The following is a 144179-nucleotide window of genomic DNA, read 5'->3' as shown; positions in this document are numbered from 1 at the left end:
CACATAGAAGAAAAGCAGTTCGCATGCGATGATTGTGGGAAAAGATTCATCCAGAGAAGTGATCTTGAACGGCATATGCGAACACACACAGGAGAGAAACCATTTATATGTGTGTTATGCGAGAAGAAATTTAGTCAAGAAGGTGGTCTTCGAATACACTTGAGAGTTCACACTGGCGAGCGGCCTTATACCTGTGATATACGCGGAGAAAGATCTAGTTCCAGTTCAAGTCTCAAAAAACACATAAGAGATCTTCACTCGGATAATCGCAGTGAAGAGAAGCCAGATGATAATTTCGAATGTGTTGATTGTGGGCAAAGATTCGCTCTGAGAAGTTGTGTTGAGAGACAGCTCATTCACAATGAAGAGAGGTGTTACTCATGTGAATACAAGAGGTTGGCACAGACAGGAACTCTTAATGGACTCATGAATACGCACACTGGTTTAAAGCCATACCAATGCCACATTTGTCAGCGAGCATTTGCTCAATCGAGTACTCTACGAAACCACATGCTAGGATTTCACAAAGAGAACACACAACTGCCAAATAGTATTAAATCCGAGAACAACTCATTCACGATGAGTCCACGCGCTGGAGCAGGCTTAACGCAGGAGAAACCAAGCAGTATAACGCAGCTTCCATGCTCCTCCCTGGAGGCGGAGTTTGCCGCTGAATCTGTTTGCGTAGAAGAGTCGTCATTGAACATTCCAAAGTTAGAACCGGGTTTTCAAATCGATTAGATCAATCGAGCAAACGGAACTCCAAAACAGCCAATCTTGTCCAATAATTACTACTGAAACTGAAAATTATCACAATATAGTCGTTGAATCGGTCAGTTCGATTGCCGTAAAAGAATTACAAGTGAAATCGGAAACATAGAAATAATAGCCGAAAGTATTCATAAATTCATTGCAAGCTGTTTGATCATAAACACACTATTTCCAAAAAAAGTTTCAGCAACTGCTTTTGTGTTGTATTTTTGTTGTCAAGTTTGTGTTGGAAAGCTGAATCTCTGACGTTGATAATTTTGTACCGCCGAAATTTTGTGATCAGAGAATTTTTGTTATCAGTCTTTCTATCAGGTCTGACAACGAAATTAAAATCTAAACAGGCGATCGAAAGCGTTTTCACAATAACCATTTGTAGACTTAAAATTAAAAATGATCTGATGTTTCAGTCTAGTTTTTGGCTTTAAAATCATTGCACGTCATTGTTCCCACCATTTGAAAAATGGGGAGGGAGGAACTTGGTATTCGGGTGTTTTAGTTTTTTTTTGTTTATGCAAAATCAGGTACCACAAATAATCATAAGCATGGGTCGAGTGATATGTCATATTAAAGCCCTCTCAGTCGTGAATCGAACGACAAAAATTGTTGAAATTTTTTTTTGTGTTTCGAGAAAAACCGGCTCGAAATTTTTGATTTTTGGTCTAATTTCGAGCTAATAAGGTGAGCAATCAGGCTTAGAAGAGCTTACTTATGCTTGATTTTATCCGTGATAACGTAGTTGTACTCGTGTAAAGTTAGTTTCTGGAGTTATTTAGCGCCATTCGAAATCGAAAACTAAATAAATTGAAACGTTTCTGCAAAAAATTTAAAAATGTTTTACGATTTTTTTCCGTTTCGTAAGTCATTTTTTTAATAAATTTTTTCCAATGGGCCTTTTTAACGATAACTGTCGAATATGCCTATTTCGTTCAGATGTTTTTATTATAGACTGGTCGGAGGATTCTGTGCTACTTGCACACGAACTGGCTATCCTTGTTCTACTTTGTGTTTATTAGTTTTAAGTTTTTCCATTGACACTTAAAACATGTGCTTAAATTGGCTAAACAGACCACCCAAAATTAGGTGTTTTTAAAGCGGAAGAAAGATTTTATTCAGGCTAGCAACTTAAACAATATCAATTGATTAAAAGAGTTATGAACGTAGTGAAGATTCTTTGATAGGTCTTGGTGATTTTTTTTGCTTTTTTCAGTAAAGTCTTATAATGTTCTAATAATTACAGATGTTCATTGGTACATTTTTTTTGCATTTATGGTTGCACTTAGGTATATATAAGCAAATTTTGAATTCAATTTAATTCCATCTGCAGAAAAGTATGTAAATTGCACTCTTCAAATACGAACGTGGATATGGCGCGGAAAAACGTGATCGACTTTAAAAAATGGCTTTGTTCAAATTTCTCAGCGGAATTAAAAATTGAGGGTTTGATCCAGTTGTCTCAAATTTGGTTAAGTTTATCAAAAAAGAACCAACCATAAATTTTTCTTGAATTTAAAAGAGCGTTATGGCCATTTGACACTCATTAAATTTCGAAAATTGAAGTTTTCGAACAAAATAAGTTTTTTTTTGTTATTTTGAGTTCACTACCTTTTTCCAAATGTCAGTTGGCTATGTTAGTTTACGCGCACAGACAATCCGACCAAATACAATTCAGCCAATATGCAATTCAGCCAAAAGTATACAGACAATTCAGCCTGAGCCAATTCAGCTAGTTTTACAAAACGCTAGATTCGAAAGAAATCGGAATTGGAGATATTTCTCGGTTTAAGGTCGCCGGTGGGCGGAGCGTGTCGCGGCGATAATTGGCTCTAATTTTTGTACACAGTCCTACCGTCTGTTGGCAAGCTCGCAACACGTTGGCGCGACTGCGGCGGTCACTTTTATTGGCTGAATTGTCTGCACATTTTTGGCTAAATTTTCTGAACTTCAAATCGGCTGAATTGTTTATGTTATTAGCTTGTTGTTCGAGGAACGTCCGACCTGCTCTCGCCGACTCCAAAAAACTTTGCGACTTCTGTCGGTCGAAGACACAAGTATCTTGGGGTCAGGTTGGTTCATTTTGAGGGAAGTTAAATAAGAGTTGTGCTGTTTGGGGAGCATTGCATTAGCGACAGTTTGTGGAGGTACATTTGGTCTCTTCTCTTAACATCTCCTAGGTTCCTTATCAATGTAAAAACAGGTTAAAATACTAAAGATATATATTCAAAGATCACCTGAACTGACATACAAAGTGACATACAGACTAGCCTTCTCCCATTGTTTTAGAATGATGAAATCATGCGTAAATCAAAATGGGTCTGGTAAACTAGTTTCAATCAGTCAACTATTACATACAGCTAAATGAATTTGTTGTGTAAGACTAAATGCTCACTGTTCATTTCATTGAAATTAACACGTTAGCAGCACAAAATGAATATGTTTTAATAAGGTATAACATGTTAACACGTTACCAGGTTGAAATGAATAACCTTTTAACACTTTAGCAGTTCGAAATGAATATGTTATAATTTTGTTGTTATAAATGTACGTTTCAGGGTTTATTTCCGCAGAGTTTAAGTTGACGTGCATAGCGATTCTTTAACTGCTTTGCTAGCAAAGAAAATCTCCAAACTGTTCGTGAATAATGTTTTGCTCACTGAATCTATTGCAGGAGCTGTAATTTTTGTCATGCAATCAGCAAATTGTTCCTTCGTGGGCACCCAAACAAGGCGTTTGGAAGAATTATGATAAATCAGGTCTCGTAAATAGGCAATATCGACTCTCAGACGTTTAGCTACCACAATTTTTGAAGAGTGTACAGCAGATACAAGCGATTCCTTGCCAGTAGCACAAAGTAGGCAATTTGACACAAATTACCTCATTGAAAATGCGTTGTAACAGAATACCAGAGTCCAATGCTTTTACACACGCAACCGTTTCCGCACTGAGAGTGCTTTTGACAACCGGTTTGAACTTCTGGGACCTCCACGATATCAGAACGCTTGTATATGTCCTTCCAGCCAGAAAAAGCAAATCTGCACACTGTGACGTCGAGTCTTAACAGTTTCCTAACGAGTCATCGGTGCAGAGAATAATGACCCAGTTTTCGACATCAAGTGTTTGGAAACAAAGTTTAGCAGGCATAGCTTTGCATTTACCTATGAGCTTGATAAGAACAGCAAGGTCAGACTTCTTGGAGGTTCTTATCTTCGATGCCATTGTACAAGTACCAAAAGATAAACCTGGCTGAGTTTGTGTCGATGACCAGAGAAGTTTGCCCAGTGAAGTACGCATGGCATTTTTGTCTTCATTTGTACATAACTCTTCTCCCGCTCCAGAAAAACAGATTTACTGAATTTTTTCTAGGTAATTTGTCTGATCTATAGTTATTCCCTGTTTTTCACGGACAAACTCTAAACCAAGATATCGGAAGGGCAGAGTTTTCTCTGAGCCAATTTAAAAGTTGCTCCTGATTCCTGCAACCACAGAGCTGATAAAGTTTTGATTTCTTGTCCATAAGAAATCATCGACATGTATGGAAACAAGGCCAATTTTTTTTGAACGTGAATCACGAAACAAACAATCCTGCGTCAAATTTGCAAGCGGTTCCTCGTAGCACAATGAATACTTCTTTCTATCGTTCAGACCAGCTGAGCGACGCATCAGCTAGCCCATAAACGGTGTTTTTAAGTTTCCATAGCTTGTTTTTCTCTGCAAACTCTGGCGGAGGCGACAATTACACGTCACGGTTGATCTTTTTTCCTTGAAGAAAAACCGTATGAACGTTCATGCAACCCATTTCCCAGTTCTCAGACGATACTATGAAAAGCAATGATAGTCTTAGAGAGTCTTTAGCGCAAGTTGGTGAATAGCGAATAATTTCATCAGCATCGAGTTCTTCAAATCCTCTTGCTTCTTTTTCCTTCAAATCCTTTTTCTGTCATCTTTCCCAGTAATTACCCACTTGGTTGAAATAGTGTTGATAGTTGTCTGTTACTACTTCGAAAACCTCATTTTCGAGCCAGCTCTCGTACCCCCCTTGTTTTGCGAAATTAATTGATGCTTTGTGTTCATCTGTCAGTAGGCAAATTTCTTCAGATGGTTACCAGTGCAACACGGTCGTTTTTATAGTCAAGGCAGTCAGTAACACCATGACAAGCATCTGCTTTTTCGAATTAAATATTCTATTAATTCCTATACTGATCTGTTTTCTTACCTTCTCTGTTCAAAACAGTTTCAGCGTAATTGACCCCAGGTACAGAAGGATCTCGCAACACCAGTCTGATCTTTTGAAAAATTTTGGGATAACTAGTTACTTTAGCGACAACTCGATCAGATACCTGCTCCAATTCATCCGAATTGTCATCGATATCGTGAACTACATTATCTTGGTTCTTCTGAATCATGTCAGATGAGCCCTCCAACAAATCAGAGCCCTCTGACTCTTTCTCATTGAACTAGTGAGGTGTGTCCGAATTTTCGTCTGGGTCCGTGTAAACGCTATCGCTCCCAGAACTGACTTTTGTTCCCGTCACGTCTTGTACGTCTGGTTTGTCGACAATCGTCAGGAATTGTGGATTTTACATGGCATATCATATTGGAATGAACTTTAACAACTTGTCACCCGTGACGTAGGTGCACTCGGCCATCTAGGCCACTTATTCTCGCTGGACTTTTCCATTAATTCTCTTCGCGCTGGTAGAAAATATCATCCACCAAAAGGAAGGGACCCGCATCTTTTATTACTCAAAGAGCTCTAGGGATCTCTTGAGTTTTCCGACTTCAAGAAAGCACTTCTTGCGTCATGGAGCTTTTTCAGTTGATCTGAGAACGTTTTGCTGATGCAAGCTTCCTCAAGTGCTGGAAGAGAATTCGTAGCGACATTTAGTATGTTTGGACTGTTTCCGTAAACAAGTTGATAAGGAGAAAACTCATTGCTATTTAACAAGCAATTCTTGGCGAAAACTGCATGAACTAAAACATCTTCTGGCTCTGATCCTGGGTTTTTTTTCTGAAACTTTCCGTCAGGAATGTTTCAGTGATTAGCGCATTGTGACGCTCACAAACACCATTTGATCACGGACTGCCAACAGCTGTGAATTTTAATGTGATATTAGCGTTTTCTGCCACAGATATCAACTCCATGTTGGAAAACTCTCCAACATTATCGGCCCGTACTTTCCGTTCGAAGACACCACTTTTTCAGTAAAACGTCAATAACACTCCGTTTTCTTGTTGAAAACAAATCCAATGATAAGCAAATAATAAACAGAAGATCCCAATTCTGTCATCTTGTGTAGATCAATAGCAATCATGTCATTGAATCAGACAGACAGAGGAAGCGACGCAACAGGTCTCGCTTTTGCTCTGCCAAATTTAGCACATACGGTACACGGTTCACAGACATTCTCAACGCTTTTCTTCAGAGAAGCTCTTTTTTGCCAGCTTGTTTATAAAGGGATTAACTTCTGACCACTACAGTGACCAAACTGACACTGAAGCTTGAATATTTGCTTAGAATCCATGTGATCAAACTTTTTTGATAAAAAAACGTTATCATCTTCCGAGATTTTCAGTTTGCACGCCTAAGATCCAATTTTTTTTTTTGGACAAACGCCGTTTTGACACAACCTTGTCTCCTGCCGTCTCCAAAAGTTATTCAAGCACTCGGTTTTTGAAAAGTGACGCCATTTTTAGTGATATGGCATTCTCTGAACAAACTGGTGAAGCCAATTGTCACCTGCTACCGTACGAGGACATGCTGTGTCTACAATAGCGCTGTTAGATGATTCTATTATCAACTGAAGGGCTCCAGAAATGAACGTCATGAATGTTTTCTGCTGTTCTACTTCGTCCTGGCTGCCATTTCGCAAGGCTTCGATTATCACTCCGATTTTCCTGCTTGTCTTCTGGACAAAAACGAGCTCAATGGAATCTGGATCCACAAATACGACAAGTTGTCACTTTTCCGTCTCTTCCAACTGGGTTATTTCCACTCGACACAGGCTTGTTGAAAAACGGTTTTCCGCGTTTTCTATTCTTCGATCCGGCCAGAAAAACGTTATCGTCAGAGGTAGCAAATGTTGGCTCTCCTTTCAAGGATACTGCAAGCGTACTTTTACTAGCCGTAGCTGATGCAAAAATGAGTTTCAGCGCTGTTTTCATGGCCTTATAAGATAAATCACGAGTAGCAGCTAGAGCCATTTGACGTTCTTTCTCATCTAATTCGGCATTTCTCAACAATCTACAAGCAAGTATATTATCGGGAATAACAATTTGATGCTTCTTCAACTTTGTGTGCGCCATTTCAAAGTCTTGAATATACTCTGCCATCGTTTTTCCTAGCCTTTTAACAGACTCAAAACTGTCAGAAATTGAAAGCAGCATCGACTGTATCTCTTCCGAACACAGCTTCCAACTTGTTCAAAAGTGATTGAAGATTTTTTTTCTTGGTTCAGCTCCGTAAAGGGAACTTCCATGGCCACTTCGCGCCTTCGCCAAGATAGAGATACCACGTTTCTTCTCATCGAGATCCGTAACCAGTGTCCACAGCATAACTTCAGCTTTCCATGACACGAATACTTGATCCTCCAGCCAGACTGGAGGGGGCTTGAAGCTTCCTGCAGTGGTTATTATTCTCCTGCTATCATTATATAAACATGGTAAAATACTAAAGATATATTCAAAGCTCACCTGAAATGTTATACAAAGTTACATACAAACTAACACTCAATTGATCCAGGGGTAACTCAGTCACGGTAGCACCCTGAAGTCGGGTACGAGTTTTCGGCGAGAGATTGTTTTTTTTCAATTTGTATTTATTATTGTTTATTTTATTATTAGTATTGAGAAACTATGCCAAAGCAATGGGATATCTCCCTTAATTCAATATGAGAGTTTTCATAGTCAAAATTTTAGTCTGCAATTTTCACTCAAACAGAAAATTGTGAGCGAGCACGTGTTCAACGGGTTGTAACATCTGTTGAACGAAGTCCAGCACTCTGACGCATAAAATATTGTCGGAATAATCATGCCTTTGTAAATATTTGGTTTTGCATCTATAGAAAGACAAAATCCGGCGTTCCTGGAAATATATACTACGTGCTTTCGCAATTTTATTAGAGATATGGTGTTGTCACTTGAGGTTTCCAGATATAAATAGACCAATTTTCTTCACCTGGTTTTGATGCTTGAGAGGTTTCACAAGAAAATGCAAAGAATTATCCCAGTCGTGTTGTAAGGTAACTATTTTCATTTTTTTGGCGTTAAACTAATTGATTCGCAAAACTGCACAACTCCAAGCTCTTTAGATCGGATTGAAGACGCTGGATTGGTTTTTTCTCTTTCCAAAGGCACATTTTTAAATCTTCGGCAAATAATTAAGCCTTCGAAGAAACACAACATTCGGTTAATCGTTGATGAAAACTGAGAACTCCACTGGTATGCAATTGAAAACTTTTGTTGAATTGTCGGACTTTCGTTTGTCTGATTAAGTTTTGTCAGCTAAGTTGCCACATCACGGATTTTGCTTGTGCTGTAAACAACTTTCATGGCAGTTGCCAGTGTGGTTCATTCTGGTGTTTCAGGGAGGACTTGAAAATTTTTTTTTTCATATAATCTGTTTTTTTTTCGGTTCAACTTAGATTGTCGACTTAGTTGCCACATCACTGTATTATATTGTGCTGTAAGCAACGTTGCTTGTAGCTGCAAATGCAAGTGTTGTTTATTCTAGCTTCAGGGGGACTTAAAATATTTTAATTCGTTTTTCATAAAAAATTTTTTGTCGGCTTAGTTGACACTGCCATATCACTGATTTTTCTTGTGCTGTAAGCAAATTTATAGTAGTTGCAAGCATGAGTGTTTTTTTTTCATTTTAGTTTCAGGTGGAATTTTTCGGCTCACTTTGTATCTGCTCAATGATAGTCGGTTTTTTTTCCTTTCTTGTAAATTTGTTCCGTTGCTGATTTAGTATTCAAATATCTGGCATGTTTGCCTAGAATGAACTTTTACCGAGGCATACGAAAATTCAAATTTTGGTAGACCTAGTTTTTTCCAACTTTTTCTGTTATTTTCGACATAATTTTTATTTTTGTGTTTATTGCAAGTGGTGCGAAGCTCCGCTTCGCCTCTGGATTATAAAAATTCTGACGGTGTACGTAGTTGCGAATACGTTTGAAATTTACTTTTATCCAGTTTTCCTAAACGTGTTTTAATTATTCACTGATGATGTTGTTTATCAACAAAAAGGTTCAACTATTTTATTTAACTTATTACTTTTGATCATTTTGCCTTTGATTTAGATTGAATAAAATAGCTGATTTCGCATCTTTAAGATAAATTATGCAGGTTGCAGCCGCTGGTGTTCTCGCCCAAGCTCCCAGATCATTGGTTCATGGACCACGACTTGAGCGCGATGTAAAGGCACCAATTGACGCTGTTTATCAAACTTTGACAAGGCCTGACTGGTTTATGAGCTTACGTAAATCAGTCGCCGAAGTTCGACCTCTGAATGAAGCTGAAACGAGCTTTAGCGTAAGGGAAATTTTTATGGGTGCTCAGGCTGAATTTGTCATAACTGTGTACCCTTATTATGGAAAGTGCCTGGTTCATCACAGCGGGAAAGCTGACTACTTCTGTGTCGATGCCTCTATTAACTATACAATAACCCCAATTGATGAGGGGAACACTCGACTAGTTATGGAGTACAGCTTTGTTATGCCGTCACTACTGGCGAGTTTTGCTAAAAACATAATCGCGAAGGACAGGAAATCACAACTAGAAGCCATAGCACAGTATGCTGAAAGCAACACGGGCTTGACCGTTACAACTCAAGATGCCTGCTGCGAAATACCTGTCATGAATACAGATAGAACCTCAAATAGGTATGTTTATGTTAGTCAGTAGATTTTTGGCAATCAGTTTGGTGCGACAAACAGTACAAAATTGTTATTAAAAAAATTAACCATGCGATGAGCAAGGGTGTTGCAACCGGTACTGGACTTAGTTCTCAAATGATTATGATTATGTTCGAGCACTGCGACTGCTATCCAAACTGAAAAATGTAGTTCAAACGCTGAAAGGACATTTGTAGTTGAGATTATGGAGTGAATATAGCGGTGTATATATTTATCAACTATGCAGTAGCAAAAAACAGATGAAAATATAACAAGTTTTCTGGTAAAATTTTGTTTGATTCATTACTTTTGATTAGGTTTCGGATTGTTTTTGTCCAACCAAGTTGCTATACGCTTGTTAATTTTCTCAAGGTTCACATCAAGAAAGTGAAAGGTAGTTATGATCCTCTCATCGAAGAGATAAAGTAAATTTGATAAGGACAGTTTTTGACCTCAAGCTTAAGCGATTTTTCGATAAATCATTCTTCTAATTTTTTGATTTGTGATTTTTGGCCAAATATTTTGATTTGTGATTTTTGGCCAAATATTTTGATTACCCTTGCGATAGCGCAAGGGTATTGCAATCGGGTACTAGACTTTTTCCCCGTAAACAATTTTGTCCTCAGATTTCAGCATGTATGCATTATGTGCTTATGTTTGCGCTCATTGGTCTATTACTCTCTCTGTGCATCCTTATTAGTGTTTTTTCAATAAAATTTTTTAAATCATGTTTCTTTTTTTTTTTGAATGTTGACTTCGTCGCTTTCGGTTTCTGTTTGTCGACTTAGTTTCCGCTTTGTTTGGTTACCCTTGCGGTTTTGAATATTTTGGCTACCCTTGCGATGCTTTGGTTTTGGTATATTTTGGCTACCCTTGCGATAGCAAGGGTATTGCAATCGGGTACTAGACTTTTTTCCCCGTAAACACCTTTGTCCACAGATTTCAGCATGCATGCACCACACGACATGCATGCAATATGTGGGTATATTTGCGCTCATTGGTCTATTACTCTCTCTGTGCATCCTTATTAGTGTTTTTTCAATTTTTCTAATGATATGTCTTTGGTTTTTTTACCCTTGCAATATCAAGGGTATTGCAATCGGTTACTAGACTTTTTTCCGTAAACAACTTTGTCCACAGACTCATTGGACTCCTGGTGGTACCTTTCTTGGTTCATAATGAATTCAAATTTTGTAGAGTCTCTTGCACACTTAGCCTGGTGGTAACGCATACGCCTAGGACGGCAAAGGCCCTGGGTTGAATCTGGCCAGGACTAGTTTTTTTTTCAAACGGTAAATGTTCCGGTTCAAAAAGTTTCGGCCTATTATTTGCCTGCTTATGTTTTGTCGGCTTAGTTACCGCTTTGTAATTATGAATTCAAATCTAATCAAACATCCGGCGCATATAGCATTGAGATAAACAGCTTGAGGCGGCAAAAATTTGCGGTTCGAATCCGGCGGATTTTGCAAACTATAGTTTTTTTGGGCTATTGTCCGTCTGTTTATATTTGTCGACTTAGTTGCCGTTGCCCAATGGCTTAGGTTTATTCCAAGTTGCTGTAATTCTCATGTATGACACGACAAAGCCCGGGAGTTCGATTCCCTTTTGCGACCTGTTTTTCTTGCAAATACAGAATTTTGGCTAATTTAGGTTATTATCTGTCTGCTTATTTTTGTCTGTTTAGTTCCGCAGAAAGGATTTTTTTTTGAAAACTCGGATTCTTTATAGCATTCCCAAAGTTCGTTGTAGAGTTTCTAATGGTGCAGGCAGTGTTTTTCCGGATATTTTGGTTTTTTTTGCAGTTTTTGTTGACAAAAACGATTTTTTGATTTTTTTCCGTTTGATTTTCATAGTCATTCTTATTTGTATCGCAAGTGGTGCGAAGCTCAGCTTCGCCTCTGTGCTGAAATTTCGACTTCGTCGCTTTCGGTTTTTTTGTCGGCTTTGTTTCCGCTTTGTTTTTACCATCCAACTAAATCGCATATTTGAATTTAAGTTTTTTAAACATTATAGTTGCCCTTAGTGTTCTGCTTTACCTCTGCTGTTTGTTGGTATTTTTTAACCTTGACATCGTAAATATTTCTTTTTTTTTGTTTTCCGATTAAAATTTTTAGTCTGTCCAAATGATTTCGGCTTATTGAACTAATTGTGAGTCATTTCAATGAAATCATTTTTTTATGCTCACCTCTGGATTGCAAAAAAGCTAGATATCTCAATAGAAATATAATTCAGTTTTTTCGTGACAACAACTTTTATCGCCTTTTTTGGTTCGGCTTGATAGGTTTCGATCTGTTTTATATCGGCTTATCGGCCCCATATTGCGTCCTTCGAGCGAAAAAGCGTGTGCGTGTCTGGACTTAACAGTTATTGGACTTAACTTTTTTTCAGTTTTTTCCCCTTTTTTGGGCTTAATAGGTATTGGGCTATATTATATCGGCTTAGTTGTCTTATATTGTTTTCAATGAGGAGCAAATAATGATTTTCGAGTGTTTTGAGGGCGAGGGGGTTTTTTCATATGTCTTAAAATGTTATTGATGTTTTTTTCGTCTTAAAAGGTTTCTGCCAAGGTATTTGTTACCGTTTTGTAATCGTTCGATGCTAATTTCACATCTCTTGTTTGTCTCGGCATGTTATTCATTGTGATAGATCTAGTTTTTTGACACTCTTGATTTTTTTTCGATTTTCTTGTGTTGTATCGCAAGTGGTGCGAAGCTCAGCTTCGCCTGTGTTTATTTATTTTGAATTAGCGTGCAAGACAGCAATTAGTCCGGTTCAGAGTTCAATTTAAATTGGTTTGAGGCAAGATTTGGTTTTTGAAGACAAGGATTAGAATATTTTTCTGTGAATCTTATCTCTCTATGGCTCCTTTTAGCTTAATTCAAAAGATTTTATCGGGATGTTCGTGAGGTTTGAAACGTCATACAGGTTATACGGTAATAATTTGAACGAAATGTGCTGTTTGTTGGTTTTGCACAAGCAAGCTGGCAAGTGTGTTAAATTATACGAAACCACATTTTTTTCTAACCGAACTCATTTTGGTGGCTGGTGATAAAAATCATAGTCATGTCTTTCGCAAAATTCTTGACGGATTTATTACTTTAAATTAGGTTTCGGATTGTGATTTTCCAGCCAAGGAGCTGCAAGCTTATTTATTCTCTCAAGGCTCACATCAATAATGTGAATGGTACTTATGATAATTTTATCGAAGAGGTTTAAATATATATATTTTCAAATGTTTTTCCTACGATTTCTGGCCATATTTTATCGTAAGTTTCGATTCACATTTCCTCAGCCTAAAATGGACGAAGAATTGAAATTTTTGTAAGTAATCTAATAGAGATTCAAAATTTGCCAATATGGGTTTAGTAAAGTGCGGTTTTTGTTTTGAATTAGTGGGCGATTAATCAAGTTCGGAAATTAACCCAAATTGATTTCAGTCAAAATTAAGATTGTTAAGCTAACGAAGATATTATTTTTCTGTGAATATTGTTTTTTTGCTATGGCTCCTTTGAGCTTAGTTTCAAAAGGTTCGTTTTTTTGAGACGTTCGTGAGGTTTGAAACGTCAAATAGATTATTTGAAAATTTTTGTTGTTTTTATACTAGCGAGCTTAGTCTTGAAAAATAAATGCTTGTCTTTTTTTAACCAAGCTCTCAAGTTTTTTGGCTAGTGTATGCTTAATGAGAAGCAAACATTGCGCAGATGCAAGGAAATACGATTATAGATATATAGGTCGGTAGTTCCGGCACATAGCATATGCTTTAATGTTTCAACGCTTATTTTTACCCTCATTTCTTTAGTTAGAGTCAATGAACGCAGTGAGGACTCTTATACAGGTGGGATGATTTTTGCGATTGTTATTTTTTTCAAAGAAATTTCTTAAATTTTGTTCACACTCAATTTTGATTTTTCGCATTTAGACTTTTGATTTCTTTTTAGGTGCAGCTCATTCCTTTTGATCAAAGACAAGCAATCTCCACCATCGAACAGCAAATATATAAAGATCACAAAAAAACGTGATCGACTTTAATTTCGAAAGTGGATTTTTTATGGGGATACTGAAATCCAATAGTTTTCGAATCGAAATTTATTTGGCTGTGATTTTCCGATATTTCCTCCTGCGAGCTAGTGTATTTGTATATGAATTCAAATCTAATCAAACATCCAGCGCATACAGCATTGAGATAAACAGCTTGAGGCGGCAAAAATTTGCGGTTCGAATCCGGCGGATTTTGCAAACTAGAGTTTTTTTGGGCTATTGTCCGTCTGTTTATATTTGTCGACTTAGTTGCCGTTGCCCAATGGCTTAGGTTTATTCCAAGTTGCTGTAATTCTCATGTATGACACGACAAAGCCCGGGAGTTCGATTCCCGTTGCGACCTGTTTTTCTTGCAAATACAGAATTTTGGCTAATTTAGGTTATTATCTGTCTGCTTATTTTTGTCTGTTTAGTTCCGCAGAAAGGATTTTTTTTTGAAAACTCGGATTCTTTATAGCATTCCCAAAGTTCGTTGTAGAGTTTCTATTGGTGCAGGCAGTGTTTTTCCGGATATTTTGGTTTTTTTTTGCAGTTTTTGTTGACAAAAACGATTTTTTGATTTTTTTCCGTTTGATTTTCATATTCATTCTTATTTGTATCGCAATTGGTGCGAAGCTCAGCTTCGCCTCTGTGCTGAATTTTCGACTTCGTCGCTTTCGGTTTCATTTGTCGGCTTTGTTAAATTATACGAAACCACATTTTTTTCTAACCGAACTCATTTTGGTGGCTGGTGATAAAAATCATAGTCATGTCTTTCGCAAAATTCTTGACGGATTTATTACTTTAAATTAGGTTTCGGATTGTGATTTTCCAGCCAAGGAGCTGCAAGCTTATTTATTCTCTCAAGGCTCACATCAATAATGTGAATGGTACTTATGATAATTTTATCGAAGAGGTTTAAATATATATATTTTCAAATGTTTTTCGTACAATTTCTGGCCATATTTTATCGTAAGTTTCGATTCACATTTCCTCAGCCTAAAATGGACGAAGAATTGAAATTTTTGTAAGTAATCTAATAGAGATTCAAAATTTGCCAATATGGGTTTAGTAAAGTGCGGTTTTTGTTTTGAATTAGTGGGCGATTAATCAAGTTCGGAAATTAACCCAAATTGATTTCAGTCAAAATTAAGATTGTTAAGCTAACGAATATATTATTTTTCTGTGAATATTGTTTTTTTGCTATGGCTCCTTTGAGCTTAGTTTCAAAAGGTTCGTTTTTTTGAGACGTTCGTGAGGTTTGAAACGTCAAATAGATTATTTGAAAATTTTTGTTGTTTTTATACTAGCGAGCTTAGTGTTGAAAAATAAATGCTTGTCTTTTTTTAACCGAGCTCTCAAGTTTGTTGGCTAGTGTATGCTTAATGAGAAGCAAACATTGCGCAGATGCAAGGAAATACGATTATAGATATATAGGTCGGTAGTTCCGGCACATAGCATATGCTTTAATGTTTCAACGCTTATTTTTACCCTCATTTCTTTAGTTAGAGTCAATGAACGCAGCGAGGACTCTTATACAGGTGGGATGATTTTTGCGATTGTTATTTTTTTCAAAGAAATTTCTTAAATTTTGTTCACACTCAATTTTGATTTTTCGCATTTAGACTTTTGATTTCTTTTTAGGTGCAGCTCAATCCTTTTGTTCAAAGACAAGCAATCTCCACCATCGAACAGCAAATATATAAAGATCACAAAAAAACGTGATCGACTTTAATTTCGAAAGTGGATTTTTTATGGGGATACTGAAATCCAATAGTTTTCGAATCGAAATTTATTTGGCTGTGATTTTCCGATATTTCCTGCGAGCTAGTGTATTTGTACGAATCTTCTTTTTTTCTAGCCTAACTCGCAAATAAATGTGTTCACTTATTTGGTGGCACTTTTGCTATAATCACGATCTGTACTATTGGAAATTTCATAGCATCAGTTCTCTGCTTTATTTGTGGCTAGAGATCGCCGATTGTTAAGTGTCCGTGACTGATAAGGAACTAATCGCAGTTTAAAATCCGACACCTAGCAAAAGTATGACTAATCGAGGCTTATTTCTAATTTCTCTTTTACACTTTATAGAGCTGCTTTTTTGCCTTTTTCTCACTAATGCTTGCGAAGCTTCGCCTCTTTGTTGTCTTTGTTTTGTGAACTTGTGTTTTTTTGTAGTAAATTGAAAAAAGAACGGAAAAGCAAAGATGGGACTAAGAAGTCCAAGAGCAAGGAAAAAGGTTGCAAAGAGGAGAAGGAGGACAAGGAAAAGGACAGTAATCATATACCCGCATCCTCTTCCGAAATCTTTCCCGAATCGCTTTCGAAGTCCGATGAAGAGTGTGTGAATACGACAACATCTGCCCCTCCTGAAAGCGAATACGATAACCTCTGCAGCTCTTGAGAGCGCGGATCGACTCTAAAATATATTTGCTCCTTCTATTTTGTCCTTATAGATAGTATGTGACTTAACCGACTGGATGACTTATGATCAAATTATTACCTCTTCCCTGGGCCTCTATTCCTAAAAAGTAGATTACTTCAACCTTGATAACAATCATCAACTGAGAATTGAATTTGAATTCAAACCAACTGTTTGTGCTGTTTCAGTTTTCTGTGATTTTTTCCTCGCGTTTATTCTTTGCTGCGCGACATATCAATCGACTCTATCATTTCTAGTTATCGGCAGGTAAAGCCGCTTATTAATGCGTAAAAGTTTCTTATCAGACTAATAAACCTTTTTTCTATCATATCACAATAGAGCGAATAACCTGATATCTCTATATTTACTTAGTAGATTTTCTCCCACGTGAAAGCGTCAAATTAAATATTGCGTAAGCTGAGAACGTGCGTTTCTGTTTACTGTCAAAATGTCAAAGTTTGCATCAAACTGTTTGAAACTATTTCAAAGTGGGATCAAATCGCGCTTATTAATTGATTGCATGCTCTGTTCGATAAAAGGAATATAACAATAGTTTTGTCGTAAAATTTATTAATGAAATTGTACAGATCATAATTAATTACAATCGGAATTTTAGCTTCAGTTCCTGACCTGTTCCTTTTTTCTGCAATAGTAGTTCAAAATAGGGATCATGAAACTCTCAAGCCAAATCAAAATATTAATCGCACTGAAAAAGAATGCATTACATTTACTCGAAAATATGAGATTTCTGCGGGGATCTTATTGCCGATATATTTCCTGAAATTTTTTCGCTGTGAATGGGTTCAATTTTTGGTTTGAAAGTTAGTGGAAATCGGAAAAAATAGTGATGCTTAAATTTATAACTTGTGCTAAATTATGTAGGAATTGATTTAACGCTAGTTTTAGATATCTGACGTATGTCTATGCACTTTAGAGCATGTGTTAATAATCTGATACATTCTTTAAAAGTCAGAATTGGTTTAGTTTATAACAATAACCTTGAAATTTTCCCAATGAAGCTCATATCACTATATCGTTCCTGAGTTTTCTTTGTAAATACAACCAAGTTTTCTATACGCAGAAGATTGTTTTGTTTTCAACCCAATCCTGTTTTAAAAATTTATTCTTCCATTTCCTTAACTTTTTTCGAGAGACTAAGAAGCGTAAAGTATAATTGACAATATTGCTGCAATATTTTTCTTCCTAGATCATACAAGGACTTGAAAGACAATTGAAACTCGGTTGATCACAAAATATTTTCAAGGCTCGTACAAATTTTCCTTTGTTTCTTTTTATAGCTCGGCTAAACTATGGTCCGCAGAGAATTAATCACTTTGTTCTGCAAAAACTATATCGTCTTTTTCGAAGAAACCTGTTTAGAGGGGTAATAATTGTTCAAATTCGTATCAAAATTATTCATATGATGATAGTTTTGTTTTTCTATTTGATCAATTGTCATATTCATTCAAAAAACAAGTCTGTTCATTGACTCTGTTGGCTGTTTCCTATTGCAGCATGTCTTCGATAATATTTTGTTTATGGGGTGTATGCTTCTGCAAATTTTCTACCAAAGTTTAGAGTTACAGGTTTCACATGATGATTTCATCGCCGCGTTCGTTGAAACGTCTTGTAGGGTAGGGTATTCACGCATTTTTTGTTGTTTACACAAGCAAAGCATGAACTCCGACTGTCTTTTAAGGTCTATAGAGCAGTAATAACATGGAAAATTAAATGTATAAAAAAATAAAATAAAAATAGCGAAATATTTTGCGCGTTAATTGTGCCAAAATGGCAATCTTTAAACCCACAAAACCTTACGAAAAAATAATCACAGGTGAAATATCTTTTCAGATTTAAGCTCAGAATATTAATACTTTTTGAATGATATAAGAAAATCTTGACAAAAATGGCTAGTTAAAAAGTCGAAAATTACCTGAAGAAAAAAATCCGCACGAGCACAAAGATTCCGTTACTTACATTACGAAAGTCGGAACAATAACCAGCTAGTAATTACAGCCAATGCTAAGGATATTAACAGACAATTATATTACCAATAGCTTTTAAACTTCTAGGTATCATGGATCTATAGCGTAGAGGTAGGGAAGGAGACCAGCAGCAAAATAAGAGAGTTCGAACCTGGGCAGGGTCGGATGTTTTTTAAGAACTTTTTCGTAAACTAGTTAAAATGCGTTCGCTCTATAAATTGAGGCATGTTATTTGGTAAATTTCTTTTTTTTTTAAATTGACTGGTTCTGCTAATGCGTCATAATTGGCGTACGTCACTTCTGAAATTTTGTAGACTCAAAGTTTTACTCATTAAGTTTTTCCCAGTAGCGTTATCGGTCATTTGTTTGCTTGTGTATGCGAAGTGCAACCTCGCCTGTGTTACACTTGCGAAAGCACGTGTTTTGTAAGCGGGAACTAGACTTTTTCCCCAGTTACTGCAGTTGCTTTCACGTTTGTAGGCTGGCATGCTTACTTTTTAATAAGTAATTTGAATTTTAAATAAGAGTACTAGTTTGAGTTTGGTGGTAATTAATTTTTTCAAATATATTTAATAAGAAAGTGCTGATTTTTTCTTCGAATATTTAGTTTTTGTTCTAATTTCTGTCGGCTGATTTTCCGTTTTTTTCCAAATGCACCTGAGATTAAGTTTTACGCTTTTCAAACAGTTTCTGTACAAACTTGTTTTTTTTTCAGTTTTGATTCAAACTGTCTTTACTGTAATTGAAAGTTGTTCTGTAGTTTGTGAATTTATCTTTGATTTTGAATAGTTTTTTTGTTAAAGGGGTTAGGTTTGTGTTTTATTGGTTTACTGTAATTGAAAGTTGTTCTGTAGTTTGTGTATTTATCTTTGATTTTGAATAGTTTTTTTGTTAAAGGGGTTAGGTTTGTGTTTTATTGGTTTATATCGGCTTCACACTTGGCCTAAGGTTAACGCGGTTGTCTCTCTACCCTAAGGCATGGGGCTCGAGTCCCGGCCGGACCTTTTTTCGTCGAAATGTATAAAATTATAAAAGTTATTCCTGAAAAATAGAATAATCGGACTTTTGTTTGTCTGCTGATATCATGTCGTAGATCTCTTATATGATGTCAGCAATTTTGGTGGTTGGTGGTAGATGCAAATGTTTTGATGTATTCCTGTAACTTATAAAATTGATAGCCCTGAACTCTTATATTTTCTTTTTGGTTGTTTTTGTTTTGCTTAAAAGTTTCAGTCGGCCTAACTGTTCTCGGTTCATGTTTTGTCACCTTAGTTTCTTTGATTTGTGTTGCTTCAAGGGCAAAAAATGATCGGTCAATTGCTCAAAAATTTTTTATGTCAGCAATTTCGTATGCCATTTTGTTTTCGGCTCAAGGAGTGGCTTAGAGCGGCTGTTTTTGGCTCAATGAATGTATTATTGGCTCAGTAGTCGCTCGTTGAAAAATTGAAGACTTGCTTAATGGTGTTTCTGGCGTTTCATGATTATTTTGCTTAAATTTTGCTGTGCTTGCATTATATCGCAATTGTTGCGAAGCTCCGTTTCGCCTCTGTGATTATTTCGCATGGTTTGATTTTATAATTGAGTTTTTTTTAAATCATAAGGATTAGAAAATGGGTTATCTATTTTCGTAATATTTTTTGAAAATTGAAATAATATTTCAGCTGTAATTCTGGCACCTATTTTATCGGGAAGTGCTGCGAGGCCCCACTTCGCATCTGTGTTGGTATTATTTTGCTGCTCTGGCCGCGATCGTAGTGGGAACGAACTGAGGCCAAGTGTGGGTTTTTCAGCCAATTGTGACGACCTCAAAGAAAGCTCGTAGGTCGTTAAGTGATGCATCAGATCCAAAGCATGTACGTCGTGATTCTGATTTTAAGGTGAACCAAAAAGGTTTTGTCGAGAAAAACTGGTCTGAATTTTTTGATTTTCTGGTTTAAGTTTGGAGAGGAGAATAAATTCAGCGATGGCACAAGACTACCTATATTTCAGTTGTTTTCACTGCGTGAATAGTCAATTATTACTGTTTAAAAGCTTAATATTTGTAGCCTTATTAGCTGATTTAGTCACTTAAATAGTTTTTTTTTTCGAAAAAATTCTAAGGAAAACATGGATTTATTTTTAAAAAGTAATCTAATTTTTCCAATTATAACTGAGGTCGATTTTTCTGTGCTAGTTTTGTTATTATTAATATCGCAGTTTCGTTCGATTTTTTCTTGCGCTCTCAAGTAGTTTAAATCACATAGGATAACAACTTAATATAACTAATTTTTTGCATCATTCTATTGATATAACTGCATCCCTCATGTTCACTTTAATTTAGAATTATGGTAGCTTTCTATTTTTATATATCGATAGTTAATGGCTGACTAAATATGAGGTAATGTGGAACGATGCGTATAGTTATGCCTAAAGATGAAAACTTCTAAATAATTTCATTGAAGTTACGATCGAATTAAAATAACTTACAACTTGATTTGTTAATATCAATTATTTATGACGCTTGAAAGTTTGACTGATAACACTCTTTTATTTAGTGATGTAAAATGAGCTTTGGATGCGTCAAATTGTCGATGACGTCAAATGCGACAAGTCGGAGTTGCGGATTGGCAATATTTCTTTTGCGTAGCAAAATCGGTCGTCTGTTCCCTTCTGGGAGGTTAATCAATTTGAGAGAGTTACGGATTAATTGTATCCGTCTCATAATTACCTTTTCCTGTTCAACTAACGTCATGGTCACAAAAGTTCGAAGCATTAAACAAAAAATCATTGACTTTTCGCAGTTTTCTCAGGAAATTGATGTTCAGACACTTATTGGTCTAGAGCATGATCGAACAGTTTCATGTATCATCATTCTAAGTTCTTTCAGTGTTTTTTTTTGAGTTTACATTTTCAATTTCGGGGCTGTAAAAAGTGCCGAAGTAAAGCTGATTTCTCCTTCGTTTCCTTGACAGGCGTTTTTCGGAACATAATCTAAATGTACCAAAATAAACTTTATTTGATGCTTCCTGTAATAAGTTTCAAAGCAGAGTTTTTCTAGAGATTTTGCCCCTTTGGAGGATGGATATGGGCTGCTCCTCGTCATTAATGGAATAGAAATAGGAATATAATAAATAGAAATAATTTCAACGGAATCATTTTTAACTGCCGAGCTCTTCTGAAACACTGGAAAGTCATCATATTTCACCAGTAGTTTCTGCGGTGTGCGTTTTTTTGTCGAATGCCATGTGTTTCTTTCAAAATGGTTCAAATATTTTTTTATAGTTGCATGATCAAATACAAATCTGGTACCATAATGATGGCGCCAAAAAAAATTCCGTTGGGAAAAAAATTACGACTGGGCGGATGTAGAAACAAACTAAAGAAGAATGGTTCGAATCTTCGTTTGACCATAGTTGTTAAGTTGAATTTAGAAAGTTGTTGTAAATTATTATTCTTCCTTTTCAGATAGTTGAGGCTGTTTTTTGTGTTTGCTTTTTTTACTAGTCATGACCAAGTATGCAAATCATGATGCTGGAAAATTCTGGGAAAGAGGACGTCGTCAAGTGAAGCAGACTAGTGTAATAAGTCCATTGATCTCCGAGAAGAAATTTTTTCATTACTCGTGGTATTTAAAGATAACAGGAAAGCGAACGTTTTGGAAAAGTCTGGATCCCATATTTGGGGAATATCTAGAGAGACAATTTTGCGACCCAAGTATAACGAATGTTTTAGTAACATTTCAAGATAAAAAAGTTGATGTATCATTCACAAACAAAGGCGAAGTTCATGTGAACACTCCATCGATAGAATTGATGAGAGAAGGGAAGTCATTTATTTCTGATCAATCTTGGAAGTGGTACTACGCCGAGATTCAAACTGAAGACAGTTCGGAACTGAAGCAAATGCAAAGAAGCCCCGGCCATTTCTACGGGTTGTTTCCTACAATTTTGACCAGATTAAGAAAAAGTTTGCTTTATTGGCCATGTGTGAAACATGTTCCAATTCTGTCTTCGAAAGGCGAAGTGTTTGACAGTAAAAAGATAGAACAGGCTTATGCCAAAGATCCAGAGTCCCAAATTCTATACACAGATGACAATGGCGAGGAATTTATTTTGGATTTTAGAAATTTTAAAAGACGTCATTTAAGGACTGGTACAACGAATGAATTGGTCAGACGGCCGTCTACCTTTTGGCCTTCTAAATTACCAATGAAGGCTGCCTATGTAAATGAAATACCGAGAGACTGGAGAAACGACAAGACGCTGGCTGATTTTCCAGGAACGTTACTGAGTGAAAGTGACCCGAATTTCATTGACATTGAGCGTCACGTTTGCAAGTATGCCGATTTACGTGAGAAAGTGTCCGTGACAAGAGTAGAGAACGTCGATTTATGGAAAGACTACCAGGACAAAAGAGCTCTTATGGTGAGAAAGTTAGGGGAAAATAACTTAAATGAAGTTCTGCTTTTCCATGGAACAGCGGTGGGTAAAACTGTAGGTATAGTTTTGAATAACTTAGATCCGAAATACTGCAGGGAAGTTGCTTCTTTGGGATCTGGTGTTTATTTTTGCTCCGATTTGAGTGGAGCTCTGTCCTTCTCGCCTGTTTCCAGATCAGCAGATATGTTACAAATTGAAAGATGTTTCTTCATTTGTCTAGTCTTGATGGGCGAGAGCACTCTAGGTTCTCCTTCTATGAAACGCCTTCCAATGAAACCAGATAGAAGAGGATTCTTCGACTCTTTGGTTGATGTCTATGACACGCCGGAAGGCAAAGGGCCTAGATATGCAGCAATTTTCGATAAATCTCAAATTTACCCCCTTTTTATGGTTCGGCTTACTGAGGACGTCGATCCAATGACCGTTAATAGCAGAAGTACTGAGTTTGGCGAAGGATTGAGTTCTAGTTGTCGGAAATTTAGACAAGAATCATGTGGAGATTGTCAGCTCACTGGTTCTGGAAACATTCTATCTAGAGTTACAGATAAGAAAAGTAGAAGACGTGACATTTTCAAAGACGAAAAGCTTCTTGATACGTTTATGCGCGATTACTGGATCTGGACGTTAAGACATGTTCTCAATATTGACGATGATGACATAACTTCAGATAAGCCAGCGTGCTCGAATAGAGGTCAAAAAAAGGCGTGGGTAATGCCTCGTCAGCGGAGAAGAGAATGTACCGAAGAAATCAATTGGAGTACTGATTTAAAGTATCCAGAAAAATCTGAAAAATTTGAAAGTTGAATTGTTGCCTTTGGATTAAGAGATTCGTTAAGTTTTAGGACATAAATATTAAAGGTGATGAGGCTGGTGATTTTAATAACTTCGTTTCTTAATCTTGTTTGCTTATTTTTTGTCGGATTAGTTGCCACAATATGGACTTTGTATTAAGCAATTTTCACCAATGTCGTAAGTCGGCTTACCCAAGTATTGCCGGCTTTTTGAAAACTCATTAAACGCTGCCGATTGTATTTTTGACAGGTTTTCTTCAAATGGTACTTCATTAACCTTTCGATAAGCAAGGGTATTGCAATCGGGTACTGGACTTTTTTGTAATAACTTTGTTCACAGGACTCGTTTGGACTCCTGATGGTACTTTGATTCAAATTTCCTAGTGTCTCTTGCACATTTAGCCTGGTTTAAATCCTGTGTTTAAATGTGACTAGGACCTGTTTTTTGTTGGGTTCAAAAAAAAGTTCGGCCTATTATTTGTCTGCTTATGCTTTTTTGGCTTAGTTTTCACATCTAAGAATCGTTTTTTTTTTCACTGTAATTGTTTTAAGTGCTTTGGTTTTTTAAAATTCCGACCGAATTGGAATTTGTTTTATACGTCGGTTGTAATTTTACCAGCTCGATTTGTAAAAATTTCTTTTTTTTGTATAATTTTTTGTCTTCTTATTGGCTCAATAAGTTTCGGTTTATCTTGTATCGACCTTTTGGCCTCCGTTTGTGTCGTTTGGGGATCGAAAAGTGTTTTGTGCGCGTGCGTGTGTTCTGAGGGGAAAAGGGACATGATGTTTTTTATTATCTTACAATTTTATTTCAGCATGAAAGGTTTCGGCTCTGGTATTTTCGCCTTTGTTACCGCTTGGTAATTATAAATTCAATCGACCATCCGTCGCATCTGGCGTCGAAGTAATACAACTGCTTGAGACCGCAAAGGGTTGCGGTTGGAATCTGGTGGGGACCTGTTTTTTGCAAACTAGATTTTTCGGGCTGTCGTCCGTCTGTTCATTTTTGTTAGCTTAGTTCGGTAACCCGACTTTTTTTTTGAAGGTTCGGCTTCTTCCAAGTTGCTGTAATCCTAATGGTTGAGACGACGAGCCCGTGAGTTGGATTCCAGTCGAGACCTGTTTTTTGCGAATAGAAAATTTTTGGGTAATTTAGATAATTGTCGATCTGCTTATTTTTGTCGGCTTAGTTCCGCAGAAAGACATTTTTGACAACTCGTTTTCTTTATAGCATCCCGAAAGCTCTTTGTAGCATCCCGAAAGCTCTTTGTGAATTTCCTATTGATGCAGGCAATTTCGCTCCGGGTATTTTGGTCTTTTTGAATTTTTTTTCATTTGATTTAAATCATAGTCATTCATATTTGTATCGCAAGTAGTGCGAAGCTCAGCTTCGCCTCGGTTTTTGAAACCTATTTTCTGTTTGCAATGCTGTTTGTGTGGGATCGCAAGTGGTGCTAAGTGCCGCTACGCCTCTGTGTGAAGCTAAAGGTTCCACCTGACCTGTTTAGGGGATTTTTTTGATAGTCAAAAAATCAAAAATACTATTGGAAGCATTTCACAAACATCGCCCGATTTCATTTGCTTTTTGGGTCTAATGGGCTTAATTGTTTTTGTCGAAGTCGAGATTGTGTGAGTGCAAATAGTTTTGTTTGAACTAATTTAAGTGCTCATTGTGAGATATGATGCTCAAGACGCTTAACGCAAGCTGCGAAATCATGAATTTCTCGTAGTTGACCTACAGTATTTGAAGAAAATTGATATGAACTAAATTTTCTGAACATATTAAATTATAAATTGCGTTAATTCTGTGTTTATTTGTCTGGATACTCTAAATCAAAGGAAGGTTCTCCATATGCCCCGGAATTTTTTTAAACAATTTTAATGAGTTGAAGACTTGGAATTGTGATTGAAAACTTGATTGAGACGCTGATCAGTAACAGAAACAATTGAACACATATTTTTATGAATTTTGTGAATAGCTCTATGAATTATTAGAATTTATTAATTTGAAATATTTATATTTGAAAGCTGGGAATTGAAATTTTAACAATGATTTTTCTTGTTTGAGAGTTGTTGCAGATAATTTTACTTGGCGATACAGTCCTAGGTTTTTCTCGTATGCCCCACGAAATTGTTATTTTGACCAAAAGATGAAAAGAAAACACTTGTCTGCTTGATTTGCTGGAAATGATGACTTAAAACCTGAAAACTTAAGATTCCTAAATCGTTCCTTGTCTTTCCAATCATGTCATGTAATTCATAGAATTTCTTTAGCGCGTTAAATTCTGCTTATTGGTTCATTCTTCCCCTTACATACAGAATTTCAAGAGTTAACCGGAAGCAATGAATTCACAATCAGGGGGTCGTCTTCATGGTTTTTCTAGAATATTCTAGAATTTCAGGTTCAGCGATGAGTGGAGCTCTCATTTCCAGTCGCAACCTCGCCCACATTCTCCTTCCCCGGTGCCATAAGTGTCTATCCAGCCTCCTCATATCGAAACGACAGCTCAATCTTCAGGAGTACCAAAGCAAGAGCCTCATGCGCGAGTTCAAACTGAACGTGCAACCATTCCACGTTGCCGACTCACTTAAAGAAGCCGAGCGAGTGTGTAAAATTTTCCCCTGTGATGAGTACGTGGTCAAAGCAATGATACTAGCTGGAGGTCGGGGCAAAGGAACTTTTTTGGAAAACGGGTTCAAAGGTGGAGTTAAGTTGACGACTGACAAAAATGAGGTGTTGAGTTTGGCGGAGAAAATGATTGGAAACCACTTAGTGACTCATCAGACAACGTCTACGGGTGTGAAAGTGAAGAAAGTCATGATAGCTGAGTCATATCGGTGCGTTTACTTTAAATTTAATTATTCTACAGAGATTTTTCAGAATGTAATTTTATAGTTTTATCGCTTGAATAGCTTGCCTAGAAAGTTGTTTTTGCGAAGCAATCAATTCACGCAGTAAATTAACTTGCCGGCAATAATTACGCAGAAGCGCGTTGAGCTAAAAAAAAATACATACAATTTCCTTCACCCAGCTCGGATTTCCCCCAGAAGCGCACACCCGCACAACATCTACTTCCGCCGTTCAAAAGACCCATTAGGAGGCAACTTGGCCGATGTAACATGATCCTGAACATTATTAGCGGATAAAGAACATAACTAAACCGAAATATACGGAAATTATACAAAATCGAAGCTAGTAGTTTTACAACCAACATGAAAACAACTTGGGAATAGAACGAACTTTAAATGCGAACATGCCCTCTGTTGGTTGAAGCGATTTTGTAAATGCGTAAAGTGAAGTAGTGAAAAGATAGTGATTTTGAGACGTCTTAATTTGTTTTCCTTCTTTAAGTGTTTTAAATTTTAGGTTTCTTCGCCAGGGGGTAAAAAAAATGTCTGGTTATGGTTGTAAATTTTTGTTATTTTTTCCTGGTTACCGTACTGGTCTAGAATTTGACCAACTTGTTGTCAAAGCTGTTTAACTTCTTGCTAATCATTGTATTCAACTTAAACCTGTCTACCTTTTGGCTCAATGCCGCTGGGCGAACTGGTCAAACTTCGTTTTCTTGTCTTGTTGGCTTTAAATTATGCGAAGCATTTTATGGAAAGTTTTGAAGTATTAATTCAAAAACTCAGTACGAAACTATGAAATCATAAGCGTTTCTGCAAGGAGGCTACGAAACAAAAGCAATTGATGTAATTTCTCTTTTGGACGAGACGTATAGGGTAAACCTTTATAATTCTTTAATGATTATTTATTTGTTTATCGTTTTGCAGGATAGTGAAGGAGGCCTACTTTGCAATCGTGATGGACCGAGACTTCGGAGGACCAGTGCTGGTGGGATCCAAAGAAGGGGGAGTTGACATCGAGGAAGTGGCAGCCTCAAACCCAGACGCCATCTTCAAAATACCTGTGGATGTGACCCTTGGAATTACTCCTCAACAGGCCCTGGAGGCTGCTAACCAGTTGGGTCTGGACACCCCTCAACAAGTAGAAGAAGCAGCTGATCAAATACAGAAGTTGTTTCATCTATTTTCAGTCGTAGACGCCACTCAAGTTGAAATCAATCCTTTCGGTGAGTTGTGCACTATTCTCAAAGCAACAATACCTTGATTGTCACAAAACTGATCAGAATTTTTGGAGCTAGTTTTTATGTGGCCGTCATCTAAATTACTCAGCCAGTGATTGTCTTTTTTTTTTCAGTACTATTCATTTGAGCATCGCTAAAATGCTCCCAAAATGGTGCACAACTGGTATTTAGATAGTTGCACTTTGCTTTATTTCAAATCTATTCCGCCACGCGATATGCATTGGTTTTTGAAATGGTTGGGCGTCAATTCGTAACTAGTGACAATTCGTAACAAGTTACGATTTGTAACAGATGAAAATTGAGTGGTAAAGTAAAAAAAAACAAACGCTGAATTCACTTGTGATGTTTTATTTCATTTGCGAGAGCGTGGGCACAGGCTGCTAAAATGCTCAATTTCTTGAAAATTAAAAAAAAAATACTATCATTTAAGCAGTAAGATTTTGGAGTTCAGATTAGGCAGTAATTTGTTTTCTCAAATAAATTTATTGTGGAAAAAAATTACTGCCTTTAAAAATTTTATCTGTATTGAAAAAATGTTGGTTTTGGACCTAATTTATTTCGGTTCATTGTCCGTTTTTTACACTTGCGAGGTTGCGAGCGTTAGTGTATTAGTTCGAACCTTTTTTTCTAACCTAACTTGCAAATAAGTGTTCACTAAAAGTGTGCACTTATTTGGTGGCACTTTGGCTATAATCACGATCTGTAACGTAGGAAATTTCCTAGCATCTGTTCTCTGCTTTATTTGCGACAGGTGTTTGTGATTCATTAGGCGTCCTTGGCTGAGTGGTTAGTGTGTGAGACTCATAATCTCTCGGTCGCAGATCGAATCGGAGACGTAGCCGAATTTTTAATAATTCGAGGCTTATTTCTACTTAATCTTATTGCACTGTGTAAAAGCTGTTTTTGTCGTGTTCTCGCTAGTATTTGCGAAGCGCAGCTTCGCGTCTGTGTTAAAAAATACCATTTATAATATCTGGTACGGTTTTTATCGGGTTTCGTTCGAAAGATTAGCTTTTTTATTGCTACAGCTTTTACTGAAATTGAAAGTTCTAAATTGTAAATTTACCAAGTCTGATTTTGAATATTTCTAGTTGTTTTTATTCGTTTTTTTTCCGATTAAACGGTTTTGGGTTGCACTATACTGGCTAAGTCTACTTAAATTGTGTTTGTTTTAGAAGGGATGGTTCGTAAAAATTTTTTAAAAAATTTATAGCTCAAATTTTATAAATGGGGTTCGATATAATTTTTGTCGCCTTAGTTTTTGCTCGGTTAAGGCTTCCCAATGCTTTTTAAGGCTGTTCATGAAGATCATATGAGACTATAATCAATTTATAATATAATCAATTTGCGATAGCATGTGTGGTGCAACCGGGTACTAGACTGTTCTTCCGGTAAAAAAAAAACTGTTAATAGGACTTATCTCATGGTCCCCTTTGTTAGAATTACTGCAACTGGCATATTTTGAGCATTTTAGTTTTTTCAATATCCGTCGTATTTGAAATTTACTTATTACATTGTTTGTAATGTTACATCGATTCGATAATGTATATATATATATTTTTTTTTTCGTTTTTTCCCTTTGTTTGGCTTATTAGCCTAACAAATCTTTTAAATTGGCCTAATGGCCTCATGTTGCTTCGCTTGATGAGTGGAAACAAGTTTTCTTTTGCGTGTGTTTTTGAATGAGAAGGGTATTTGATATTTTAAAATAAGTTTTCAAGTCTTTCGAATTTATTCGACTGCAAGGTTCACATTTTTTGTGTTATCAGTGTTTTTAAATGGGCTTTAATCTTTTTGATATATGTAAGTTTTTTTCGACATTTTTGAGTTTTTTCACTTTTCCCACTAAGCAGCCTTGTTGTTTTCCGACTAAGCGGCCTTCTCTTCGCCTCTATGTTAAAACTTAAGTGATTCTTTCCAAAAACATTTTTGTGTTTTGTCCCTTTTTCTATTGACTAGAATTGAGTATATGGATGTTAATTACCCGTTCATAGGCAGCGAGAAAATTGACGTAGTATTTTGTCAAACAAAATATATATTGAAGTTAAATTAATTAGGCGTAAATTGAGTCCAACGTTTTATGTCAGAAGTAACTTGGTCTGGTTACTTTCTACAGTTTTCATAATGGCGTAGTTATTATTATTTGCGAAAGCGTATTTTATAGGCTTATTTTGCCTGTAATTGGGAATAAGGCTTTTTCCATAAACATTCTAACAAATCTGAAAGAAATTGAACTTGCTTTATTATTATGGAAACATCAGTAATCGAACTTTTTTCAGTATGAAATTTTAACACCTTCCCCTTTTTTCACTTCTGGCCCCTCTTTTCTATTTTTTGATGCAATTTATTTCACTTTTCTGGAAGTTTTGAATAGTCGGACTATCGTTTGTCTGTTAATTTTTTCTAGGCTTAGTTTTCAATATATGGAATTTTTTCTAATTTAAACAATTGGAAATCGTACTGTTTCTTGGAAATATACGAACTTTCAGGACGTTCTTTTTTCGTTTTTCTTTCGGTTCAATGCTTGAAAGGTGGCCGCTCGGTAACTGATGCTAAATGCTTATTTTACTCTTGCGATTGTGTTTTGTGGCTGTTTTCTTGGAATTGAACATCAGCCGAGAAAAATGTTAAAAAATTTTTGTAGATGTAGTTTTTTTTTCTTCATTTTTTAGTTAGTTCTGGATATGCTCACATTGTATACAGCTGAAAACTTAAATTGCTCAGTACGAAAGCATTGATGAGCATAATTTCTATAATATGGGATGCATTTTTCTAGCTGTTTAGAACGTTTTTCCGAATGTCATTTTTTCCCCGGCAAGACTTGCTCTTGTTCCCCGGTATTTTCAATTGGAGTGATATAGTGTGAATGAATCATTGTTTGCAGCTTAATCTAATTCATGCAAAACTGACTATTAGTTGTAATTAATTGTCACTTGTTTCGAATCGCAGCTCCATGCTTTGAGGTATTGCACCTGGGCTGCGTAAGTATCTGACAAAAAATTTTCGGGTACATTTTTTAATATATACTCGTAGCTTATATCACTTGCGAACCTTGTCTGCCTTTTTACCGTTCGGTAAGTTTTTTCTCATTGCTAATATAAAGCTCGGAATTGTTTTCTTCAAATTGAACATAGTTCGAGACATAAATATGAAATTTTTTTGTAAATGTGTAGATTTTTTGACATTATGACTCTAAAGATGTTTCTTTGTGTGAAATTTCGGCGGCTTTTCCTGTTGAATATAGTAAATTAAAACGCCAACTCATATGCCCTGTGCAATACAAAACCGAATTTAAGTCATGCTAATTAGTCTAAAAGGTGAGGGCGTTTTAGAAAATATATTTTAGCGGATAAATCAAGCGGATAAATACGTGTTCATTGCAGTGGAGTTGGAACGATGAAACAATTTTCCGCTTAAAGGTCTTGTACTCTAAGCTTTGGTGCATACAGGAAGCTCATATTCATAAGTGTTTTGCCGCTTGCAATTAAATGGAATTATTTGATTTTTGTTTACTTTTTAATGAAGCCAATTAATGGCTGATTTTTATCGAGCAATCAATTTCTTAATCAATATGAATAAAATGTGAATTGTCTGTTATGAGCACGTTTGTTAGCAATTTCATTTTTCTGATGCTTTCTTTTTTATGTAAATTTTTGTTGTGATGACTCAATAAAAACATGCGATTGTAGTCTGATTATTTAGTTTGTATATTTCAACTTTAAGCATATTATTTTGTACTTTATTGAGAAAGCTATGATGAAACGGACAGAAAGAAAATCTGTTTCTGATTTGGCTTCCGTGATTTTGTGTATTGTTGTTGGAAAGATTTTTAAATTATTTTTTGTTCTAGGTCTAACGGACAAGGGTCGAGTAGTGATGTTTGATGCCAAGATCAACTTCGACGACAACGCTGAGTTCAGGCAGAAGGAAGTGTTTTCATTAGACGACAAAAGTCTAACCGACGAGAAAGAGGTAAAACTCACTCAGTGGATCTCGTATAGTTTTAGCTGGCAGTGAACGAATTGAATACCTTTATTTAATCCATGATATTTTCTTTTTTGTAGATGTAGTTTTGATTTCAGTTTTGATTTCTTTTCAAAATTCAAATTACTTTGCTTTAAGGAAGACAATTTACGCTCTTATTTTAGAAGAAGGAAATAGCGGAAAAAGTACATGAATGACAATTGTTTTTTTTTTGAAGAGTTGATGAACGTAGCTCAAAAGTGTAAAGTTCACGAAAAACGTGATCAACTTCTACAGTGCTGATTTAAATTAACCGGACAAAACGCGTTAAACTTGAAATTTAAAACGCGTTTTTCTCAAATTGGGTTGAGTTTAGGTGAAATCTTATGAAGACAAAACTTGCTTAAAATTTTAGCAGAATTAATATGGTGTAATTTGTTTTGCGAAATTCGGGCCCGAAATTTTACCCCAAAAATGGATCATTTTGGCTTTTCTTAGTTAATCAAAAATTACGCCGAAAATACCCAGTCGATCACAGTCATAATTGGGCTACGTAAGAGGCTCCCTTTGATATAATTATGTCTGTGATCGACTGGGTATTTTGGGCGTTATTTTTGATTAACTAAGAAAAGCCAAAATGACCCATTTTTGGGGTAAAATTTTGGGCCCGAATTTTGCGAAAAACAATTACACCATATTAATTCTGCTAAAATTTTAAGCAAGTTTTGTATTCATAAGTTTTCGTCTAAACCCAACCCAATTTGAGAAAAACGGGTTTTAAATTTCAAGTTTAACGCGTTTTGTCCGGTTAATTTGAATCAGCACTGTTGTTACGGAAGTGGAATTTAACTTTCAGATGTCCCACTGAAATTTTTTTTTACCATTTGATTCAGTTTTCTCAAATTGGTTTAGTTTCACCAAAAAGTTGTCAAGCTTGAATTGTTCTAGAATTTCATTGAAATTCTGGAACAATTTAAGATTGACACCTTTTCGGTAAAATTAACACAATTTGAGAATACTGAATCAATAGGTAAATTTTTTTATCTCGCTGGGAAACCTGATATTTAAATTCCACTTTAGAAACTAGAAGTCGATCATGTTTTTCGTGACCTTAACACTTTTGCAGTTTGATAGTGGGTTTGCTTTCCTTTTAACAAAGGAAATGAAGTGAAGTGAAACAGAAATTCAAAGTCAAACCGCCAAAAAGTAAAATTGTGACTGAAGTAAAATTACTTTATGAAAAAAAATCAAATTTCGAAATCTCAACTGAAGAAATATTAGATGTCCGTAAAGCTTTTTGAAATGATTTCAACGAGCTTTACGGACATCTATTTTTTTCTTGAAATTCGGAAGTTGAGTTTTTTTCAAAAATTAATTCCATATTTTTTCTGTTTTCTTGCGTTCATTGACTCTTTTCAAGCTGTCTGTTAACTCTAGTTTAATTTTACCAGTGGAATGAAAAAACATATCTTTTGATCTATTGTTTTCAAATTTGATGAGATATATCAAAAGTATCAATCGTAAAAGATTCTTGAAGTTCAAAGAGCTCTAAGATCATAAATTTTTCCTATGAAAATATTACAAAATATAATCAGTCTGTTTTCGATTTTCTTGATTTCATTGATCATTCATTGGCAAAGGTTAAAATGTGGAAAACAGAATTTGCTGAAGTGCTGTCTCAGCCAAGTTTCGCTCTTAAACCCCGCTTAGCGCCTAGACCGCGCTTCCCTCATCATCGGCTCTTTACCCTCGTAGCCCCCCTCCCCACCACGTCACCCGTCAGAGCAAAACTGTCATGGACGCCCTTATCCCCAAGTTTCCCTTCTGTTCTGTTAAGGTAGCAGCACAAGAAGCCAAGCTGAACTACATCAGCATGGATGGGAACATAGCTTGTGTGGTCAATGGGGCTGGACTGGCTATGGCCACTATGGACATCATCAAACTACACGGGGGAGAGCCGGCCAATTTTCTGGACGTCGGAGGCAGTGTCACCCAACAACAGGTAAGATGATGTCTAAACCCTGTTTTGTATTGTGCGGTAAATTAATTCAAATTTCAAACCTTTTTGATTGTAATATAATGGACAGTTAGATGATGTCCATATTTTTTAAATAAACATTTAACACCTACAGGAAACGCTATCGAACTGCTCATTCTGTTGTTGTTTTTCTTTCATTGAAACAGCATTTGAGAACAATGTTTAGTGTTGAACCTAAAAAGTTTTCAGTATGTAATAATCACTAAGCAGATTCATGTTTTTTTGTTTGGTCAGTTCTTGCAATTAAATTTGAACGCCTCTTGTTTCAGTGATTGCTGTTCTATTAAAGGAATTCCTATCTGTTTCGCTTAGGTTCTGGAGGCGTTCAAAATCATGGCGATGGACGAGAAGGTGAAGACAGTGTTCGTGAACATCTTCGCAGGCATCGTGGACTCGGTGGTTGTGGCCGAGGGACTCATAGAGAGCGCCCACTCCCTCGGACTTAAAATGCCACTGGTAACCACACGATAGTTTCAATGTTAGGCTCTTTTCCAGTTTCGTAAATTAACAGAAAAAAAAAACGGTTCCAAAATTGTTCACACGGCAATTTGTATGTAAGAAATTTTGTAAAAGTTTGCTTACCTGTTCACGCTTACACGTTTTAATGCAGTTTATGACATGAAAAGTCATTTAAAAAGATTTTCATATATTGAATTTCAGAAAAAAAAATCAAAGAAGGAGACTGGAAAAGAGCCCAATGTTTTTAAAGTTAAACAGCCAGAGGCCTAACTCGCTGCTTAATCATTTAAGCTTGACTATGCTATGACTTAACTTGCATATTGTAAAGCAAATGGTCGACATGCAAGTTTTTTTTGGGTTTCTAACTGGGTTGGCTGAAAAATAAACATATAATGAAAAATAAACACTATTACATGACGTCTGAAACGTTATGTAATAAATCAATGTATGTTTTCAGTGTTATTCACCATGTTGAAAACAAATTTGTTCATTTTAGAAAGCTAATTTGGTTTTAGTAGCAGTGCGCTTGATTTAATACATTACTTTGAAAGCCTAGTGTAATTTACATGCTTAAATTTTCAAAAGCTCTAGCAAAAAAAGATTGTTTTAAGTGGAACGAAAATGAAGTGTTGTTTGCTTAAATGCAAGTAGTAGGGGTGGGGCTGATGACTTAAATGGCCACCTTTTGTACTATTTTATGGCATTCATTTTTGGCTGACCGATTTCAAAGCTTTTCTTAAGGCGTCTTGGAAGCCAATATATAAGTGTTTCGAGGGAGAAACGCGCGCACCGAAAAACGCGATTTGTTTTCGTCAACGCCTTTTTTGGCTTTTTTTTTCATTTTGGCCGACCTAACATTTTCAAAAATTCGCCTGCATTTCGAAAAAGTCTTAAATCCGCCCCTGATGCAAGGTTGCAAGTAACGAGAAATTGAAGTTAGAATACTGACGAGTTTTTGTTGGTGTGTGCCACAAACACATTAAAAAACCGTTACGTTTTTTTTTTCATTTTATGGCTTATTTTCGTGTATCTTGATTTCGAAGCCTAGTTAAGTCTGTTTTTGAAGCTTTTAAAAATCGATATCCTAATTTTGCTACATTTCAAAAATGGAGGAATATAAACCAGCCGAAGTATAAAACGAAGAAAAAACAATGCGATTACACAATAGTTATGTAGCTGTTACAAAAATTATCAATTTGCTTATCTTCCAAGTAGTGCAGAAAATTTTATAGTGTTTCTGGAGAAATGAGGAAAATCAATTTCGTCGACCTAAAAAAGGTTCTAAAAATTTTTAAAATCTGCGGTCCCCATTCGAGAAAATTCTAAATTTACCCTTGGTTTAAATATTCATTTTAAATTCTTGGTTTAAATGCTCATTTTGGCAGATGTATACTTCGGTTGATTTATCCACTCTAAAAAAGTATAAAATTTTACAAATTTTTCGCATCCATTATTTCACGCTCTACTGATCTCCTCCGTATGTTTATTGAACACGAAGAAATATCTCAAGTTTTCTGAAAGTTTCGGTTGATATTCAATAATTAAATTTTTTGACTCAGCGGTAGTGCTCAAATTGCAATCGAACTCAATGCATACTTTTCGATGGTCGTCTGCAAAGGTTTTCAAAGGGTTCTTTCGCTTTCCTGTGTATATTTTTTCTTACAAAGGATAACATCATTTGTTGACATGTTCATTTTATGAATTTTAAATTTAACTACTGGCGACTAGTTACAACTGGTCCATGCTATATTTAGAGTTCAAATTATTGTATGTATAATTATTGAGTTTCGGTATTAATTTTTTGTTGATGATATTTCGGCTTAATGGTTGTCGGCGTAAGCTGTCGTTTTAGTTTTTGAATTGTGTAGTCCAGTTTGCATAGACTACTTACATAGCTATCATGGACCCAATATGGTCGTCGTATACAATTTTTTCCAATATGGTTTTGTAGCCGAAAACTTTTGGTTGCGTTTCAGCTTATTGGCTTTCGGTTTTAATTCTGTCAGCTCACGTACCTATTTTCCTAAAAATTTCGGGTAGTAATTTTGATATCTAGACTCTGGGACCAATTTTTTGAACCCACCAAGACCTTTTTATAAAAAATTTTGTATAAAATTTAGATTGATTTTTCATTTTTCCAGTTCCTTCAATTGTAACATCGTTCGTAGTTCTTTTTGCTAGTTTGTGAGCGATATGGTGCTTTTATCCTCTTATTGTTTTTATTGCAAGTGGTGTGAGGCTCAGCTTCGCCTCTGCTTAAAAGAATGGAGTCCTAAGTCAAATTTAAAACCTGAAGTGAAACTTACGTGAACAGCTAGTTCGAATGTTAAATTGAATAATCAGAACAAAAAGTTAACTTTTAACAACATATATAAGTCGATATATTCTAAACGCGTTAATATGTTGAATTTCTTCAAGAATTGTTATCAAGGATTCAATATGTCGAGTGGTATCTCTTTGAGCAAATTAAGGTTACTAAGGACTTAACACTATCAAAAATTTTGTACCGATAAAACTTGTTAAATATAGTAAGTGCCAAATTGTTAGCATTATCCATTTCGTTGAAAGAATCCCAATGAACTCAGTTAATGTAAAACTGCTCATTATGTTGGCTGGAACTACTCTTTAACTCATTTGAGCTAAAAACCTTGTCAAACATTTTGATAACCTGAAACCGCCGCAATTTGAACAATTATTTGTTCAAGGTCGTCGATATTCCCAACAATTTTGCATTAAATACAGTGCTGATCAAAATAAACCGGAAACAACGAACAATATTGGAAAATTCAAACGCGTTTTTCTCGAATTGGGTCCGTATTAAACAAAACGTGAAGAGAACAAAAGTTACTGAGAATTTCATCAGAATGATTATGCTGCAATTTATTGTGCGAAATTCACAGCCAAGTTTCCCCCTAAAAAGGGGTCATTTTGTTTTTTTAGCTAATTAAGAATTACGCTGAAGTTACCGATTTAATTAATGATAAAATATGACAAAAGAAGCCTCTCACACAACCCGACAATTTCTCCGAAAAATTCCAAAATTGCGCAAAGCGTTTGAAGTTTGTTTTTGAGCAAAGGTTTGATTTTATTTAGTAAAAATGACTTTTTTTGGCTATCAACCAAAAAATATTGGTTTATGAAAATTTTTGGTGGCACTATAAATTACACCATAATATTTTGGTGAAATTCTGAGAAACTTTTGTTCTCCTGACTCTATGTCTAATCTTGAACCCAGTTTGAGAAAAAAGTCTTTGAAGTTTCAAATTTTGTTAGTTTTGTTCGGATAATTTAAATCTGCTTTCTTTAAAGAGTTGGTAAAAGTGGACAGCTGAAAGAGACAAAAGAAAATAAAAAGCCAATGACCCGAAGCTAATTTTCTAGGCAGAAAGTGTATCTCAAGTTCACTTAAAAACTCATATTTGCATGTAAATAATACTCACAAATAATAGATGACTTTGAATCGATGTCGTCTGTTCCAATTTTTTTGCCACTCGTAGTAACTCTCGGTTGATGTTTCATCTTTTGCAATAGGTAGTGCGTCTGGTCGGTCGAAACGCAGAAGAAGCAATGCATATCCTGAACAACAGTGACCTCAACATCATCAGTGCCCTTGAACTAGACGACGCGGCCATGAAAGCAGTAGAAGCTGCAAACTCAAGCTGAAATGAACTATTCTGAACCATTTCTATAAGGACACGCTAGTTGAGCAGATTTAACGAACTTTGAAAAACTTGCAAAGTAGCGTTAATTTGTTTTTTAGTTCGGCTAATAAATCATGTTGACTCATTGAAGGAGCCGTCTCAATTATTACCAGATCTAAATCTTAAGCATTTCCAAAGATAATATACAAACCAGTCTAAGGCAGTTTTGCAATAAATTATACTTAATCTATTTTCCAATAAAAATGTTGAGCGAATTTCAATATTCAGTTTCTGAGTTAAAATGAGATAATGACCTCTTTATTCCTAGTAAGCGAACATGTTCATTGCGTTTTATCGTCGCAGTGCGACTTGTGAGAGAAATGAGTAATGCTACGATCTCGTTACTCGTTTCACTCGCGAGAGTTTTTCCCGAAACAACTTATCATACAAATCCAAGAAATTGAATTTGCTTTTTCTGGAACCTCAAAACTTGTAGAACTTTCGCACTTGGCATAGTGGCGAAGTGCGTGCAGTTGCATCTTATTGTCTGGAGTTTAATCCCGACCAGGCCTTGATTTTTTCAATATGCATAAATGAAGTTCTTTCTGGAATTTCCAAAGCATGGAATTTTCTTCTGATTTCATTAATTTTTACTATGATTAAAATTCGTTCTGTTATTTGTAAATTTACCGATTCTGATTTTGAGTAAGTTTTTTTGACTAAATGATATCGGCTATGTTTTAACGGCTTATTCATCTTGTATTGCGTCGTTTGAAGAGCTAAAACAGATAACGGATTGGGTGTAAAAATTTTTATGAAAATTTTATTTTCGGCTCAAGGGGCGTCTACCCAGGTTTTATCGGCTAAGTAGCCGATCGATAAATGATAATGAATGCTTAACTAAAACATGTAATAACATTTTGCCACTATTATTGTCTCTTTTCCATCCCCCTCAACTCCAACCTTTGAATTTCAATTTTGATAAACTATTTTAACATCGTCATAATGCTATGAAACTTGGCATGGTGAAAAACTAACAATTCTGAACAGTTTTGTTCTCCATACCTTACATTGTAACTTTACGCGTTCAGCCATAATTACACGTAAAATAACTATAAAACTAGAAAGTTTGAAAGGTGGGGGTGGGGGGGGGGGCGAATGGAAAAGAGCCCAGTTTGTTTCTAAAACTTTAAATACTAGAAGTTTCGGTTAGTCGTTGTATTGGTTAGGTATTTCTTGAAAGCTATAAAACATGTTGATAATGATTTTGAACCTGAATTATTTACTATGGTCACCATTCCATTGCACAGCATTTGTAAAGTTTAACAAGACACTGTAAATTATTTGAAATTTTGATATACTTTCTTTTTCTTGAATTTAATTATTCATTTCCATTTATCTAAAAGTACAAATTAGAGTTGCATGTGGGGCAGGTTTTTTTCGAAAGTCAATTACTTTGTATTTAATTTTCAAAGAAAAAGTTGCTATCTGTCGACTGATTTTTTCGATTGAGTATTTTGAAACTACAAAATCTCCTTACACTAACAAAAACGGTTTGAGCAAAACTTTTGCTCTAAGGAAAGAAATTTAGAGAAAAAAAGTTGGTCGGCGAAAAATGGATGCAAAATGAAACAAAAGGAGGAAACCTACGTGTGTTGAAGGGGGGTTAAGTGGAAAAGTCCAAAATCCTCTCACTCTAAAGCTACCGCCGATTGGCGTGATCAATCAATGAAAATAACTTTTCGCAGATACCCCAAGAACATAAATCAAGAAAGAGTCAATTCGAGGTTCATTGTTGGACGCTATTTTGAATGCTTAATTAAATCATTTATGAGAGGGACGTCTATAGCTACCCCCTTTTTGCAAAAGTACCGTTACTAGGTAACAAAGGGGGGATACTTAAAGAGATCCGCTCAGTTAGCTCGCTGAGTGCTTTGTAAACTCAAGTTTATTCAGCGCTTTTTTGATTGAATTACGATTGTACCAAAAATCAACTAATCACCAATACGAAACCGAACAGACGAATCATGTAATATAATATGAAAGGTATTAATCAATGGCACTGCACCTTTTAATAGTTAGAATTGCACTGCACCTTTTGGCACTGCACCTTTAATAAAAACATTATTTTAGCTTCTTCTTTTCGGATTTATCAAAGAACAGCAGAGCAGTCCCGAAAAAAGTCACGTATACTTGATTAATGCGTATTTGTAGGCATCAGTTTTGGTGGGCAATTTTTTTCGCTGGTAAAAAAGTAAAGGCTTACCGAAAGAACAGTCAAACTAAACAGCGAAAAAAAACTGTTTTTCAGTAGTTTCAGTACCGTTGACTATTATGAGAGGCAGAAAACAATCTGCAGTTTGATAAAACATCAAATTTGTACTCTTTGTAGTACTTAGAATATAGTTGAAAGATGCCCGAGGGAAAAATCCTGGCCTGAGGAACTGTTGAAGAGTATGTTTTTGCTCTTTCTGAGGGGAAAATGCCAGAAAATTGTTATTTAAAACAATTTGATGATCATATCTTAAAAGTCACTTTGTTGAAGTCAAATTTATTACTCATTAGTTCGGAACAAATCATGCTATTATTAAAAGATTTTACCGCATTTTTCTATAATTAATGTGAGACAATTCATGTCATGAACATCCTCGGGGGAGGGAGATCTTATTTGGAACCGAAGGGGAAGGAGTTGAGACAAGTTTTTGTTGTTGTTGTTGTTGTTGTTGTTGTAGTACACTTAAAGTGGTCTTAAATCTTCTTTTTTGGGGATACGAGGGCAAGTTTTACCGCTGGTCTCGTTAAAGTACCTAGGGCTGTTTTCAGTTTACACGAGCGCGCGATGCCATCCGAGCCGGTAAAAACTTCTAACACTCGACCCAGTGGCCAGATGCCTCGTGGTGTAAAGTCCTCAAGTATCCACACGAGGTCATCTTTTTCGAGTGGTTCCTCAGGTTGCGTCCATTTAGTCCTTCTGATGAGAGTCGGAGCGTACTCTTTAAGTAGACGCCTCCAGAAGCTCTCAAGTCTATCTTTTGCTCGCTTCCAGGACTTGTTGGACAGTTTACTGGTAGATGCTTCGTAGAAGGCTGCTGCTGGAGCGCAGACGAATGGACGACCCATTAAGAAGTGGTTGGGTGTCAGTGGAAGGTCGTCGTCAAGGTCACTACTGACATGAGTTAGCGGACGTGAGTTGAGGATTGCCTCGGTCTAGGCTACGATAGTAGCAAATAGATCTCTTGATAGTCGATCAGAACCAAGATTTAGTAAGAATGCTCGTTTTATCAATGAGACGAGTCGCTCCCACACGCCGCCAAAATGGGGGGCAGCCGGAGGATTTAGGCGCCATTCAACATTGTGGATTTGTAGCGTTTCAGTTAGGGTGGTTTCGTTGAAGTTGATTTGTTCTGAGCGTAGTTGTTCACGCGCGCCGACGAAGTAAGAAGTGTTGTCGGAGATTAAACGCTTAGGTGTGCCTCTCCTAGCCATGAAACGTCTAATTGCCGTTATACAGTTGTTCGTAGTAAGGTTCTCTGTCGATTCCAGGTGAACCGCGCGAGTAGAGAGGCATGTGAAGAGGCAAATATAGCTTTTTTCAGTTGTATCCTTTGTTGCTATGTAGAATGGCCCGATATAGTCAATTCCTGTGTTTTTGAACGGAAATGGGTCGTCAGAAGGATCGTCGAAACGAGTTGGCGGCAAGTCGGCCATGAGTGGATGTAGCCCTTTGCCTTGGATTCTTCTGCAGAGAAAGCAGTTATGTCTTATCTGTCTGAGTGTTTTTCGGAGCCCAAAGATGACAAAACTTTGTTGCAGGTAGTTGCGAATGTACTCAGTGCCGTGATGCATGCAGCGGCGACGAGCGCTCTCGATCATCATGCGCACAACTGGGTCCTTTGCGTTAAGAATTATTTGATGCTTTGTTGCGTCCGGTAAAGGTGAGTTTCGTAGTCGTAGAAAAGGTGACAGCTCTTGCAGTTTGTCTTTGTTTTCAACTTGTTGCTTGGTTCGTAGTTGGTTGTAGGTGTCACCAAAGGTTTCTTGCTGGGATTGTTGAAAAAGGAAGAGCTTAGCTTTTTCTAGGTCTTCCATAGTGGTAGAACGTTTACCGTTTCCTTCAGTGTATCGACAAAAACATTAACCCGAGCTGTGACCCGAACTAATCGAAACCAGTCAGAAAACCTGGAAGAATCGATTAAGGGTGTAGTTGAGGGGCTAACCGTTGTAGCATTACTTTGTTCCATTATTTCGTTGATCCCCCAAATAGGCTCATTGTTGAGTAGAAATTGTGGTGCATCCAACCAGAGCTTTGCTACGTCTTTAAGTTCAATTCCCCGTGTAGCACTGTCTGCTGGGTTGAGTGTGCCAGGGATATGTTTCCATTGTTCGGCTTTGCATAAAGTAAGTATTTCACCAACTCTGTTTGCGCAGTAAGTTTTCAGTTTACCAAGTGAAGCGATCCAGGACAAAATAGTAGTGCTATCCGTCCAAAAGTGAGTGGAGTGGGGCTTTAATCGCATTTCATCAGTAGCGAACTTGCATAGCCGAGCACCCATAAGGGCGGCTTGTAATTCCAGTTTAGGAATGCTCTCTTGGTTCAGTGGTGCTACCTTTGTTCTGCCAATCAAAAAAGTAGCGTGTATGCCAGAGCTACAAGCAGTTCGGAAGTAGATACACGTAGCCATTGCGTCTTGCGACGCGTCGCAGAAAACATTAAGCTGTATATCACTAGGTGACAGCTGTGGTCCAAGTAAGCGCGGCAGCCTAACAGGGGGTACTTGTTTGCATTGGTCGACCCATTTGTCAATTATCGGAACAAAGTCTCTGAGCACGGTTTCGTCCCAAGAGATACCAGACTTCCACACATTTTGCAGAAGAATTTTGAGTTTTATGACCCACGGCGCTAGGATGCCTGAGGGGTCGAAAACCCTTGCTACTGTAGAGAGAACTGTTCGGAGTGTAGATGATGTAGTATTAGTTAGCTTGGTTGTTGGTTGCACGAATATCGTAATGTCAGTTGTGTCCCATTTGGCACCCAGAACACGATGCATTGTAGCATTAGTAGAAACTTCGCCTCCATCAATGGAATAGATCGCGTCATTAGTGTTAGATACGAACTTAGTTAGGTTGAATCCCCCCTGTCTTAGAGAGGACTTTAGTTGCGTAGTAGAGTCTCTAGCCTTGTGTGTGGTGTTGAACGAGTGAAAAAAGTCGTCCATGTAAAAGATTTTGTGAAGCAGTTGAGCAATAATGGGTTTGGTTACACAGTAATCGGCAGCTGTTTGATGAAGCGCGAAGATGGCAATGGATGGTGAGCATTTTGCACCAAAGATAAGTCGCGTGTATTGGTATTGTTTGATACCATTTTTGGTAGGCCAAAGGAAGCGAAGCGCATTTTGATCTTCATCTTTAATACCTATTTGCATAAACATACCTTTAATATCCGCCGATACAGCCAGAGGTTTTTCCCGGAATCGTAGTAGAAGTCCAAACATTGTTCAGGAGGTCAGGTCCAGTTTCGAGGCAAGAGTTCACCGAGACGCCTTTGTACGTTGAGGCAGCGTTGGCCACTCTGCGTACCTTCCCGGGTTTGTTTGGATTAGTTACAGTGTGATGTGGGAGGTACCAAAGGAATTCAGGTTGTGGGTATTGGAAAGTAACGGGCTTGACGTAGTTACTTTCCAGGTCAGTAGTAAGCGATTTCTCATGAAATTGCATGGTTTCAGGGTCTTTTCTGAGCAGTTTTTGTAGCGATAGCAGTTGAGCTTTAGCTACCGGATAATTGTTCAGCGATTTCATTTCGTTTTTCTAGAGTAGATTTATTTTGTAGCGATCTCCATCGTGCTCAATGCTTTTTTCCATAAATCTTAGTTGTCGTTTGCTTTTATCAGAGTATGTAGCTTTGTTATCTTCCTGGATGCCTGATCCTTCCACTTTCCAGAATTTTTCCTTTAATTCAGTGATATTAGCGTCTTCTTGATAATTTAAGTCAATGAAGTTAGTTGAGTGTGAACTTGATTCGGAACTATTAGATTTCTGGTTGAGTGGGCCAGTGATCGTCCAACCTAGTAGGTTTTTTTTACAGTGTAGGGAGTGCCTGTAGGACCTTTCCTGATATCGCGCTCCGCAATATTCCAGAAAGCATCTACGCCAAGCAAAATTTGAACTGCGTTGTCGCTTAGTTCAGGAAAGTTGACACGACGATGGTGATGGTAGAGTGAGCACGTTTTGTTAAGGTTGTTTGCGTCGATGGCGTCAAAACTCAGAGCTTCAACTGAATAGACTGACTGTAGGGTGAAAGTAGGCTTTGTAGCGTTATGTGGTCCAATACTAAGCCGGACCAGCGAGGAAGACACTTTGTCCTTACTGAAAGCACCTCGTACGCTAAGCTGTAGTTGTTGGCTTGGTTTGCACTGAAGTGTTTCAGCTGTTTTGCTGAAGATATATGAGCAGCTGCTGCAGTTGTCGAGTATGGCGTAGCAATCTAGTTTGATGCCATTGTTAAATAGTGTTACCGGCATAAATTGTAACTGATTTCTGATGTTGTTCATATTTTGGATTGGATCCTCAGCTTGTTCCGGGGGCTTAGTTACTCTAGTGCCAAGCTGCATGTTATTTGATTTTTGGTTGTGCGTTTGAAACGGTTTTTTGTCGATGTGTAGAGTTGAATGGTGTTTCCCTCCGCAGTTGTTGATGAAACATCGCTTAGACGATGTGCATTCGCTAAATCTGTGTTGGTCTAAGCAGTTGAAGCACAGCTTATGTTGCTTCACCAGCTCTGCCCGTTGATCTATGGGAAGTTTCAAAAAGTCCGGACATTTTCCAACGTAGTGAACTTGGTTATCTATTGGACATGTTAAAGTTATTGGTCTTGCTGATATGCCTGAAGATTTGTCGTAGTTTTGCCTGGACATAGAAGTAAATTGGTTGGGTCGGCTGTCGGATTGTTGTTGCTTCATAGGTTGGCGATTTCGTCCCGCTTGGTTTGGAGTCGACGGCTCTATGTCCAGGTTCTCGCATGCTCGCGAGTAGTTACTGAGGTACTGCGTGAAGTCTTTGAGTGTAGCATAATCGAGGTCGTGCAGCACGCAGTGTTCTTCCCACTTCATTAGTAGACTTACTGGGAGTTTTGAGCGAGCAAGTCGGGTCAGGTTACTGGAATTTAGATCAACGGTGTAGCCGTTGAGTTCGAAGTTGTGGATTAGTTTGCGTAGGAAAGCAGGGTATCTTATAAAGCCCTGTGGTTCGCTTAGTATCAATTGTCAAACTTTTCACGTTCCCCGATGAACGCTGACACCACATTTTTTGGGTTACCGTATCTACGCACTAATTCAAGTATTGCTTGTTCATACTGAAAAGAATTGGTTCCGTAGCTCTCAATTAAAGATTTAGCATTATCAGTGCATAATGACTGCAAGTAAGTAATTTTTTCAACCGGGCTTAGGCGTGTGTTGTTGCCAATCGCAGTATGGAAGAGTTCGAACCATTTGTTCCACTCCAGTGGGTTGCCGTCAAACTTTTGTAGTTTTATATCTGGCAATTTGAATCCTTTCAAACTGTACTTGATGGCAGTGGTCGGATAAATGGTAGCGTGGTTGGTGACTTGTCTTTGCTCATTATCAAAAAGGCTGTTGCGTTGTTGTCCGTGTGATTGTAAGTTAGTCCTATGATGGTCGTTGAAGATGTTGGTAACGAACTGTTCAGATGTAGTAGCAGGACTATTTGCAATTGAAGTTGTTAGCAGACCATATCGGTTATTGCCAGTTGACATCTGGGCTTCGTGTCTTGAGTTGTCGTTCCAAATGTGATTTTCATTGGAAATTGGTGGAGGCGAGAAGTTGTATCGTAGAGGAGCTCGAAATATGAAGCAGTGATGACACCGTTGATTGTCTGATCTATAGCTCTGTTGGTTCCCGGTAGAGGTGGGAAACTGTAGCGTTGGGGAGCGTCTAAGTCGAATGTACTCAAGCCGTAGGTGAATGTGTAAGTTGAGAAGTCGGCAGCCGTAGTACTGATGAAGTTGTTGGCCAAGTTTTTAGTAGTATTTGAGCTTCTTACTGGTACACTGGCTGTTGCAGATGTGCTTTGCACTCTAAGTGGGCTGTTTGACCTTGTGGAAACTGAACCATCGTTTGTTGAGACCTTTTCGTATTTTCTAACATTGATTAGTAGGTCGCACTTTCGTTTTCGTAGCGTTGAAGTAGTGTTGAGGCATTCTTGTGCTTCCTGAGTAGAAAACGCGGCTAAGTCGTCTGCGAGCGTATCAAGCAGATCAAAACAAGTGGTTATCTCCTCAAAACTGAGTTTAACGTACTCGATTTTGCTTGAGTTGGCTATTTGCCTCGTTACTTCTTCCTCAAGCTCCTTGACAGTACTGTAGCGACGTCTCCATTGATTGAGTAGCTGTTGTAAGGTTGGCTTCGTTGGAGCCATTCAAGAAAGTAGTTTAAAGAGTAGAAAGGAAGACACAATTCATGTCATGAATAATTGTGAAAGAGCCCGCAAAATTGTGAAAGAGCCCGGAAAAGTGCGCGAAACTAACCAAATGATTTCTTTTTTCATTCATGCGTTCCAATATTTCATTTTTCATTCATGCCTTGTCGTAAAAGAACATGTGTGAAAGAGTAAAAGCATACTCCTCTAACTACTACTAAAACTAAACTAAAAGAGATCTAACAAAGTTATTTCAATAAATGAAATTGTGTATTTGGAAGTAAAGAATAAAAACCAAATATAGAAGTTAGGACCTGGAGCGGTATTTTTTTCATTAACCGGTTAAATCCGTTAACCGGTTAATGTTAAAAAAATCTTTTGAAGAAAGAATTTATTCGACCCTTATTTCGTTGGGTAATCCAAATAAAAATAATATAGCTTCAGCACTCTCCGGTTTGAGAGATATTTGTGATAGATATGTTTCCGAAGTAACTGAACAGTCGTTCAAAACTCGCAGAAACCGCCGGAGTTTGCAGATACTACTGAGCAAGAATGTGAAGCCGCGGGATGCGAAAAGTATTTGTGCTGCACCAAGCGATAGGATCGACATACATTGCTTCTCTCTGCAATGAAAAATACAACGTTCATTGTTAATGTAGTAGTAAGCCCTGAGCCAGCGTCCGTTTTTGAGTAATCAATGCCTTAATCAAAATTAAACTTTGCCAAACGAATTTTTTCATTGTTTATGTAGTAATAAGCCCTGGACTAGTGTCCGTTTTTAAGTAATCAATGCCTTTATCAAAATTAACCTTTTCCAAACGAAAGCGGCAGAAGATCTTTTGAAACGCATCCCACAACCAACTGCATATTTTTTGCGCTCGCTCAGTTGAACACTCTTCAGTGCAAATTAGGCATGCAGCGTCGTAGTTTCCGACATCTTGCTCACTGGTCTACTAGATGCATCACGTTCAACTGGAGTGGGTGCAGATACGCAAGTGGATGTCAATGCAGTGGAGTCTGACAACTTGTGGACGTTCTGCGCATGATATATAAGGGTACCGTTGTCTCCGGAGAATGCAAAATTCGCATTGCAGAGGTCGCACATGGTTCTCCTGTCGTCCACTTAGTAGAAGTGTTTCCTCATCCAGCTTTCCTTGACCATTATCTGAAACGTAAAGTACATACATTTTGCAGACATGTCCCTGTCGCTTTAAAATAAATACGCAAAAGGTCCTCTTTTTGCCCAAAAAATTATCGGTTAATCGGTATAGCGTTTTTTCAGCGGTTAATTTCCCATTTACTGGTTAACCGCACCAGGGCCTAATTAAAGGTCTTGACTAATGGTATGAACAGACTCGACAAAAGTAAAATACGATTACGACACAGTTAGAAACGCCGAAAAATTGAGCTGCCACTCCATGCTTCCAAAGTAGTATTTGTACGTGACTCATTGTTAAGTACGTGATTTATGACGTTTTATTGAGCAATAAAAAAACTTCGGTTTGGTGCGGTCATTTCCTCGACAGGCACCAATTGGAGTCCCTTCAAAGTAGTCCCCACTATAATTTGAAATTCCTCTAATTCGGTGTCCTTCAAAAAGCTATTATTATATCATCAATCGGATTGAAGGCAAACGAATCATCAACCACATACTTGCGCAAAAATTGAAGTCTTTGTACAATTGGCCGTTTAGCCTGGTCTAAGTGAGTTAAAAAATGGCCTCTTGAATCAGGCTGTGTTTTTGCTTATGTCTTCGCAAATTGCTCAGAGCAGCCGAACATCTTCATATTTGTCTTGAGTCTTAATGGACAACAGAGCGTAAACCAAGGGTATAAATACTTAGTTATTCTACCCCAACATGTAGAAAATAAAATTGGAAAATTTTATCTGCTAGCATTAAAAACGTTGTGTCACAATGACAGATGTCGGACATAGAAAACAAATCGCGTGTTGTGGCAAAGACCACTATTTGACTGTTTGGTTTGCCTGAGTCATCGTCAAAAAATTTATCTTCACTGTGTGTAATTTTTAGAAGCTCCTTGATGTCGGCATTGTGTCTAAAGCCTGGTGTGAGTTTTGCCATTGCACATTGCAATTGTTTGAAGCCATTCACAGTTTTGTTTTTGTGTAGTGTAGAGGCCTTGTTGAGCTTTCAGGTGATTCTAATTCCATTTTATATGTCAATCTTTGATGAAATTGAAAAATTGAGATTGATTCAGATGAGAGTCAATCAATATTCAAACCTCATTACTATTGAGAAATGATCAAGGTTTGTTGTCTATGTACTAATGAACAGTAAATACTAGTTTATTAGCTAGATATCGGTTTCTGATTGAACCTAGACTCAATCGCGATTAGTTTCTGTAAAGACGTCAAAACAATCCGTCTGAACAAAACTTTGATGTTTCACTGCATGTGAAAAGTTTTTGCTTTCACGTTTTAAAGCGTTTAAACTGCCTGAATAGCTTTCGGTTGAGTTGTCTCATTCATTTTACCTGAATTCTTTTAAATAAGAAATTGGCTTAGTAGAATTTTAGTTCAAGCATTTTTCGCCTCAGTTAAGTTTTTGTATAACGTGCAACAAAATTTACAGTGTAAAATTTATCACTTTGTAAGTGAAGTTGCGCATGAGAAGAACGTTAAATATTAAAAGATAGTTTTTTTATTTGATAACTTTAAAAGAAAAACCACCGAACTTGTTTTAAAAGTCAAGCGGAATTTTCAGGTCATTATATTTGATAACTTTAAAAGAAAAAACACCGAACATGTTTCAAAAGGCAGGCGGAATATTCAGGTTTTGAAGGACCAAATTTTTGACGAAACAGGGTCCTTATAGTATTATCGGAGAGCTCGGAAAATCATAAAATCAAATTGATTTACAAAAAAAATGTGAAAACTTCCAATTTTTTTTGAAAAACCGCCCGCCCTAGAAAAATATTTGCGCACGCCACTGGTTGAACTGAATATAATACCTTCAACTGATTGGTGAAGTAAACGGATGTCCCTTTTTCATTCACTATGGCGCCCTATATCCTACTTAGAAAAAAAATCAAACCACGAAACAAACTTCATAGCAATGGAAAAAAAAAACGAAATTCAAGGTGGGCCTCCGAGCGGTTAGTTTTTTTTAACCGGTTAACCGATCCTGGGCTAATTTGGCACAGAAAACAGTCTCTTTCTGAATTTCAATTTAGTTTCACTTGCCAAAAAGAAGATAAACTACACTCAGATTTCAAAAAATCAAAAAGAGCAAAAAACATTAATGGTTTTTAGAATTCTTAGCTGAAATTTTTTTTATAAATGATCCAAATTTCTCAAACTCAAAATCACACTTAAAAAACAACATTAAAAAATACCAATAATGTAACGTTTAAAAAAAGTTCCAAACTTTCTACTGGCTACGTGAAATATCTGTCGTATGAAGTACACAGTTAAACTATTGTTTAAATTGGTCAACTATTTTAAAAGAAAAAATGAAACAGACAAAAATGGAAATCAATGACTTCTACATTTCCTTTGCAGTTCACATTTTTGGACGGTTTTCATTTGCTTTCAATTTCATTTAGGGCCATTGAAAAACCATTACCGAAAATTTTCAAAGAGCTGAAGTTGATGCAACTGTGAAGATTGAAACAGATTAAGTTTTTTGTGCGAGCAACATTGCTTATGACAGTGCTTCATTATTCTGTTATTTTAACCTAAGGCTATTTAAAAAAGTATCAGGTATCAATCGACAATTAATTAAGTCAAACTACATAATTAAATTTGAAAAATGATGTTGTGTTGGCAGATTTATAGAAAAATTTAAGTTATTTTGAGTAATGTATGAGGCCGCTAAAATATGAAGCTGATTAACCGGTCCAATTTTTTAAATTTCTACTGAAAAAAACTTAATTTTCAAAAAAATTTTGATTTGAAAATACAGTTACATGACATAGAGGCTATCACATGAATTGCGATTTAAAGTTATGTAACAGTGGTATCAAAAAATGAGATAAAAAAAATTACTAAGAAACTGCAGTTTTTTTCCATAGTTTGCGGAAAACAAAACAAAATATTTCAAAAGTAACCATTAAGATGCTGGTTTTAATTTTACTATAAATCAAGTCATCAAAACAAGGATTCTGTTGGGCAAAATGTTAAGGTGAAAAAGTCGATTTTTTATATTTGTTACCTCTGACGAGAAATACGGAATTTTCTTAACAGTGGTTCATTATTAAGTCTTTGAAGCCAAACACTACTACACGGATAGCCGGTTTCTCTACAAATAGCCTAAATTGTTATTGCTCCGGCCATATTCATGAAAAACTACAAAATAAGTTCCTTCTTTTTTTCTCCAATTTAGTGTGTTTTTAAGATGTGATTACAAAACTATACGAACGCGTGAAAATTTAGTGAAAAACACTAATCGACATTATTTGTCTTCAAAAAATAAATGATCAAAAAAAATTAAAACTTTTTTTTCAATAACTTTAATAGCCAGGGAAGTGCTAAATAAAATTTCCAACATCGTTTTGCAACGTTTTTGTAGTATATCATATTTCTTTCAGGCTGAAAACCTAATAAAAAATCAGTTTTTTTAACGGACGTTACTAGATTGCTCGGTCGAAATTGAATTTAAATATTTACACCAAACTTTGTCAACACTCCATCAAATTTTTAATCATTTGTAAATGTCAACCGAATCACGACTAAAAAAATTAACCCATTTTGATGATTTTTTGATGCCTAATTTATGGTACCTGAAAACAAAAACAAGAAAATGCACCCTAAAGAAAAGTTTTTATGTTTTCTATGGTCAGAATTAAAAAGTTTTCTATGGTCAGAACAAAAAGTTGACGAGAATTAACCACTGAGTAAATTTACCACTATATGGAGATGAAAGTTATATGGATACTTTCCTATGATCCTCTTTTGATATTTTACTATGAATACCCCAGATAAAGTTTCCCGGATGATTAAAAAGTCATTGCCTACCAAATACTAATTTTTCGTGCAAAGCAAGTTCTTTTTTTTGCCAGTTCAAAATAATATCACTCGAAGCAAAACAACTACAAACTTGTTTAGGTTTTATGTTCATGTGGCTTCTTGGGACAGTTTTTGTACATTTCCCTCACTACTTGCTAAACTTTTGAGGGATTGGATTGCTGGTTTTGCTCCTGGCAATTTCTGGGAAGTTTTATGTAAAATCTAATAACTTTGAGTTTTTTGCTTATTTTGTCATTACGAGGCCAAACTGTGCACTGGATAGGAGCGCATTTTTGTGTCTGTATGTTCCTGGATTCCAGAGACAAGTCTTTAAACATGTTAAAATTTTGTCGGAACGATCAAAGGAAAGTAAAGAACAAAAGAAGAACAAAGGGAGCGTCCTTGTTGCGGAATCCGCTTACAATGCACATTATAAAATTTTGATAAAACTGGCAAAAAAGGTCTAATTTTGACACAACAAAAAAATTTATAGAATTTTTAATTACCGTTAAGTTATTTGATTGAAAATGATTCCTTGCTTCAGTAAACGCAATAAACTTTTTTCATAGACAATAACTGTTTAATATAATTGATTATCATCCAAGAAACTTCAGAAAGGGAAAAATTTCGGCATGAAAGTGTGATTTGTGCAGAACATTAAACATGAGCAAACTACATTGCATTGCAACCCTTGTAAGAAAGTGCAAAGACGTTGTCATCCGGTCTGGATTGATAAACTCAGTACATACATGTTTATTTATATTATTTATAGTTTATATTAAACTCTTTCATGCGATAGGCAGGTTGACCTTGATGGGCACAGAACATGAACTGTGTCTGAACTTTTGTTCAGTCGGAATTAACATTGTCTATCAACTAGTTGTTTTACTCCGTTTCGGTAGGAATTCATTGTTTATCACTCATTCGGATTCGAGAAATAGAAGCTCATACACAGAGGTATAACATGGCGCAGCCAGCAGGATATTCCAAAACCGCATTAAATATTTACCCATTTTGGGAGAAGATGTCTGTCGAACCACTGTTAGAATGGTCAAAGTGGGCAGCAATACTGGAGATGGCAGTATTCACAAAGAACGGAATTGAGGTACGAAACCTCCTAAGAGCCAGACCATCATTAGTCAAACCTTCAGAACTTATATATGAAGTTGAAATAACAGCGAAACAGGGGCACAGAAGGAAAACCGGGAGGTTCAGAATCAGGAGGAACGAGTTGGTTGGGAGAATCATGTTATAAAGGCTCGGAAGAAAAGAGTACTATGCAATTCATTCAGATGGGACGAAGCAGACGCGAAGATTTCGCAGCTATCTTTTTTTATGCTTAGGAGCTGAAGGTCGAAGACAACTTCAACAGAAAAGACACAGTCTGGAACTCCACACGGATACCACACAAGAACTCATGACGATACTGGAGGATATTTTTATTACAAACAGAATAATCACCTTCGAAAGATACAATTTTATTTGTAGAAAACAAAAAAAATTAGAGAGTCTTGAGCAATTCCATGCAGATTTAGTAGAGCTAGCTTCACGAGCTGATTGTGGTGATCGCGAAGACGAATGGGTAAGATACATGTTCACAGCACATATGAACAATCAAAAAATTGCGAAAGAATTACTGGCACAAACACGGAGTGCACAAGATGCATATGAATATGCAATACGTCGGGAAAAAGGCATTGAACACAGTCGTACAATGAAGATAAACCCGTTCGGAGGACCAAATACAACACCAAAACAAGAACCGATACAAAAATTACAAACAACACGTGGCATGAGTCTACAAACGGACAAAAAAGTCGAAAAGTCGACCGATAACAACACTCGGGAAAAATCGATATCCAGTCTTTCAGACAAAGACGAGCAATCATCTACATCCTCGGAGGACATCGCATCATCTCCTAAAAGGCAAAATCAAAAGCGTACGCCCCCCACAACCTCAACAGTACCACAGCAAAAATCAGCAAGAAATCGCCAATCGGCGCTGTCAGATGCTTTTGGATACCCCGTACCAATCAATACAATTAGTGACAAAAACAATGAAGAACAGCAAAAATTATACCGATTCGAAATTGATTCTCCGCCAGACAAATCGAAAACGGAAAATTACCCGAGCTTAAAATCGAATGGAATTCGCAGAAAAATCGCCACAATATCAAGCCTGTGAATTATTCATTGAAGCAATTAACCAAAACACAGTACGAAGGAAACAGACGTGGTGGATCTAACTTCAACAACAGAAGACGAAAAAACCAAAAACAACAACGATATTTTGTTCGTAAAGGACAAAGAACAGAAAGAAGGGGACATTGCGACGAAAAACGATAGATAAAGTGCAGGAAGACGAGGAGCATGAAAATAATGGGGAGGACGTCAGTGACGGGAAATCAACAGAAACTAGATAGAGAAAAATGAAAAGGATCAAAAGTCCTACGGGGACTCTAAAACTCAAAACCAAAAAGTCCCCCGGGGACTCTAAAACTCAAACATTAAAACAGTCGCTTTATATTCTCTTGCTGAGGGGAAACGTCAACCGGCCGGGATTGATAGACTCTTTGGTTTATTTACATGCATATTTTTTTATATTATTCATAGTTAAGGTTAAACTCTTTCATGCGATAGGCAGGTTGGCCCTGATAGGCACAGAACATGAACTGTGTCTGGCCTATTGTTCAGTCGGAATTAACATTGTCTATCAACTAGTTGTTTTACTCCGTTTCGGTATGAATACAATGTTTATCAATCCTTTCGGATTCGAGAAATAGAAGCTCTTACACAGAGGAGTGAAAAAAGTAAAAGCCCAAATCATAGTTTTTATTTCAAATTTTTTCACACTGTTTTGCTACTCGGCATTGTTACGCGAGCGAATAGCAAGCGTTATCAAATCAGAACATAGGCTTTTTTCAGATAAAAAATTTGCCCTACAATATGGCCTGGTTTTTATCAAACTCAAATTCGAAATTTCCTGACGCGTTTTAAGGCGCGTTTTAGCCTGGAGATAGCATCAATGCCTGGAACTACAAAGATCTAAGGATCAAACCCGGCCACTGTTTCTTTCAGTAGCTTTCCCAATAATTTGAAATCATTTTGATTTAATTATTTAATGATGCAAGTAATTCAATCTGCAAATTTAACCTCAAAATTCAAAAAGATTCTGCAAAAAAAAGTTTGTAAAAGTTTGATTTTTAAAAGTTTTTATATATTTTTTTGTTTTTCTAGTCATTTCCATCAAAAAACAGTATTTCTGTTTTCCTATCCTACTAGCATTGTCGAATATGCCCAAGTTGTACTTTTACGTCAGATCCTTTTCACATCACTTATAAAAAAAACACTAATTTGAAAAAAAATTGTCTTGTAGTTTTTTGAAGGCTATGGTCGAAACATTCTAGGCTACTTGCACATTAACCGGCTGTCTTTGTTTACAGTTGCAAACAAATGGCTTTGAAATTTGCGAAGATAAAATTACCTGGAATAAACAAGCAAGTTTTGCCAGAAATTTTCTCTATGGGAGCACATAAAACTTAATCTACAGCCAGCAATTGTTTTCGCTCGTCATACCTAGAAAAAACAACCCTGATTCTGGTTGCTTTATTTTTCCAAAGGATTCCCTTTAGCAAAATTTTTTTGCGATTTTTTTTGACTGAACAACCCAAGAAAACAATCCAGAGCCGCTGTCGACGTCAAGCAAACTTTGAGAGGATAGCAGACAAAAAAAATTGAAATTGAGTATTTAAAAATTCTTTTCCAAAACAAAAACAAAACTTTTCCAAAAACTGTCCTCCCGGTCAAAAAAAATTTCACCGAAATGGACTATACTTTGAGTTACATGTAACGGCCTATGACATGACATGCTTGTGCAAAGTCTAAAGCTACTAAAATTGGCATTTAAAGTATAAAAAAGAGCAATCAGACGAAACAAAAATGAAACAAGCAGGCATTGAAGAGAATGAAAAATTGTTACACTCGTATCGTAGAGAGTATAGTGTTACAACCAAGTGCTATAAAAGTATGCCTTTGAGGAACAGAGTTCGAATGCACCCGACCAGTAGAACACTTCAGAAGCTTAAAAACCAAACTTCTTAATTGATTTGACCTTATGATGCACTTTTTTGTCATAATGGCTATCAATTTACCAAGATACTTTGGAACTAAGTGTCATTTACAAAAGCGTTGATTGACTTCAGGATGATCCAAGTTAAAAACAATTTAATTTATAATTTCTTTCCTGTGTTTTTAAGAAACCAAGACCTTTAATATATTTATTTTGTCTTAAGATTCTGCAATACGATTTTAACTTCGGGCTTAACATTGCTCTGGTATCAACTGAACTTTATGAGGTTTGTTAAGTGGATCGGTTAGAATGGGCCCCCAAAGAAGACGACAGCAAAGTCCATATGCCAGCTCGAGTCAGGTCTGTAAGCAAGTAACTATGAGTTTAACTTCTGTGGTCAACGAGGTATATAGATATTTGTTGGGTAAACTTGGAAACGAAAAAACCAATTCTATTTTTTTTCGATTTAGGTTACCAAATCATTCATATCGTCTAAGTGAAGCAAAAATGAAAGGTTAACCATACAAAAAATATGTAACTGGACGCATGCTAATAATAGTCATTTTTTCACTATGTTTTTGTTTTCGACGTGTTTTAGCGTAACCCTCCTTCTCAGTCGGCCTCTAGGTCCAGATCCAGGCGCTCGAGTCTCCCGGAAGGAAATGCGAGTGGCGGTCGACTCAATGCCAAGTCTGGGTCGTTTTCAGCTATGATTAAACAGGTGCGCATAGCTCATACATTAGTGTCAAATAATTATCGAACCGGAAACTACGCCAAAGCTGTTTTCAGCCTGTTGCGAAAAGTACACAGTTTCGCTCGCCATAACCGAAGTCATCTGCCTGTGAATTAGCTCACACTAAATAGATAAGAGACACCTGAAAACGGATTTGGAGATCCATTAGTGTTCTCCGAGGTGGTACTAAATTTACTAAAGTTTCATTTTTTGTGAACTTAAGTAAATCTTCCGCCTAAAAACAATTCATTATGAAGATTGTGATGGCTGAACAGTCTGTTTACTGGAGTTGTAATCTCAAAAATAACCCCAATAGTTTTTAATTATTTGTATCTTTAAGGAGTACGGCATAATGCTTGGCGGAAAAGTGGTGGAAAACAACCTGTTCTGCGAGTACGAAGCGAAACAGGTGGGCGAGATAGGCGGAAAAGGGACGTGGCAATTTGATGCAGTCGGCGACAAATTTACAATGATGTTGTTGGTCGTGGTTATCCTTTCATATCAATATGTAACACTATATTTTTATAAGCTTAAGCTTTATATAGTTTTACAAATAAAGGCAAATATCATACCAGAACTACAATTAGAGGCAGAAACAATCAATGAAATTAGGAAACAATTAATCAAAACAAAGCCATCACTTGGGATGCAAAACGATATGGTAGAATGGAAGCGGAAAACCTTGAATGTGAAAAAAACAGAGACATTTCATTTTTTTTGAAAAGCTTCAAAAAATTACAAGAGTAAGTACGATCTAGCCATTCTCTTACACTCTTGATTCATAAAAGCTCACATGACAAAAATGAACGAGATGATTGAAACATGCAAACAAGGCGAAAAATTGAGAAGTTTTTTACGCCATAAAATTGGCCATGACAGTGAGTCCAAAAAAGTTAAGACACCCCCATTCATTAATTTCTTCAGAAAAGAGAAAAGTACGCAGACAAACTCTTTAAAAATTTTCCTAAAATCATAAATGAAAAAATAAAATATCCGCAAAAAAACCGGTTGTTGTGCAAGTAGCACAAAAGTTTCATACCAAACTAATAAAAAACTACAGAAAACATAGATAATTTTCTTATTTAATCTCGCGTTTCTTCGTGGCCTGAAAAATGATCTGAACGAAAGCCTAAGAGTTAGAAATGATATTCATAGTTCCTTAGACTTATTGAACAAAACATTTATGGGCAGTTGTTTGAACTTTACAAGACTCAAGTGAAAAAACGCTGGGCGGTTGTTTGATTTTCCCAATATTCAAAAAATGACGGTAAAACAAAAGGACTAAGAAACGTAAAAAACGTCCAAAAGGAAGAAAACTAACAGTTTGGAGCTTACGAAAAACGATTACAGCAAATCGTTCTTTTTGAATCTAGCTCGCCCCTTGCTCAAAATTAATCAAAATGTCAAAAACTTTATATTAATTGCTCACATAATTGAAAATCTTTGTTGAAAACTTTTTATTGTCGTTTAATTCTATTATTGTCGTTCAACATTATTGTTGTTCAACGACTCAAAGGGATTTAATATGATAAAACAATCGATTAATTCCGTTGTTTATTTCTGTTTCCTAACTTTCCGTGCTAAACAATAACAAAAAAATTGATAAAGCATATCCGAAGTCAAAGCTACTCCTCATTTTTAATTGCATGAACAAAAAAATGTTCAGCACCTGTTCTTGGAACTTTATTTCTTGCAACCAAAACTAAATATATTTTAAAAAGTTTCGAAAGAATGAAACTGCCTTAACCATAAGCAAAATCGTGCGGTGGAAATTCAAACATTAGATAAAAAATATATATTGGTTTTCACGCGTATAAAGTTCCGGCTGCAAAAAAATCCTGAGTTATTTTGCCCCAAGAATGAACGCAACCTCCCCATGCTGAACGGGCCAACTTGATACCACGAACTTGATATTCTAATAAAATAAGCTGACCAAATGATTCAGTGAATTTGCTGAACTAGCTTAGCTGCTAACCCAAAAAAGACTGTTTTCCAATTTGATTACGCTTGCTATCGCAAGCGTAGTATCTGAAAAAATTGTTTGTTGACTTGTTTCAAAATTTTTGTCTGAAAAATTTGTCTATCTTTGTAAGGAATTAGGTAATGGAGATAGGATAGAAGCTATATGCATGGGCTAAAACAAATAAAAAATGAATTGTCGAATTAAATAAGGAGGTCAGTCTCTTGTTCAATTTGTTTAATCCTCCTAATGAACTGAAAAACCTAATTTTCTCAACCCAGATTTCTTCGTCCAAAATGAATTTTATTGATCCTGAAGATAATCTGGTGGACTTCCCGGAGAAGTTTTTGAACTTACGGGACGAGCTAAATTTTAAACATGAAGCCTCACTGGTCGCACCAATTTATTACGCTAGCAAAATTTTATACGTCGGACAAAACGCTTGCTAGGAATAAAGGGTCCTTTCTACTTTCTATCTTAGAAAGTAAATCTAAAATTCGCTGAGAAATATTTTATTAAAAAAGAAGTTAGTATGAATTTACAGCAAGTTGCCTTTTGACTCTATATTTATTTTAAGGGTGAGATTGGAGATATTTTATAGAGAATGGTTGGGGTGGTTGAAGAGAGTGGTGTTGGTGTTAGAAGAGAAATTGTTGGGAATGAATTCCCGTAGTTTTGAGCTTCTATTTATACTCAAATGGGGAAATCACGCCACTTTTCGTATCAAATAAGAAGTTACCTCTTAACTTCGTATTCTCTATTCGTACATTCGTATTTTACGAGAAGAGTGTTTTGTATGCTCGTACTTTACGAGAGGAATCGTTAATATTCGCATTGAATGAGAATAGTCATTTCAATTCTCAATGCTTAAAACGTTATACGAATTATTCCAATAGCATTTCCCTTCCTTTTGCAAGGGAATAAAAACTTATTTCTTTTGTGATGGCGCGGCGTCACATTTTGTGAATGCAATAAAATAATTCATGTTTCTGTTTCTATTTGAAATCAGAACAGTTTTCACGCGTATAAAGTTCCGGCTCCAAAAAAATCCTGAGTTATTTTGCCCCAAGAATGAACGCAACCTCCCCATGCTGAACGGGCCAACTTGATACCACGAACTTGATATTCTAATAAAATAAGCTGACCAAATGATTCAGTGAATTTGCTGAACTAGCTTAGCTGCTAACCCAAAAAAGACTGTTTTCCAATTTGATTACGCTTGCTATCGCAAGCGTAGTATCTGAAAAAATTGTTTGTTGACTTGTTTCAAAATTTTTGTCTTAAAAATTTGTCTATCTTTTTAAGGAAGTAGGTAATGGAGTTAGGATAGAAGCTACATGCATGGGCTAAAACAAATAAAAAATGAATTGTCGAATTAAATAAGGAGGTCAGTATCTTGTTCAATTTGTTTAATCCTCCTAATGAACTGAAAAACCTAATTTTCTCAACCCGGACTTTTTTGGAAACCGTTTTACGGCCAAACGGTCTTCATTATGATACCATAACTGACCCCCGATTAGCTTTTTGAGGTACATGAAACTGAGCGAAAAAACTAACCTGTTGTAGTAGTAGAAACAGTTGGTTGTTGAGTGAGTGCTGAAATCTGCGAGTCCAGTGGATCGGTTGGTGGCAGGAGTGAGAGAAGGTCCTCAAAATCTCACAAGTCGTCATCAAGTGAATCAGTTGGTATATCCTAGAACAGTTGAATTTTTTTTATTAGACTGGGTTTGTTGGGTGATCCAAGTTTTGAGTTCTTCTCTCAAAACTTGTTAATTGGATGTGAGGATACATGCAATCCTGGTTGATTTTATCAATTTCCTCTAAAAGAGGGGCTTGTATTTTTTGATCACATTCTTGTTCTATTTTTTCAGTTTGCTCATCTTGAGTGAAAATTGAGGTTACTATGGAAGTGAAAAGTATATTATATGAGGCGGCAAGCAATACTTTGCCAAAGAGTAGTGAGCGGCCGGTGATTTTGTGAATATGCATAGCCTTTATTATGAATACTAAGCAATCTAGTATGAATTTCACATATAGAAAAGAGGCTAAAACTATTCCGCATTTTTCTAAATAGTATTGTACTTTTCCGAATATACGGGTGTATTCGTTTTTGCAAAAGTTTGGAGAGATGAGATAGTCCAAATATATTGTTTGGGAAGAGCCTAGTGGGCTATATGAGTCCGTGAAAAGAATTTTTTCAGCATTTAGAAAGGACCTGGATACTTTTTGCAGTATTCCTTTCATCTCTGAATTATCGGAACTCATATTCCAGAATTTTTACATTTGAGCATAAGTGTAGATTGAAGCGCCTTGGCTAGAGGCTAAAGAATGCTTAATCTTTTGAATTACCTCTTTTGGTTTAAAGAGATATGGTCCTGTAACCCTTGTAATTTGAGGGGTTATTTCAATCCAGGACTTATCATCATCAACATTTAGTTGAAAGAGATTTGAATGTTTGTCGGAGCAGTCTTGTAGATCTGCCGACTGAAAAGTTTGTCGCGTAATTGGATCGACAAATCGAACATTTTCCTCATACAAAATGGGAATTCATCATTTCAATAGCATTCATCCATTAATTGCAAAGGTGAATAAAATTTCGGACAATGGTGGAGCCAGGCAACATTGCCATTGGTCTCTAAGAACATAGAGCGGTTCTGATTTAAAATATAGCCAGCCAAACGTGGGCTTTCAAGTGAAAGCATTAATGTATTTAATATTGAGGAGCGTTATAGCTCACATTGATTTTGCAGAAGGGCTAACTCGGCCGTTCTGAGCATGTAGAAGCTATAAAAAAGAATATAGTCATATTTAGTTCCTATATGAGCTTCGTAGTCAATTTGATGAGTTGAAAATTTGAGTGGCGGCAAATCATCACTTGTTGTGAGAAAAGTAGAATTTGGTTGGCCGGCATTATGAATAGTTCCCGTTTCTGGGGTCGGTTTAATTTGGATTCCAGTATCTATATTGAAACCTTCAGTGTATGCAATAAAAAGTGAATCATATGAAGTTTGATACACTATTCTGGGATGACCACAAAGAGATTGCGGTTTATTCATCACCTGTAGCATAAATTTTTGAGAATCCCTTGTTTGGGTAGAATGAATAGACGGGCTAGAATCGCCTTTAATTATATAGTATGATTCTTCGTTTTGAATCATTTTAGCCGGAAATCTGTTTAAAACAGTGAAAATGCAATTTTTGGGCTCTTCCCAAGTATAAGCAAAAGCGTCTAAGGATGTTGTTTCACATCCATTTGTAGACACTGGACAGGGCAAAGGAATGTTTTGCCAATTATTGACTGTTCCATCTTTGAGGTTAACAGTCAGAGTTACATTTTGCATGTAAGTTTCAAAAGTGTCCAGTTTAATCCATGAACGGCCATCACATTCGTTATGATGTTTGCCGTCAATGTTGCCAGCATGGGCATTAGTTACTGTTTTAACATTAAATTTGAAAGGAATATTTCCAATACTAGCGTAGCCTAGGTTAAGATAGCCTCTGTCGGCGGCCGATTTACATTGATCGGCAGATAAATGGAGATCAGTAGTGATCATATTTTGTCGAGCGTCGATACCACTCGAATAAAAAAAATCGCAGAACCAACGCATTGATTGGTGTTTGATTCGACACATTGTCGCATTTACTTTTGTGCGATAATGTCTCTGATATAGAGTAACATAAGCATGGGTTACTTTAATATTTTCTGGTTGGACTTTGCAAGGTGCTACTTTATTTAGAGAGAACATTTTGTTAGAAGTCATTAGTTGACAATCATAATGAGCAACCCGAAGATTATTTGCAGTATTTGCATATAATTGTTCTGTCGGATCAAATGCTGAGGTTTGATTCAAAAGTATTATTAGAGTTAAAAGACCAACCAAATAAATTTTTTGCAAATTTATTTTTTGGTGGTGAATGATAGCAGAAGAATTTTTAAAAGTACTCACTTTAAGCATTTACTCGAGAGTAGTTAGAACAGGATCTGGGTCCATTAGTTCACCTTCCTCTAGTTCACTATTTGGATTTGTCATTTTGTGGATTTTTTGTGATGGGAAATCTGAGTTAGATTTTATATTTTTGTTGAGGAATTCAGCAGATTTATTTTTTTGGAGAGAGGAGGTGTTGAATGCAAGATGTGGAATTGAGCAAGAATGAAAACAACTGTATATCAGTTAGTTTTTAAAGACTGTTTTTGCTTTTTTGCAAATCCAAGCTCTGATTGGCCGTTGTTATTCGGCGTCTTTCGGAAGTGACTTTTTTAAGTCGTAATTCCTTCGCCATTCGTTTTGTAATGTTGTGGTTTTTTCCACTCTGGTTTAATGTCGTGGTTTTTCCACTTAGTTTTGATTTGTTGAGATCTAGCAGTGAAATGATTTTTATTCGTTTAGGCTGATGTTAGTTTTTAACAACTGCATTCCCCTTCCCTATTGGAGGAGGAAAATGAAAAAACATCTCTTCATAAAAGAGGACTAAAAACAACATCATTTGTTTGCTTTCCGTTCAGTTTTAACTATCTTTATTTTATTCTCAAAAAAATTTTTCTTCGTCCAAAATGAATTTTATTGATCCTGAAGATAATCTGGTGGACTTCCCGGAGAAGTTTTTGAACTTACGGGACGAGCTAAATTTTAAACATGAAGCCTCACTGGTCGCACCAATTTATTACGCTAGCAAAATTTTATACGTCGGACAAAACGCTTGCTAGGAATAAAGGGTCCTTTCTACTTTCTATCTTAGAAAGTAAATCTAAAATTCGCTGAGAAATATTTTATTAAAAAAGAAGTTAGTATGAATTTACAGCAAGTTGCCTTTTGACTCTATATTTATTTTAAGGGTGAGATTGGAGATATTTTATAGAGAATGGTTGGGGTGGTTGAAGAGAGTGGTGTTGGTGTTAGAAGAGAAATTGTTGGGAATGAATTCCCGTAGTTTTGAGCTTCTATTTATACTCAAATGGGGAAATCACGCCACTTTTCGTATCAAATAAGAAGTTACCTCTTAACTTCGTATTCTCTATTCGTACATTCGTATTTTACGAGAAGAGTGTTTTGTATGCTCGTACTTTACGAGAGGAATCGTTAATATTCGCATTGAATGAGAATAGTCATTTCAATTCTCAATGCTTAAAACGTTATACGAATTATTCCAATAGCATTTCCCTTCCTTTTGCAAGGGAATAAAAACTTATTTCTTTTGTGATGGCGCGGCGTCACATTTTGTGAATGCAATAAAATAATTCATGTTTCTGTTTCTATTTGAAATCAGAACAGTTTTCACGCGTATAAAGTTCCGGCTCCAAAAAAATCCTGAGTTATTTTGCCCCAAGAATGAACGCAACCTCCCCATGCTGAACGGGCCAACTTGATACCACGAACTTGATATTCTAATAAAATAAGCTGACCAAATGATTCAGTGAATTTGCTGAACTAGCTTAGCTGCTAACCCAAAAAAGACTGTTTTCCAATTTGATTACGCTTGCTATCGCAAGCGTAATATCTGAAAAAATTGTTTGTTGACTTGTTTCAAAATTTTTGTCTGAAAAATTTGTCTATCTTTGTAAGGAAGTAGGTAATGGAGATAGGATAGAAGCTATATGCATGGGCTAAAACAAATAAAAAATGAATTGTCGAATTAAATAAGGAGGTCAGTCTCTTGTTCAATTTGTTTAATCCTCCTAATGAACTGAAAAACCTAATTTTCTCAACCCAGATTTTTTTGGAAACCGTTTCACGGCCAAACGGTCTTCATTATGATACCATAATTGACCCCCGATTAGCTTTTTGAGGTACATGAAATTGAGCGAAAAAACTAACCTGTTTAATATTTTCTTCCAGTCATTTCAAAACATGCTTGGAACATCAACGTTAATGTAATTAATATAATTGTATTGGCAAAGCATATGATTAGTTATAGGATAAACTTGTCGCCTATTGCATTACATCGCCATGTCAGGCAAGTTCATCAAAGTGTATCCGGATATATCTCGGTGGCCGAAGGAGCACTCGGAGAGGGTAAGGGACATGTACCAGCAGAAGTTGTTCAAGCATGTCAAAGGGTCCCCCCAGGTGCATGATGTGATTGACGATGGGAACCTTCTGATGCTACTCACCGACAGACACGGGGTATGATAAGTTTTCAAATAAAACAAGACTTAAATTGCTTAATCGTGCAATAATTTTTGTGCTCGAGATGAAAAAAAATTAAAAGCTGCATATTTTAGGGTATTTTTGTCAAAAGTTTACGATCCCCGAAATTGCTTCATCATCTAAACCAACTGAAACCTGGATCCATTTTTTTCGCAACAGCTTCACTTGTAATCTTAAACGAAAATAGAATTAAGAGTAATGGTGTTTAAAGTTGTCCTATCTAGTTCTATATGATTTGAGTTATTCTTCACAAACCTTCGAGGAGACACCAAATATATCTTTCAGATGTCTCTCTATGACCACGCCTTGTCACGTGGTCAGTCTGCTGGATTGGGCAACACCCCCAAACAGGTGGAGTCCAATCTGGCCACGTGGTTCACCCAGATACTACGCAGTATGAGCAGGGCCTCCGACCAGGGCATCTACTTCGAGAGGATGCGACCAGACGACACTCTCTTCATGAACGACAAGGGACAGGTCACCATCTGCGACTTCACAGGCTGCACATACATCAACAACAAAAGTATAAATACTCCTCTTATTAAAAAAAGGTCTGCTAAGCTTGATGGTTCACTTTAATGCTGCTTAGTGCTTTTAGAATCATTTTGAAACAAAATACATCATAAAGAGCACTTTAAAAAGAAATGTTATTTATAAACTACATTTGGCAGTCAAAAACGAAACAGTTTTATTTTGTCCGAAAAATCTTCTCTTAAAATAAAATAGGCTACTTATTTCCGATCCTGGGTAGTGAGCATAGTGATTTTTTATAGATCGTGTTGTTGGTTTCAGGAAAAGTCTTAAAATTTGTTGACGCTCAAGTTGTTTTTTTTTGCACTCTGACTTTGGATTTCTTTTTAAGTTCACTTCAATTCCTTTGTTAAAAGAAAGGCAAACTCGACAATCGAACAGCGAAAAAAAACGTGATCGACTTCTATTTTCAAAAGTGAAATTTAATTTACAGATTTCCCAGTTCAATAAAAATTTCACCCTTTCATCCAGTTTTTTCAAATTCAGTTTATTTTTTCAAAAAACTGTCAACCATAATTTTTTTTTTGAAAATCGACGAATTTTAAATATATAATTGATCGCTGACATTTTACAGAGAGAGGCAAACGGAGCTTTGCATCAAATGCGATTCCATTTAAAAATAACGTAGCAAGCTAGCAGACCGGAAAGGAAAGGAGAGCCACAAAGTCCAAAGAAAACGCAAACTTTTTCGGAGAAGCCACAAGTTAAAAAAAACTTCAGAGTGTTGTCTGGAATGATGGTTTATTTGCGTAAAACACGTCCAGAAACTTTCAATAGCGTTTAATGAAAATTCACGAATAATTATCGAGCCAAAATAAAATTGTTATCATGAAAAATTTTGAATTATACATTCTATTCTGATATTTGTAACGCTTTAAGCGATCCGGAGGAAATATTGGAAAATATTGTTCCCTCGAACGACTCAAAATTAGGTTAGTAAGCCAATAAAATATAGTCTGAATTTATTCAGGCTGAAAAATTTTTTGAGCGGAAAAATAATTAAAAAAGAAAAATTACGAAGTCAAGAGAAATAGAATTTCAAATAGCAGGAGTAAATGAAAACATTACAATCAACTACAAAAAACTGCATGCAGCAAAAAAACTCTAAGGTGTGGCTACTAGGCCTACAAAACGCAGGCAAACAAGTTATATTCCGACAATTTTGTGAAACGGAATTTTTACCGTTTGAAAAAAAAACAGGTCCTGGTCAGCTTTGAACCCAGGATCTTTGCCGTCGCAGGCATATTTGTTACCTCCAGGCTAAGTATGCCGGAGACGCTTATAAATTTGAATTCATTATGCACCAAGATAAAAAGTTATTCAAGTGATTCTATTTAGCAAGTTGTTAACCCGAGAAAAAGTTTATGTTCCAATTAGAAGATCCTTCAAACTTTTATTTTTTTTAGCCCTTCTAGCCTGTCAAACTTTTACAAATCATTTTAAAAATGGGCAAAAAATTGAAAAACTCAGAGGAAAAATGTCGATGATTTTTTGAACAATAAACAAGGTAGAGAACCATGAGTCAATTCAAAATCTCAGACATATAAAAAAAATTTATATTTGCCTTCATGCAATTTTAAAATTACGGAACATGCAACTTTCGATAATGTTTTCAAATTGCACCAAAAATGGCAAAAATTTGGAATATGACGAACTTTGAAAAAACTGTTCGAGCTTAAGAACCATGAAAATGAAACAGCAACATACCTTATCTACTTTAGAGCTAACGTAGATAGAGTTCTATACCGCGTACAAAGGCAGTGGTAAAGGATGACAGTTCAACAGTCCAATTGAGAGATGTTCAAAATAGAACTAAGTTGATAACAATAAAAAATTCTTGTTCACCAATATGAACTACTTGCTATTGATAGTATAAATTGACTCCATGTTGATTTAGCGAGAAATTGACTCCATGATGATTTAGCGAGAAGCATGAACTGCCACTAAGATCAGAATAACAAAACATATCTGTAACTTTAAAACATCTATTTTAAACTTCTCTTATGAACCAATTAATGTTTTTTTTTCTAAATTATGATGTGGTGGATTTTATGGTCACAAAAACTTCTGCTGCTAGTGGTGGTACTCAGTGAACTTTTTTTTGAAACTGTAAAAAAATGAAAAAATCGTTAAAAATCAAATCAGTTTATCTTTCAATTCGCCATCTGCTTTTGTTATTTTCGCAGAAGTGTTTATTTGAAATGCCGGTGAGATGTTATGGACAGCGTCGTGAGGGCGAATGCCTGTGATTGATGGTAAGCGGAGTTGGTATCGATTGCAATCTTAGTTTTGCCAATGCGGGTAACTTTATATGAACCTTCAATTTACTGCAAATATTTTGATGCTTAATTTGTTATGAGGCTACTGATTATGCTTGAATTCAATTTGTTTCTAGTATATGACTATACATTGTTTAATTTAGGCGACACTGGCTTTGTGCGGTGCAAGCGGGACATGGTGGCGCCCATGTTGAGTCCCCCCGAGATAGAGAGACAGGCTTCGGGAGACCACTGCATCGAGGAGGACACACTCGTCACAGGTAAACGAAGCACAAAATTAGCGACAATTTCAATTCAGTCACCGCCACTGGCTGTTTTTTTTTCTAGACACATGGTAATAACATCGCGTCACATTGTTTTTTGAGAAGCATTTCTAGGCTTTGTCGGAGGCTAAAACTCCAAAAAGCTATGAAGTTATAAATTACAGTTGAGTTTTATGTTTTCAAACATTTCCATCGACTAGAATTAAGTAAGGGCCTCAAAAACCAAAATTTAAAAGTCTTATACTAACCTTTTTAGCCGAGGTGAATAATCACCTGCGGCCAAATTTCGTTATTTGCTATTTCGTAACTCAACTAAATTTTTTAATCTGAAAATTTGCTTTGGTTACTTGAAGGTGAGATTTGGATAGCTGGGGCCATAATCTACCACCTGCTGAGTAGAGGCAGCAAGTACCCCTCCTACGAGGCCATGGAGGACGGCAGACACCGCCTGGTCATCCCGGACAGCATGTGTGCCCCGTTCTCACACGAGATGAAGCGATTCCTCAGGGACGTTCTGGAGTGGGAACCAGAGTACAGACCACGTGACTATGTAGATGCTGTGGAACATGACTGGATCGTACAACACAGGAGGGTGGGTTATTTATTAGAGTTTTTAAAACGATTTTAAAATATTTTAGGAGTCTTAAAATAGTTTTCAAAAGTTAGTCAGTTTTTATCTGATCTGATTTGTTCTGATAAGCTTAAAAAAAATGCAATAAAAAAGTTGACAACCTCTTCATCTGTAGTCTGCAAACAATTTTCTGATCTCTTCCGAGGCCTGTTTTAATAGGAAGCGATGGTTCCGACTATGAAGAGTATGCGAGACGACTACCACTCGTGGGTGGCGGCCAACAGAGGTGGCGGAGGTGGAGGGGGAGGGGGTGTGAAGAAGTCCGTGTCCCATGCGGAGATGTCGCGGGCCAAGAAGAGTTTCGAGGCGAGAACGAGACAGAACAGACTGATAATGGTACAGGGCGAGAGGGATCTAGAAGAGGGTTAGTGTTACATGGAAAAAGGTTCCAGAAGAAACTTGAAAAATATTTGAATTCCACCCCCCCCCCCCCCCCCCTCACCCTCCTCAAATAAGTCCCAATTTTATACTGTAACCAATTTTATACTGTAAACGGTGGTTTCACAGCGCTGGGTTTGAAGACTTGTCAACCACTGTATAAGGATAGTTCATTTATTTCATTTTTTCCCACATTCCATACTACTTTATTTTGCTGCGCTAGGCTCTTTTTTGCGACACAAGGCCGTTTTTTTGTGTCTAGATTTTTTTCACGTGGTACACTATTGCAGCTAAAATTGGTCAGGCTGTGATAGACTTGAAGCTAGAGATCAAAAGAGAGAGCGCGGCCTCACACTCTATCATTGCCGTGGCAGTGAATAGATGAATCAAACCATCGGTGTGACGTTTTTAAAGTGAACACCTTACAACGATGCTTAATGCTTCCAAGTATGTTTGGAACTGCGCAATCAACACTTATGTCAATTTTCAGGATAATTGGAAAGCGTACAACGACATTTTTCGTAGTCATGGACCAGCAGCAACCTGGTAGATATTTGATCTGATTAAACTGAAGCCGCAACAACTAAGCAATCCACAATCTCTAGGTCTATAAGAATTTACCCACGAGGGAAAGGACCAACATACTACCTGTACAGCCCATCACGGCGAACCGGAAAGCGTACATAGACGATGTTGAGGCCCTACTTAAGAACTGGATGCAATCGATTTTTTTTTTGTTTTTTTAGGCTGCAGCCAATTCGTGCAGTCCAACAATCTTCAGAAGGAGTTTATATCGGGCTACGGCTGGGCCCCCACCAAGTACGAGAAGAAGATCCTTGAGGGCACCTATGACGGTCTCTTGCCCTCTAATGTTCTGGGAAGACAACCCATAGAGGCGCAGAGGAAAAAGAGGGCTTTCAAACGAGCATCAAAGTAAGAGAAAATCAACGAATTTAAAAAGAGATCAAATTTTTTTGCAATTTTATGTGATATAAACTGATGTTAAAAAAGAACAAGGAAAACCGGTTACTGTGCAAGAAGCATAGAATGTTCCGACCATAGTCTTAGAAAGAAAACCAAAAAGTTTTTTCAAATGAGTGTCGTTTTTTCTGCGTGGTGTGATAAAATCTGAACAAAAAAAAAGGCATATTCGACATTCAAAGTAAAATAGGAAAAGAACTTTGAAAAACGAACAAAAAAAATCGCTCAAAAAATTTATAAAAATTCAAAAAACTTTCAATAATTTTCTCGAAGTTTCCGTATTAAAAAAATATTCTAGAACATTCTGGAGCTTTCTTACCACTTCAAGAACAATATCGGCTGTTCTTTTTCAGTGACTTCCGCAGTTTGACTCTGTACAGTGACGACTACAGTCAAATGCCGAACCACATGGAGTCCCACATGCAAGAAGTGCTAGATGACGTCACACCACCAGACTACGACGCCAGTCACTCCCTCAAACTCAAGACGGAACAGGAGCAGAGGAAAAGTGGAGGGGCGGGCACAGCAGGCGGAGATAAAGAGACGCATCGCACTGCATCGAGCAAGACCGGGACAGAGGCCTCCTACATTTATAACGACTTCTATGGCGCACCCGTGGACTTCGTCGGAACAACCGAATCATCAGGTTAGTTAAGTCGCGTCCTGAACTGCAACGTGCAAAATTGTGCACATCTACTCCAATCAATTATCATAATTCATGAACGTAGTTCAGACTCTTATTTAGGTCGCGATGATTTTTTCTCAAGAAAATTCTTAAAATTGTTCAGCCTCAAATTCAGTTTTCCGCGGTTCGACTTTTGATTTCTTTTCAAGTTCGCAGTTCTTTTCCTTTGTTAAAAAGAAGGCGACATCCACCATCGAACAGCAAAAGTGTAAAATTCACGAAAAACGTGATCGATTTCTAGTTTCGAAAGTGGAATTTAGTTATCAGGTTTCCCAGCGAAATAAAAAATTTACCTATTGATCCAGTTTTCTCAAATTATACAAAATTTACTATTGTTGACATTTCAGAACTAGGTTACGTTGGAGGAGATTTATACGATTTGGAATCCCAGTCGCAAGATCAATCCAGATCCAAAGTTTCCACAATATCCAGCCAAGATTCCAGATCTAACGTCAAAGATGCTTCGGCGGGGGAAAACTACGAAGTGCTGGACTATGATTCATTCAGACAGGAGGATCCATACAACCAGGAATCTGACAGTTCCTGGAGCGGAAGTGACGATCCTCGGAGAAGACAAAGAAAGGAACATAAACATCCTCCTCAGAGGAGAAACCAATGAATAGCTCTAAACTATAGAATCACATTAACCAGCTTTTACCCATTTTTCAAAAGAGTAATTAAAAAACGAACGTTTCTTCAAAGGATTTCAAGAGTCGTAGAGCGCGTAATGCACTAGTATAAAAGGAACTCAACTCAACTAGGCCAAGTTTTTCTCCAGATCTAAATTTATTTTTTTCTGAAATTCGAATTAGTAAATTGGTCTAAAACTGAACAGTTTTTAACAAAGGGGTGAAGCCGCGCTTCGCACCACTCTCGATACAACAAAAACATGGCATATAGCAAAATAACTAACAGAAAATGGGACTTTAGTTATTTAAAACTACAACTATCAACACTTGCAACTACCATGATACTTGTTCACAAAAAAAATCCGTGATGTGGCAACTAAGCACACAAAACTTGAGCAGATAAACAAAAGTCCGACAAATCATTTTTTTCTGAAATTTTTTTCAATAGCATCTATTTTGAAAAAAAAATCAAAATAAGGGCAGGGATTTGAAGCCTTGACATTAGATCGCAAGGACGACGGTTTCACCGCTAGACCAATTACGAAGGAAATTTGAAGTTCCTGCAAAAGAACTATGATACTTGAGCAGGCATTCATTGAGTCCAAAATATTATTTTCATTAAATTTCAAAAGTCCCTTTTGAAAACACCCACTCATAAGAAACTTTTTTGTGCTCGTGAGTAAAAATAGAGAATGAATAGTATGTAGGTAGATAGGCGGTCAATCTATTGATAACCAGTTTCTTTGCAAATCGGTTGAAACGTTTTTGAGAAAAGCTGAAACTTTTGCAAAAAATGAAAAAAAAAAAATCCCAAAAGTATCAAAAAAACTAAGTCCGTACCTTTGTTTTCATCTGTTTTATCATTTGTTAACATACTATCTGTTTTTATCAAACAAGAACTTGCAGCAAGATTGCCAAGCAAGTCGTTCGAATTTTAAACTAGCAGCGGAACTAAATCTACGGACCTATGAAACAAAACCGACTATCTTTGAGCAGACATCAGTTGAGCCAAAAAATGGTTTTTACACAGAAACGAAGCGGAGCTTCGCACCCTTGCGATATCACACATGCATAGCCTTGCAAGCTAGTAGACAGAAAATGAAACAAAGGCTACTTAGTCGAAAAAATATATATTATTTCGAACCGTTACTACAAATTTTTAGAAACTTGATCAATTTGACAAAAACACGTCTAGAACACAATTACTGGCGTTTATGAGCATTCAGACACAACAATTGATTGGCAACTAAGCCCCCAAAAATTAATTAGAAATTTTGAATTTTCTGAAAATCTAAATTTTTACGATCCCCTGCTCCGGAAACACAAAAGCGTCAAAGTCTATTTTTCCTTTTAAAAAATGTTTAGCTAGGTCACTAACTCGATAAAATATCAGCCGAAACAATCGAAGCCAAGCAAAGCAACGAAAAAAATACTACAAACTTAGTAGGTCTACAAATTACAGTAACACATCTTAACTCTTTCAGTTAAAATAAAATTACTTACAGCCCAGCAAAAAACCGTAACTAGACTGCCTAGCCGACCAAACATAAGCAGGTATGCAACAGATCGACAATTTTTTGGAACGGACTATTTCCCTTTTTTAAAAAAATGTCAGGGCAGATTCGAACACGGCATTTATCATATCAGGCGTAGTTTTTTTTTCTCGAAAATCATGTGTGCCTGGAAAGCTAGAAAAGTTTGAGTTTCATGCATGCCAAATTATTATATGTTTTTCTGGAATTATTTTGTAAAAAACGAAAAGTTTGTGATCCAAAAACTAAGCCGACGAAACATAATCAGACTAATGATAGCCTGAAAATTTTTTTGTAACGGAAAATTTTGTCTTAAAAAATATAAGACATTTCTTCTTAAAAGAACTGTCATTAGTAGCAATAGACCGTTAGTTTAACTTCAAGTTGCACGTGAGGGAATTCTAGGGATTCAAGTGATTCTGTTAAGCAAGTTCTTGACCCGAAAAAAAAAATCTATATTCCAAATTGATAACGTTTGCTTGTCGCAAGCCTAATAAAATAAACTTTAAAGAAATTTTAGGTCCCCACTTGAGACTATAACAAAAAACACCTGCAACTAACTTGATACTTGCTTACAGCACAAGAAAAATATTCCGACAAAGCAACTTTTACCGGAATATTTTTAATAGAGTCTTGAATGAAAAAAAAATCCGGCCGGGATTTGAATCCCTGACCTTAGATTGCAAAGGCGACGGTGCTACCTCTCGGCTACTTACGAAGGAAATTTGGAAATGTTAAGATTCAATAAGAAAGCAAGTTGAAAAAGCTGTACGATACTTTGTCGACGTTTTTTCAAAAAACTTAATGACGTTAAGTTGTTTTAAGCGAACTGCACACACTAGCAAAAAAATGGAAAAAAAAACATTCAAAAAACGAAAAGTTTTGAGAAAAAGTCAAGCAAAGAATCACTTCAAATAATTGCTTTCAATCCAAAAGCGTGTAAAAAACAAAATTAGTTGCGGTCGTCAAAATTGATTTAAATCAATTGATTGAATTTTGAAAATATCAATGAAAAAACACCCGGTAAATAAAAAAAATGGGACGAAATCAATTAAGCCTAAAAAATAGTAACTCAGTAAGTCTAAAAACAGAAACATAGACCACAAACTAGCGCTGTTAAAAGTGAACTTTGGTGAAACTGAAATCTTCTATAATTGCATATCCTGTGACCAAAATTATTTACGGAAAAAAATAGTACCCGATTGCAATAACCTTGCCTATCGCAAGGGTAAAAACACATTTTATAGTTTTCTTGGGCAAAAGAAAATGAATGGACAAAAAACACCATTTGAGCAAAATTTTTGGATCTCTATCATACGCACAACCAATGAATTTTCAGAAACAAAAGTAAAACCGAAAAAAAAGTTTAAGCAAGGCAACTAAATCAACGGTAATAAGCATATAAAAGATTGTCAGGCAATTAAAGTTTTCGGCGAAAAATTTTCATTTTGCGAATATATTAACTCAAAGCTGGATTCAAACTAGGACGCCTACGACCAATCCCCAGTCCTTTTAAGTTTCGTCTCTAGGCTTATCCGCTGGTGTAATGAATGTATGAAGCAAAATTGCTTACAGTTCGCCGATAAAGCCAACTTTGCCTTAAAACCCAACATAACAAAAGCAACCGGTTGCTGTGCAATTTGCACAGAAAGTTCCAATTACTCATAAAAGCTTGAAAAACATTTTTTAATTCAAATTTGCGACAGTATTTTTGCATTATATCAGACAGTCAAAAACTTACAACGTTAGTAAATAATTTATTCATAATCGAATACGGTTGTTTCAAAAATTGATTGACCAAACAAAAAAAATTTAATGTTGCTTAAAAATTGGACTTGTGTTTGATTTTCAAACATTTTTCTGAGAAGCTCCAAACCTGAAGAGGCTTTTACTAAGATGAATCACTCGATTATTCTTACTAATGAATTGTGGTACCTGATTTTGTGTGAAAAAAAAACTAAAACACCCGAAGATAAAGTTCAACCAAATTTTCAGTGGTCGGAACGAAACTGGTCCGATAACGGGGCAGTACAACAGTTCCGAAGTACAACAATGCCGAAAATGAAAATTTTGTTTAACAGTGCCAAAAAAAATTTGAACAATTTTCAACATAATAAGTGCGGCAATCAAAAACTAAACGGCGAACGTTTACAATCTTAAGTGCCTCTTTAAAATTTTGAGCGAGAAAATTTGCAATTGAGACATTTTGATGCCAAAATAATTTTTTAGTTTACTGAAATTTTGGCGCCAAAATTGTATTTTCTGTTAATTAGCGTCAGTAATTTCCCGCTCTTTAGAAAAAGCATTTAAATCAGGGGCGGATTAAGGGTGAGGGCTGATGCCTACCCTCTCAGGGATTTGACCCCCTGCCGACTCAAGGGTCCCTCCTTTGGTACTTTTTAAAAAATCTATTTTTGGCCGACCGACCATAAAAATTTTAAAAAGGCGTCTTCAATTTTAAAATACTATTTTTTGAGGGGGAGCGCGCGCCAAAAAAAACGCGATTTTTTGTCAAAATTTTCCAGTGCCCAAAAAAGGCTTTTTAGACATGTTTTTTCAAAAATTTGCCGGCGGCGTAGAAAATTTGGCCAAAACAGCGTCTTTTTACTGCTTTGGCAGAGCTCGGAAAATGAATTTGGTCGACCTAAAAAAAAGGGTCGTCAAAATTTTCGTTTTTGAAAATCTGCTCCCCCCCCCCCTCGAGAAAATCCTAGATAAGCCCGATTTAAATTTTTCTGAAATTTTCCCTCCTTTTTGGTACTGTTGTACTTCGGCACTGTTGAGCGCCCCCGACAAAACTAATATATTTTCCGATTTGTATTGGGAAAAAAATGTAACTCAAAGTATGTTAAGTGCGTTGCGAACTTGCGAACTTCATAAAATATAAAGAAAGTAGATTTAATTCTATCAACAAATGTCGTATCATCTTATCGGATAGCTATGAAAAGAATAAATTTTACATTGCATTGCGGTAGTACAAATCGATTAGAAACTGATTAGACATAAATAAACATAATCTACAAAATAATCACCACTTGGCGCCAATTTATGCGCCAAATTACTATGTCGCATTCTCATTCTACAAGCATTATTCAGAATCTGTTCAATCACTGACATCAAGTCTAGTCTAATTTTGCCAGAAAAAAAACGATCTTTTAGTTGCTTTCCTAAAATCGGAAGAAAAATTTTGAATGCAGAAAGCTATCAAAACTGCTTGGAATTATTTAAAAAATATATTTTCAGTATTTGGGTAAAACTTATAAGTCAGATGAACAAGAGAACTGAATACTGAATTCCGGTCACAGGGAAAATATAAATTTGAACTAGCCTGTCGGTGGTATTTTATCTATTACGAATCAAATTTTGTCTTGAAAAACGCTAGAGGGTTTATAATTGAGCAAGCACATTGCAGGCACTGGATTTGTAGGCGATTCATAGTCGCATTTCGCACGCTTCGCACATGAGGAAAAATTAGCACTATCGCACGGAAAGCACACTGTACAGAGATAGTACGCAACAAATTCTTGCAACAGGGACGGAAACATTCAATAACATCAAAAACATGATCAGACTACTTTCTGTAACAATGCGGAATTAGAACATTGGCGAATAAAACATGCAAAAACATCGAAATATTTTACAGGTGTTATGTGAGTTTGAATTGATCGATTTGAACTTTGTTGGAAATTATCACTTAAACTTTGGCGATCTACTTGCAACGATGGAATTTGTGAAAAAAAAATCTGGGACACTTTTATCTTGCGCGAGGAGACACAAAAATTGTGGAAGGGGGGGCAGAAAAAAAAAGAGACAAATAGCACCAGAGGACAATAAAACTATGTACTGGCCAGTAGCACAACTGATAAAAGTAAGTCAAATTCCGATAGAAGCGAAGGTATTGTGTTCTAAAACTTTCAAATTGTAATAATTACACTCTTCAAATTAGGGGTTAATTATGTAATTAATTAGTTATTAATAGCTAGCGACTGATTCGGTATCATTATCTGTTAACAGCATGAAAAAGCGATAAAACTGCATGCTACCTACTATGTCCTGTGAAATATTGATATTAGTTTTTTTAAGTTAGATAATTTTGAATTGAATGCAACTGATAAAAACATGACTTTATAAGGTGAAATGAAATGAGCCCTCTTTCGCCAGACATTGAATGTACATTACGGTAAATATTTTGCTCTCAAAGAAAGAAAAATTTGTGGAAACTACAGATAGAAAAGCTCAAACTAAAATCTAATCAAAATGACGCTGCATATCAATGTACAGAAATCAAATTCAGGCAGTTTCAGATTCCCACAGTTTTTTTGTTGCATTTCACTTCAATTGGTAGAAAAGTTTTGAGATAAACTAGTGCTTATCGAAACAACGTTTCCGAAGGACGGCGATAGAAGGTATGATTGGTATCGAAAACGCCTCTTGAAGACATCTAGTAATTCGGGGTTGATGCCAAGATTGACTTCTGGATGTTCGTTATTTTTTCTTACGTTCTTTTCTGCAATTTTGTTTTCTTCATTTTCAAGTGTCCTGTATGACGTTAGAAATATCATTTGTTTATTTTCACAACTCAATATCTAATCCTTGACTTCACTTAGACCCTATCATTGACTGGTGATTCAACGTTAGCAGATATATCTGACTGACTCCGCTCTTGGAGTGGGAGGAGAAGAACACTTTGTCGTTGCACTCACAGAGGAACCGCATCTTGAACGTGTTTCGCTGCATAAACACGCCGTCCAATTGTCCTGTGGTTAAGGAGCGGAACTCTATCGCACTTGGGGCCCAGCCCATAATGTGCGAAGAGCCGACAGCAGCTAAACAAAAAAAACATTCACATGCTTTGCGAAAGTCACTTTTTCTACTTTAACTATGTAACTCCAAAAAAGCGATAAAACGGCGAAAACTAGCTCTAGACAGGTTCAAAAATGAAATTACAAAGTAGAAAAACTTTTGAGCTGTACTGGAGTCGAGCCCCCGACCTGGAGAATAAGAGTATGAATTCGCCTGATCTGCGTCAAACACTAGCCACCTATATAACAATTACAACAGATGCTATTCAATTTCCAATGCTATGTCAGCGAAAGTGTCACCAATGAGTACTTTTATTTGCGAGTTGGGTTGGAAAAAATGAGTATACTCGCTTACTGGCTTGTGTAAATAGCTATGCCACTTACCGACACTTGTGATAGGCGCCTCTCCCCACTGCAGGAAAGCATCGCGGAAGAACTTCCCTTCATCTGTGACGTAAGCACCCTCACTGTTGTAGCAGAGGAGGAATGCCGGTTCATCGGACTTGGGGAAAGTCATGATGCAATGGGGTCTGATGCTATCACTTCCATAGGCAGTCGGTATAAAGATATCCTGGGATCCTGAGTCGTCGACCACGTGGAACCCGAGACTTGTAGCGTACACTACTTTGAGGACAAACTTGCCACCCGACTCTGCCTCTCGGATGGCCACATTCACAAACAGAGGCTCCCCTTTAAGTTCTTTGTACTCCTGAAACAATCACGGTTTTCATTCAAAACGACTCAAACTTTCGAGGCTATAACTTAAAAACATAGCCAACAGAAAGTTGGAAAGAGTCAATAAACGCAAGAAAACAGAAAAATACTGACTTGTTTTTTGAAAAACTCTGTTTTCGAATTTCCCAGAAAAAAAACAGATGGCTTTAAAGAATAATTTATGATTGAATTTTTTTTTGATAAAACTCAACCAATTTAAAAAAAAACTGGATCAATAGGCAAAATTTTTAATTCGCTGGGAAATTTGATAATTAAATTCCATTTTCGAAGCTAGATTTTTTGTGGCCTTTTCACTTTCCCTACAAAATCATCACGACCTTTATAAGAAATTAATTAAAATAAATTAAATTAAAAATTCCAATAAAATTCTGAGCTACGTTCATTAAAATATCTTTAAATCGAGACGGCTAAACCTCAAAATAACGCGATTGATAAGTTTTTCAAAACTCGGATAGATCTATCATAAGTTTTGATACGGCTCGACAAGCTCTTTTCCATTGGTAAACAACTTTTTGATTGGTTTTACAGTTGAAAATAGTCAGTTTTTTGTCTGATAACTAGAATTTATGTTAACATGTATGACCAACCGTGACGGCCATGAACTTGTGGCAGGGTTTGGGAGCCCATGCGAGCACGATGATGCCAGTTTTGTACGCCACTACCAGGAAGCGGATTGCGTCGTATTTCACTGAAACCAAACAGCAGTCATTTGATCAACAAATCAATTTTATTGAGTTAGGACCGAAGTGTAACTCATAGAGTAATTTCGGATAGGGTACACCGTCTGCTCGTCACGCTATCTTATTTTCGGCCGGATAGATTCGTGCAACTTCTTAGTCTAATACCGATCCTAATCTTACTCTTATACTATCTAGTCTCAGGTTGTTTAACTAGTCTCTGCTAGGCTCAATAGATCTAGGGTATACTGGTTTATTGCGGCTGCTGAAGTGCTCGGGAGAGTCCAACTAATTTCTAAGTTAAATTTAAATCTCTCTGGTGCTGAAATTACAAGTAACTTCAGCACTTACAAATAAGTGGGTTGTTAGTTAGATGGATCATGATTGGTTAATATTAAATACTTTACATTGGTAAAACATTTAATTTATCCAATCATAAAATGTAGTTTAGATCAGGTTCCACCCATCCGGGTTTTACAGAGTTTTTTAGAATAGTTCTTCTGCAATTCGAAGGATGGATGATGGACGTTTGTTTTTGGCGAACATCATAATTTTCTTCCGTTTCCTCTTTTGTTAGGGAAGTTCCAGGAAGCTGGAGTTAGAGACATAAGACGTTGTGTCTTCTAGTGACAACGACTACGTCTTTGCAACAAACTCAAATCTGATTTCAGAATGGTTTGCTATGTCAGGTTTTTCTGTTCTGCGTGGAGAACTTCTTTTGTGTATGATCTAGTTTGGGAATGGCGTGGAGATTGTGCGTGGAGGGGATGCCTGGTTACTCGGATCTGTACGTATACTTGAACATCGAGGTGGTCATTGGTCTAGTTCAATGAAGTCCTTTTCTGCGAGGTCAAGTCGTACTCTAAATCCTTTGAGTTGTGATTGTGAGCGGCATATCGATTGTAGTTGGTCATTCTCTCTCGAGTGTAGTGGGGTCGTCTTGTCTTTTGATGTTCGTCCTTGGTGTTGTATTCTGATCTATATATTGCATCATGTGATTTTACATTTTATAAAACTTTTATTAGTTTAATATTTTTTAATAATGATTTTAGTTAGTTGTTTTCACAAAAGCTTTTTGTTTTAGTTCGGTTATTTTGAAGAGTTACTCACACTTGAGTAGCTCTTATTAAAAATAAAGGTGTGGTCACAAAGCGTGGATGTAGCGCGGTGGGTTAGGCCGGCTATAGAGCATGCTCAGGACGTCCTTCCTGGTGGGTTAGGCCAGGAGTGGGAGTATGATTTCGTGCGGTTTTTGTGAGGGGTCCTGTTATGTGACAACGTTTTATGTTGGGTTTGTTGTGGTCTTACTTATGTTTTGTTGGTTGTGTCCTTTTTTCAAAAATCAAATTGTTTGTGGTATGGGTTTGTCTTTCGACTTTTTTGTGTTTTATTATTTCTTTCTTAGACTTTATAATAGTCTTCAAAAGAATAAATTATCCAGTTTTAAACTGGGTTAATCCGGTTTGGGTACCGTTGGTTTTCTTTTCTAAGTCATGCTGTTATTCTATGATTTGTGGTATTTAGTAAGCTGCATTGGTTATTTTTGTTTAGTATATGATTCCTTTCCAACCGGGTTAAAGGAAAGTTTGAAACATGTTATTATATGTTAGAGTTGTTGAGTGTGAAAACTTGAAACTGAAATTCATTATTTTAAACAATTCTTCGTGGGCGAGCTGTGCGAGTGTGGATAGAATTTCTGTGCGAATGAATGAAAATATCAAAAGGTTAGTACTGCATTTGCATTTATTTAATTTACTACATAGAATTTAGAAATTTACTGCTAGTCATGGGGGAATATTAAGATACAAATTTTCATCATAATTAGATTTACTGCTTGTGGGGGAAAATTTTAGAAATGAATTTACTGCATTGGTATTAAATTTATAAATTTATAAGTGTAAGAGATTAATAGAATTTTTGAAATCTGTTTGATGAAATTTGCGATTTTTATTTGTCTTTTGTGGTTTTTGTAGGTGATCGTCGGATGAAGGCTAAAAATCTAAAGAAAACATGAATAAAGTATGGTGAGTTTTTTAATATTTTAATTAGTTAGTAATATTCACTTAATTCATACTTACCTGTTAGTCGTCGGGGAAAAAACCGTGGGGGAAGATGTCGTGAATTAGTTCTGAAGTTGTTAGTAGTTTAGCTAAGATGCGGATGATATTTTTAGTCTGAAGCAGTGGCCAAAGCAATTGAAGTGCCTTGATAGTGGTTAGTTCTTCAGTGCCAACTGCAAACTCATAAGGTGTGTTTTGGATTAGATTATATAATTTGTGATTGAATTTAGTGTTGTGGATGAATTCTAAAATTGGGATTTCTATGGGTTGTACAAACTCGTGCGGGATAAGGAAGGGTCGGGATTCTTCGGCATTGAAGGTCTTGGTAATGGGACAGAAGATGTACATTTGGGTTATGGGGTCATAATTACGAAGAATACCATGGAGGTTAGTGTCTTTAATACAATATGTGAAATTTAGGAAAAATGGTGAAGTGTATTTGGAATTAATGAATTGAAAACGATGGTGTGGTTGTCTAGAGGGTGTGTGTAGGTCAAAGTGATTTTGGATGAAACGATAATAACTATATGTGTGGGTTTGTTTAGTGCGCAACATAATATCGTGTGAGCAGTGTAAATCTCTTTCGTGTGGGGCAAGGAAATGAAAGGTTAGTGAAAATATTTGGAAGCGTTCTTCAAAAATTTCGTATGCTTGTGTGTCTGTTAGTGCTTCTGAAATAATGTGATCAAACTTTCGGTCGAAGATGTTTAGTGTGAATGTATATGGTGTCTTGATGAAAAATTTCTCGGTAATTTGTGGATTAGCGAAGCGATCGTCGTCTAAGAATTGATCTTGGTTAGCTCTGATGATGTTGTGATCATAGTATTCGAGTGTATATTCGTTAGCTCTAGGTGCAGTGTGTGTTTTTAGTGATTTTTTATATCCAACGTAAGTAAATTGTCTAGGTGTTAGTGGTGTAGTGAGTCGATATAGCATGTCCGTATTTCGCTCTATATCGATGTGAGTGTTAGATAAAGGTAAGCAAAGAGGGTTAGTGAAATGATAATATGAGGTCCAAGAGAGAGTAGGCATTAAAACGTATTCATCTACGAAGTTGCGTGTTTCGTTAGTGTCGTGGGGGGTGTTTAAGGTGTATTGTGGGAATGAGGGTAAGGTGATGGCTAAAAATTCTTTTGTGTTAGTATGCTTGGGGTGGTTGATGTATTCACGGGCTGTTCCTGGTTTTGCTGGGAAAGGATGGTTGGGGAACTTTCTTTTAAAAGTGCGGTAAGCTCTATTAGTGTTGAGTGAAGATTCAGTTGATGTGGATGATGGTGCTAATGATTCAGTATAAGTTGAAGAGGGTGTAGGGGTAGGGGGGTTGGATGAATTTATTGTGGAGGAGATTTGGTTTATGGTTGGGGTATTAAGGTGGTAGGGTTGTTGAAGGGTAATAAAATTATCTAGCTCTGGGGAGATTCGGGGGGTGTCTGGAGAATGAGATGATTGGTCAGAATGGTATGAGGAATAGGTTGGGGTAACTTGGGAAGCATAAGAGGGTGTGGGAGTAATTGGGTCAGGGTTATTGGATAATATGGGTTGAAAAGGGGGTTGAGAAAAATTAGAAGAGTTATGAAAATTATTGGATGGAGATGGTTCTGAGTCGGCGAATTCATCGGGGGTTTCAATATTCGGGTTATTTAGCTGTGAGATGGAGTATAAAACTGAGATGTGTGAATTAGTGTCGGAATTCATGCCTGATGTTACATTACTAGATGGAAAATCGGGTGGCGGAAAAGCAAAAAGTGGTATTATTGGGACTGGAGAGGTAAGATTGGTTGGGTGGGAATTTGATCGGTGTAGTGATCCAAGTTGGCGGCTCATCGTGGGCTAAAAAAATGATTATTTTGAGACTGAAAAGCGGTGGTATGGGGTTGTTCAATAATTTGTTCATAAGTATTATCATCTTGTGACTGGTGTGTCATTATATGTTGAATGGGACTTTGTGATGTGGTGAGTCGAAAATTTGGATTATGTGTGATGGCTAAATTTCGAAAATTTCGTGGGACTAGGGATAGTGGATGGTTATTTGGTAGGGGTGGTAATTGTGGTGCCGTTGGCGTTATGTCTACATTGTTATGTTCTTCGTCGTATGTATTTTGTCGTGTTGTTATTTTTGTGTTATATTCTTTTATTTGTGCGTCTAAAAGAATTTTGTTTATAGATGTAGAAAAGATTCCAAAAAATCCTGCAAATAGTATGCGTGCTACACTTGCTTGTCTGTTTACTTGTGTGTGTATAGCACATGTGTTGTAGATTCCTTTTAAAAGTGAGAAAAGAAATCCAATAAAGTTAAACATTGCGTATAAAATAGTCAATTTTTCTAAGATGTAGTAGGGCCATCCTAGAAAATCGAGGATCTCATTTTTGAGTGTAACAAAGCTAAAAATGTTAATTGGTGATATATCTTGGGGACGGTATTTTTCACCGTTTAGATATATGTAATCTTTAATGTCCTTAAAATATCCGCTATAGTCTTGCGTGTAGATATCGGCAAATCCTGCGGTTTCTGCAAGTTTGCGTAAATTTTGGTCTATTGATTGTCTTTGTATAGTGTCCATTTGTGTTAATAATTCTTGGAATTGTTGTGTTCTAATGTGATGTTGAATATCTGATTTTGAATAGATTCCTATTGATTGTAAGTCTATGTTTGGGTTTCGAGCAATAGCGCGAATGCTTTCTGGTGAAAATTTTTTGAGTGATTGCATTAGTGTGGGATATGGTGTGAGAAGATAATATTTATTTTCATCAGGGTTTAGTTGTACTACATTGTGGCTGTTTTCTGATCCACATGGGACTGCGGTATCCCAGAAATAGGTTCTTCGTGAAAGTGTATCCACGAAATGTACTTTATTCTTATAAAAGATAGGGATTCTTTTATAACATCGTTTATCTTCAAAAACGTATAGTGGTGATACTTTTTTAGTACAAGTATAAAACCATAAGATGTTTCCTTCATAGTCTAAAAAATTTGATCTATTTCCAGATAATAAGTATCCTGCATAGGGTATTTTTAATACTGCTAGTGCAAGTGATTGTAATATTTGTGTTCGTTCTAATTCGCATAATTGGTGTAGTGTTTCTAATTCGGAGAGTGACATTTCTTGAAAAATTCGGCTAATTGTATAATCTAGTTTCATATCTAAATGAATATCATAGTGGATATTACCGAAATATGTAGTGTTCATTAGTGATAATTCTTGTAAGCGTGTGCTTCTGGTGTCCTGAGGTTTTAGATGTCCACCAGGTTGTCCGTTGCTTTTTTCAAAATTTACTGGTATATAGGATGTTCCTTCGTTTAAAGGATGACCTGTGGCATATGGGTCAATTTTTATTTTTCCAGTGGTCATGTCGAATCCTTTTTCGTATTCAACTAATATTTCAGAGTATTGTGTTCTGTGAAGTGGATTCCTGTATTTACATGCAAGTTCTGTTTCTTGATATATTTGAAAACGTGTCAACTTGTTTTCTATATTGTCTATGTTTCTAAAATTAGAACTTAGTTTTCGTGATGGATGGACTTGTTCATATGGAATTGATTGTATAAAATATTTTTCGTGAAATTTTATCATACGAGCGTGTATTTTTGCTACTTGAAATGTTGTACATGTATCTTCGGGGAACCAAACAATGGTTGCTTGTGTTCTCGTTGTAGGGTCGCAATAACCTTGATCATTTTTACAAGGTAATCGGATTCCTTGATAGATCATTGTATTATCTGATAAATCTCGTGTTAGTTGTATTTTTTCGAGTTGTATCTTCCAATCGAAAAACATTATTTCTTGGTATCCTTTATTTTTTGTGTCTGCTTTGCAGTTTGATGGGTCATTTATACCAATGTGTGGTATCCAATGTTTATCGTGTAGGTCATAGGTTAATCGTCCGTGTGCGCCGTTATACGGGTATTTTTCGTCTAGTTTTATATGTCCTTGGTGTCTTTCAAGTTGTGATTGATGTACAGAGTCTGAAAAAACTTGAAAATTAACTAATTTTCTTTGGGAGTTTTTATTTTGTGTGATGTTTAGTCTTAGTAATTCATTTTTACAATCGTCGGGATTGAGATGTAAAAGGCGTTCTATATTACTTTGATAGAATGATTCATGGTCAAGTCGGTTTTTGTTTCCATTCGAGACTTGTGAACAATGTACTTTCTTTTCGGAAAATGTTGCTGTGAATTTATAACCTGTAACTGTTGTCGCTCGGGCTTTTGAATAGAGTGTTGCTATTACATCTGTGGTTTCTATAGCTTGTGGTTCTGTTTCACATTGTGATACTTGATTTATTGCATATTTATGTAGTGTTTTTTGTTCATTTTCTTCACAATCGTAATGTGTTACTAGTAAATCTTGTGGTCCTGTACGAGGGGAAGGGTTTATGTTTTGATTTGAGATTACTAGAAAAAGGAGTTGGAGAAAAATTAATAATTTTAGAATATACATGTGTATGATAATCCTGAGTATGGATTATAAAATGTAATGTAGCCAATTGTGTTTTTGGTATATCTGTCGTATTTGTATATTACTTCAGTAGTTATAAACGGTGGTGGTAGTGATTGAGCTGTTATGTTAGGTGGATTTAATGGGTAGGGATGTTGGGTAATATTATTTAACTTAACTGTGATTTCAAACTTTAATTGTAAACTGTTTTGTTGGAGTATTTGAATATTGTGATCACGGATATCGTTGTGAATATCTTGGCGATATTGTAATCTATTAAGTGCCCAGTTATGAAGGCGGTTACTTTCTTGATGTTGTCCAAATAGTGGTGGAGGTGCTGTAAATGTATTCCAATCTAGTCTTAAAGGAATATTTATTGATGATTGTTCTCGATATCTGGCGTCGAGATTATTTGGAAAGTTTAAGTTAAAGGGTGGTGGTGAAAACTGGCTTATTGATGGTGTTGATGGTAGTGATAATGTTTCTGGTAGTGATGAGGATGTTGTTGTATCCGTAGAAATATCTATGGGTTCATTGACTAAATTTGGTTCACCTTGTGTAAATGAATGTGTAGTCCAATATGGTAGTCGTGATGCCTGGTTTGGGGGGTTAAAGGGATTTTCACGTATTTGCTCAGATGTTGGTGTTGAACCTAAGTAATCTGATGGTAGGCTTGAGGTGCTACGTTGTGAAAGAAGCGTAGGGGTTTCTGGTAATATACCAATGGGGTTTTCTGGAGTGTTTTGTGATGGGGATTGAGGTATATCAAAATGAACTCGGGGAGTTTGAAAATTTCTGTTTCGTCGAGGATGTATAATTTGTCTATTTATTTCGACTGTATTTTGGTTTTGACTAGAATTTTTTATTCTACTTAGTTCTTGTGGTAGTGTTGGATATAGGTTATATGTTGGTTCGCTTAAAGGTGCTTGTCGTTGAACTGGTTCTAGTGGTTCTGATAAACGAGCGTGTCGTTCTTCAAAAGTGTATGGATTGTCTTGAAAAGAAATTCGTGTAGATGTTTGAGGATTTTGAGTAGTTGAAGGTGGTGTTTGGTTATCTTGGGATGATGTCGGTGAAGACTGATTCTGTGACTGTTGGGTAGCAATTTTTGATGGTTTTTTGAATTATTACTTTAGCGAGAAATTTTGTGTTTATTATAATATTCTTCCAAAAAAAGAATTAGAAGGACTGTTGCTAGGGCAAAAGTGAGGATTGCTTTCTTTATACATTTACAGATGGTCAAAATGAGGGATGATAAAAATGTTATGAAAATTACAAACAATAAAAAAATATCGGTTCTACTGAAAATTGTTCGTATCATTTAGACAAGTTGTTAAAATCGTACCTGTGGATATATTCAAGGGTTTTGGAAAGTTGGAGGAATAGTTCGAGAATAGTGTAGAAAATTAAAAAAATGTTACAAAAAATGATTAGGATTATTAGAAAAGATTCAAGTATATCAAAAAGAAATATTATAAAGGCTTCAAGTATTGAAAAAAAATGTTTAAAATTTATAAGTATTTGAGCAACTGTTTGAGAGAAGAGCATTTAAGAAATGATCTCTTGGTCGAATATTTTTTGCTGTTTGAGGCGATTTCCTAGTGTGGTCGAATTATTTATTAGTTTTTTGACAAGTGGGTTGAGTTTTGTAAAAAATTGTTGGGGGCAATTTTCATGGTGACTGGGAGGTCGTCTTTTTCTTTATTTTTGTTTGTCAAATGATCCGGGGTATGGTGAGATTTTTATACTTTAGGCTAATTAAAATCTTCATTTTGTTACTTTAGGCTAAGTTATCAAATTTGTTTTGGGGGTATTCGTGGTCTGAGTTGGGGAAATATTGTTGATCTTTGGGTTATTAGATAAGGGAGGGGTACGGTATTATGGTGATATTTATTTTAGCTGTCAAGTTGGAGTGATTTGCTTATTTTTGACCTGGAGGTTGTAAAGTTATAGTTAGAGATGTGCCTGGAGTTCTAGATTATTCGTCTAATTGATCTTAGTTTGAGTTAGAGAAAGTGGCGGATTGGATGAATCCTATTGGTCTATTTTGAACTAGAATTATTGCGTACTTGTGAGCATGTTATTTTGAAAAATTGAAATGAAAAATGTTACGGAGGTTTCAAGATTGTGAAGTATGAAATCTTAAAATTACTTTTTAAATTCTACTTTCTTTAATATTTTAGATTGGGGGATGAATATTTTATAGTTTTTACGTGGTTGATTTCGGAGTCTTGTTGTTTTTCGATTTTCTGATTTGTCGATTTGTTCTTGGGGTATTATTTGTTCGGTCATTTTTCTATTTTTTCTTTGTTTTGGAGATTCTTTATGGTTTTGTGTATTGTTTTTGGTGGCGGTTGGTTTTGTGTTTTGATTTTCGGTGGGGTTATCATTTTGTTCTGTGTTTTTCAGATGTGGTTCATTTTGAATGATTTTTAATCCTGTGAAAGAATATAATTGGGTTAATTCGCGGAGTGCGTATTCTTTTGGGTAATAAGGTAATAGGTTGTTTCGATGTTGAACGATTTCTTTTTTGTTTGAGTCGGTAATTTTATATGTGACATCAGTGGGTTTTGCAATTATTTGGTATGGTCCTTTTCGAAGGGGTTGTAATTTTTTAGAAATTCCTTTTTGAGTATTAAAATTAGGTATTAAAACAAATGTTCCAATTTTTAAATCGGAAGCTGGTGTAAAGCGTGAATTGATTTGTTCATTAATGTTTTGTCTTTGTAATAACTTTTTTGTTATTTTTTGATAAATTTCATTGTGTTTTTTATCTCTATTTAGAATCCATTCGGTGTGTGTACCGGAGGCTAGTTTAAGAATTTGTGGGTGATGAAAATGATCTTCATCATGTGTATGTAAAGGTAGGTTATAACAAATTGAGTCTTTATTTGGTTGACAATAACCTTGTGCGTTTTTATGAGAATTTGCTGTAAACATTATTGGTTTGCGTGGCTTTTGGTTAAAAACCCTTTCGTATGGTGACATTCCTAAAGTTGTCGTAATTTGTGAATTATACGCTAAGGGAAATAATTTTACATCTGCTGACCATTCGGTATATTTTGTATCATTTCCGTTGATGATACATCTAAGATATTCTTGTAATGAACGGTTCATACCTTCGACTAAGCCGTTTGTCCAAGGTGCATGAGATGTACGTGGTTTGTGTTTAATGTTATATAAATGACATAGTGTGATAATTTCATTATTTATGAATTCTGTACCGTTGTCTGTAACTAAAATTTCTGGTAGTCCGAATTTTGCTATCCAGTGTTCATAGAGTGTTGTGTAAGCGTAATAAGCGTTACAATGTGGTACTGGGTTAAGTGCTACATAATGTGTAAATGCGTCAACAATTACCATAATGTAGGAGTTTCCTTCTGATGAGGGTGAAATTGGTCCCTTAGTATCAAATGAGATACGATGGTTAAAGTACAAACTTTGTCCTTTAAAATCTTGTTTTTGTGCTATTTGTTTTTGATTTGGGTAAGGTTTATTTAGTTGACATACTATACAATCATTGCATAGTACTTTTATCCAAATTGGTGCATTTGGGAAGTAAAAATTTTGTATAAAATTTGAATATGTTTTTTCTGATCCAGAGTGTCCTTTAATATTTTGTGTATGTGAAATATTAAAAGCTATAAGAATCATACTTAAAGGGAGACATGGAACTGTAGATTCATTTAGGTTATACTCTAAAAGGTCTGTATTTTCGTTAATTGTTGTGTTGTTAAATTTGCGAAAGTATCGGAGGAGTGTTTTGTTTCCTAGAATGGTTGAATCTGCTTTGATAGGTTTAGTTTTATATTTGTGCCATGATTTCAGTTGTCGAATTACTGGGTCAAGATTTTGATATTGTTTCAGTGTTGAAATTGTAATTGTTTCTGTTGGGGGGAGAAAAATGTTTTCGATTTCTAATTTAGATAAGGGTATTGTGTCAAGTGGGTCGTGAAGGTCAAAAACTTGATTTATTGTGTATTTTGAATCATTTGTTTGTGGTCCTGATAAATTTATTTTATCAGTTAAATCTTCTTTTTCAATTAGTGGAAAATGGTCTTTTTTAGGCGGGTGTTGTTTTGTTCGTTTTTGTTGGGTGTTATTTTTGATCCATTGAGAATATGGGATTGGTTTGAAAGTTGATGTTCCAAGTAGATCAACTTCATAATGATTATTTTGACAATCTAAATAAAGTGGGAAATGTTGTAAATTATTTATTTGTGATTGTTCAATATCAGTTTTTACTGCATATTTGCATTCCAATCGGGGTGATGTTTCGTTTTCTGCAAGGTAGAATTTTATGTTTTTGGGTATTTCAACTGTTGTTTTTCGTGTAAGTAATTCAGGTGGTGTATTTCGACTTAAGGTGTCTGGTAATGCAAGATTTTTTCCTGCAGTCCAAACTATATGTAAGTTTGGAAATTTCATTAGAATTAGTTGAAATCTGTAAACTCGGTGGTTTGGGTTAGATTTTTGTGTAAAAAGAAAGATGATTGGTTTATGGTCTGTGAATAGAACTGTTGGATGTTTTGATCCAAGTATCAAAAATTCATATTCTGTCAGCGTATATATTATGGCTGTACATTCTCTCATTAGAGTTGAGAGTCGTAGCTCTGCTTGAGTGAATAATCGAGAATTTGCTGATATGAGGTTCATTTTATTTGTACCATTATGTGATTGTAATAGTGCTGCACCGATGCCAAAGTTCGAAGCATCGCACATTGCATAAAATGGTTGATTTGAATCTGGAATTGTGTTTGAAATTTGTTCAGTTAAAAGTTTCTTTATTTCTTCAAATCGTGTTTGATGTTCTGTGTTCCATTCAAAATTATTTTGTTGTCTAAGGATGTTATAAAATGGTCGTAGATATAATTGCATTTTATAAACATATTTACTTAAAAAGTTTAACATTCCAAGAAATTCTTGGATTTTCTTTTTATTTGTTGGTGGTTGAAGTTTTTGAATAGCGTCAATGCGTGATTTCAATGGAGTGATTGTTTTTCTTTCTATATTATGTCCTAAGAATTTAACTCTTGTCAAAAAGAAGTGTGATTTATCGGGGGCGGCCTTCAGATTTTCGTTCTGAAGTATTTGGTGATATTTTTCTAAAACATTGAACATTTCGTCTTTTGTTTGTGATTGCATAAAAACATCGTCTAAATAGGTGATTGCGTTTTTCTTGAGTATTAGTGGTCTAAAAATTTTGCTCATAAAAGCTGAAAATGCTGCTGGTCCTATGGATATTCCATAGAATAAGCGGTTGAATTCATATTGTTGGTTTCCTATAACAAATTGTGTTAAACGTCGTGATTGTTCATCTAGTGGCATTTGATTGTATGCACTATTCATATCGGCGGTTGTAAAGTATTTGCTGTTTATTTTTGTTAAAATAACTTGTATTGGTTCAATGGGCCAATTACATTTTGATTCATCTATAAGTGAATTGAGGTATCTAGCATCGAGAACGATTTTTAATGATTCTCCTTTAGCTAGAATGATAACGGGGTTGATAAATGTGTTGCCTTTTGGTTGTTCTTCTTTATTTACTGGTGATATAATGTTGTATTGTTCTAAAATATCGAGTAATCTGTTTACTTTATCATGTAAGTGAATTGGTACTTTACTTGCTCTTTGTTTTTTGAAAACTGCGTCTGGTTTTAACGGGAGATGTAGTGATGAACTGATTTTGCCAACATCGAATTTTGATGTTGCATAGACTGATGAATATTTAATTAGCTGTTTGGCTAATTTTTCGAATTCGTCTTGTGTTATTTGTGAATGTTGGAAATTAAACATTGTTAAAAATTTCTGTTGGTCCTCTGTGTAGTTACTTATGTTGAATGTAGGTTTGAAATATGGAGTTTTTGTGAAATAATCCGTATTTCTGTTTTCGTTACTTATTATATTATTTATAGATAATTCTTCATTAAGAATTGTAGATTGGCAAATATCTAGTAATTGGAGTATATTATTTACGCGATAGGCTTTTTCGTGTATTGGTGATATTGTAGCGTTGGTTTCGCAGTATCCTAAAAGTCCTAAAGGTAATGTTACTTGGTAAGGTGTGTTGTTATAGACATGTAAGGAAATGATATCGGAATTCGAATTTTTCAAATATTTTATGGATGAGATTGTGATTTTGAAAAATTTATGAATAGGTTTGAATTCAAATTCTGACATATAAAATTTTTGTTTGTTTTGTTCTTTATCATATTGGTGAACTTGTTTGATTGAAAAATTATAGATATTTCCTGATAGTGGTTTTAGGTGTTTTCTTTGCTTGTTAAATATCGGGTAGAATTTTGAAAAGAATGGTGGTTGTTTATTTAATCTTTGAAAAAATGTTAAGGATGTTTCTTTTGTTTTTGTATATTTATCTTTGATTAATATTTTACTATTTAGTATGTTAATTGTTGGTATATACTTCGAAATAAATGGTATTCCAATGATATTATATTTAATGTCAGTGATATGGAATATTTGTTTAAATGGCTTATTTAAAATTTTGCTTTGTTCCATTGTTCTGGTGGGGAGGAGAAATAATTGGATTTTTCCGTAGTTTATCAATGTTGATCCTTGTGCTGTTGCTAACTTACTGGAGGTTTCAAGAGGTATTAACTTTGGGTGTAAAGTTTTTATTTCATTCCATGTGGGGATGTTTATTATGTTTGATTCTGCTCCTGAATCAATTAAAAAATCTATTTCAAGGTCTGGTGGTTGAAATTCTTTATTTCTTGGGCTTTCTAAGAGAAATGGTATTGTCCAAATTTTTTCTTTGGGTTGTTCTTTTTGTATATTTTGATAAATGTGGTTTGTATTCAAGCATTTTGTTTTGGTATTTTTATTGGTTTGATCTGTAGTGTTAATCTCGTTTGTTTCTTGCGTCGTTGGTGTGGAATTTATGGGTGTAGTGTAATAATTTTGAAGAAATTCTGATTGATTTTCATATATGTGTGATGAAAAGGGTTGTTCATATATGACAGATTCATAGTCATTTTCGACGTTTATCATATTGATAGAAAGAGTGTTTTCAGTATCACTTTCTGAATCTGATGATGTACAGTTTATTTGATTGAGTTGTAACGTATCAGTTACTGTGTCATCAATACCTGGAGGGTCTGATGTTGTTTCTGGATTTAACTGTACTTGATTGATTTGTCTTTGATGTTTAGGTGTACTACTTCTGTGGCGATTATTAGAATTATTATAGTTATTATTATTCCGGTGTGGTGATTGGGAATAATTTCTATAACGATTATTATAACTTGGGTGTCGATTTTGTGAATTATTTCGCGATCTGTTTTGGTAATTATTGTTTGGTCTGTTATAGTTCGATCTATTATATGAGTTATTCCTTGATCGATTGTTCGGGTAATTCTGGTTTCGGTTGTTTGAATAACTTCTATTTCGATTATAGGAGTAGTTTCTATTCCTATTGTATGATGAATTTCGTGATTGGTTGTTTGGGTAGTAGTTATTTCTTGATTGGGAATTAGATCTAGAAACAAATCGTTGTGTATTTGAATTTGATCTGGAGTAGTTATTTCGACTATTTGGTCTATTGTAGTGATTTTGTGATGAATTATTCGTGTTTCTTCGTTCTGGTGATCTTCCTCTATAACTTGAGTTATATGGTGATTGATTTCTTGTATAATTTGTATTGTTCGGGAGTGGTTTTCCTGAACTGTTGTTGCTGTGGACTGTTTTGTTCGGTAGATTTTGATCTTTTTTCATGTATTGATAGAATGATTTATTTGGTTCTTTATATTTTTGAGGTTTATTTTGATTGTCTTGCTGTTTTTGTCTACATTCGGAAATACTATGTCCGTATCGTCGGCAATAATTACACCATTTTTTGAAAGATGGTTTGCCTTTAAAGTTTGGGTTCTTTTCGTAAATATTGAGTATTTCAGTGATTTTTTCAACGAGGTCTGTCTCTGATTCCTGTATATTATTAATATTAGTGGGAGTCGTTTCAATTCTATTAACGTATTGTAATTTCAGATTTTCCGTTTCTTCTAGTTTCATCGTGATTTCTGCTTGTTCTAATTTGTCTACTAGTTTTCGAAAATCTAAATCGGGTTCTCGAATTGAAGAAGGATGTGATGCTCTCTTTTTTATTGCTATTTTCCTTAATTGTGGTGTTAAGGTCATCATTAAGATTTCTGTCATCTTTGTGTTTTTATAGTCATGTGTATTTAATGAATATGCTTTTCGAACTAGTGTTTCGATTCGTACTGCTATTTGCTTGATGGTTTCGTTTGGTAATCTGCGAATTTCATTACATAAAACTCTTTGTTGTTGTTTGTTTCTTTCGGAGTCAAACATTTTTGAAAATTCCTGTGTAAACCTTTTCCAGTTTGATTTTATTTCTAGAGGTAGTACTGAAAACCATTTTTGGGCTGCGCCATCTAAGGTTGTTTGTATTAACGCTGTGCGTCGATGTATCCAATTTTGATGTAGTGGCGTATTAATTGGTTCAGGTCCAATATTTAAAATCAGGTTTGCTGTTACTGCATTTAAATAATCTTCTACAGAGTATTCAGGGTCTGTTCCTGTGAAAACCATTAAAGGTTTGTTTGATGTTATTGATGATCCACCCATAAGGTATGGATTCATTGTCATTTGTAATGATTCTGCTGCATTTGGCATTTGAGAAAAATTTGAAAGTTGGTTTCTTGTTATTTCATGTTGTTGGAGATAATATGGGAGTGGTATTTCATTTTGCATTTGTGATGGTTGATACGAGTGTGCAGTCATTGGATTTTGTTGTTGAATTGGTTGAAAAGATTGTGTATGAATTGGATTTTGTTGTTGAATTGGTTGAAAAGATTGTGTATGAATTGGATTTTGTTGTTGAATTGGTTGTTGATTTTGTGCATCTATTGGTTGTGGAGAAAAATTTCTATGATTTGTACGTGTTCTCTGTATTCCTTGTTTACGATATTCTTGGGTATTTTGTGCAAATATATCTGGTTGTAAGAAATCATCATCTGAGGATAAATAATCCATTTGATAAGATGTCTGTTTTTTATTTTTATTTTGTTGAAAAAATGGGTAATTTTCACTGTGATCCCGTGGAGGATTTGTTTGGAAATTTGTTGAATTAGGTTGGGCCATTGGGTTATCCCAATTTCGAGATCTTGTATATTGGTTAAAATTTCTTTGTGGTTGATTATATGTTTTTGATGGATGTGTATAATTATAATTATGGTCTGCAAAGTTGTTTCTAGTGAATGTTTTGCGTGTTTTTGATGGTATTGTCATGGGTCTGTATGTTTGGTAATCCATATGTGAATATTTAGGGGCAACCGAAGGTTTAACGGTTGATTGTAAGGTTACCTGTGTTTGTGAAGGATTTGTATTTCTTGGTGTTGTTAAATTTGGGCGTATTGGTGAAATACTTTGTTGTGTAGTTGTTGTGTGTACAATTTCTTCATTTATGAAGTGTGATGGTGTCTGGATATCTTGTTGAGTAAGATTCCTAGTTCCATTGAGGTTTTCATTGTGTATAACTGTAGAGTTTAAACTATTATTTTGTGTATCGGGTAAAAATGTATTATAGTTTAATGGTGTTGCATCAATTGTTAATGGTATTACTCTTACATAATCTCTTATGTAAGATATTGTACCTATTGCTTGACTTGAGATTGATTGTGGAAAGCTTATAAATGCGGGATGAGACCATTCGGGGTCCCAAACATAATCTGATTGTTCTGTGATAGCGGTATCATCGTTCGAATTTTGGGGTCTAAAATTTTTTCTTGCTTGTGCAATTAAATCAATATTGTGTGTGAAATAATCTATTATGAACCATGCCAAAATTTTTTGTAGATCGTGTTTTGTATGTTGTGAAACGTCGTCTTTCGTGAAATTTTCTTTAATGATGTTTAAATAACTAGAGAGTAGTGTGATTTCATGTCGTACTTTCAAATGTTTAGATGTTTCTGTCGGTGAGACATTTGTTATTGGGATTTCGTTTTCTAATATCGAAATATAACTATATATTATTGCGAAAACTTCATTGGTGAATATGGAGTTTGCTCTTTGTGAGTTATGGTATTGGATGCTTTTTATATATTCTGAAAAAACTTTTGAAAATTCTAAATCAAGATCGTCTGTTTGAATTGTATATTTTTTATTATTATGATTTGGTGAGGTGAATTCTATGGAGTAGATTCCATACTGTTGTGTTATGTTGCATATATCTTTTAGATAGTGATCTATGATTTGTCTTTTGATTTTTACATCGGGGAACTCTGTTTTACATGGACTGATTCCGGGTTCAAATAAATTTACGAGTAAATTTTGACAAAATATGTGTTGTCCTCTATCAGTATCTGCGTCTACTATAAAAGGAAAGATTTCATCATCATCTGGAGTTTCTTCACCTGGGGTGTGCGTTGAACTCATTTTTTCGTTCGATTACTGTTAATATGTAATTATTAATGTGTCGAATTGGTTGATTCCAATTGTATAAATGTACTGGTTTGTGTTTGTACTGCTTTTTTATTCTTCTTTTTCCTCTTTGTGATGAATTTGAAGTTGTTTCTGAGTCAGAGAAATATAATTGATCGTGAATTGGGCAATTTTTATCTATTGATTCTTTTAGTTTGTAAAGTTCGTCTAAACTGTTGGTTTCTGATTCTGAAAATGCGTTTCGATTTTTTGAAAATCTTTTTCGTGTTATTTGTCTTTGTTTCGTTATTATTTTTCTTTTTAGTGTTTGTCGTTTTGTTCGAATGTATCCAACTGTTTGTGTATGAGGAGTGATTACAAGGTCGTATTTTTTGTTATCTATTTCACAATTGTGTAAAACGATTGTTTGTTTATTTCCTAGGTTTTTAAATGACATAAGGTTTAAAATGACGGATGCAAAAGGTTGTTAAATGATTTCTATTTTCCTAAACTGTTAGTTCTTACGATTTTTTGGTTAGCTTAACCTGGGTCTATGTGTTTAGGGTTGGAGAGAAAAGTATATCGATTCCGAAGAATGATTTTTACTTTCTCGTGACTAGTATAAGCTAAGGTGTTAACTTACTTAATCTTACTTAGGGGTAGTGATTGTGTTCAAGGGTTGGAGAATAGTAAATCGATCCACAAGGTTCAGGTATAATTAGAACGCGAGTAGTTCGTTAGATACTATTTTAAACTTACTAAGTCTAAGATTTATCCTGGGTCTGGTAAGAGGGGGGGTCAAGTGAAGGATGAATAACCGAAGTTCTTCACTGTTTATCCTAATTTGAATGATTAGTTTTGTTTAAAAATTTCTATTAGTCTTAGGTCTTTAGAAAGGGTTGGGTAGTGAATCGACGTTTGAGGTCGTTAGACACTAATTAAGTGGGTGGGGGAGAACAAAGTTGTTCTGTTTGATCCAAGGATAAGCCTTGATGATCAAATTTGAAATTTAATTAAGTAGAAAATGATTTAAGATCCAAGGATAAGCCTTGATGATCTGGTTTTAAAATTAAGTGAATTTAAGTTTTAATAAAATTTTAAATGTGTGTAAAGGAAAGATTTAGTGTTTTGATGATGTTAGTTGGTTTATAATTGCTGTTATGTTTTAGGTGATGGAGCTGGAATCAACAGGATGATTTATGATTACTAACCATTTATTGTCATGCTACTAATTTTTATTTTTATTTTTCAATAAATATTTTTCAAACATGTTTTGTATAATACTGCAGAGTTTTAGGAAAACGATCTAAGATCTTTTTATTAATCGTTATTGTATATTAATAAATTTGTTTAGCGCCTGAAATGATTTTGAAGAGTAACTTCAAAGTTTTATGTTTGCAAATGGAAATCTAAATTCATTGCAAGTAGTATTCGAAATATAAAAGTTTGTTCTGGCTTTTGCCGAACTATCATATAACTATACGGCAAGTTTCTACTTTGTCGTATGTCGTCTTTGGTTCGAGGTCTTCTTCCAATTCTGGGTAGTTCTGTTATGGTTCGGAATATTGGCTCTGATCTATTGAGTCGTAGAGACATTTCGATTAAATTATTGTCGTATAACATTTTGTAAATGTTTTTGTCTAATTTCTAATCTATTTTGGTTAATTCTAATCTATTAAGGTCTTGTTCGAGACTTATGGTCGCACCAGATGAGTTAGGACCGAAGTGTAACTCATAGAGTAATTTCGGATAGGGTACACCGTCTGCTCGTCACGCTATCTTATTTTCGGCCGGATAGATTCGTGCAACTTCTTAGTCTAATACCGATCCTAATCTTACTCTTATACTATCTAGTCTCAGGTTGTTTAACTAGTCTCTGCTAGGCTCAATAGATCTAGGGTATACTGGTTTATTGCGGCTGCTGAAGTGCTCGGGAGAGTCCAACTAATTTCTAAGTTAAATTTAAATCTCTCTGGTGCTGAAATTACAAGTAACTTCAGCACTTACAAATAAGTGGGTTGTTAGTTAGATGGATCATGATTGGTTAATATTAAATACTTTACATTGGTAAAACATTTAATTTATCCAATCATAAAATGTAGTTTAGATCAGGTTCCATTATTTATGTTTTTTGATTCACTAATCTTGTTTTTTGATTCTCTTTATGAGAATTTGACGAAATTGAAATTTTATTTAGAAACAGTCTGTTATCTATGAGGGTTGTGGAATTATGGAGACTATTCTACGTGATTACTTGTAAGAGAGAATTGAAACTGACCGATTTTGAATGAGAAACTGACCGATTTTGAATGAGTTGCAGTGTTCGATTTTGTTGCCGATGTCCCCGTATTCATCGTGCACCTTCGGAGTGTCCTGCTTGATGATCTTACTGTGCAACACCTGAAGTATAAACAACAAAACGTCACAATCGCCTACTTGCGCCACTAAAACTATCGATCAGTAGACGGCACTCTTAAGCTCCCTCTATATATGCGACTAGCAAGCACATGAAAAAAAAAACGAGCCGGTCCTTAACAACGTTAAATCTTTTCAGTTATCAGATAAGTTTTCGCGTATAGCGCTGTTAAGAGCGTTTGGAAAATCTCAATTAAAACCTTTAAAAATATCAATCTTACTGGCCAACTTCTGTCAAGCGAAAGTTAAAGAACACGCAAAACGGATTCTAATATAAAACCCAACGCCACATGTTGAATACACTTCTCGCAATCTTCGTCTTATGATCTATAATGGAGGGTGTGAAGTGTAGTTTAAAAAAGTAGACGAATAGATTTTGCTCATGGAGATGCCACCCGACAGGCTGATTGATGCCTTTTTGGTATTCTCCCAAGCCGAAATTCAGTGTAAACTTGCATTTTTATAGAATGTATGATTAGAAGTTTTGGCTAGAAAAAAAAATTATCATTAATTATAATTATTATAGCATACCTTGAGGTAGTATTCTCGGAGCCGGTTGTTCTTGCCAGAGATGGTGACGAGGAGGGAGAGGGATGGGATGATCTCCATCTGGGAGAACTTCCGATCACTCACTAGACGAACAACCTCACAGCCTCCACTCCTGTCCATGAAGTAGAGCCCCTTAGTAGTCCCAATCAGTAGGTTCACACCTGTACAATCAACATGCGCGATTAAAAATGCCGGTCTACAATAGATAGATGTAGAGATGATGTTGATGCTTAAACTAGTTTCAGTATACATGTAAAACACGCAGTCGCCAATGCATTCTCGCTAATGTATTCATGTATTCGTCAATCGGCAATCTCAGCTCATTTCTCAGTTTTCGATGGCTCAAAGGATTCGCATTTTCTTCATTCTGCATTTAGCTGAGCAACGAATGAAACTCACAGTGAAATTTAGGGTTTTGATAATATTACTCTACGGCGAAAGTCTTCCGGATTTTGATACTTCGACTTACTTGGTGCCGCAATAAATCTTAAGAGTCAATAAACGCAAGAAAACATTAACTCACCCCAAAGACAAGCACACAGAACTTCGCTTTTGAACTTCTTGAGAAACTTCCTAATTTCGGGGTTTATGGGACTCGTAGTGCTACCCTGCTCTGAGCTACTGATGTTGATAGGAACATTCACACTTGAAGGCGTACTGCCTCCAACTCCGAACCCAAACGAGTTGAAGTGACCTGCCTTGGTATCACTGGAGCTTCCCTTTCGACTTCTGCTGTGAGGAGAGCTGGTGTTGACTTCGGCTGTTGACTGCCGCTTTAGTTTGCCTTCAGAGGCTTTTCGAGGGGTTTCCGAAGGCGGTGTTTGTTTTGAATCAGGAGTGCCTAGTCTACTGTCCATGTTTTGCTGGGATGGTACGGATACCATGGATGCACGCTTGTTTGATACATCTTCCATCGAACGGCGCTGAAAGATTTCAAAGATGTATTCAACAAAGTGAGAAAAGTAACTTGCGGGAACCCATTTGTCAGTCTAGATCCAATAAAACTGCGGTTCACTTGTTTATTTTGCCATCCTCCCCTTAACAAACGTTCATAGTTCAAAGCCAGAGGAAAAGACGCCCTTAGAACAATTTAAAGTTCAGTCGGCCAATTGTAAGTCGGTTTAGCAAGAGCCCTTAGCTAAAAATTAGCAATCGTTTAGAGAAGAACGGTTCTCGCAGTAGTCTTGCTTCAACACATTACTGTTTGCAAGTTAGAATATATTCCGAATTCTGTAACAACATAAGGCACGAGTCTATTTGAGATTCAAAACACAGTGAACAGACCGTTGGAAAAGAGTCAATGAACGCAAGAAAACAGAAAAAAAACTGACTTGTCTTTCGTATAAAGATCAATTATCGAATTTCGAAGAAAAATAGATAGCCTTAAAGCTCTTTGAATTTCGATAAAATTTAATGATTGTCACTTTTTTGATAAAATTTGAGAAAACCCAATTTGAGAAAACTGGATTAATAAGTAAAAACTTTATTTCGCTGGTGAATCTGATAAATAAATTGCATTTTCGAAACTAGAAGTCAATGACGTTTTTCGTGACCTTTGCAATTTCATTGCTCGTTAGTGGAACTTGCCTCAAAAGTCAAACCGCGAAAAACCCAAACCGCGAAGAAATCAGAAGTCAAACAGCAAAAAAAGGAAATTTGAGCCAGAACAAATTTGATTTTTCCTGAAAAAAAACAAAAAAAAATCATTTTGAACTATACTCATCGTTACTTAATAATTGTCTCTCCTACCGTTTTGGACTCTTTGTGTTTTCTGAGTAGATTGCTGCTGCTGCTGTTTTTCTTCTCACTCACGTTCTGCTGACTACTGCTCCCATCCTTTCCTGAAGGCGTCTGGGATTGAGCTGCGGAGGGCGAAGATGAGGAGGTGATGTCGATGTCCACAGCACTGGCCTTCTTACTCATCTGACTCATTGGCCTCTCTTGGCTCATGCTTCGACTGGAGGACTTCTTGTGCTGGCCTCTCATTTGTGCCGCTGACTCGTTGTAAGAATCTGAAAAACCCTAACCTATAAACTGACAAACTTTGGGAAATCAATTAGTCGTAATTGAAAATTCACGTCCAAAAACGACGTTTCTAAGCTCATTTGTGAAAGCTTGAAAACCGCAGTTTTTTCGGCGCGCGCTCACCCTTGAAAATTAGTATACATTGCATTGCGACGATGACACCTTTTGAAAAAGTTCAGGAGAGGCAATAGCTGATTTAGGGGGCGGGTGGAATGTTTTCCCCTCAGGGACTCGACTCCCTGACTACCCAAAGGATACCCCTTTGGTACTATCTTAAGACATCCAATTTTGGCTGACCGACCCTAAAAATTTCTAGATGCCAAAGTATGCTAATTTTGAGGGGCTGGCGTCGAAAAAATTTAATTTTTTGGTCAAAATTTTCCAAAATGTGTCTAAAACGCCTTTTTCGACCTGCTTTGAGGCACAGAAAAATCTAGATCCGCCTTCTAAAGGAAGGTCATTCAAAAATGGATGGTTTGCTTCCCCGCTCTCCTAAATCAGCTACTGACTCGGATACGGTTTTGAAAAATCTGCGGCCCTCGCTCTTTATTTAAAGACTACACTTCAAAATGAAAGTTAGCCAGACCAATCGCAAAAATTTTTTTTGTTCAAGATCACTCCAAAACCAGAACAGATGTTTGTAATTGAACATTTAGCTGGCGCTTGTGTATGTTTATCTGCATGACTCACCTGATGCGCCTTGCAAGTTTTCTTTGCCCTGTTCTTTTTGGGGCGGTGAGTTGTTGTTGTTCTGGGAGTTGGATTGTGGGATGTTGGATGATTTTGTAGACTTGATCGAGCCTCCGGAGGAGCTGCACTCGCCCATGGACAGTCTGTGCATCTGTCGCTTGTCTCTGTCTTTTCCACCCGACTTGTCCTCACGAAGCAACTTCGAGCTCACCTCTGATTGGCTAGAAAAGAGAAACGACTCAATATCACATAGGCAAGCTAGCAAACAGGAAAGCAAATGAGAGCCACCAAAAAATGAAGAAAAAAAATCGAAAAAGCAGAAAACTTCAAAATTTTGTCTTGAATGATGTTCTATTTGCGAAAATCACGTTCAGAATCACAATCGACGGCGTTTAATGAAAAGTCAACAAAACTTATCGAGCGAAAACTAAGCTAACAAAAGTAAGGTCAACTACACTTGAGCCGAAAGCTAAATTGTTGTCTTGACAAATCTGAAAGCCCTCACCCCAAACCTCCGGTAACACACAAAAGGTAAAAACCAAATTTTTCCAACTAACAACCAGTCATTCGGCCAATAAGCTGGTAAAACAAGCCGAAACGATTGGAGCAAAGATTTTAACCAAAAAAAAAACAGTATAGCCGGTTACTGTGCATGTAGCACAGAATGTTCCGTTCAGTCTTATAAAATTACTTTTTCAATTAAGTGTCGTTTTTTCGACGTGATGTGATAAAAGAATCTGAGCAAAAATGTAGAGCTTAGGTATTTTCATCACTCTGTAAAATATGCAAATTGGAAAACAATTTTTGAAGACAAATAACAAGAAAAACAAAAAATACATAATTTTTTTTGATTCCTTAGATGAAGCCTAAACTCACTTCATTTGAGTAAAACTAAACGCTCAAGACTGAAATGAAGCATAAATAAGCTAATGTAAGCAAGCCTACTCACTCGCTCGAAATTAGACAAAACCAAAACTTTAAACCTGTTTTTCTCGACAACTGAAAGGGCTTTAACCCAGTCCGATGATAATTTGTGATAGCTGATTTTGTGTAGAAAACAACAAAAAAATAAAACACACACGAATACAAAGATCCTCCCCATTTTCACTAGTCGGAACAACAAGCATAGCTAGTTACTGTGCAAGTAGCACAGAATGTTCCGACCAGTTTTTAAAAAATACAAGAAAAAAGTGTTTTTTTTTTCTTCAAATTAGTGTATTTTTTTCTGCGTGGTGTGATGAAAGGATCTGGAAAAAAAATTAAGAGCATAGGCATCTGCGACATTCATAGTAAAATAAGCAAATTGGAAAACAATTTTTTTTAGAAACAACCGAATTTTTGACTTCGTATAAATTTTTCGAATTTTCTGATTCCCAGAATGACGTTAAAGAAACTCCCAAAAACTAAATATACTTGAGTAAAATTAAAGCTAGGCACAAATAAGTTACTGTAAACGGCTTAAATTAAGCAAAAATAAGTCTGCTTGCTCGCTTTATACGCTCGAAATTATTCCAAAAATCAAACATTCCAAACATGTTTTTCTCAACACTGAAAAACAATCAGTTGAAAGTTGGAAAAGAGCAATGAACGCAAGGAAACTGAAAAAGACTTGTTTTTTTTTCAAAAACCTTCAACTTTTGAAATTCGAAAAGATAATGGCCTCAGAGCTCTTTGAATTTGTAGAACAATTTATGATGGACACTTTAATGTTAAAATTAGCCCAAGTTGAGAAAACTGGATCAATAGGTAAAATTTTTATTTCGCAGGAAAATCTGATAATTAATTACCATTTTCAAAATTAGAATTCGATCACGTTTTTCGTGACCTTTACAACTTTGCTGTTCGATAGTGGAGTTTGCCTTCCTTTTAAAAAAGGAAATTAACTGAACTTTCCAAACGTGTTTTTCTCAACACTGAAAAACATAATCAGTTGAAAGTTGGAAAAGAGCAATGAACGCAAGGAAACTGAAAAAGACTTGTTTTTTTTTTCAAAAACCTTCAACTTTTGAAATTCGAAAAGATAATGGCCTCAGAGCTCTTTGAATTTGTAGAACATTTTATGATGGACACTTTAATGTTAAAATTAGCCCAAGTTGAGAAAACTGGATCAATAGGTAAAATTTTTATTTCGCAGGAAAATCTGATAATTAATTACCATTTTCAAAATTAGAATTCAATCACGTTTTTCGTAACCTTCACAACTTTGCTGTTCGATAGTGGAGTTTGCCTTCCTTTTAAAAAAGGAAATTAACTGAACTTTCCAAACGTGTTTTTCTCAACACTGAAAAACGTAATCAGCTGAAAGTTGGAAAAGAGCAATGAACGCAAGAAAACTGAAAAGAAGGACATGTTTTTTTTTCAAAAACCTTCAAATTTTGAAATTCGAAGAAAAAACAATGGCCTCAAAGCTCTTTGAATTTGTAGAAAAATTTATGATCGACACTTTAATGTTAAAATTAGCTCAAGTTGAGAAAACTGGATGACCACTCGAAAATCTGATAACTAATTACCATTTTCAAAATTAGAATTCGATAACGTTTTTCGTGACCTTTGCAAATTTGCTGTTCGATAGTGGAGTTTGCTTTCCTTTTAACAAAGGAAATGATTTGAACTCAAAGAAATCACAAGTCAAACCTCGAAAAATCGAAATAAAGCGTGAACAAATTTAAAGACTTTTTCATGGAAAAAAAAAGAAAAAATCAGCAAGACCTTTTTAAAAAACTTTTTTTTAGTTTTCAAAATTTCTTTGAATGACGACTGAATGGGCTTGAATATGACATATCACTCGACCCATTCCGATGATTATTTGTGGCGTGGAAAAAAATTAAAACACACAAAGTTCCTCCCCATTTTTCAAATGATCGGAACAATAATCATATTCAGTGAATTTACAAAACACAAGGATAAAGTGAAAACACTTTCAATTACTACGAAAACAAAAAAGTGCGTGATATGGTAACTCAGCAAAAAACCATAAGTAGACAAACAGGCCAAGTAAAGTATTTTTTAAACGAAATACTTCCCGTTAGAAAAAAACTGGTCCTGACCAGATCTGAACCTAGGACCTTTGCAATCCCAAGCGTAGCCATTACCTCTAGACCAAAAATGCCGCGGAAGTTGAGAAATTTGATTTTATTATTCGCATAGCTATTAAAAGATTCAATTGACTTGTTAAACAAGTTGTTAACCCGAAAAAATTTATATTCCAATTTGATCACGCTTGCTAATCGCAAGCGTTATCAATAGGATAACTTACAGACAAAAATACCATTTATCAGAAAATATGATTGCAGCTTAAAAAAGATAAAACGGAAGAGTTGACCACATTAATAAAGAAAACTTAGAAAAAAAAACAAATCATTTTTACTTTGTTCCCTATACCTGTGTCATTTTTTGAGTTAATCATGAGAGAAACAAAATGATAGCTCATAAAATTAGTTAACAAGTCATATTCGATAGGATTTTTTTTTCGAAAAATGAAATTAAAACGCTGTTGTTTTTTAAAAAAGCTTTTCTTGCCATAGAAGCTCTGGATGAAGATTGAGGGCTGAAAGGGTTTTAATATGATACATCACTCGACCTATTCTTATAATTATTAATGGTACCTGATTTTGCGTGTATAAAATCTTAAGAAAACTAAAACACCTCCGAAAAAAGTTCCTCACCAATTTCAGTGGTCATATGAATAAATTTATATCACGATAAAATGACAAAAGAAAAAATCAAGGTGAAGCAATATGTAACAACTAACATTGGCTTGGGTTTGGAGGATACGAGTATGGTTCCGAATCGGTCGGCCTGCTCCTTGTCCGAATCATCACTCAGTTCGTCCTCGATCGGATCCTCCTCCTTCCCAGACTGCTCCAAATCATCAGCCAAGGAAACCGAACTCTCCGAACCCTGGAACCACAAGCATTTACTTTGCTAATAGAGACAATAATATAAAAAATCATAATCATTCTCGTTTCACGCATATTTGCTATCGATTGAAAATTTAAAAAACAGGCTGATGCGATGAATATTTTTCATTAGAATGTTTTAAAACAGCCAAAAGACAGTTGGAAAAGAGCCAATGAACGAAATACTGAATTGCTTTTTTAAATCTTAACTTTCAAATTTCGAAGAAGAAAATATCGTTGAATTTCGGGAACAATTTATGATTGGCAGTTTTTTGAATATAGCCAAAAGACAGTTAGAAAAGAGTGATAAACGCAAGAAAACTGAAACAAAAACAACTTTTGAATTTCGAAGAAAAAAATAGATGGCCTTAAAGCTCTTTGAATTTTAAAAACAATTTAACATGAACGCTTTTTTGTTAAAATTAACCCAATTTGAGAAAACTGGATCAATAGGCAAAACTTTTTTTTCACTGGGAAATCTGATAATTAATTTCCATTTCGAAATTAGAAGTCGATCACGTTTTTCGTGACCTTTACACTTTTGCTGTTCGATAGCGGAGTTTGCCTTCTTTTTAACAATGGAAATGCACTGAACTCAAAAAAAATCACAAGTCAAACCGCGAAAAATCAAAATTGAAAAAAAAATCAGCAAGACCTATACAAGAGTACTGACTACGTTCATTACTCTTAATAAAGTTAACCCTATCAAGTAAAACTGATCAATAGGTAAAGTTTCCGCTAGAAAATGTGAATATTTAAACCCACAATCAAAATTAGAAGTTGATCACGTTTTTCGTGACTTTTACACTCTTGCTGTTCAATAGTGGAGTTTTCCTTCCTTTTAACAAAAGAAATGAACTGAACTTAAAATCTGAGCTTGAACAAATTTAAAGACTTTCCTGAAAAAACGAAGAAAAAATCATCACGACCTATATGATTTCATCGGATCTTAATTTCATACTACGTTTATCGGCTCTTAAACATAGCCAACAGTTGGTTGGAAAAGGGTGAAAAAGGAAATCGAAAAAAAAGATTAAAAAATTTAATACATTTTTCAACTTTCGAATAAAAAATGTATCACGTTAAAGCTCTTTGAATTTCAAGAATTGTTTATGATTGTCGTTTTTTCTTGTACTAATCCAATTAAAAGAAAACTGATTGAAAATTTTTTTGGGGAGGGAATTCACAAAAATAAAACAAAATAGAAGTCATTCAAATTTGCTGTTCCATTGGCGTTTGTCTTCGCTTTAAACAAAAGTAATGAACTAAACAAAAGTAATCAACAGCAAATGAACTGAACTTAAAAATAAAAAAAACACAAAAAGAATTGAGCACAAACAAATTTCAAGACTTTTCCTTGCAATGATTTTTATTAGTTTTTTTTTCAAGGCGAACTTATATAAATGACAATCACTTCGTTTTTGCCTTTAAAAACAAATTGAAGCAACGGCGAAATAGTTTACTCACAACACTGCAATGCAGATTGGAGGAGGAGGGGTTTTTGCTCTCGGAGGCAGAAGACATTCCACTATTACTCATGTTCTCATGTGAACCCGACGGGGTCAATGACCTCGCAGCCACCAGGGACGCCTTAGTCGTGACCTTTGACACGTCATCGCTCTGCGAACTCCGAAGTCTCTCGCGTGATACACTCATGTTACTACGTGGCATTGGTTTAGGCGAGGATTCACGTGCTTGAGGTGGGTACAGAACTTCATACGCATGAGCATCGGCGTCAAACTGTGCATACACTCCAGAATCGTCAAAACCAGACGTTTTACTCTGTCGCTGGCGGCCCTGGCCCACCTCTGGAACAACTTCGAGTTGGTTGGTATAAATTGGGTTTTGTACCTCTTTCGCTTTAGATGGCCCAACAAGCGACTCATAATCACTGTCCATTCCACTCGCTGTCGTCTGGTTCACATCGTAAGCTAAGTTACTAAGAGCTATTGAGCTTTTCACTTTTCTCACATCGTCCAATTTTCTGCGGTTAGCTAGGTCTTGGTTTGATGAGGAACTGACCCCATATTGGTCATTCGACACCGCGTTGGAGCTCATGTTGGTCCCGTAATCAGGGTTATTAACTGCTCCTTTGCTCTTCACCTGTAGTTGCTGTGAGGTTTCTAACAAATGTTGTCTAGAAGAATTAATCGCCGCTGAGTTGCCGTACTCCGAATTAGAAACACTATTACTAGTAGAAGCAGGCGCGCGTTGCCAATGTTTCACTGGATCCCTGCCCCGGTGGTCTGAGACATGCTGTTGGTGATTGGACACCCCGCCTGGATGTCTGTGATTCCTTTGACTCTCGTCGTCTCTGGACACCGGGATACCTTGAGAAGGTTGACTTGACAAGTTAGGCGAGTGTTCTGCATTTTGAGACCTCATAACTTTCCTGCGCTCTTCCTCTGAATTCGAATAAGAGTTGTTGAAGGCAGAAGTGAAAGAGTCTTCGAAAGTGTAGTTGCTCCGCTTCACAGTTGAAGGTTTGTTCAGAGTCGAGTCCTGGTCACTGTCGACAAAAGGGAAAGAGGGTTGTTGCTGGTGATTCGAACCCGACACTTTACGGTTCCTTGAGTCCCTGTCAATATCCGTACTCGATGTTTCAGTCACAGATCCCTCTAGTCTTAACTGGGCATACCCACTACTGTCTATTTTAGGCTGCATCTCTTCGCTTCTATTAGCGTATGATTTGCGTCTTGCGCCTGGCGAGTGTTCGATATTCTCCACCTTCAGAGGCATGGCCATGGCACTTGAAGACGAATGGACATCGTTACTCCCATTTCTGCTCGATCTGCTCCAGACACCTTTTGAAGAGCTCTCAGTTGAGGTTTCCATCACACTTACGCTTTGTCTCTGTGACGGGTGATTTGAGTGTTTCGAAGGTGTTGAGATCGAAGAATGGCTTCCAACCGATGACTTAGCAGGTTGGGCAGGCAAAGGTCTGTCGCTCATACTACCGGCTATTGAAGACGCTGTTGCATTCCTACTCAAAGGCGCATTCTGTCTCGAAATCGGATGTTGTCTCAAATCTTTGACTGCCGAACTGGGTCTAGTAATAGGTTCTGGCTGCTCTGAGAACTTTCGCGATTTATCTGGAGCTTTGGACAACGGCTGTCGGGATACTGGTTCCGAGAACTTACGAGGATTTTGGTCTACTTTCGTCGTCACTTGAATCGGTTGAGCCTTTCTCGGCAATTCGGGCGTGGGATCGTTTTGGTTTCGTCTTACCGGCGCATTCGCATGTACAGCACTTGCCGGAGTCGAGGATTTATCGAGGTCTGTGGAAACTACATTTTCAAAGTTCTTCGAATTTCGTTTGTTCGCATCGTGGGCTTTTGAATCTTGCGCCCGATTATTTTCAGAAGAAGTTGACGTCGACAGAGGAAAGGGAGGTTTGTGTCCATTTGAAATTTTTCTAGTAACTTCTTCCTTGCTTTGAGAAGGCGTGGAGAGGACAGCGGGACTGTTTCCGTTGAATAAGGGAGCGCTCAGTTTGCGATCTGAAGCATCCAAGTTTACATTTGACTTACCATTAGTTACATCGATCGGGTTATTATTAGAAGATGAAGTTGGAGATTGGTTAGTAGACGGTGTGGGCATGAAAGAGCTTTTCATACAATCAAATGGAATTCTATCTGGCAAAATTTTGCCTTTCAACTTATTGTTATTTTTCGAGTCAATGGGCTCAGAACTTTGTCTATTATAACCAGCCGCGGCCGGCTCTGATGCTTGTTTCAAGTGAGCCCCAGCCGCTCTTCGCTTTAGATACTCCAATTCAGTCATGCGACCTTCATTGCCTGATTCGGCTAAATGTGACGCTAGGTCCTTCAAATGGTCTTCGATGACTGCATTTGTAACTAAAGCGGGTCTCCAGTTTGGGGGAGAGTTGCCATCATTGTTGCCATTTGATTCCGCAGCCGCTCCTTTCGAAGACAGATTTTGGTTTTTCGAAGCATGATCGTCATTCGACCTTGGAGCAGCGTGGGCTCCTGAACTCTCCGGATTCAGGGGAGCTCCGAACCCGTTATGTTGACTGGTTGACCTCGCAGGAGCAGGCGGCTGTTGCACACCAGCGGGTGACGAGTTTTGGGTTTGAAGAGGGTGCGGATTTTGGTGCTTCTGGGAGTACCGCCTATCCTCTTTAGCGGCACAAATAGAAATAGGACTTCAATAAATGGACAGAGCATTTTGGCAAAAGGGCAAGGCAAAATACAGAAAGCGAAAAAAGCATGCAAAGCTATCTACTCGAAGCTGAAGGAACTCAATTGGAACCATTGAAAAACGAAATCAAGTTCAAAGGAGTGTAAACACCAGATCAGAAGCAGCTCCAACACCAGCGATGTATACCCGAACAGAAAATTATACATGCAGGAACTCCTTTGGGTATAATCCGACAGCTGACGATAGTTGTGTCTTTTCACTGATATTCTCTTCCCGAAACTCGAACATGCCAGGTATTTCTTAATCAAGAGAAGGCAACGAAACAAAAATTGAACTGAAAAATTACAATCCGCTTCCCTAGAAATGCAATATTGCTGTCTCCATACAAGACAGCAATAGATTAGTTGTTTGGTTAGTTTTTAGTTTTGCGGGAGGGTACACTTTTTGAGGGATTTGATCCCGATATTTACTTAAAAAGCCATCCTTTGTACTATTTTATAGCATCATTATTCGACCGACCAAACCTTGAACTTTTAAGAGCACCAGTGTATAATTTCCAGAGGGGGGGAGGCGAGGAGGCGACGTGCCAGAAAAGAGCAAACTTTTGGGCAGAACCTAAAATAAGTTCTAAAAACCTACATTTTTGGCCTGTTTATCCACCCCCTCGAGAAAATTATAGATCTACTCTTGGTTTAAGTTAAATTAACAAAAACCTTCATCATCTTTCGTTTTCCTCATTTTTCCTGGTTACGAAGCTATCAAGCAAGGGTCATCTCGACAAAAAAAATTCCCTGTTTAAAAGCTGCAGTCTTCTCGAACGGCCGCTTGAAGCTTTTGCGGCGATCAACCACACATGAGCTCACAACAACACAAAGCGTATTCAATACCACAACTAAGCGCAATCCATAAACTTTCGAGCAAAATACACAAGCGATGTGAATAAATGACGTCACTGACCTCTGTTGTGTTGTTGTTCGTACATCTTGCGGATGTTGATGTCCACTCCTGCGTCATGTCTCTTCATGTTCTGGGGGGCCTGAGCAGCACTGGGACTGTTCATTCTGTTGTGGAAGGGTGCGGCCACGTGACTCACTTGCGAAGACACCACCTAAGGACGCAGAAAATGATTTTAACATACAAACACAGGAAAAAAATGAAGGTTACAGCAATTTGAAAATCTTAACTAGGCGTAAAGTCTGAATTTCCATACCAATAAATTCAATATGTAGGCCATTACAAAATCACAAACATAGCCAACAGACAGTTGGAAAAGAGTAATGAACGCAACTCAACAGAGACAAGGTGACTTGTTTTTTGATAAAATCTCTATTTTCGAAATTCAAAAAATAGACGGCCTTAAACCTCTTTTTGCATTTAACGAACAATTTATGTTAGACTAATTTTTGAGTAAACTGGATCAACAGGCAAAATGTTTATTTCGCTGCGTAATCTGATGATTAATTTCCATTTCCGAAATTGGAAGTCGATCACGTTTTCGTGACCTGTACATTTTTGCAGTTCGATAGAGGAGTTGGCCTTCCTTTTAAAAAAGGAATGAAAAAGAACTTAAAAAAATTAAAACTCAAACCGCGAAAAATCAACATTTCCTGAAAAAAAATCGCTAAGACCTATACCAGAGTACTCTCACGCCATTTTCTTGTTGCTTTTATTGTTTGTTTTCAGTTTAGGATGATGCAAAAAAAATATGCGAAAAGCTTCATCATTCACTCTTGAACATTGATCTTGGTTTTCCGCACTCCTGCACATCAGTGTTTCTCCCTTTGAATCTTTTTAAGAATATATTAGTATATCACGCCTCGACGTCTTTCCTGGAATACAAGGCAAGCTGGGCGAAAAGGTGTCACTCTGAGCTTCGGATAGCCTTTCTGAAGGTATGCATCTCGAACGACGTGATTCCTGATTTTTTTGACGTTTCCCGTCCCAGCCAACGGTTGGTTTAAACACAGCATCGTTCATAATTTTTCAACGCCGTTTGTTGCACGGTTAGCTTGTGTAAGCCGAACATGCATTTAGACTGGCAACTCAAAGACTGACTGAAGCTCGTACTGAGATCCTGAAGTCATGCCCGAACAGTCTTCCCATTGTTATTCTCCATTGCCAGATACAGCTGAGAACGAGCACGAAAACGCTAAAGAATAAAAATCAAGCGAAACTTGCAATGATCGCAGAAAGTCAACAGAGGCCAATTCGTGGCGTCCACGAGACGGTTCGTGTCTAGGGGATATAAAGCCACCAGAGTTTGTGCTCGAATTCTTGCGCAGTTTGACAGATGTGTGACCCAGGTTTTTGCTAACGGAGCAAGTCCCAAAGATACCCTTGCGGACAATGTCCTGAAAGCAGCGCCATTTGACAAGGATGCAGGCTACTGGTTGAAGAGAGCAATCAACGACAGTTCATCAAAATACAGGAAGCATTCAATAAAAGTCTCAACCGCTCGAAAAATGCGAACGAAATCACTGCAAAATATTATGAGAAGTCACGCAATTGTTGGGCTCAGCCAGCCCGCTTGTATGGTGTAGCCAAATTACACAACCAAGGTTTTCTGCCGAAATCTATTAAGTCGCTCCAGGTTCCTGTTATGAAAACTTGACACAGTTATTGTCAAGATGGTTGCAACGCTTACCGGCGCCAACATCGAGGCTTCCACTGTCAAATTTAAGCTTTCGCCGAGGAATAGAACGAGGTATTCAATTCCCTTGAGGTGCAGAGCCTCTACACTATTAGTGAGTAGATGCAATTAGTTAGTGAGTAGATCCAATTAGCCGCTGATATTATTTTCAGACAAGACAGAATTCCTGAGTTTGAGAAAGCCACCTTTATTGAATTGATGAATCTGGTACATCGACAACTGGTTCACTCAAAGAGATGATCTTGCGAAGGGCTCCAAGCTTGCTGTTCATTTCGCCAACTTTTGAATGAACAGGTTCGAGGAGAATTCTCCAGTCACTTTCAAAGAGACTTTGCCGAAGACAGCGACAGTCCCGATATAAGGCGCAAATCAAATTAGCTTTGCGGGATTTGCTCAGATGCGGTCACCACTCACAGGCACTACTCGATTCAATGATGTAGATGCTGCTTTTGTGTTCATCGCACTTGTTCCAGCTTGTCAGTCGCTCGAGTGGTGAAGATGATGCCCACATCCTGAAACTTTCTAAGCCTCTTGCCAAACTGATCACAGATATTGCCGCTCTACAGTAGCACCATTATCGGCCGCTCTTTCTGGGTGGTCGGGCGGGAAGCATCATGACTCTTAAGCGCACTAGCAGACGCACTCTACCATATTGTCTCAATCGTACGCGTAATGATGGGATCCACGAACTGAGGCTGGTACTGATTCTGAGGCAAGTCTTTTTTGAGCTTCTGTAGGCCACTATCGAAAGCAACCCAAGTAGAAGTAGCGTGAAGTATCCTGTGGGCCATTACCTCGACAATATTCCGCTTGCACTTGACTGAGGCACGTGCGTGATAGGACAGGTAAAGACCGGTTTCCGTGGATTTGTGGTACCAACTAGCGGACACATGGTCTTTTTGCGTTCATGCATCATGTCCAGAAACGGGATCTTGATGTTCACCCCATACTCAATAGTGAGCTTCAGACTCTGGTGCAGCGCATTGACAGCTTCAAACAGGGCTTCAATGTTACCAGACTTGATGGAGCGGAATATGTCGTCAACATATCTGGAAAACACTTTGGCAGGTGCTGTAGGCACTTCAGGAGTGTCTGTACTGACGGCACGACAGCGACAGATGTTTGAGACGGTTTTTCTGATCTCAGCGCTGCAACGCCCATTACGTCGGACAAACAGCCCGCCCCTTCTGAACATGACTGAAGGAGCATCTCAAGACAACAGCACCCGTAGGAGAGCACCTTAGGGACAGACTGCGAAGGCGTCACAAGATACGAGACAAATACCTGCCCAAGCTCACGATCTGATCACCCTCTTGACAATGGAGGCGTTCGATGTTCAATGTAGGCAACCACAGTTAAACAGCCGCGTCTCTATGCTCTAATTCTGAATGTTGCGTCTCTTTTATAGAAGTATAGAAGTCACAGATATTTCGTTGTTGCTTTTGTTTATTTTATAATGCTTTTTGTTTTCAGTGTCTGATGACACATACAAGTTATGCAAAAAGCTTCACAATTATTTCTTGAACATTGATCTTGGCTAAGTTCAACATAACATAGCTGCTTGGTACCAGCTCAATTGAACTTTTGAAATCCGACATCAACCGTGTATTACCTGTGGCTGTGCTTGTTGAGGCACGAAGGACGGTTTGTCTGTCATCTTCTTGAACTGTTCTCGGATGGTCTTGATGGTCTCCGGGTTGTCCTCGTCACTGTCTTCCAGATTACTTCCCTCGTCCGGCCGAAGGATCAAGTCTCGCTGCAGTTTACGACTGTGTCCTTGAACAAATCAAACAGAACATGTTATTGATAGATTTACCTACACAAATCCACTGGCTATCTTTCGAAGATCAGCCGTCCAAATGCAGTCAATCTGCCAATTCGGTTTATATAGAATTTTAGGAATCTATTTTTTCTCTCAAAACTCCTGCGGTGCTATGTTACAATAGGTGGTAATTTTGAGCATGTATTTAATTTCAGAACAATTATGCATCATATAGTCATTTCATTTTCAATCAAGTGTTTTACTACTAAGATAGTTTTTGTAAATACATTACTCTGCCAAATGAAATTCTATTCAAAAACTCACATTTTACGCTTCTTTTGCCAAAAAGTTTGGCTTTTGAAATTAACTATACATAATGTGCGAAGTATAACAAAAAGCGATCCGGCTATTGAAACTGTACCTACCACCTATTGTAATATATCACCACTCCCACTCCCACACTCTGGAAATATAATTTTTGAAGAAAAAAAAACTAATTTTTCAACCACAGTTTGACAGCTGTTTGCGAGCCAAGAAAAATTTCTCTCATATAAACGAGTAGAAAATTATTTGAATTATTTTCAAAATCACCGGCAAATCCTTTCAAAATCACCAGCTGCCCTGAATTCGTTTATTAAAAAATTGACCCGTTAAAGCACCTTTGGTCTTACATTTCAGCTCGAATCAACATTTGGTATTTTGCTCCAAACTTTGGCCATAGCAAGCACCTCACAACTAAAACTATATTCTAGTAACTAAAAGTTAATTATCCTCTCCAAGGAGGTTGGTTCACTTTGTCGAACAATTTATTCAGTACACTCGAACTTGGTACTTTGTTCTGGTTGTTTTTGTTTTTCACTATCAAGTACTTTTGGTCCGTTATCTTCAAATTTCTTGGCTCGCTTTTCGAGTTAGGCTTCGGCATTTCTGGGGGTTTGACGCTGATCTTTTTCGGCTCGCTTTTTACCACGACCTGTTTAGATTTCCTCGCCCTCAGTTCCTCTTCCTCTTTTCTCTTTAGCCTACCTTTAGTCCTAGCTACTCTCTCAATTGCTTGTCGTAATTCCACCTGCGCTCTCTCAACATTGACATTCTTTACAAATCGCGAGTAGGTCAGCAAGTTTTCAGCACTTGGTCTTTGTTTGTAGTTCTTCTTCAGGCACAGTTTCAGGAACTCTTTGAACTTGTCCGACCAGTCACGAGGGTTCTTCAATTTAGGGGGTTCGTTACTGGGTATTTTGAACAACGCTGTCATCGGGTGCAGGTCGTTCAAGGGGGGTTTGCCTTCAGCCATTTCCATGGCCGTGATCCCCGTGGACCATATGTCGCACTCGAATGTATAAGATTTGGAGGGATCTTTCTCGCATTCTATCACTTCTGGTGCCATCCAGTAGGGGGTCCCGATGAAAGTGCATCGCTTCCCAACTGTCTTGTCCAGTTTTGCACTCACCCCAAAGTCAACTAAACAAAGACCACAAACACTTCAAAGTCATAACGTAGTGAACAGGCTATGCCAACGTTTTAACTGTTTTCATGTTTTTAGACAACGTTTTTTCAAAAGTTTTTTTCTGGCGAACCATCAAGCTCTAATTCTATCAAACGGTAAAACTTGCATTTCTCATTTTTTGAGAGCAGGTCTGGCTCTCTTCCCAAATTTATCCCCTAACTACTAGGGAATCCAAAAATAACGGTTAGATGCTCGCTCAGAGACGCATGAAAACAGGCTTAATTTAGTCTTATGGCGCTCTCCCAAGTAATGTTTTAGAAGAATTCATTATTTCTAGTTTTGTTGGTATAATGACTTCACATGGACACAATTTACAATTATTATATTCCGCCAACGTTTTAACTAGCAGGTATTAGACTATTTCCAGGAGTTTTCTGTGATAAATAATGAAGTTAGTTTTGTACCGTCTTTTTAACTATCACAATTTTTCAACCCTTCCATAAAAATGAGGAATCGGCAATATGAAGTAGGCTGCGAAACGTCTAAAGCGAACGAGAAAATGATCATCATTATTCTTAGCAAAAAAACTTTCTCATATATATTATTTCAAGTCATTTTAAACTTCTGTGAACTCTTTAATTTCGGTTCCATTTCAAGTCAAGTCTGTTGCAACTTTCATCCTCAAATTACTTTAAGTTAATCAGCAGTATCATCAAGTTATTTTCTGGCAAGCAGCGACATGACCATTTTCGAGCCAGTCGAAATTCTTCATTTAATTTTAGAACTTAAATCGCGATATTATAGGTTGGAACATTTGAAATTACATGTAGTACCAATTTAGCTGATTCACAATACAATGCAGCTACACGTTATGAATGACTAGGCCATATAAAGAAGTGTTAGTATTACCATCAGGCTCAAGCGATTGCATTGAGAATGGTAGTAAATCTATCTATCAAAACAGAGCGAGCTCTTTGCGGTTGATTCTGTTTTGGTCTTACGGTGTGTCTAAAAATACACTTCAGCGGCGGTGCAGTAGTAACAAGTCAATATTTGTCCACGGAATTCTTATTAGAATCCTTTCCATGTAACCGTTTGAATAAAAGCACCAACAGTGATCAAACTGCGCAGAAGCGGCTGGTCTGTAGACATTATTCACGATTACGTAATCGCACGTTCTATTTCAGCTGTAAACAAGTAAACACTGACTGCGCCTACAAATAAACTTAGAGCGCAGTATTCGAAATATCTGCAATGAACACCAGTCGGATAATTAAAAATAGGTCAAACTTCTTTGACCGATTCGATTGAACTAATTGCTCAGCAGAGCCTAGAATTTGAAATGGCCAAAGTTTGCTTTATGTTGCTTAGATGCCACTTCGAGAATAATATTAACAAAGGCGAAGCGGAGTTTCGCACCTTCTGCGAAGCCGCAGAGACGTAGCATGCCAAACAGCTGACAGATGGAGGCGTCTATTTTAGGCGAAAACTATATTAGGCGAAAATAAAAGTGTTGCAATTAGGCGAAAATTTTGATTAAAAAAGTGTACATTTTGGCAGAAACTGTGAATGATTACTTACGTCATTCCATTGCTACATACAAAATACACGTAATATTATTCAAACAGCAAATCAACGGTAAAATAGTGACCACTGCAGTCGCGTCAACGTGTAGCGAGCTTGCCAACAGAGGGTAGGACTCTTTACGAAAACAAGAGACAATTATCGCCGCGCGACCTTGAACCGACAAACGGTTTTGTAGTCTATATCGTTTGGAAAAAGTGTTTAGTTTTGATAAAATAAACACTTTTATTATCAAAATGTTCGCCTAAATTCAACGCTTTTATTTTCGCCCAATATATTTTTTGCCAAATATATACAGCTCCCTGACAGATAATGAGACTTAAGCAGCAAAAAATCTAACACAAATGGCAAAAATTGGCTATCGAAATTTTTCATGTTTGCCTCGATTTGCATTGAAAAAAATTCATTTTAAAAAATATGCGAAACAGACAATTGAATGCGAAATTAGCATCGAAGACAAAATTCCAAGCGGAAACAAAGCAGACATTACTCGAGCTGCCCTATGAGTGAAAAAACAAACATTTTCCAAGCCCTCTCAAAACACACCCATATAAAAATCCTTTATCTTTTTTCAAAGCATGCAAAAAATGACCACTGAGCCGATATATATAGATCGAAACCTTTGAAGCTAAAAAAAATGAAAAAAAGAAATCGAAATTTTAACAAATCGGAGTTTGTAAATTTAAAACAAATAGAAGCGTATAGAATATAACGAGTATTTAGAATGCAGACATTCTGAATCAATGACTGCTTGTTGATATAAGTACAGGTTTGGAGATGATCACCATTACCACCCAAGTTGTATCCTACAATGCTATTTACCGGAAAAGCGTCTATAACCCGGTTGCAACGCTTTTGCTAATCGCAAAAGGGTATAATAAAAACTGTGATAATAAGTTTACTTGCAATTTTTCGATCTTGAAAATTTTTACACTTCAAACAAGCAAGGCCTGAATTACACAAAAGGCGACAATTGCAACAAGAAAAAAAACTACAATTAAAAGAACAATTTCTACTTGCAAATATTTACATTACCTTAACCAAAAAAAAATCCTTTTCAAACCATCAAAATAACGGTACTTCAACATCAAAACTGTTCAAAATTTTCAAGCTTTTGAACAATTTCGAAAAACCAGGATCGAAAAGTACTTTTGTATACAAATCCGAAAGAGCTCATCACAAATAGCAAAACTCGAAACATGATAGACAAGTAAATGTAAGTACAAAATTGAAAGTTTTGCAAAAAAATTAAAATTTTTGCAAAAAATTGTGCATCTTAGACTGAAAATTCTTTCTTAGCGGATAAAATCTTCGGAAAAACTATTCAGAAAAAGGATAGAAAAATCCTTTCTCAGCAGAAAAAATCTTCGGAAGAACTATTTATCAGTAAAAATTGCTTAAAAATTGAAGAAGCTGTTTTTTTAAGCTTGACAAGGACGAGGGAACCCCAGGGAACAACTAAAAAGGAATTGGATGAAAATTTCTATAACACAGAGGCGAAGCTCAGCAACACTTGCGACACAAAAATTATAGTAAAAAAGCACCACGACGCACAAAAAATAGCTAAAAGGTCTTCGAAAGATGTTACAACTGAAGGAGGAACTATAAAAAAGAACAAATATAGCACAAAAAACTTTTTCTTCATGTTTATATTTATTAAAAATTTCTACAGAGGTCCAGCTACAAGGATTCTGAGCGTTGTAAATTACCTGTAACTTTCAGGGAAAAAATAGTTAAATAAGACGACAGGCAGTAAGCTGAATTTCAATCAGAAATGTTCAACGAAAATAACCTATGTCTAAGTCGACAACCATGAGGCCGAAAATTTATTAGCAGAAAATTAATATCGGAATTCTATAATTATGCATAGTGGTTTGAGTTCTAGAAATTGCTAAAACCAGTAGTAACTTGTAGCCAGGAGTTAAGTTTGAATTTTCGTGAAATTGAACATGTCGGCAGCATCATAAATGATTCAATTGCATTTGTGAAACAAGCTGTCATCCCGAAAAAAGTATATTCCTATTTGATGACGTTTGCTGATTGCAAGCGTAACACAGAGGCGATGCTGAGCATCGCACCATTTGCGATACAATACAAAAAAATCTAAAAAAACTATCTATTATAATGAATAAGCCTAGTTTTGAAACCAAACCATGCCGAGACAATATAAGAAATACTTAGCATCGGAAGGTAATTAACCGAGCGGTAACAAATACCTTGGCAGAAACCTGTAAGCCAAAAAAAAACTCAACAAGATTTAAGACTTGCGAAAAGTCCTCGTCGCCCTCAAAACACTTTGCTCGTGAAATGAAACAGTATGAGATAACTAAGCCTGAAACCTAAGAAGCCGAAAAAGAAATTTAATAAATTCAAAAAAAAGTTAAGTTCAACTAGAGGTTACTATGCCCCCTCGCCCTCAAAACAGACACGCACACACACTTTTTTCGCTCGTCGAAGGACGCAATATGAGGCTGAGAAGCCGATAAAACATAGGCCGAAACCTATCAAGCCGAAAAAAAAAGAAAAACAAAACAGCGATGAAAAAATTTTTGTCATGAAGAATGTGAATTATAATTTCTATTAAGATGTTTAGAATTTTGTTCAATCAACAGATTAGCATAAAAAATATGTTTCCATTGAAACAACTCAAAATTAGGTCTTTAAGCCAAAACAATATAGGCCAAAATCATTTGGGCAGAATACAGTTATAAATTAAAAAACGAAAAAAAAGAAAGAAATATATTCGATGTCAAGTCAAGGTTTAAAAAATTACAAGGTAAATCAGAACACTAAAAGCAACTATATTGTAAAAAAAACTTAAGCAAATGATTTCATCGGATGATAAAAATAAAGCGAAAACTAAGCCGAAAAAAAGTAAACCCAAAGCGACGAAGTCAAAAACTCAAAAAATTACCAACGAAATATCATGTTAAAACTTGAACTGCAATTTTATTGGAGTAACACTACAGTGAATGCAATACACCAATGAGCGCAAAACATAGCATGCTGAAATCTGTGGAAAAAGTTGTTTACGGGAAAAAAAAGTCTAGTACAGTTGAAATGACGATTTGCGAAAAAAAATATTGACAGTGCAGTGCTTTCTCCTTTCTTTCTTTAGCCCGATTTGATCAAATCTGTTCGTAAACAAGGGTAGCCGGTTACTGTGCAAGTAGCCCAGAATGTTCCGACCATAGTCTTAAAAAAATACCTGTTTTAAGACTATAGTTTTAAACCTGTTTTCCTCGAAACTGCAAAAACTTTTTTAAAATCTTTTAATGCGGTTCAAATCATGACTGCAAGGGTTTTGATATGATATATCACTTAACTCAGTCCGATCATTATTTGTGGTACCTGATTTTCTGTGGAAAACAAAAAGAAAAAACTAAAACAGACCCGAATACAAAGTTCCTCCCATTTCCAATGGTCGGAACAACAACTTTCCTAAAAACACAAGAAACCAGAAAAGTAAACATAAACGTACTGCATCCATTAAAACTGAAATGTGTACCGCCTTCGTAGACTCCTAAATTGTTTTTATACCAGAGAATTGCATCAAAAATTAGACACTCAATTTACAAGACACTTGCTCTCGAAACAAAAAAGTTGAAACAAACACAGTTTTTTTCTGCAGTTTTGAACAGCAACGGAAAAAGCCTGTATCTGTAAGAGCATGCTTTATTTCAGAGAGATCTCAGACCAATTTTATTATTTACTAAATCAGAACAAATCTTCGACAGAACACTTCGTAATAAGGCTCTAAGAACCTAAACCACCGAACCCAAAACCAGTTCACTTTACAAAACAGTTAGCTGGCTAAGATTGCATGAATACAGTTGCAATGGTAGGTAAGCTCTACTGGAACATTAGAGCTCCTTGAAATGCAATACTTGAAGTGATATAATACGGACTCCGGCCAAGTCAATAAATATACAGAGAGCTACAGAAAAGGTAGTAGATTGAGTTATTATATTCGTTATACTTGAGGAGGAAATTGAGAATGTGGCTGTGGTTACTGGAGATAGAGACAGATTTAGGGAAAGACAACTGGCGCATTAATTAGGTCGAATTTAGCTCATAGCCGGAACAAATGTAGTCTTCACTTCGCCCTGCTCTGGCGCAAGGCCAGACAAAAAAACCACTCGAGTACTATGTGAAGGTGACGTAATACGATAAGCGAACAAGAGAGGGAATCTTTTAGCGTCAAATGGCGAAACAATTCCAACATAATTTTTTCAATGTTTATAAATTCTCATACATTTAAAGCGGCACTTCTACATTAGCAGGGACGTATTTCGGATTATCTGACGGCAATTCGCAGTTATGTTTTATGATATTTTTTGCCAACTTTTTGTGCACCAAATTCAAAACTAAAAACGTTTTAAATATACCGTTTGAAGATGTATTTTCAGGTCTTTCCCCTTTAATTTAAGTTTTATTGATTTACTGATACCAAAGGCATTTCTAGACAAATTTAAAGACAAGTCAGACCAAAAATTCAAGCCATAGAACAGTACTACGTCATAGAGTCCTGGGACGGCGAGCAGGCCAAATTTCTGAGGCGAGGATGCATTATCAGAGACTAGCAACGGATGAACACTTGAGGTAATACGAAAGGGTAAAATGGTACTGACCTAACTTGACCTCAGCCTTGTCTGTGAGGAGTATGTTCTGGCCCTTGATGTCTCTGTGGATGACCTTCATCGAGTGGAGGAACTTCAGACCCTCCAGGATCTCCCTGGAAGCATAGCCGATCCAATCCTCCTTGAAGTAGTGCTTCCCATTGTTGCCTCCATCTAAACACACACATGTAATAATACACTACGCTTAGCTCGGGTAATCAAACAAATCCTACATTTACAGTTAGCTAAAAGGATCTAGTTGAACTAAAAGTACATTTGGAAGTTTGAGATCTATGAACAAATTGAACTGCATCAAAATGCCATAGACTTCATAATAGAAAGAGAACAAAAAATGACCTGACATTTTACATCATGTAAGTATATGTTCCATTGGACTCAAGTGAAACCAACTTACGCTTTATGAGGTCGAAGATTGAGCCTCCGGCACAGAACTCCATAGCGATCCAGATCTGTGCAACTGGCCCTCTTTTGATGTAGCAGCCGAAGTACCTGGCTATGTTGTTGTGGTCCGAATACTAGACAAACAGAACCCTTATTCGAAGCCGATTCAAAATCTAACCCTTTATTGCCACTAAATAATTAATTTCTATTGCCAAAGAAAAGGGAAGGAACTTTGATTCGGGAGTTATTGAGTACCGCCAGCTCGCGAGGAGCTGTTGGTGACGAAAAGCTATGAAAAAGAGATAAAAAACTAAGTTTGCAGCATTTAAAATTTAGTTTGAAGCTTCCCTTAACACTTCTGCTCCAAAAATCCAATAAAACTCCGAGTCTTTTTTCATAAAGTAAGGTGCTAGTATATTCTTTGCTGTTATTTTTGTTGAAACTTCTTACTTTGAAATGATTTCGACAAATACATTTCGTTCTTCTTTCTCAATAATTCTACAAATTAAAAGTAAAAAAATATGTGAAAAAATTCGTTTAAAAAACTAATTATGCTCTAGAACCATACATTTTAGTTCCTCTCTCTGCAACTCGCCTCGCACAAAAAAAAATGCCATAAAATCTCACTGCAGTCTATGTTGATTGAACTTACCCAAATACCTAAGGTATATAGTGGGGCAATTACCTGACTGAGGGTGTTGACTTCACTGACTATCTCGTGGACCTCGTCGGGCTGCAGATTCATGGCCTTAATGGCCACCATCTTAGCTTTGTCCTTGTGGATGGCCTGCAAATACACAAAAAAAAACATTAAATTAACCTCGTAACATTATCCAATTAGAGAGGGCAAAATGTTCGACAAAAACACGCCATAACTATAAAACCTCCAGGAACAAGAAAAAACACAAGCATATCTCAAAAACTTGTGTACACTTAATTAAAACAATTATCGCTAGCTAATTGGGGCATAAGTTTATCGGTACGACTTCGATACCTACTCGTGCATATGGGATTTAGATTTAACTTCAGATTTAAGTGATTATTACAGATTGGCTAGTTCTTACCGTGAACACTTCTCCATAGGTCCCAGCTCCTATTCTCTCTTTAATGGAAAAAGCCTCTTCTGCATTCTGAAACAAAAGTTGAAACTATATACAAAAAAAATTTTTTTTTAAATTTACCAGCTGTACATCGTGTAGCTTCGACGGTAAGAACGCCTAATTCGTGATGGAGGAGCTATTTAATATAACAAAGCCACCAGACAGTTGGAAAAGAGACAATGACATTTCCAGAACGATTTATGAGTTAACCCAATTTGAGATGACTGGATCAACTGGACAAATTCTCATTCCGCGTGGAAACATCAAAATTAACATCCACTTTCGACACTGAAAGCCACTATATTTTTGCTTCATTTCAGCTTTCATTATTCGAGAGCGTAATTTACTTTCGTTATAGCAAATTACCTGATTTGAACTTGAAAAAAATTAATCAAACCAAAAATGATCTAATTAATAGCAAAAAAATCAAATACAAATTGACATTTAATAAAGTATAGGAGAAAAAGTAATCAATCCGAAAAAATATGCCAATCAAAACCAGAATTTAAAATAAAACAACACGACCTTAATAAGTGCAGACAAATATGATCAAAATTGAAAAGTCGAAGACAGAGGCGAAGCATAGCTTCACACCACTTGCGCCACAAAACAAGAAAGCGTTGAGTTAAAAAAACTCGAAAATATCAAAAACTAATCTATCAAAATGAATAAAGCTAGTTTTGCAACGAAAATGTGCTAAGACAATACAATGTAAAATTAGCCTCTGAAGAAAACATACCAAGCGGCTAAAAACAAAACCGAAAATATTGTAGCAGAAAAACTCAAAAAGATTTAAAAAAAATTACTAAGTCCCCCTCATCCCCAATACACTCACACAGTCGCACATAAAACCTTTTTCCGATCTTCAAACGACCTACAACGAGGTGATATAGTGTAAGCCGAAATCTATCAAACCGAAAACAAAACTTAAAAAAGACTTTAAAACTTACAAAAAATTATCAAGTCCTCGTCACCATCAAAACACACATATGGTCACAAAAAAACTTTTTCGTTCGTCGAACGACGCAAAATGAGGCCACTAAGCAGATAGAAAAAGTCGCAATGAAGTTCACAAAAAAAATGAAATTCGAGCTGGTACAATCACAACCAACATGGAAAGCGAATTTCGAATAGAGAATATATTTCAAAAGATAACATGCACAAAATACTTGCCAGTAAACTTGTACAACATGCACAATAAACTTGTTGCTTATAGAGGCTTCCAGGAAATGAGCCCAGTGAAATCAGATTTTTACGGGAAATAAGTCTAGAACGCGGTTGCTGTACACTTGCTATCGCAAGTGCAAACGAAATCAAAATCAACAATTGTCTTGAATGAAAATCAATTTGAAGAAAAGATGTCAAGAAAAAAATCACCACCGTTAAACAAAAATTCAAAAAAAAACATCGAGCGGCAACAAATCCAAAAATAACTGGGTGGACAATTGTACCCGAGACAAATTGTTGTCATGAAAAACTCTGAGCTATAAAATTTGAAAGCCGAAGTTTTCAAGTATCCTTGAGGAAACACAAAAAATTAAAATGAATTGCTTAAATCTTGAAAACTGTGAACTAAAAACGGTTTCTTTTCAGCTAGGTACCAACCAAATTCAATTTCGGTGAAGGAACACTGAAAAAGAGGAATTTTTTCACTGTCACATTATAAGATAAGAACTTATATCAATCTCTGAACAAACAAGTATCAAAGCTTGAACATTTTCGTTAAAAACGACATCATCAGAATCACTGAAAAACAACAATCATCGTAAACCATAAAAAAACGGAATAAATAGATATAGCGCAGTTTAAACAACAAATGAATTAGAAGCGCAGTGTTAGCTGGCGCTGTCGGTACTCCCCGCTGATTCAGGGCTTCAGCTTTCCTCGAGAAAATTCTGACACTTTCACACACAGAGGCGAAGCAGAGCTTCGCACCACTTGCGATACAACACAATCATAAAAAGCATGGGTCGAAAAAGAAAAACATTGAAAAAATTAGGTGAACCAAAATCATCGTACGTCTCAATGAAAGACACGGGGCTCAGCTAAAGCTGGAGGTAAGTTATTGATATTTTTTGATTTAGTTATTGATGCGGGACGAAATGCTTAATTTCAAAAATTAGACGTTGCCCAAAACCTTAGCTGTTTCTCAACTGAAATAAGTGAGAAAAGTGAAAATTTTAGAGATTTATTAACTTTCTCAAAAACCTAGCCTTTCTCTTACAAAAAAAATTAGGAGCAGCCACTTCTGCAGGAAAAATTCGCGCAACCGCTTCTTTCGATTGAAATTTCCATCTCAGATTGATAGGGTACTTTCAAAAAGTTTCTACAAAATAATAAAAATTCAAAAATCAGTATTTTTTCTGCTAAACGCAGGTAGTGACCGTTAAAGTAGGGAAGATTCTCAAAATCACGCTTCTCGATTGAACATTTAACCTGAGAATTGGCAAGCAATTTTCGAGTCGAGTAAACAAAAACCTTCCAAAAACGGTCCAATTTTTTGAAAACTTTCACTTGTTTAATTTTTTGAAAACTTTCACTTGTTTAAAGGCCATAACTTTTTTATAGATGCAACTGGGCGTAGCAAATTGTAAACTTTACCTTCCAACAACTTGTTAAGCCGATTAAACCAATGATATCAGTTTTGGTAGAAGAGTTATCGAGAAAAGACCAAAAAAACTGTCAACAAATCAGAGAGTTGACATTTCCGACAAACCTCAACAAATTCTAAAACGCTCAAAAGATTGACTTTTCCGAGAACAATAACTTTGCGTAAAAAAATTGTGCAGGCACTCCTAATGCAGGGGAGCTTCCAGCTACCCGTTATATCCATTGAACCCACAACCTCAAACTAGGCCATTTTTTTTAAAAATTTGAAAAGACAAAAGAAATCAAAAACTTGACTATTCCGAGGGCCATAATTATTATATATAGCTTTTTAACTCCGTTCTAATTATTGAAACCCAAATATCACATTTAGTATGTTAGTTTTTGAGAAAACGAAAAAAATATCTATCCTTCAAAGAGTTCCCCCCACAGACATTATCGAAGGCTGTAGACAAAAGACGAAAGCAAAAAGAGACCAGGGGAGTATGCAGTCTTTCTACTTTACCCTTTTTTGAAATTCGGTAGAAGGGTTTTCGGGATTTTTTTTTTTTTGCAAAAAGTATTAGAAGCTTCCGAAGCGTCTCAAAAAAAGTAAAATAAAAAACTTTCATAATACCTTTCATAACACTTTCATAATACCTGTTTTTATTAAATAGGAATTACAGGCAAACATACCAAGCAAGACATTTCAAATTCAAATTAGCAACTGGACAAAACTTATGAAGCGGAAACGAGGCCGACAATCTTTGATCAAACACCAGTTAGCCGAAAAAAAAACTTATTATGTAAAAAACTTTTAAAAGTTTCGAGTCCCCCCTGAAACTACCCTGTAGTAACTAGTACCCAGCCAGTAGTTAAATTTGAATTTTCATGAAATTGAGCAAGTCAGGTGAGGAGCATGTCAAGTGATTCAACTAATTTTGTTTAACTACCTTTTAACTAGAAAAAAGACTATATTTCAGTTTGATAAGGCTTGCTAATCGCAAGCGTTAACATTGCTAACAGACAGCTGGAAAAGCGGTTAAGAATTCAGTAAAGTATGATAAAAAACAACTTCAGAATGAAGATTTTTTTCTATTTTGAGCTGAACAGAAAAAAATTCCATTCTGAAGTTCTCGAATTTCGTATATTTATGATTGGTTCATTTTTGATAAAAACTAATACTATTTAAAACACGAAGAAGATAAAAAGAGGATTTTTCATCCCGCTGGAATATCTTAAAACGAAAATCAACTTTTGAAACTGAAACTCATCAAACCCGATGAAGTCAAAGCCTTTCAAATACACTCTAAATACATTGCTTTAATGTGGCAACCTGACGCGCCTACGCCACAACATTTCTCGTTCTTTATACACTTACTTTCAGGTTTTTCAGATCCTTCACAGTGATGGTTTTGGGCTTGTTTGAGGAGCTCATTCTGCTCTTCGCCTGTGACAGGACAGGTGAATGGGTCACATAAGCTTTCTTTCAATTTTTTTTAGGAATTTCTACTTAAATAGTTGCTCCTTGTTTGTGTTGTGAACTTATATTTGGTCATTCTAATCTAAAAAACGTCAATTCGAAACCTTTCAGAAAAAAAACATTGCAACAAAACGTTCAAAATTTTCACTTCAAAAAAGAAATAGGAATTATAATCAATATTCGGGACTCAGATGAAATAAAACAGTGGATTTAGTAAGCTAGAAGGGGTTTTCTTTTTAACTAATTTATCAACATTGAAATCTAGCCGACTGCACTTGACTTCACTGCTCAAGCAAGCGCCTGCATTTTTTTCGAGAGTTTTTCGCCTTTTCATAAACACTTCGACACAGTCTATTTCAAACACTTCTATGATCTCAGTTTTTGTTTCCTTTAGCTTCGCTTTTCGCTTCCTAGAAATTTTTCGACTAGGAAAAACTTTTCTTTCGCCTTTTTTGACTATTTGAAGTTGATCCATAACCTCGTTGGAATTGAATATTGGAAACAGGTTCAAACTATGAGCCGTATAGATTCTAAACAGCAATTCTGGTTTCACTAATTTCTCCATGATCATAGCTAACTCAGGCTCAGAGATTTCTTCTTTCACTAGGAACGCAGAAAATATTCGGGCAAGAGTTTTTCGATCGAGCAAGTAAACGCTGTGCTGTTTCCCATACCGGTTCCAAATGTTCAACCGATCACGACTACTTTGGTTCATTAAAGATATTTGCTCATTTAAAAAGGCTCCTGCTAATTCTACATTTCGATAAGTATCAAAGAACGAAATGAAAGATTCTGCATCCTTCTTAAGCGTAGCAGATAGATTAGTTTTCGACTCAACAGCAGGTTCAGATCTACTATCGCTGTGCTTCCGAATTACGCAGAAGCAGCATTTGCATTCTTTGCCGCTGCGGCACAGGTTACAAGGAGTATATGCTGTTTTTGAAAATGTTATAACTGTTTGTTTGTTGAGAAATGCGCGAGTCACATTTTGGCGTTCGGCAATCTTGGACGAATTTTTAAAGTGAGAAAGATTTAAGCTGTCACTGTTCTCTTTGAAACATACATCGAGTGCAGAAAAAAGCAAACCGCGTAAAAAATGCCGGGTTTGAATTCCTAAAAGATCAGCTGCAGATTCGCTTATTCTGTTCTTCTTGGTATCTATAATATTCCAATTGAAACAGAAATCCATAGAACTCTTAAAAGGTAAAGTAGACTATATGGAGCATCACATCACAAAAAACGAGATCTCAAAAAGTTCTTTTACTCCAATCTGGTTCAAGGTTTAAATCTAGCAACAGCAGTCGGCTTTTTCCAGTTTCCCACCCCCTTGTATAACTACAAAATAAAACTGTTCCAAAATTGTTCACGCGGCCTTTTGCAAGTACCTGTAAAAATTTGTTCACCTGTTCCCGTTTTAAAGCAGTTGATAACATGAAAAATTATTCTGCACATGCGGACGAAATTAAACGCAAATTCAGGATTTTACCCTATAAAATGCCTGTTTTCAATATTATTCTAATTGTAAAAGAAATCCATAGAACTCTTAAAAGGTAAAGTAGACCTGGTTTCAATGTCAACTTTGCAACCAGATTGAGAAAACGATCACCTGCACAGAATAACCGGAGTTGAAATTAACTCAACAACACTGAACTGATATGAGGCGTCGTGTCTATCATATACTTATATAAAGCTGCGCTTTTGTTCTCTTAGCTATATAAATAAAAAAAATTCTTCGCAAGTAGTTTTATCATTAACAGTGCCGAGTACACAGGAAGCCTTCGCAACCTGTATTGCGAGGGAGATTCTCTGCATAAGAGAACTACTGCCCTGTGTTCCTCGGTACATAAGAAGTTTAAAATAATAATTAAAACGTTTTCGCACATTTTGTGCATCATCAGGATTAAAACTTTCTTCAATATTTACAAAACGATCAAAGATCTGAAACAATGACAAACATGTCTAAAAAAGCACCGAAATTTGTTTTTCCAATCAAATATAAACAACTCTTATTACATAATAAATTACGTAAAAATTAATAACATTTTCCTGTAGATTTCTGAGACTTTTTAGTTTTTTGATCTTTCATTTATATTAAATTTCGATTTTGGAATATTTTCGATTCTGACATGTCAGGTTTTTGAAATTTAGCCTTTTTATACATGGACTGCAAGTTTAGTGGAGGCGGAGCAATAAGCAGAATGGTCCAAGTGCAGAATGGGTCCAAGAGCAGAAAAAAGAAAAATATTGACATATATTGGTTCATACGGGCTAATTGATAAAACAGAATCGTCCAAATATGCCAGGGAAACGAAAAAATTATGCATGAGTTGACTATATTCATTAAGTTTTTGGTTAAATTTTTTTCGAAAATTTCTGGATTAAATTGCCTAAATTAAGCATAAAATGTTCGTTGCTTTGCTATCATTGACATTTCTTTTTATTAATTTACCGATTAGATTGTAGAAGTTGATATTTTTCTGCTCTTGGACCCATTCTGCTCTTAAACCATTCTGCTTATTGACTGGCCACAAATTTTAGTGTTAATTCCTTGCTCCTGAATTCATCGCGTGTGTTGATTTTTGGCCTTTCCCTCCAACTTTGCAAAACCTCTCGTGTGCGTGGCTTTTGAGTGCTGGCTGTTTGGTCTATAATCACAAACTTCAGCTCAGCAGTACCGCTTACCTCCTTACCACATTCTTACAGAGTCCTCTTTGCGTTGTTCATCGACCCTCGTGTCTGAATATTGGACTGTCTGGCCAACATGAGAGGAGTTACATCCACTATACTTAGTAGCAAAAAGTTCGGACAGACAGATTTAATTAAAATGAACAATCAATTTTTTTCGACACAATTGCTGGCAGAATCGGAAGTCAAACAAACTTGATTTTTTTAGCAAATTCAAAACACTGAATTCTCGATAATCCGATGACTATGCAAGCCTAATTTTTAAATACTGCAAGGAACATTCAGTTTTTACGATAAAAAAGTTAGCAAAATTTGTTCGAGAATCAAAATCTAGAATTTTTTTAGCAAAAAAAAACAAATTACAACGCCACAAAAAAAAACGGATGTGAACATGATCAAATCATTCAACATTTGAAAGTAATCGCAGAAATTCATCAGCCATTTTGAGCCATAATTCTCCTGTTTCAAGTTTTACTTTTCGACGCTTCCGACACAATTGCTCGCCTTGGTTATAGTGTGACATTCGACCAGGATGGCGGTCAAAATGCATGACAAAGTCGAAATTTTACTTGAACGGTTTAGTGGTAGGGTTGGTTGTTTCCGTGGATTAACGGTCTTAATTGATAATTTGATCGATTTGGGAGAGGTCAATTTTAGCTGACATGTGAAATCTTAAAATTTTGATTGTAGAGACACGTGACCGTAATTATTTTTGCGAATACAGAAAAAGCGCAAAAATCATCAGAATAACAATTTTTGTTTGTAGAAAACAGACCTACGACACGAATCGGAATTACAATCAGTAATATTTTTGAAAGAACATTCCGAATTGTTACGATTGTGCCTCTATATTCGCTACAGAGCAATTTCGAGATTTTGGAGGGTTATCGGGAGGTTTTTACTACCCTTCCCGAGTGACGATAAGACTGCTCTTTGTCTGGATTCAAGAATCCGTAAGGGTCTCGGGAAGAGACTGAAACTGTGTTTTTAACAACTTTTAGCTTCCTGGTATGTCCTGAGCTGAATTTAATTAACATCTAATTCATATTTCAGAAATTGGGGGAAAGGGTTGATCCAACTCCGACGGAAATGGTGTTTTTTATCTACTGAACAAAAACAATTGTAATATGATAAATAAAAAGTAGCCCTGTTTTTTGAGGAGTGACCTCGTGGTCTGGGGATAGTGAGACCCAACCATGAGCTCACTATTTTTGCATGTATCTAGTTAGTTTGCGCAATTTGGCCGTGGAACACCCATAAAACTGGCTTCGGTAGACGTGTAAAGCTGTGTAAAGCTGTGTTTAGACGCTAGCCAGTCGGTTCAGAACATACCTTTGTTTTCCGTCGTCATGTAATTCCGGATGAATATCTTATATATGTTTTTATTCCGTTCCTGGGTGATATTCTTTTAACATCACGATCGACAGAGCCATTAACAAACACTCCGCGACGAGCGCATGATCTAAACAAGGTCTTTAGCACAGGGCCGGGAGGTTGGTTTGGAACGCGGAAGCCTTCCGGATTCCCGAATTTAGTTTTTTAACCTAGTTAAGACCGAATATTCACGTAAAGTGAAGGGTGAGGGGAGAGGCCGCCCCTTCATTCCCTGAGCGGTATATGAACAAAAACACTTGAAAAAATACAAGAAACCTAACAAAAAAATATATAGTACCTAAGAAAAAACCAAAAACATAAGCATTAACCAAAAAAACAAAAAACAGTAAAAATAAAAACATAAATTCAGTAAAAATCAACCTGCAAAAAAGAGGTGATCCGACCCTCCCGCTTGTTGTTGTTAGATATATTGCTGTTACAGGCTTTTATATCAAACAGGAAAATTACGATGAAAATTGTGGTCTGGCCCCTTTCTGGTGCGTGTACTGTAGGGATGTTTGAGCATTTAAGCACGTTCATGCTAATTTGCGCTCAATCCGGAAGGCTCATGGGAAGAGAGCGGATGACTGATCCGGTAAGCAGTGCAAAGAGCAGCAGGAAGTGTCTCAAGGACAACAATAATCGACTCTTGGGTATCGTTAACAAGTTTTTTATCCATTTTGATACAGAAACTAAGATATGAATCAGTGGGAGGCTCGACACGACATTGACTGCACTGTATTGGCCCTCCAGCGAGATGCAAATTTCCGAGTTAAGCACTTAATTCGGATATTGAACAGACCCGGAGGGGTATAATAATAATAGCATTACTATTTATACTGCTTTTATTACTACTCTTATATCGTTTTTCAGTGAAACAGACCGTAAACAGACCGGTTTTAGATTCAAAATAGTGATACTTTGATCCCCCCACAAATCGCGGTTTTTGAGATATCGATAATTTTTGAAACGGAAAAAAGCGCTAAAGTAGTGAGTTACATTGTAAGTGCACTGATATATTCAGTAGAACCGGTTAAGTTTAGTCCGAACATGGTCGGAACTAATTGGGAGCAAGGGCGATTTTGAGTAAGGGCGATATCAATTGTTGTTCGGACAACAAACACTAGTGAATCCACAGGTTTTAAAACTCATTTGGAAACAACCTTTCTGGCCCTAGTGAAATCGAACCTAACGTGTTTGATTTAGTGGATTCATCAAACCGGAGGGCTCCAAATTGCATTGTTTTTGGACAATTTTCCAGCTGAAACGTTTTATACCGGGTTATTTGCCTTGAACCAGAATAGAATAAGCCTTTTGAGCTCGGATCAATAGTTTTCACGTCAATAAGACAAAAATTGCGAAAAAAAGTCAGGCGGAACCTATAACTTTGAAAATTTTTTGAGTTCACATAAAATACGTTTTGCTTCATAACTTTGAAACAAAGGGACCGCTCCAGTTCTTTTTGGTACCGCTAGAACCAAAATGAGGTAGGCTTAAGCATATTTTCATTGCTTTTTGAAAAAATGAGCCTAAAAAGCTTTTTAGATTGTTCTTAGCAAAATTTACCGATTTCTGAAGAGAGACCCTTCAGAATTTGAAAAAACTTTTAGGGAAAGCCCTTATACCCCGACTAAATGGCAGTAACGGTTATATAAAATCCTTTTAACGCTTTTCTCGACAAAAAGGAAGGGTTAAAAAACCTAGAAAACGACAGTCGAGTCAAAAATAGGCTTGTTATAAGACCCCTCACAATTAAGGAGAATTGTTAAATCAGCGGCTTAGCTTCAACCCGGAGGAGTCTAGGGCCAGAACAAATACTTCTTAGTTAGTTAATTTTGCATATTAGGCTCTGAGAATGTATCCGGATGGGTCTCAGGTATTGTGTTACCAATTCGGTGGGTCCTGTTTTCGTCAAACCGTAGGGGTCCCAATTCGGAGGGGTCCTATTTTTGTCAATTAAGAGGGGTCCTAAGAAATTTTCTTTGTTTCGTACGCAATTGTAGGGATCCTAACATATACGTAGACGAAATTAAGAGACAAAGTGAATAGCATAAAATCTTAGTAATAAATCCTCAATAATTGTTTTCGATTGGGTAGTGACTACATTATTTTTGAAATATATTGATGCCATCAGTCGGTGCTATCTTCATATCCAATAACCAATAACCAATTGCTGTGCATAAGTTGTATACACACTGTACTGTGATAGCTTAAAAAGATTCGTGGTCATTTGTTAGTTGAAATTTTTGGAGATTATCGTGTTGTGTTATTAATACCTGTTGTCGAACAACAAAAAAAGTAGCTCGCAAATCGAGTGTGTAAGCATTAAGAAGCGATAAATTAAGATGAGTCTAGACAATTCGAGGATACCTAAGCTAAGTGATAGCTCTAGGAATTTTATATCAAAGAAACAAAGAAAATCAATGAATGACCTTTTCGGAGGAAATAACGAATGGGCTCGGAACAAGAAAGAGAAAAAAATTTCATGCGGAATGCTTGAAAAAAAAGAAACAAAAAACCTCGGAAGAAACAGCGGCAATGCCTGAAGTAGAGATCCAACCAAACCCAGCTCTGGACGAGAACCAGGCAGGACGTGGGTCGGAGAAAAGTGGGAATAGAAGGTTGACGAGTGAATCTACTCCCATAGAACAAGGCCACGATTTCGCCACTTCCACCGGGACTCTGGATCGAGAGGAGATGTCGGAATTGTCCGACATTTCGACTGAAAATACAGCAGCAGCAGGATCACCTACTGACAATTCCATGTTGCATGGGGTGACAGGGAAAGTGGTGACGTTCTCCTCGTTTTCGGAACGTGTCAAGAACACTTTGAGAAATTTCTTCCCATTTATTATGGGAATGGGAACAGGTGATGAAGTAGACACCCAAGAAGAAGACGAGGACAATGAAGAAAATCAGGATTTTGAGTCTCAAGTAAGCCTGAACAGTTCGACCCACGAAAACGAGGCATCCACAAACATGGAGACTGTCTATTCGGATCGGTTTGGTGCGGTCACAACCATAAACCAGACAATTGATGGAATGCAACGGTCAAGGGAGTTCATGACCATGACCAACTCGGATAAGCAACCCGGAAAAGATAGGAGAACAGCGTCAGTAAACACACCAGCGGAACCGGAGGCGGATTATGAAGAAACATCGAGACAGAGAGGTAAAACTCGTATCTCGACCAGCACTACACTGCCGGGAACCAATAGGGTGACGCCATCACCAATTACACCATTAGGAGACAACGGGTCATCGATGGAAGAGTCCTAGACCAGGATTGTGGAGAGCATGGGTGAGCAGAGTGAATAGATGTCAATAAAAATGAGTGAACCAGGGAGAGCAGTTCACGATGAGAGAGAAAGCCTGCGGGAAGAATTTAACCGCAATAGACAGGAAGTTAGTAGAAGTGAAAAACGTTTAATAGAAAGGACGGATGAGTACTTGGCCAAAAACTTGTCGCGAATGGCGAGAGAGGCTGAGGAAAGAGAGAGAGACGTTTGAGAAGTGATCTGAAACAACTACGAAGTCAGCAAGATCAGACTCTTGGGACTCTTGACACAAGAACAGACGAAATGATGGAAAGACGCAGTCAGGCTATGATGGACATGCTGGACGGTCTCCTGGAAACAGAAGCGGATCTAGGAATAGAGGGGCACACTCGGGAGAGGCTAACAGGGAGCCGAGAGTGAACTTCAACGAACATCCTAACAGAGGAAGGACCTATGTATCCACGAGAGGAAGGGGCAACTCATCCAGCAATGGCACCTGGAACAACAAGCCGATGGGTCCAACAAAAACCAGAGAAAATTCCACTGGCCGCAGATCGACCTCGAGCGAACGACCTATACGAGACGCGAATGTGACTGGGAGAGGTCATTCCACAAGTTGTAACGACTCGAAACACGGAAGATCTCAGCCCAGCGATTTGGACAGAAGGGAAAAGGATAATTACGATCAAGCAGGACATTCACGTGATGCAGCAGCAATCGCCACAGCGTTTGAACCTCTGAAAATGTCCTTGGGAATTTTCCTCACGAGGTTATCTAGGACCGGTGAACACAGCTAAAAGTCCGGAAGGGTTTTTAAGAAACCAAGATGCTAGAAGGACGAATTGTACGGCTGTATAGACGCCTGGATAGATGTTTTGAAGCTGCACTTTGAAGAAGAAGACTTGACGGAAAGACAAAAATGCAGTGCGCTCACCAGCAACCCAGAAGGGACAGCCCTGAGTTGCGTGATGGCCAAAAAGCAATACCAGCGGGACACAGCCGAGAAAATCTTCGAAATCCTGTTGAAGCGTCTTGGCTCAGGGGTGAAAGGACACCAAGCAATGATGCGGTTCGAGAAACGAAGTCAGCGTGAAGCCGAATCCATAGACAAGTTCTTGGATGACTTGAAATGCTTAGAAGGCGTAGTCAACCGGGCGAGTCAAACAGCAGGATGAACTTGGCAGTAGCCTCAAAATTCGTAGATGGTGTGAAGAACGATGAACTTAGGACAATCTTAGCAACGCATTAGACACCTTTCAACTAATGCGCCTACACCGGAGGAACTGCGACTGAAATCCAAAAAGATTATCTTTTGCTGAAGCCTCCTATGATATCAGGTTTTTACAAAAACAATTATGCTGATTTTAACAATAGACCTGCTAACCAGGGTAACAACTGGTATAAAACCTAGGGACGACATGGACAAGAGATGATCTTGTGCAAACTGCAGTTCGACAGACCATCATGTATCAGCATGCCAACCTACAAACAACGCATGAAGGCGATCGGTTTTAATCTCCAGGATGAAGTTGCATCAGAAATCGATCATGAAGTTTTCATGAGAGGAATTATTGCAAGATTTGGTCCCGGTTGTTTCTTTTGCAACTTGGAGGGTCTATTTTAATCAAATTGTCCGCAATTTTGGGATGCTATGGCAGACATCAAGCATGAGAAAGCTTTATCATAAGGCAAGAGGAAGCTTTATCAGGTTTCAAAGCCAGCAAGGCACGCCTGATGAGTGATGCGGAAGCCCGGAGGAAAGTGAAACCACGAGAGCTGGCTAGAAAGAAAAAGCAGGCCGTGCTAGAAAAAACGAGTGAACCAGAACCTGGAACCGCAGCAAACGACTTCAGGATTGACTATAAAGCGGCGGCAAGAGATTCCCCAAATAGAGTTAGAATAGGAATTGACGACAAGAGAGATAGAACAGAAAGTCAAGTTCGAACTCGAGAACGAGAGATTTCAAGAACAGCTCCACGCCTTTGAAGCATCTGAAGTGGAAGAAAAGAAGGCACCGAGTAGTTTGAGCTTGGAGCTGAAGGTGATCTCAGGACAAAATTCCGGATGGTGCTACAAGGAAGCAAGATACAGCCAATAATCTAAGTGGCGGGACATCAGGTAATCAGGAACCTAAGTGAACTTTCGGAGTTCACCTCGACGCATTTGGATACATATCTGAATCGAGAGCTGTGCGGGCATTATTATTAACGGGTGGCACCTGATAAAGAAACTTCTCGGGCGCTACGTGGAAGTCTACGGATCAAATCAAATGATGTTTAACATGGATGGGATTAGCATTTATACCAAGACCTACGTCACAACAGACAGTGACCAAATAGGACAGATGAATTTGGCTCAGGAAGAACTGAGGATTCGTAGAATTGGTCATGACGCCATGATGGAACAAGATACGGTACGCATTGGATACCAACCAGATATGACTGCACATCTGCTAGGCACGGATGCAGTGAACATAAAGGATGCCTACCTTATACCACGCATAGACAAGAGTCTGTCGAAACTTGGCGATGCCAATTTTTCCACTACACTGGATCGGGGTTCTGCCTTCTGACAGGTTCCTCTGCGAAAGAAGGACAGATAAAGACAGGGTTTGCATGTAAATTGGGCTTGTAACAGTGGAAGAGGATGCCTTTTGGCTTGTGCAATACCACGGTTTGATGGCTCAAGTTTTGACCAGGATAATAAAGAAGTACGGGAATCTCGTGATGTGCTACGTGGATGACGTGGTCTTAGCGACACCCACCTTGGCAGATCACATCGACAGACTCGATGAGGTCTTCGGCTGCATGAAGAGAGCCGGCTTGAAATGCAAACCGCCGAAATGTGAGGTCCTTAGGGACTCAATCAAGTACCTGGAAAGAATGGTAGACGGGCATGGCGTGATGCCGGATCCGGATGCGGTGGAGGCCGTGTTAACATGAAGGCCCCCAGAACGGAGAGAGAAGTGACTAGAGAAGACCCCAAATGAGCAATTGCTATGGCATCGCTGGCAGTCAGTGAGAAAATACGAAAAAAACCATCAAGACGATAACACGAAGAATTCGAAAAGGATTGTAGGACGGTAGTTCAGCAACTAATAACCTCAATTCCTCAAAACGTTTGGATGAGAACATCATACAAAGAAAAAGGACAAGAGATCGGAACTCAAAAGAGGGCTGTCACCTTTGAGGAGTCTAATCAAGAATGGATAGAAAATGAATCGAAAACCCGCAGCAAGAGAATTTGGCCGATTAGTCGGATGTCGAAGAAAATGGCCATGTAAATGAACTAGACCAGACACACAAAATTTCGTGTAGATGGATGAGTAGATCGTGCTCATCAGAATCTGCCTTGGAAACGGGTTCCACGGCAGACTCATCTGTTGATGATACCTCGAGGTGATCAGAGATTGAAACCTACTCAGATAGGAACTCGAACCTAGGATCAGATTTATCAGAATTGGCAATCCACACATTGCTAGTGGCGACTCGGGAAAGAGGCTTGGACAGAGAAGTGTACCAAGACCCTGATAGTGATAGCTACCTGATCCCGAGTGAAAAAGTCTTTGACAACGCAGCAGATGACCTGGAAATGATAGCGATATCAAAACGTTCGATGAGCTTTTTACCACAGAAGGAAGCAGCCAGGACTGACTTTCGACCGTTCAAAAAAAGACAGAGCCATTAGATAAGATTCGGTGGGTTAAGATGCAAGATGACATGCATCATCGCGATGAGCTAAACAGTCACTTGAGGGGCACGAAGACATACTTGAAGGTGAGATACAGACTCTCGGACTTTTTAAGAGCGCAGAGAAATGACCGCATGACAAGTAACTTGAAAAGGTGAATCGAAAATGGGTCACCATACAAAGGTGATCTGGAAGTGGATAGTTATCGAATCTTGAGACAATATTATATGCAAAAAGAGGGAAGGTTATATCTGAACAAGGATTCGATCGTGGCTTGCAAAAGGAGAGAGGATGACAAGGTCCTGTACAAGTACCACGCGATAGTCTTGCCGCAACTTCATCAGACAGAACTTTTATTCAGGTCGCATGATCAGATGAGCCACCAAGGAATCGATAAAGTATACCAGAAGATCTTGAAACGCTTTGAATGGCCTGGAATGAAGAAAGCATGCGAGGAGTGGGTAACCGCCTGTCTGTCATGCCAATTCGTGAAGGATCCCAGGAAATTGCGATTTCCATTGCAGTTAATAGAGTCATCCGAATTCAATGAAGTGGTACAAATCGATCATCAAAAGATATTCATGACAGACGTTGGCTACAATCAGGTCCTGGTGATGATCGATCACTTCACAAAGTATTCTGAGGCCGTGCCCTGCATAATTGTCTCAGCCAAAGAGACATGCGATCATCTGATCAATACGTGGATGGCAAGAGATGGATGTCAAATGACATTCCAATCGAACAATGGGTCAGTTTTTGTAGGCGAACTTACCAAGGAGCTCATGAGACGTTCTCAGATAGCTCAGGCTCATTCTACGACGTATCATTCATAAATGAACGGCTTGGTGGAAAGATACAACGGACTCTGGTGTCGATGTTGAGGTGTACTGTTCCCGATACCTGACTGATTGGGATAGATATCTTCCAAAAATGTTGGGAGCTTATAACAGCACGCAAAATTCCACTACAGAAATCAGTCCGCACATGATGTTGACTGGACGTGAGAAATTTTGCCTTCGACTTTGTTTTATCCAGAGTATGAAAGAAAGAAAACATCGCCACAAGTCTATGTAAGAGACGTGATCAGATGTCAGCAAGATCTGAACGATTTATGTAGAAGCAATACGCAACAAGCCTAGGCAAGGCAGAGGAAAAATTTTGACAAAAAGGCAGCTGGTGCAAAAGCTTACACGTGTGGGTCTTTCCGAACGTTACACCACCTAAAGGAACGAAGAAACTCCTGAAGAAGTGGAGGGGACCATTCATCAGCAGGGACGTTTTTACAGAACAAATACCGGCCGAGCTGCGCACTTTGAGAACATTAAGCCACAAAACCCATCCACAGAGGACTGGTGTATACCTGAAGATATGGAGGAGGGAGATTATCTGATGATGGACCCTGCTTGCGAGGTCAATGAGAAAGGTACCAGGGAGAAGAACGATGGTAATGAGGTTCTAGAAGAAGGGACGAGTGCACCGGTGGACCTGATTCTAAATTCTAATGAATTAATTGAGGCGGATGAGGAAACCTTACCCTACGCAAAAAAGGACTGAGAAATTTTGCCTTCGACTTTGTTTTATCCAGAGTATGAAAGAAAGAAAACATCGCCACAAGTCTATGTAAGAGACGTGATCAGATGTCAGCAAGATCTGAACGATTTATGTAGAAGCAATACGCAACAAGCCTAGGCAAGGCAGAGGAAAAATTTTGACAAAAAGGCAGCTGGTGCAAAAGCTTACACGTGTGGGTCTTTCCGAACGTTATACCACCTAAAGGAACGAAGAAACTCCTGAAGAAGTGGAGGGGACCATTCATCAGCAGGGACGTTTTTACAGAACAAATACCGGCCGAGCTGCGCACTTTGAGAACATTAAGCCACAAAACCCATCCACAGAGGACTGGTGTATACCTGAAGATATGGAGGAGGGAGATTATCTGATGATGGACCCTGCTTGCGAGGTCAATGAGAAAGGTACCAGGGAGAAGAACGATGGTAATGAGGTTCTAGAAGAAGGGACGAGTGCACCGGTGGACCTGATTCTAAATTCTAATGAATTAATTGAGGCGGATGAGGAAACCTTACCCTACGCAAAAAAGGACTGAGAAAATCCCGAGCAGATAGGTGTTCCCAAGAACATGGAACCAGATCTACCCTTTTTAATGCAAAAAAGACAGAGTGACAGGACAAGACCTGCGAAGAAATATAACCCTTAGGGAGCCGACTTCGTAGTGGAAAGGACAGACCTGAAAAAGATAGTGGAGGAATTGGTGGTGCTAGAAGTGATACCCGCGTCACAAGACATAGACATCGTCGATGACCAAGACAAGGAATGGATCGACGATCGGTCTAAGCCTGAAGTGGGATTTGCCGACGAGCAGCAGCAGTCATATGAACAACAATTAGCGAACCTGCGAGTTTTAGGTTGGTTGAACGAAACAAAATCAGACCCAAAAGAAACCAGTATCACGATTCAGGAAGTAGACCGCGAGAGCAAGAAATACATAAAGAATGACAATGAGGATTGTTCCTGGGCAGCCAAGGAAGGGCAAATGCTCATTCCTTTGCCCATTCTTAACTTAATATCCGGTATGCGATCGACAGGGAATTCGATGATTATTTTATTCGAAGGGGTAGGACTTACCAAGACTGAAAATTTATTGATGAAAAAATAAAAAAATAGCAAGAGAAACAGGTGTAGGCCCTAGGAAACCAGACATAGCTAGAGTAGTAGAGTCATATTTTACCATGCCAAATGAGTACTCAAGCAGCATGATACTAACAGATAGCGATTTTAAACTTACAAATAGGACATATGCGATAGCGATCACCGCTGACATGAAATTTAGAACAGCGTTAGCAGCAGACTTTAATAGAGAATATAAAAACATCGAATTTTTCTGGAATCATAAACCCGGAATAGGAAGTGTAGCAGCCTTGCCTCCGACGGCTTCGCAAATACCAGGAAAGTACTTATGCTTCTTGGTGACGAGGGCGACGGAAAATCAGCATGTGGACCTGAAGACTTGGTGCTGTCCCTGAAGAGACTGAGAGACTTCCTAGTGGAGAGGTAGGTGAAAGAACTATCACTTCCGATTTACAACCCAAACCAAGGACGACTACATCCTCTGGAGTTGTATGCGCTGATACATGTGATCTTTTCTGATACTAACATAGAAGTTTATTTACAGAGAAAAACTGTTCTAGTATAGGTTGAATGTGTTATGTGTAATGTATTATGTTGTTATGTTATTAGGATATCAGGTTTGGAAGGGTTAGTGACCACAAATTCTCGAACAAACAATTTAGTGAACTTTCCAAAGTGTGGAAAGTTCACTCTTAAGTCAACTTCCGAGATTTTAGAACTGAATTTATTTTTAATTTATCTTAAGATCAAAGTCCTCTTATCTAATTTTTTTATAAAATCAATTTGAAAATGAGTTTGGCAGTAATGTTGACAGATGTGATAGTCGTGACCTTTTTTTCTAGATACTGATTGATCGTTTAATTACTCATCAGATTTGAATTGCGCATACAGATAATCAAAACCGAATCATACGAAATGGATAACTTGGATCTGAATAATCTGATCTAATGGTCCTTGCAGAGGTCTATGTAGGACCGGTGATAAATGCGATCTATCGTCGACTGATGGAATCAGAGGTAGTGCTGTTGCTGGCCGCCATACCGAATATCTTGGGGCATGACAACCGCGGTGACCGCCCCACGGAAGTCTTATTGATGGCAGCTTATGGACAACAAGGAGTACTAGACCGCCCAAACATGAGGGTAATCAGGTGGAGAAAGGAGGCACTCTCAGGAAGTGACTTGGCGAACGAGCCTGGATTGGGAAGTTCAAAGACCTACCAGCCAGGTGAATTGCCTCTTCCGACCAAGCCTATGCTTGGGTTGCGGAAGTTGCATCAAGAAAGGACTAGCGAGGCCGCCTCGTCTAGCTCACAACTGATAGCAGCTGTGCCACCAAAACGGGCGAGAACAGAAGAAGAAGTCCAAATAAATGAAACAATGAAAGATCTGAACAAGACGAAAGACAAACTGGAGCGGATGAGAAAGACCTTGCTCAGAACTGAAGAAGATAGGGATATGTGGAAGAGATTTCAACAAGAAACGGAGAGAGAAGATAGAACGTTTGAGGCAGGAATCTAAAGAGCGATCAGAACGACTGGGATTAGCGACCGCAGTGGAACGATCATTACCCGCAGGGAGTGTTACTGGTGGGCAGTCTCCGATGGAGCTTCTGACGCCTCGCGAACTAAACCAAACAAAAGAAGTGCAAACCCCAGCAGCGCCCGGATCCGAGTGACACCTTGGGTTTTCCACTCGTGAAACGAACCATTCAACAGCTGGTGGAAACCGCTGGCCGACTCGTGGCCAACAGGAGTGTGCCAGATTCCGTGGTGACTGCACCCTATGGATCAATCGATGATACCGGCAGAGTGGAGCTCTCATCAGAAGTAATGAAGAAAACAAGAGCTAATACCGTGACGAAATCGATCTAAACCTCATGAACCTCCGACAAAAAGATAAGTGAAATGCTCGTGAAGAAAGTGTCGCATGTATTTGATATACAGAAAAACAATCAAATTAGAAACAGCTTCACAGGAGTCCCGGATAAGCGAGCATGTTTCAACCAATCGACGTGGAGTCTAGCAAAAAACCTGCAACAACCGCTTCTTGGAATGTCGCATTTGTTATTGGGCGATAAACTAGTGGGAATTTTGCTAAACCTGAGGGCCCTGTGGATCACTACGGTGACGGCGTTCAGAGGCTCCTCAGTAGCCCAATTGTATCGGATGGTGGAACTGATGAATCCGGGAAGAATCCTGGACATAATGATTCTAATAGGCACAAATAACGTGTTCAAGAGCTCGGACGCAGAAGAAGCTGGGAGTCAAAGCTTGTGTGCCTATTTACCACCGTGTGGCAAAAGTTTCACTGCGCGGTACTGACCATTTGCACCATACCGATGAGCACGAGAACACAATTGTCCACAGGAAGAAGACAAAACGAAACAGTCGTTAGATGGAACAACATCGTGCAAAATCTGGCAAGTCGCAATGCTGAACGAATGATCCTGATGGATTTGGAACATGAACTGAGGGCTCTGGACTAGGCCAGATTTACTACTTTTGGGATACACTTTGACAGTATAGAAGGACAAGGCTGGACGAACCGTGTCTTTCAGGAGCGATTAGACGAGTTGGCAGTTGAACTTTTTGATTTTCGATTAGGCGAGGCACAAGTGAGGAGGACCCTTCATTCCCGACGAAGGTTAGGACCAGTTAATCAAGCGGTGGAAACGACAGGTACCTCTAGATCTGGAACGACGACGAGTACGAGCAGGGAGGAGCCACGTCCTGATAGAAGTTCCTTGATGTGATCAAGATCGATACCTTCCCCTGGCATGTTTACAACCAAAATCTGATGAAGCTGAGCCTTCAGAAAGTAATAATTGCAGCGGATGCGTTGAGAATGCTGAATGGCGCAAAGCTATCAGGAAATGGACTGTACTCGATCGTGCGAGTTGACTGGTTGATAGCAGCCGGAACTAACTTCAGTTCTACGACAGCCTTACGGTTTGGTAAACTTGAGGGACTGCCCTCAATTGACACCATGGGTCCCGTGAATGCCAGACTTTTGCAGGATGTAAGAATGAATCATATTGAGCGAAACAAAGAAGAGAGACCAGAGAGATTTTTGACCACTAGTGCACCGACGGGACAAAATGTGAAGATGTTTAAGGAAGAACAAGCACCTCCGGCTCATGTGACAGAAAGAGCCTATGCGAAGACAGTACCCCAAGGAGGTGATGTTGAAAGATACAGACTTTGTGCATACCTCTAAGTTTTCTTTTTGGCCCGACGTAATAATGCTGGCGGGAACCGACCTGGATTGGATGCAATCCATATCGATGGCGATCGGGGTTCAACGACAAACCGAGATGAATCTGATCACATTCGTGTTCACTGGTATTAATGATCACCTGCATAGTAAAGGTTTCCTGAGCAGACTCAGAGTGCCTAAAACGGCGGAAGATGCAGTGTGGCCAGCAATCAAAGACATTCTGGAGTCCATGGGCGAAGATAGGGACGTGTTGAAGGAAGGCGGATTCCAGAAGATAAAACCAAAACCAGTAATCGTGTTGTCTCCGGCATATGCACACCTTCTGGATGGACTAAAGTTCGTGTATGCTAGGATAGCGCTACTCTCAGAAAAGAAATACGATGTGATCATACCTGCCCCAAATCGCGAAGTGGAGGTGAAGAATCTTAGGCCACCTGGGTCAGAATTGCTTGCAGCATGATGGGATATCTGAAACGCTATGAGAGGATTCAAGGATCAATCGCCGCATATGCTGGTGGCTGGTGTTGGATTAAGTTTTGGGATTGGAACTGTCCAATTTCAGCAGACAGCTTAAGTTGAAGCCAAGAATCGACGATGATCACCGAGTGATAGTGCGAATGTGTAATGAATGGTGGTTTAGAGGAATGGAGATCAAGGAAGAAGGAGAAAAAAGGCAGAGTGCCAAGGAAACGAAAGCTCACCTGGAAGCTATGGTTTTGCGAACGAAGCCAGAGGCTAACAAGTGGCTGCACTTGAACCCTCGAATAGCAGCATTGGGCATGGACGCTTTCGAGCGAGGCCCAACGAAGATCACAAAGGTTCATGCCTACCTAGTGAAGGAATTGAACTTAGCGGCAAACGCGGAAGAAAAATTGGCAGAATTCATAGACAGGATGTGCCAGATAACACTCGAAGCATTCTGGACGCAGAACGTGAGATTAGAAAAAGGTTTCGAGAGGACGGATAGCCTTCTAGAAGCGTTGGGAGCAGGATGGACCGCGTCCTTCCTGGCGAGAGTCTACCCGGGGACTCTCTCGCTATCTGATAAAGGAATTCCTCAAGGCAGTTACGGAATTATCTATCGTCGTCATCCTAGGACTGTTTGTGAC

At 37.1% G+C, this 144179-nt stretch overlaps 4 protein-coding genes across 9 annotated transcripts in view; 3 read left to right on the top strand and 1 right to left on the bottom strand.

The window, feature by feature from the left end:
- The window catches only part of LOC134840579 (zinc finger protein 271-like), a 3089-nt gene extending 2018 nt beyond the window's left edge, over window positions 1–1071 (top strand). For both annotated transcript variants that reach the window (XM_063856490.1, XM_063856491.1), the window contains exon 2: window positions 1–1071. This exon is cut by the window's left edge and continues 224 nt beyond it. In XM_063856490.1, the coding sequence (XP_063712560.1) occupies window positions 1–741 (741 nt within the window). In that variant the 3' untranslated portion in view covers window positions 742–1071.
- Window positions 1–38455, top strand: part of LOC134840587 (succinate--CoA ligase [GDP-forming] subunit beta, mitochondrial-like) — a 485398-nt gene extending 446943 nt beyond the window's left edge. The window contains exons 2-7 of one of the 4 annotated variants that reach the window (XM_063856502.1): window positions 25695–26130; window positions 27070–27368; window positions 31234–31355; window positions 33184–33348; window positions 33697–33840; window positions 37375–38455. In XM_063856502.1, coding sequence (XP_063712572.1) covers window positions 25703–26130; window positions 27070–27368; window positions 31234–31355; window positions 33184–33348; window positions 33697–33840; window positions 37375–37506 — 1290 coding nt within the window. In that variant the 5' untranslated portion in view covers window positions 25695–25702 and the 3' untranslated portion in view covers window positions 37507–38455. Of the gene's footprint in view, window positions 1–21527; window positions 23272–25131; window positions 25471–25694; window positions 26131–27069; window positions 27369–31233; window positions 31356–33183; window positions 33349–33696; window positions 33841–37374 lie in introns of those variants that run through there. The other 3 variants (XM_063856501.1, XM_063856499.1, XM_063856500.1) reach the window with 3 other exon arrangements.
- A 29305-nt stretch (window positions 38456–67760) lies between these two features.
- On the top strand, window positions 67761–70190 carry LOC134840561 (uncharacterized). The gene is made up of 4 exons (XM_063856466.1): window positions 67761–67858; window positions 68619–68805; window positions 69207–69499; window positions 69886–70190. The coding sequence occupies exons 1-4, from the start codon at window positions 67774–67776 to the stop codon at window positions 70155–70157; spliced, it is 837 nt and encodes a 278-aa protein (XP_063712536.1). The 5' UTR covers window positions 67761–67773; the 3' UTR covers window positions 70158–70190.
- A 5192-nt stretch (window positions 70191–75382) lies between these two features.
- On the bottom strand, window positions 75383–126258 carry LOC134840575 (misshapen-like kinase 1). 2 transcript variants are annotated; one of them, XM_063856485.1, is made up of 18 exons: window positions 126078–126258; window positions 122075–122140; window positions 121696–121797; window positions 121024–121144; window positions 120621–120782; window positions 113985–114419; window positions 112809–112972; window positions 109504–109654; window positions 105853–108524; window positions 104238–104386; window positions 100487–100707; window positions 99521–99783; window positions 98295–98694; window positions 97754–97932; window positions 97108–97207; window positions 77824–77924; window positions 76886–77210; window positions 75383–76525 (listed from the first exon to the last, which is right to left on the bottom strand). In XM_063856485.1, exons 1-18 carry the CDS (start codon window positions 126132–126134, stop codon window positions 76299–76301), a joined length of 5895 nt encoding a protein of 1964 aa, XP_063712555.1. In that variant the 5' UTR covers window positions 126135–126258; the 3' UTR covers window positions 75383–76298. The 2 variants fall into 2 exon arrangements, with proteins under 2 accessions (XP_063712555.1, XP_063712556.1); XM_063856486.1 differs by having other exon boundaries at window positions 105853–107885.
- Window positions 126259–144179: the final 17921 nt, after the last annotated feature.

The sequence above is a fragment of the Symsagittifera roscoffensis genome, chromosome 2 (assembly GCF_963678635.1).
Source record: "Symsagittifera roscoffensis chromosome 2, txSymRosc1.1, whole genome shotgun sequence".
NCBI classification, from domain to species: domain Eukaryota; kingdom Metazoa; phylum Xenacoelomorpha; order Acoela; family Convolutidae; genus Symsagittifera; species Symsagittifera roscoffensis.
This window is presented reverse-complemented; position numbering and strand designations above follow the sequence as displayed.

What these genes read in the sequence shown, in the direction of transcription:
- LOC134840561 (XM_063856466.1), top strand. Translation starts at nt 67,774, where the DNA reads ATGTCGCGGGCCAAGAAGAGTTTCGAGGCGAGAACGAGACAGAACAGA. An exon ending in GCTTTCAAACGAGCATCAAA is followed by an intron (nt 68,806 to 69,206) that starts GTAAGAGAAAAT and finishes GTTCTTTTTCAG; the next exon opens with TGACTTCCGCAGTTTGACTC. An exon ending in CGGAACAACCGAATCATCAG is followed by an intron (nt 69,500 to 69,885) that starts GTTAGTTAAGTC and finishes TTGACATTTCAG; the next exon opens with AACTAGGTTACGTTGGAGGA.
- LOC134840575 (XM_063856485.1), bottom strand. Translation starts at nt 126,134, where the DNA reads ATGAGCTCCTCAAACAAGCCCAAAACCATCACTGTGAAGGATCTGAAA. An exon ending in CGAACAACAACACAACAGAG is followed by an intron (nt 108,525 to 109,503) that starts GTCAGTGACGTC and finishes GTGCCGCTAAAG; the next exon opens with AGGATAGGCGGTACTCCCAG. An exon ending in ACAAGTTCATGGCCGTCACG is followed by an intron (nt 77,211 to 77,823) that starts GTTGGTCATACA and finishes TGATTGTTTCAG; the next exon opens with GAGTACAAAGAACTTAAAGG.